The sequence below is a fragment of the Myiozetetes cayanensis genome, unplaced genomic scaffold (assembly GCF_022539395.1).
Source record: "Myiozetetes cayanensis isolate MyiCay16 unplaced genomic scaffold, myiCay2020 scf40, whole genome shotgun sequence".
NCBI lineage: Eukaryota > Metazoa > Chordata > Aves > Passeriformes > Tyrannidae > Myiozetetes > Myiozetetes cayanensis.
Genome location: NW_026087632.1, coordinates 1,099,866 through 1,241,895, shown reverse-complemented (window position 1 = coordinate 1,241,895; position 142,030 = coordinate 1,099,866). Strand labels below are relative to the sequence as shown.

The 142,030-nt window shown below is 44.7% G+C and overlaps 2 protein-coding genes across 10 annotated transcripts in view; both read left to right on the top strand.

Annotated features, from left to right (window-relative positions):
- The window catches only part of BICD2 (BICD cargo adaptor 2), a 68,768-nt gene extending 50,926 nt beyond the window's left edge, over window positions 1–17,842 (top strand). The window contains exons 4-8 of one of the 3 annotated variants that reach the window (XM_050330262.1): window positions 1–452; window positions 968–1,987; window positions 3,065–3,216; window positions 12,340–12,505; window positions 15,741–17,842. The exon at window positions 1–452 is cut by the window's left edge and continues 1 nt beyond it. In XM_050330262.1, coding sequence (XP_050186219.1) covers window positions 1–452; window positions 968–1,987; window positions 3,065–3,216; window positions 12,340–12,505; window positions 15,741–15,746 — 1,796 coding nt within the window. In that variant the 3' untranslated portion in view covers window positions 15,747–17,842. Of the gene's footprint in view, window positions 453–967; window positions 1,988–3,064; window positions 3,217–12,339 lie in introns of all 3 variants that reach the window. The other 2 variants (XM_050330261.1, XM_050330260.1) reach the window with 2 other exon arrangements.
- Window positions 17,843–30,578: 12,736 nt separating this feature from the next.
- Window positions 30,579–124,118, top strand: FGD3 (FYVE, RhoGEF and PH domain containing 3). 7 transcript variants are annotated; one of them, XR_007630671.1, is made up of 20 exons: window positions 76,900–76,953; window positions 77,046–77,216; window positions 83,182–83,350; window positions 84,448–85,045; window positions 91,738–91,827; window positions 92,826–92,962; window positions 93,883–94,039; window positions 97,664–97,802; window positions 98,588–98,646; window positions 101,321–101,467; window positions 102,107–102,199; window positions 103,060–103,139; window positions 103,490–103,520; window positions 103,983–104,084; window positions 107,706–107,768; window positions 113,858–113,980; window positions 115,695–115,847; window positions 117,836–117,976; window positions 121,433–121,531; window positions 123,133–123,272. XR_007630671.1 is itself a non-coding variant. In XM_050330270.1 (20 exons), the coding sequence occupies exons 1-20, from the start codon at window positions 76,926–76,928 to the stop codon at window positions 123,209–123,211; spliced, it is 2,655 nt and encodes an 884-aa protein (XP_050186227.1). In that variant the 5' UTR covers window positions 76,900–76,925; the 3' UTR covers window positions 123,212–123,362. The 7 variants fall into 7 exon arrangements, 6 of the variants coding, with proteins under 6 accessions (XP_050186230.1, XP_050186228.1, XP_050186226.1 ...); XM_050330270.1 differs by having other exon boundaries at window positions 121,437–121,531; window positions 123,133–123,362; XM_050330273.1 differs by lacking the exons at window positions 76,900–76,953; window positions 121,433–121,531 and adding an exon at window positions 30,579–30,800 and having other exon boundaries at window positions 123,133–124,118.
- Window positions 124,119–142,030: the final 17,912 nt, after the last annotated feature.

Genomic DNA, 142,030 nt, shown 5'->3' with positions numbered 1-142,030 from the left:
TGGAGTTTGAAGGCCTGAAACACGAAATCAAAAGGCTTGAAGAAGAAACTGAGTTCCTCAACAGCCAGCTGGAAGATGCCATCCGCCTGAAGGAGATCTCGGAGCGCCAGCTGGAGGAGGCCCTGGAGACGCTGAAGACGGAGCGGGAGCAGAAGAACAACCTTCGCAAGGAGCTGTCCCACTACATGAACATCAACGACTCCATGTACAACAGCCACCTGAACATCTCCTTGGACGGGCTGAAGTTCAGCGACGAAGCCACGGAGCCCAACAACGACGAGGTGATGAACGGCTTTGAGCAGAACTGCCTCAGCAAGCTCAGCGGCGGCAAGAACAGCACCTCGACGCCCAAGAAGAACGAAAGCTTCCCTCCAGCCCCCAGTCTGGTCTCGGATCTCCTGAGCGAGTTAAACATTTCCGAAATCCAGAAGCTGAAGCAGCAGCTCGTGCAGGTAAATGGGTTTCCCGAAGAATTGCGTGCTCCCGAATAGCCCCCTAGAGTTTGTTTGGGGTGTAATTTTGGGCTTTTCAGTATCTCGTGTGGGCCACCATGGAGTTCATACTGTGTTTGTAAAGAATTTGAGGATGTTAAATGTTTGTTGTTTTGGTATTTCTGAGTCTTTCATGAAGTTCCAAGCTTTCCCCATAGACGAGCTGCACGTTTTGTAATATTTGTTTGGTAATAATAAACTTCATCTTGTCTTTAGCTGAAAGGATGCTTTTACCATCAGCTAGGGAATAAATGTGTAAAAATGTGCATTTATTTAAAGAGGAAATGAGAAAGAATTGGCAGTGAACACTGTACTTGAGATAATTTTAGAACACATTATATAGCCTTTTCCACAGTGTGCAAGTGATTGGATCACTGTAACCATATGGACCCTTGGCTAAGTTGCTGTCTCTTAGAATAAAACCATTTAAGTGGTACAGTTCCCTTCGTGTAAATGTCCTTGTTCCTGCTTTTCAGATGGAAAGAGAAAAGGTAAACTTATTAACAACGCTACAGGAATCTCAGAAGCAGCTGGAAAACACACGGGGGGCCCTCTCAGAGCAGCATGAGAAGGTTGGCAGGCTCACTGAAAACCTGAACGCCATGAAGAAGCTGCAGGCCAGCAAGGAGCGTCAGTCTGCCCTCGACAACGAGAAGGACCGAGACAGCCACGAAGATGGGGACTATTACGAGGTCGACATCAACGGGCCAGAGATCCTGGAGTGCAAGTACAAGGTGGCCATGGCAGAAACTACTGACCTAAAAGAAGAGCTCAAAAATTTGAAGGCCAAGTACGAAGAATGTGAGTCTAAATATGAGGAGGAGAAGAGTAGATATGAGACCGAGAACCAAGCTCTCACTGAAAAGATCACCTCCCTGGAAAAGTCCAGTAGGCATGACAGAGAGCAGGTGGCCAGGCTGGAGAAGGAGCTGAAGAAAGTCAGTGATGTTGCTGGGGAAACACAGGGCAGCCTGAGCGTGGCCCAGGATGAACTGGTCACCTTCAGCGAAGAGCTGGCCAATTTGTACCACCACGTCTGCATGTGCAACAACGAAACTCCGAACAGGGTGATGCTGGACTACTACAAGGAAGGGAAAGGTGGGCGCAGCAGTCCAGAGGCCAAGGGAAGAAGGTCTCCCATTCTTCTTTCCAAAGGGCTGTTAACTATTGAGCTGGGAAAGGCAGAGAACGGGAGTGGTGACAGCAGCCCGTCCCCGGTGTCGTCTCTGCCGTCCCCCGTGTCCGACCCGCGGAAGGAGCCCATGAACATTTACAACCTGATCGCCATCATTCGGGACCAGATCAAACACCTGCAGGCTGCTGTGGACAGAACCACCGAGCTGTCCAGGCAGCGTGTCACCACTCAAGAGCTTGGGCCCGTGGTGGACAAGGACAAGGAAGCCCTCATGGAAGAAATCCTGAAGCTGAAGTCGCTGCTGAGCACCAAGAGGGAACAGATTGCAACTCTGAGGACTGTGCTGAAGGCCAACAAACAGGTAACCAGGTGGTACAGGTGGGAAGGTCACAACGTCAGGGAACTGGGGCAGAAGCACAAAGGAATTTATCTTTGAGGTCACACTACCATTCCCTCAGCTCTGTGGGGCTTTTGGGTGCTGATGTTTGTCTAGTCTGAGGCTGAACGGGACTGTTCATTAGAGGCACCCAGCTCTGTAAAGCTGAGAGCTGGGGCTCGAACTGCCTTCAGCTGTCACAAACTCATGAGACTTCATTGAGACTTCAGCCTGTTGTCTGTCTGAATTAGATCAGCTTATTTTTATTGTGAGACACCTAAAATGAAGAGGTAAATCTTATTTTTCACTTGAAAGAATTTGAGTAGTTACCCTTAAAGAGTTCTGAAACCTAAGTACACTTCTCTCTTGAACTGCAAAATAAAAGAGAGCCTTCCAAGATGAGGATGCAATATAAGAACACGGTCAAAATAATGGGTGAAAGATAAAATTAGTCTTGGGGGATCAGTCTGTGACACTCAACACACATTAGCAGTGTAGTAGATGAAAATAACTGCCACTAAAACACCATGTGACATGCCTTGTCATCTCTACAGTTAAAGCAATGGAAATTGAAGCTGTCTTAAAAAAAGAAAGGAAGGTACAGCGTTGTTTAAGAATGATACATTAAGTTTTCTTTTGCACATTTTAATAAGGGTGTCCCACATGTAAGATAGGCAAAATGCTATAAGGGTTAGAGAACTGTGCAAGTGACTGACAAATGCATTTAAATATCAAGATACTAAATAGACTGTTTCATTCCGTTGTGTTGAAGTATATAAAGTTTTAATTTATTTTAGTATTTGGAGGTGTCACTACATGTATATTCTGTAACTTCCTGCATGTTGCTGCATGGTTAATGGGAGTAGGAGACTCCTGTGTCTGTTCCAAATGTCCAGAAATGAAGGTTTATTTTATCTGTGTAAGAAAGTTGATGGCAACTTTAACATTCCAGTGCAGAGTAAATGCTTCATTGTGTGAGTAGTGATTAGAAATCTCTTAGCCAGCCGTTTGGTGAGGAGTTTCATTAAATGTTACATTTCCATTCTTCCTGGTAACCAACAGACTGCAGAGGTAGCCCTTGCCAACTTAAAAAGCAAGTATGAGAACGAGAAAGCGATGGTGACAGAGACCATGATGAAGCTGCGAAACGAGCTGAAGGCTTTGAAAGAAGACGCCGCCACCTTCTCCTCCCTGAGAGCAATGTTCGCTACAAGGTAAAAAAAAAAACATGAACTGTGCAAGATGTCAGTCCTTGCTGGTGTGGGGAAGAGCTGAACATCCTCCCCACCCACCCAGGTCCTTGTTGCAGTGTGTGTCTGTGACATGCTCCTGTTGATGAGGAACACGCAGGGATGTAACGTGCTGCTGCAAATCACTGGCTCTCGAAGCCAGTAGCTCTGAGGAGGAGTGACATTTAACAGTGCAAAATGAGCGTTTATCAGGCACTGAAAATGCGACTCTGCTTGACCTTAATGACCTAGGAAAAAGTAAAGATGTTGCAAGCATATTATTATTATTATTATTATCAGGTTGTCCATCCTGCAGTTAACATCTGTCATTTCATTGACCTGTGTGAGTTGATTTTGTTGCTTATGGCTTTGGAGCTTGCTTCTGCTGCTTAGTTAAGCTTTGTGGTGTTAACAGACATAAACCCCTGCTCACACATAGTCACAGAATCATCAAGTTTGGAAGGAACCTTGAAGATCATGAAGTCCAGCCCTCCACCCAGCACTGCCACTGCAGCTACCAAACCATATCACCCGATGCCAGATCCAGATGTCTCTTGAATGCGACTCCACCACCTCCATGGGCAACCTCTCCCCATGCCTGGCCACAGCAACAGTGACATTTTTTTTCTTATATCTAATATAAATCTCCCCTGTCTCAGCTTAAAGCCATTTACTCTTGTCCTCTCACTGGTAGAAGAGTTCAGTCCCACCTCATACAACCTCCTGTCGGAGAGCTGTGGAGAGTGATGAGGCCCCCCCTGAGCCTCCTCGGGTCTAAACAAACCCAGGTCCCTCAGCCATTCCTCCTGTTTTCCAGACCCTTTGTGAGCCTTGTTGCCCTCCTCCAGACACACTCCAGCCCCTCGGTGTCCTTTTAAAGCGAGGGGCCCAGAAGTGAGCACAGGACTCGAGGTGCAGCCGAGCACAGGGGGATGATCACTCCCCTGGTCCCGCTGGCTGCACTACTCTTGATCCAGGCCATGCTGCCATCAGCCTTCTGGGGCACCTGGGCACTGCTGGCTCACGTTCAGCCACTGCCAAACACTTTACTGCAGTCCAGAGACACACACTGACAGCCTTTGCCTCCTCTAAGTGGGTCAGTGTGTCACAGGAGATCAGCTTGGTCAAGCAGGACCTTCCTTTCACAAATCCATTTCAGCTGGGCCTGATTGCCTCGTTGTGCTGCACGTGCCATGTGATGGCACATTACACAGCACACAACATGCCATGTGCTGGAGCAGTGGTAAATGCTGCTGTCACTGATTCCTTCTTCTTGCACACAGAACTCTTCTGGGGAGTGTTGAGGCAATACCATGCTCCACATTCTGGGTCTGCTTCACAGCTCAGGAGCGTTCAGTTTGCTGCTCCTGTGCAGAGATGGTCTCCTGGGAAACAGGGAAAGGGAAACCTTTCTCTAAAGATGGGCAGTTTCAGCTCAGGGGGATTCACAGGCACACCCCTGGCAGCATTGATTTGCTGCACATCCCTAAGTGCATTCCAGGCACTGCCTTAGGATGCTGTCCAGTGTAACAAAGACACCTGCTTTTAAGCTAAGCCACAGGGATGGGGGAGTCTGTATGTGCTCTGTGCTGGTTCCTTCTCTGTCCTCTCTGGACACTTTTTAAAAACTAAACAAAACAAAAAAAGCCACAAAAGGTTTTCTCTGTCATCTGCTAAGGAGCACCATGGTAAGGAATCATGAGCATGCAGATGAGGATTCCTGAGGCTTCTCAGTACAGTCATTTTTGGGGGTGCTTCTGCAGGAGCTCTCACGTTGCCTGAGTAATCTTTGGCTTCCTTGTGATTCTGCCTTTCTCAGCAGTATCTGTGCATGGAGTAATCATGGAAAGAGAAATGGATACCAAGGAATGCTAAAGGTTGAACTGTGGCAGCTCATTCTGCCAGGGAAAGGAATGGCCTGCACAGTCTGGATTTGTCCTACTTTCTTTCCCTTCTCTCTCTCCTTTTCTGGAGTGTAATTACTATGCAGAAATTGCAATCTCTTTGTTAGCTGTAGATCAGCTTGAAGCTGGGAGGAAAAAGAAAAAGCATGCAGTTAACTTCCAGTTATTTTTCCTAGATGCAGATATAGCCAGCTGGCTAACTTCCACATAAGTGCAGTATGTTGATTTTTTTTTTTCTGCCTCAGTTTGAGGGGGTGGTCGTGAACTGGTTTGGAGAGGAAGAATTCTCAGAGAAGTGCCAGAGGGGTAATTCTCTCTGCCTTTCTCTTGGGGTATTATCCTAGAAGTCAGTCTTGCCCTTTCACTGGGAAGACAGTAACAAGGATTCCTTGGCATGGGGAAATGGGAGGCAGAATAGAAGTTTTTGTGAAAGGAACAGACTCGGGAGCTGTGTCCTGATGTGCTCTCCCAGGGAGTTGTGGGTGAATAGAGAGGAGCGAGCTCTGTTTGGAGATGCACAACAGACCCCCCTGCCTAAAGGAACAACTGTAATTTCTGAATTTATGACCTAGTACTGTAGGGTGTTGTCACCCCTTCCCCTCCTGGTCCCTGGTCAGGGAGCACAGGTAGCTTGGTGTTTGGCCAAGTGCATCCCTCTCAGTGGCTGTTTCATCCAGGTCAGCTGAGGTGGGTTGGGAAGGGGTGTTCCCAGGTGCTTTAGTGGAGATAAGCTCAAAAACTGGTTTGGAGTGTGATTTTTAGGTGTGTTTCAAATATCAAAGGAATGTAACAGCCTAATTCTTCACTGTCACCAGCAGCCTCCTAATGGAGCACCTCTTATAACAGCCAAGAGTTTGTACCAGCAGAGACTGATAAGGAGTGATGGAGCCTTTACCCCTCCACTTTTCCTTTGCTGTTGTGTTCGAGTGTGAAACAAAGCAAAATGTGTATTTCCCACAGGAAAACTCCCATTTTGTAGGATGCAAGAGAGCTGTAACAATACATGAGAGTTGGAGGCTGGGCATAAATATAGTAACTGACCTAATTTCCTCTTTAAACTAGGTTAATCCCACTAATTTGACAATACTACCAGCTATTTTTAATAAGTGATGGAAATGCAATAAGACCTCTGCTGGAGACAAGGGAAGGCTTGCACAGCACAGATTAACAGCTCCCAGCACTGAGGGACTGCTGCAGCACCCCAGACAGCACTGGGTGCCTAAAATTTAACACAGCAGGATATAGATCCTTAAGTGTGAGCAGGAAGGTTAGTGGTAAATTTGACATAAATTAATTCATCCTCCTTTAAAATACTGTCAGAAGAAAGACTGATTCTTTTCTTTGCTAGGCAAAGAGCTGCTCCCAAGTGCTTTGAGGGAACTTGAATATATCCGGTTTTCTAAGATTTAGGATAGGAGTGAAGGATGATTTCTGTGTCTTGTAGGTCAATATATGTTTCTGGGTTGCCTGTAAACAATTTGTTCTTCAGCCTTACAGGCAAATCCGTCCTCAGGTATCTTAAAATTGATTACAGGGGAAAAAATACTGAGGCAAAACAGCTGAGGAAAAAATCTGACTTGGAATTTCAGCGTGAGGTTTGTTTTGTGTATAAGAGAACAGGACATTTCTCATTCTTCTAAAATAAAGAAATAAAGAATTTTTTCTAAAGTAAAATAAAAGCCTTCTAGCAGAGCAGAAGGCCTTGGAAAGCAGAAAACAGGTGTGTCCAGATCTAGTTAATGGCCATCCCCATGTTCCAGTGTTTCATAAACAGTAAATAAAGGAAGAGAGAAACTGCCACGAGCTGGCAAGGGGACAAGTGGCAACTGTCAGAACATACTGGAAAAACTGAGAGCATGTAACAAGAGATTAAAATTATAAGATAGTGCCTTTGATAGAGAAACAAAATCATGATTACAGCATATGGAACTGGCAGCTAGCAGTGGTTCTCTAGTAGAGAAAAGGTGTGTCAGATGAACACACACATTAGCCTGCAATCACACTCCTGTCAGTTTTCCAAGTATTCAAAGCATTTGGGAAAAATGTTCTTGTGTTTGTGGACATCAAAGGCCTGCAGAACACAGAGGAGTTGAAATTCATGTGGAGAACAGGACTGAGAGTTACAGCTAAAAAGGGTCTTTGCAGTGAACCCCACATGGTAAAGTATTCAACTTCTCTAAAAATATCCCGTAGGATAAATGGTCAGAGAAGCCAGACAGAGAAATTGTGACTTTAAAAATTTCCAGAATGGGATTCCCAGATGGGAGTAACAGCATTTGCCTCCTGTTTCTGGTGCTAGATCTAGAAGTGATGAACGGTGTCTGGAGACAAAAAGGGTCTGGGCTGCCTGCACCCAGGTGAAAGCGAGGAGACATCCAGGCAGGACAAAGGTGTTCATTCAGAGAGATGAGGAGTTTGGGATTAGATCCTCCACCCCCTGCCACTCCTTCAGTGAAGAGCTGGGAAAAATGTTCTGCCCTGTGTGATAGCTTTACACTTCTAATTCAGTGGGCGTAGGACTGTTACCTTTAACCTTTAAATATAAAAGAGAAAGGCATTTTCTTTTGAATTCCAGCAGGAGAAACTTTGCTATAGAAGTTTCTCATCTCTCCTTGAGAGTTTTTATTGGTGGAAATTAGGAAGAGCTGTAGTGCCCTGCACTGAGGGGCTGGTTGCTCTTCTCAGTGCAGAAGGTAAATTCTTCCCATATGTTTCAAACTACAGGAGAGATTTGTGGTCTGATTACTTCCTCTGTTAGCTTTTACTAACAGACTTTGATTACACATGGCTGATTATGAAGGTTCTAGAAAACTACAGCTGGATATAAACCCTTTTCATTCATAGTGAAAACTGCAGTAAGTTACGCAAATAAAGGCCATGAGTTTTATTTATTTCAAATAATACAACTCAGGTGAGTTTTCTTAGTGCAGGGTATTGAGGAAGTAATCACAAATTTGCAGCTGGCTAAAGGTTTCCATACATATTGCCTTGAAGTTGCTTATCTATAACTGTAAACTGCCTAACTCTGGGGTGTTGTGAGGAGAGGATTGAAAGCAGAAGTAGATTCACTCAAGTGACACTGCACATAGGAATACCAAGGCCTGGGGAATATTACTGTGGGAAACCACATATATTCCTTCTGTTGTTTATTCTCTGTGTGTTCTGAGGAGTAGAATTTCTGTGTGGAGATAGCACAGGTGCTTACAGAGACTTGTAGGTGCTCTCACAGACGTGCTTGAGCTTCTGCCACTTTGGGTTCCCCCAGAGGAGACGGCTCAGGCAGATTGTGCGGGATCGTAGGAATGATCTGGTGGTTTCTGAAGACAGGCCCATCTCCTGCTGTCAGTCCCCAGTAACAACCTTCTGTTCTTCCACTGACACATCCAAATGGTGTACAGGCTGGCTCCAGATCTGCCCTGGGTGTGAGGAGCCCATCTCTGGTGCACCACATGTGCCCCAGGAGGCAGAGCAGAAAGGCAGAGCTCCTTGTGAAAGGAGCTTCTGTCGCGTTATTGCTGCCGTACCCTCCTCCCTGTGCTCCTCTGGGAGCACAGATTGTCTCTTTCTCTGCAGATGAGCTGGTTTTCAACAGGGGTTGGGTTAAGGGGAAGGTGTTAAAAATCAGTCTTTAATATTAATTTCTAATATAAAGACTTAGAAGCAGCACGTGGCTGATCTCTTGCAGCCAAGCGCAGTCAGTGCTCATTTACATCTCGTTTTGACTGTGTCTTTGCTAGTACATTTCCCAGCTTTTAATAAAGCTGAGAAATTGTGATGTTAATCCACCATGCTTGAATTTCTTATGTGGATTGACAGTCTGATCTCTCAAGGTGGAAGAAGTTGATGCTTCTCTCCAATTCCTTCTTCAGTCACATCTGTCTTGCTTCCTTGGAAGTTGTCACACGGTTCTCATTGATTGCAGGGAAGAGGGAAAAGTATGATTATGCCCAGGTGCATTTGGTTACATCACTTTTTGTTTTGGTTTTTTCCCCCTGAAACAGACCTTGATTTACTGGTGAATTTAGCTGTAAATGGTATTAAAACTGGTACATGCTAAAGCTTCCATAAACTGGTCTGTAGAATAAGGCACAACTGGTGTTTGTGGGAAGCTCTGGTGTGGAGCTTTGAAAAATGCCATAAGCCATTGTTAGGTTTTTCAATAATTTGGCTTCAGAGAGTGTTTTAGAGTATTTAATTTCTCATCGTTGTATTTAACACTTAGGGTATTTATTCCCTCTTTGTAGATTTTTGTTTTAGCCGATGGTGGCTTTAAAAATCTAGTTGAGGTTTCCTTAAGCTCCTTTTTTTTATTGTTGTTGTTGTTAATTGCCAGCAGTAAAAAAACAGGCAACATCAAAGCCTTGTGTTCGCTATCTACTTAAAGCTGTGAACGTGTGAAAGTACAACAGGCTTAAGCTAATTTTGTATCCTTCCTAAAAGCATGAAAGCTTAATTATTTTCTTTCAAAGGTGTGTCTTAAAACAAAGACATCTCCTATTCTGGCTTTATTGGATGTACAGCAGGGAAGTAGCTTAGCAGGTGGCACGTGAAATTGTAGAAGGGAAGGAGCTTTTATTGTTCTGTCTGCAGAGCAGTGAAAATGCACACACTCATAGCACAAAGATGTGCTGCCAGAGCTGCTGCTGCCAGAGCTAAAGCAGCACCAGAGCCTGTGCTGTCTTAGGGAGGCTACATTATTGGGGTTTGGGGATGGGGGGTGTTAGGAAAATTAATCTGGGAGTCAGCAAGCAGCAGGAAGGAAGGGAGGAAGTGGGGCAGATCCCAATCCACATCTGCGTGCAGCTTCTACAGCTGCTTGTAGGGAACTTCTCTACCCTTTGTTGCAGGGAATAATTGCTGTGCTTTGCACAGTGGTGTTCTCTGACCCTGGACAGCCAGGCTTGCACCAGGACAGGGTTTGGGTTGTGAGGCTGTGTGATTCCTTTTGGCTTAAAGGTCGGGAAACCGGGTTCAGGATACAGGGCAGTGTGTGGGCAGAGTAGTTAACACTCCTGCCTCTCCCCAGCCCCCTCCTACGTAGGTGAGAAGAGTTGCTCAGGTACAGTAAAAAACTGCAGCTGCTACTGATAACACCTCCCTGGTGTTGGAAAGGAAGTAAGAACTCCCTGAATGTAATTCTGTGGAAAACAAAGGGGGAAAAAAAGAAAGCTAATTTAGGTATTTGAAATAGTGAATACCTTGTAATTTCTAGGCAGTGTATGTTGTAAATCTTTGTGCTAACAGGAAGCTTGATGAGATAATGGCTTGTTACAATAATCTTTTGTAGTCAAAATCCTGGCTTTAATTATAGCTTGGTTCACATAGGAAAGATTTCATTGCCTTCTAGACTCTGCCAGGCATCTGCCTGTGCCACCAGTCAGCCTCTGGCTTTGGCACAACTGGCTGTGCTTGATCAAGAGGCAGGAGTGATACCAGAACATGAGCAAGACCTCGTGAGCAGTCCCTGCCCTGCTCCACTGCCGTGGTTTTGTTACCTCATCATCATCTCCTGTTCTAAAATTGGGGTGGGGGAAGAGATCTGCCCCCCTTGCCCATGACCTTTTGGGAGGGGAATAGTGAGCATGAAATCAGGGGAGCAGGCACAGCCCACTCTGGTACCAGATTATATTTTCCTGCAGCAATCGCATTCCGTTCCTCAAGGAGTCGGTAACACTGTCTGGACGTTCCCCTGGTTTGCAGCAGTGGAGCTTGGAAGGAACCAGATCTGAGGTGTGGGCAGAAAAAGGTCGCTTCTGATATAACCACACTTGGCTTTTCACCTCAAATGTCACGAATGTGTTTGAAAGTTGGAGGGAAACCTCTCAGCCCTCAAGAGAAACCCCGGGCACGCTGGTTCTCCTCTGGGCTGCACAGTGTGGGAGAGGCTGTGAGAACTCCAGCCCAGGGTGCCCAGAGATGTGAGGGGACAGATTCCCATGCATGTGGGGGTCCCAAACTCACCAGAACCTCTTGGTCTCCGAAGTTGCAGCACGGTTATAGTTCGTGCAGTTTTATATGGATATTTCTAGGCTACTGGTTAATCTCCATATGTATTCAAAAATAAAATTCTGGTGTTTTTTTATTTTTCCTTTTTCTCTTCCCAAGCAAATATAATTAGGAATATAGGCCTAATCCTGCTCTTTAGTCAGGGAGAGCAGAATTTGAGAATTGATAGTATGAGCACAGCTGATGAATCTGCATATCAATGCAGTTTTGTTTTGTGGTGGCTTTTTTTCCCACTCTGCTTTATGTTACTTAATGACGATAAATATCCCTTAAAGTCAGGGGCTCTTCCATTTCAATATTAAAAGAACTTCTCCACTGATGCTTTTGGTTTTATGAAGAAGTTGTAAAGGGCCATTGTAAATTCCAGCTGGTACCTATGAATATTTATTTCTCTTCCCATATGCATAAGTGCCTCTGTGCAGTAAATATGCATCTACATGTAAAGACAGTAATTTTTTAAGTCATTAGTGGTGCAAGTTAAGCAGCTTCCAGGCTCGGTGACAATGACTGTAGATAGAACAGCTTGGGGCATTCATGCAGCTTCACCACAGCCTTCCCAGTAACACTCAGTTCCTTTAATTGTTTTAAAATAGATTTCAGTGGTGAAAACAATTATATAAAGAGCACTTGCTACTGAGAAAACATCCCCTATTTATAGAATCCTTACATTAGGAATCAGGGTTGGTTAAAGTAGAATTCTGAAAGGTGCTTGTCTTTAACAGTTGCTGTTCAGTCACCACTGGAGATCTGTCGTTTGGACTCTGTGTAAATAAGGAATGGCACAGTTCAGGTGCTCATCAGCTGGTGTTGGTGACCATCTTAGCACTGGCCATTTCACAGCACTCCCTCCAGACCCTTTACAGCCTGAAGCTTGGAACCACTGTGGTCTCTGTAAGCAGAGACAAAAGTAACATGACTGCCTGGGTTGTACTCGCTGTGAGAGGACATCTCACTGCCCTTCAGACACACCAGGCTCCCCTCCCACCCCCCAGGGAGGCTGTGAGTTACGCTCCCTCCCGAAAGCACACTGAGTGCCGAGCGGGGGATTTTAAGAACCCTGATGGAGATGTGGTTTCCTACAGGTCTGGCGACGTTCCCATCCAGGGGTGTGCGTGCAGGTGTCTGCGCTGCTGGTGCAGGCCGGGCACAGCGGGGTTGGTGGCTCCCAGTTGCTAAAGGCCGGTGTGTCTCGTTGCAGATGTGACGAGTACGTCACACAGCTGGACGAGATGCAGCGGCAGCTCGCGGCCGCCGAGGACGAGAAGAAGACTCTGAACTCCTTGCTCCGGATGGCCATCCAGCAGAAACTGGCCTTGACCCAGCGCCTGGAGCACCTGGAGCTGGACCACGAGCAGTCCAAAAGGGTGCGCACAAAATCTGCCTCCAAAGCCAAGGGCAGTAACCCCGGCGTAAGTCACGTTCGGTCCTGCGGGGACAGGCCCGAAGGGTCTGTCCTCAACAACCAGGTGTTCTGTAGCGAGAAATATAAAATCTATTGTGACTAGGACAGGTGTCTAGGGGGGAAAAAAAAAAATTAAAAAAATCATATTCTGCATCTTATTTTATGCTGTAACTGTCAGCGTAAATAAATCCCCACTATCTAATGTCGCAGTGAGTTGACTTGTACTAGTATGTTGTGGAACCAGGTAATACAGATTGTATTATGGTGTTCTTAACTGTAACTAATGCATAAGTATGGGGATGCTATTAACAAGTTAATAGTGGAAAGGAACTAGCTTTTTCCACAATTAACACGTCTGGGTTTTGCTGTTTATGGTAAGTGTTAAGGGTACACCCGATAGAGCATATCTGGTGTTACCAATTGTAGTTTGTATAGCACAAATGTGATCCTTTCTCCAGGGTTGCAGCATATTTCAGTAGATGCTTTCACAGGCAGAAACAAACAGAAAACCTTCCTTGTTATTGTGGCTTCTGAAGTGGTGAAAAGCAAACATCAACATTAGAGAGTATTTGGAGACTGGAATCAAACAATTTGCCTGGTGTGGCAGATGTTGGTACAACTTGCTGTTGTATCACCACTGACCAAAGTCCTAAAGCTTTTATAGGCTATAAAAGCTGGAAAAACACTTGGTAGGGTACATTATTTACGCCCTGTTTCCCTCTTTTCAGAGGGATAACCAGAAGAAACTTGCACATTTATATTAAAAATATGCAATATTTTCCCCACCTGATAATAAAACTTTAAATGTTCAAGATTTGGGATCCTACCTGGCACACAGTTCCACTTGAAGAAATTATGTCATGAAAGGACCTTTGTGGTTTCATGTTGCTCTTTGCAAGCATAACACTTTGGAAAGAACCTGTTTGAGGTATCACTGTAGCCACACAAGATGTATGTGTAGAATTGACGTGACTATGGTCTAGCATTGTTGGTCACAAACAGCTTTCAGTATTAACCTAAATAGGTAGCATTTCAGAGCTCTGATCATTTGTTGTTTTTTTTTAAAGTACACAGAAGATAATTGCATTCCATATGCAAGCATGTGTTTCACAGGGCTCTACATTAGAGGCACGGGAAATTGAACCAGATCATCCTGCTGATAATGATTTATGAAGTAGCTTAGTATCCATATTAATCTTTAAAAACAAACAAACCTTCCTCTGCTATTGAACTGTTAAGGGGCCTTTTTAGCCACTTAATTAACAAGAAGTTTGATAGTCTAAAAGTGTACTTCATAATTGGTGCCTACACAAGAGAGGAAAAAAAAAAAAAGAAAAAGATTGAAAAACGTTGCTTCTAAAATTGTGGAAAATTCATGGAGCGCCCTGCAAGGCACAGATCTTTGTTTGACCCGCAGTGTCCAAGTGCCTCGCCTCAGACTTTTATTTCAATGTAAAGCCCTGTTCGTTTTGTACTCCGTTTCCAAGACTTTTGTACGCCTGTAGCGTTACTAACAGGCGGTCCCTGGGGCCGTTCCAACCCTCTGCCGTGGTTCTGCTCCCCTGCCCCGGCCCTGCAGATGCTCAGCCCTTGCCCCTGCGCTGCCTCTGCCTAGTCAGGAGATAGCCCAGTGCTGACTGAAGGTAATGAACAGCACAGCTGGTTTTCCCACTTGAGGGGGGGAAAAAAAAAAAAAACACATGGGATTTTGGCTTCCCAGATATTTTTAAGGGGTGTAGGGGAGGGGGGGAAGTTTTCTAAATTCATACAGTGAGACTTTGAACAAATGGAACTTGGCTACAAAGCTGGGAACCGTGGGAATGCCACGGCCCGGAGCCAGGATTGCATTTTTTGATATGGAGAGGAGGGGAAAAAAAAAAAAAAAACAACCCAAGCGATTCAATTCTAATGTGTTGCTCAAACATCACTGCTTGGGAAGTTTAAACAAACTGCAATTCTGGGTTTAGAAACTAGGCCCTATGTGTCTGTTATTACTTTTTTTAGAAAACACTGAATTCTCCTGAATTTGAGCTTTAATATTGCTAAATAGCAGGTTTGATATTTTAGAAGAGGCATCTTTTACGATTTTCAATCCTGCTTTTCTCTTCTTTGCTGCACAATCTTCCAAAAGGCCTTTATTCTTCTCATTCCTGCATTAAGTACAGTTTAAAAATACTTGGTGACAGCAAGTGTTTGAGTGCTAACCTTCTCTGCTCCGACAGACACAGTTACAGTTCTGCTTCCGCTGTGGTAGGGAGCTTTAACACAGTTCTCACTGCTTCCATGTCTCTAATGACAGTATTTTTGCAAAATGCTAATGGCAAAAGGATAAACTGGAGAATGCATTGTTAGGTTGCATAATTGAATGCATTGTTAGGGTTTGTTTTTGTTGGTTTTTTTCCCAAATTATCTGGAATTTTCTGTAAAGATTTCAGTGTTACCAGACAGGTGACTATTGCTGTCAGGCCTGGCTCATTCCTTCAGTTTCCAAGTATGAACAATTTTGCTGTTAGCCCAATAATCTTAGTTGTGAATCTTTTAAAACCCCCAAAAGCCAGCCTGACTGCTCTTCGAGTCTGTCACCCTTATGGTTCATCCTGTCACAAAAAGAACAGCGTAAAGTGACTCGATCCTGCTGTTTGTATTTTTAGAGAATATTTAAGACTGAGTCTTTTAATTCTCGATTAAGATTTCCTCTTTTTTCTTTTGAGACATTCATTTGCTGTGTAAGTCTTTCGTATCAGTCTTAATGGGTTGGGATAAAGCATGGAAAAATTCCTTAAGCCATCACCTACCTCTGCGAGCAGGCTCTTCTGGATGGTTCTCTGCATAGGCCTGCATGCCACACTGACCTGCATGTTTCTGGAGAACCTAAAGCTTCACTGAAAACATTTCCTGTGCACCCATGGCTGTTAACTCGTGCTTGAACGGCAAAGCTTTATTCAGTACTTGTAAGAACCCTTCTTTCTGCAAAGCTGTTGCTTCCAGGCTGAACCCACAGAGCCTTGTTCCCCCCAGCTGGGAAGGTGGCCTGGCTGCTGCTCCCCCAGCCAGCTAACAGACCCTCAGCCAACTAACCTGCACATGGGCTTAAGTTTTCAGTTCTTTGAAGTGAGAAATAAACACTGATTATTCTTTTTTTTTTTATTTGATTCTTTTTTTTTTTCCTAATGCTATTTTATTTTTCCATTTTTCAGCTGTAGAGTAGTCCCTGGAGAAGGCCTTTCCAACAGTGCAACAGCATTTCTTAGCCTTCCTCACTCTGGTTCAAAGTGGTTGGCCCATTGCAGAGTGGAAACCACTGACCCGACCCTAACTTTTGAAAACACCTTTTCCCACATACCACCTGAACCCTTCCCTTTCTGCCTGAAGCTATGAAAAAAAAAAACAAACCCACAAACAAGCTTTACTTAATAAGTGCTGCTGCAGTAAGAAACCTTACAAGTGCTGAAGAAACCTCCTTCAAATGTAACGCTCACCGTGTTAGTTGTGTGCTCTCCTAGAAATGTCGGACGGGGGAATTGATTTCATTGCAGATGCTCATTTTTTTTTACCTGATTGTTAAACCTGTGCACTTTTGATATTTTTTTTTTTCTTTAGCTTCTTTAATTCCTTATGTAGAAGAGTTTATATAAATGCAGTGGTTTGTGCTCATAGTCTCTCTCCAATTTGGAACTTGTGATTTATGAATTATATATCAGCATGTGGCAGAGATTTTTGTGGGGGCTCTAGATTGCGATTAGAAAAGAGTTTCAGCAAAAAAAAACACCAGGAGCTCTGCTAAACTATGTGCTGTGCTTCGGCATCTTTTTTTATTATTATAAAATGTTAAGCTTTATATGTTTAAATTACTGATTTTTTTTTTTTTAACTGCCATGTTCATTAAGAAATCCAGGGTATTCAAATTCTGGGGTTTTTTTCATATTGTATTATTATTCTTAGGAATAGTTCAATGTAACAAGAAGAAAACTTGACTTTGCTCTGGTTAAAACAGTAATAGGCACTTGAAAAATATTAAATAAGTAGTATTACCTATAAATTCCAGAATTCCTGGGTTTTAGGAAGTCGAAGTATTATTGATTAACAGAATTTTATACAACTATACCAGTGAAATTCCAAATTGGAATTGTTTTGTTACTTTTTCATTTTATTGTGCCAAATTGTGGTACATTTAGAAAGAAAAATTCTAAAGTGGTCAATGATAGGGTGTTATCTATCAGCGCCTTTCTGTCACTCATTATTGCCAGTAGTGCCTTTGATCATTTGAAGGGAGACTCTTAGAGTAGCGTTTAGGCCAAGTCCTGTCCCTTAGGAGGAACGAAACGGCTGTTTTTTGGGATTGGTTCAAAGATGTGGAGCAATAAGTGCAAAGCGACCTCCCCTTTCGCACATTTTTAACGGTAGTCGCGCTTAGAGAGATTATATATTCAAGGAATTGTAAAAAATTCTGTTAGTCAATGATATTTCATCGTGCAAATTCAGGGGTGTAGAGAAAGCAAACAAAACAAACAAACAAAAAACACAAAACCACAAAGCTAAAGGGTCCCGACTGCGGGTTGGGAGCCGGGTGGGCCGGTGCGGGCCGGCCCCGTGCGGGTGTGGGCGCGGCACATCCACATCTCCTCGTGCATGTTGTACCCAGGCGTGACTTCAGCAAACAGAAACAGTTGGGAAGAGCGTCAACCAGCCCTGCCAACAGGCTTGTTGAGGCTCCTGGGGGAGTGATTCAATTGGTACTTTGCTGGAGGGGGTGGGGGGGGATGCAGTTCTCCCGCTCCTCTCAAAAAGAAAAAAAAACGTAAAAAAAAGGTCAAATTGAACCAATATTGACAGCCTGGAAGAGATTTCTGTTTGCTGGAAAGAGCATTATTATTCCTAGATGTGGGGACTTTATATATTTCCATCTTCTGTTACAGTATTGGTTCATAAGAAATATTGTTGCATTTAAAATTACTACATTTGTATGTGGGTATTTATTTGAAATGATGTCAAAGTACTGTATTATGTTCTATGTGCATTACCTTTTAGTGGTGGGTTGGTCTCCATTTAACGTCATATGCATGTAAATCTTGCCAAGTAACCTTTACACAGATCTGAGAAACAAAACAAAAAAAAAAAAGTTAAAACGTGGGAACTTCTTAAAAGGATAACTGTGTGTTAATTGGATAACTTTAGGAGGGGGTAGAGGGCAAAAAACGTTGCTTCCAGATTAATGAAACAGTGTTTGATGTAGGAAAGCGATGTGCCTGCGTAAAGGTGGTCACATTGGCAGGAGCAATAAAAGAGAAAAGGAATTGTGTGTTCTGCCTCTTGGTTTTGTGGTCTCAGTCGTCTGCCAGAGATGATTTTCGGCGGGAGGCCAAATATACAGGGATTTCTGTCTGGGAGAAACTGGATGCTTTGCATGTAGTTTGCTGCTGAGCTAGAAAATTAATTCTCTGTGCTCCTATTCAGGGAGAACCGTCCCCTGTCGTTCCATGAGGTCTTCCTGGGTTAGTTTTGGCCTGGATCAGGCTGGTTTCGTGTGTGTCACTGAAGAGCTTTGCAAACACTTGTACCTGGTACATGTCAAAGAAGGGTAGGACATAATGCTTTGGTGGCAGGGGGGTGGAATGAGTGGTCTTTAAGGTCCCTTCCAACCAGTCAGGGGTTCTGTGAAAAAGCATTAAGTTGATGTTTGTCCAATGGAGTCAACAAACAAACTCACAAAAGGAGAATGCCCCAAGTCTGAGGGCAAGGCTCAGGTTTGCCCCATCAACACAAAAATGTACCCCAGATCAGTGACTTGATATTGGCCCCTAGAAACATTCAACCTGGTTTTATACTCTAGATTAATGACTCTTCTGACCCCAGGTAGGGTTCCCAGAACCATTCTGCTGATTTCTCTACCTGGTAGCAGCCCAGCTGCCTGACACCAGCTCCTCAACACAATCTATACCTGGAGGGCAAGATGCCAGTTCTTCCTTGGACATTGACAACACTCGTTCAGTGGGGTGCAGTGAACTAGCAGAGCCCTGCCTGTAGAGTTCTGCACTTTCTAAAACAGGAGCTTTACCTGCAGGATGATCTAGGGAAGGAACACGGTGTAAATCCATCTGCAGTGAGAGCAGGCCTGTTAAACAGTCAAACAGCATGATTCCAGAATGCCTTAGTAAGAAAGAAGATGAGAGAACAAAAGGAGAATATTCCGAGTAAAAGCCTGTCTGGTGAATGCCTATTAATTAAAACATCAATTTCTTTGACTCTTTTCTGTGCAGAAAATTCCCCTCCCTGTGCCTGGGGGGAGCGTTGCCTGTGCAGAGATGGAGGGTGGGTCACCAGCTGCATTCCAGCTGCAGCTGTGGCTGGAGTCAGTCTCCAGGAAAGGAATCTGCCAGTGAATGTCACACTTGTGCTTGCAGTGGAGTCAGCAATGCAGCAGCAGCGTTTCTTGCAAGTAAGGCTTGAAAACAAGCTGTGCTTCCCAGGGGAGGAACAGGGAGGATTTCTGGATGTGCTGAGACGCCCAAAGAGGAGAGGAGACCTGCAAGTCCCCGTGGACCTGGTTTTGTGGGAAGAAGGCAATGAAAATTAAGACATTTTTGGAGATCCCAGTAGGTAAGATGGTAAATCTCAGCTACACAAGTAGTTACAGGAGTTGTAGTTTCAAAATTATATTCACATTCTTGTGATGAAGTAGATTGCCCTGCAGGCCCAAGAAAAGGTATTTTTCCACCCAAGAACTTAGAAAAGACAACTAAACAATGTGAAGATCACCTCTGTGAGCTCAAACCCAAGCAAAGTAGCTAGTTAATATCATTGATTATATTGTTATTTTTGAGTGTTATCATTAGTGTTTATCTATAAAAGCTTCAAGCAAACATTCATTAGTGGTTGTTGGGAAAATCACTCATGTACAAACCACTCAGAAGATGACTTCAGTCTGGTCCTTTCTTTTCTTCTAGAAGCACTGCAGTCCTTTCCCAGGAAAAGGAGGGAGGGGGGATGCAAATGCAAATTTCTGCCAGAATTACCAAGGTAACCTGAGAGCTGCTCTGCCCCTTACCTTGCCCAGCCCGGTGACCTCAGGACATTCTGCTCCTCAGCTAAGCTGCCAGGTTTCATAATTATCGAGTGAGGGGGTTGTAAAATGTCTTAGGTCCAGTAACTGTGTTAAAAAAAACCACTCCAAAAACCCCAAAAGGCAACAAACAAGCTGGATCTGGTTCCAGATGTTAAGAGTATTTCAGAGGCAAAGCTAATCTCTGATGTTACTTTTAAAATACGTGTCAGCAGGTGGACATTAGAGTTGTGAATGTCCTAGGCTAAACTACTGTAACAGGCCTAACAGGCAGGAAAAAAACTCCAAACTGATGATTTAATATATGGTTTTAAGGAGATCATAAGAGCCAAAAAAAAAAAAAGTATTAAAAGAACAGAACTTTTTAAAATAAATTTTTGCTGGCACTTGAACTATCCATTATTCTCAGTAACAGTATTTTCAAATCTTTCTTCAAATGGATCACTTCTGTTTTCAAACAGGAATCTATTTGAGGAATTACAAACCTTCATAATTAATTTTAAGGAGAGAAGAAAAAACAACAGTTTACTTAAGTATGCACTGCTTTGTATTGCTTGACACTAAAAAGATAGTTTCTCCTCTATCTTCTCCACGAAACCTCACTCATGGTGGTTTTATACAGAAATTTTAGGGTAAACAGTCTTCCAGCATTCAGGTCCATGCTACCTCAATTTTAGGGAAGCACTCAGCTTGGCAATTCCCTAATAACAAACATTTTCACCTTAATTTCTGTTGATGAGACTGTTCCTAACTAAGACAGTTTGTTATCCTTACTCCTAATTATATTGACTAAATATTCAGGCAGCTTCTGCTGATCTCAAATGGTCCTTAGCTTATTTGCCTCTATGCCTTCTACGCTGGAATTCAAATTAATGCAGCTCAAAGCCTTACCAAGGGATAAGGGGTGAGGTATTTGATCCAGCAGTGGAACATCAGCTTCCTGCTATCACAGAATCCCAGAATGTGCTGAGTTGGAAGGACCCACAAGGATCATCCAGGCCCATCCCCAAGAGTCACCCCCTGTGCCCCAGAGGATCATCCAAACCCTCCTGCAGCTCTGGCAGCCTTGGGGCTGTGCCCACTGCCCTGGGGAGCCTGTTCAGTGCCAACCACCCTCTGGGGGAAGAACCTTTCCCTGAGATCCACCCTGAGCCTGAAACTCCGTGCCTAACTGCAGCACTGCTGCTGGTGGTCAGGGTTTGTGGTTTTTCTTCAGTTCCTGCTTTTAGTTCTGATACTAAAAAGGGAGGGAAGAGGAAAAGTTTGCATCAGTGACTTTTTGTGCTATGTGGATGAAACCCCGGGTGTTTATTTTTTTTTAAGTAACATAGGAAAATACAGATGTATCTTTGCTGATTGAATGTTTGCCCTCTGCGAGAAAATACTTGCTAAAAGCTTGTTCAGCCTTTAACTGGAACACAGGAGCATGGAATGGCTGGGAACACTCGTATGAGCTGTGGTGCAGAGGCTGCAGTCCCTTTCACTGCCTCAGTACGAGGTGCAGTTGGGCTGCCAGGGCTGTGCACGATCCCTCTGGGCCACCAGCAGTGCACAGCAGGACTGGAATCACAGCCCAGGGAAGGGATGAGAGCTAAAGGGGGTGTTTGTGTTCCACCTTCCTGAGCTGGCAGTGGGAAGCAAGGTAAGAATCCAGGCCTTTCTCTTCTCACCTGTGTTTCTTATCCCCCTCAGAGCCACATCTGCAGAGCTGCTCTGTTAAGAACTCTGACAGAACACCTGCTGGCACATAAATCCTCTTCCGTTCCTGTGCCATTTGTAGGGAGCGAAATTTTCGTTGCTGCTTCTTCCATTCCTCTGAAGGACAGTTTTCACCAGTGTCCTGTTTCAGAAGGGATGTTCCTTTCATCAGAAAAGCTAAAGAAGGAGAAAGCTAAAAAAGCCAAATACCTATTCATAGAAAAATGAATGTGTTCCTGTGGGGTGAGGAGAAGGGGAAGTGGCAGAAGGGGAAACAAGAAAGTACAGTGAAAGGGTGTGATCTGCACGAGGCAGTAAAAAAAAAACCAACACCACAGGAAGGTATGCAAGAGTGTGAAAGGGGCAGGAAGGAAAAAATGGCAGCAATGGATGAGGCTGGACTCTTGAGCAGCTTGAAGCAGCTGGATCTTCCATGGGCACGGATTGTTTGGCATAAAGCCTAGGAAAAACTCAATTCCAAAAAAGCAGCTGGCAATTCAGCGCAGTCTGGTGGTACAGACTGCAGAGTGTGCGTTTCCCCATGTTCAAGGGATCAGCCACCACGCTCAGCAGCTGCCAGGGGTGGGGAGGAGGCACAAAGAAAGAACACGAGGCCAGGGAAGGAAGGAGCAGTGTGAGAAAACGAGGAGAACATGGGAGGGGAAAATGTGTTCCCTGACGTATCTGAATGCACTTGTGAGTGGGTTCAGAATGTCTCATGCAATTCTCCTGGGTTCCAGGAACCCTCGTTTCCAAGCTGCAGGCCCAGGGCAGTGACTGTCCCCTGTGCTGGGCACTGGTGGGGTCACACCTCAAATCCTGGGGTCAGTTTTGGGGCCTTCATGACAGTAAAGACCTTGAGGGGCTGGAGTGTGTCCAGAGAAGGGAACGGAGCTGGGGAAGAGTCTGGAGCACAAGTGTGATGAGGAGCAGCTGAGGGAGCTCAGCCTGGAGAAAAGGAGGCTCAGGGGGGACCTTGTCACTCTCCAACTCCCTGACAGGAGGGGAAAGCCCAGGGAGGGAGGGGGGAAAAGGGACAGGCTGAGAGGAAACAGCCTCAAGTTGCACCAGGGGAGGTTTAGATTGGATATCAGGGAAAATTTCTTCACTGAAAGGGTGGTCAGGCACTGTCACAGCTGCCCAGAGCAGTGGTGGAGTCCTCATCCCTGGAGGGATTTAAAAGACGTGTAGATGTGGCACTTGGGGTCATGATTTAGTGGTTGGCATGGCAGTGATGGGGAATGGTTGGACTTGATGATCTTTGAAGTCTTTTCCAATCTTCTAATTAATATCTGAGTCAATCTAAGCACAGCTGTGAATGTCCACACACCTGAATGTCCATATCAAGTGTAAGCAAATCCATCTGAGCAGCCTCAGGTTAGGGTGCTTTTGAACACTTTGTAAACTAAATTAGTTTCTGTGTTGTTGCATGAAGAGAACTAAGTTTGGTCCCTGCAGAATGAATGCTATGTTCACAAAAACAGGCTGCAGGGTTTGTGTAACTACAGACTCCTGGAGCTCCTGACACAAAACACAAACACTCTCCTGTCGAGCTGCTCGTGCTGGGCAGTGTCAGACTGGCTGAAGAAGTGTGAAGAAAACTGGTCCACCTGAGCTTCAAGAGACAGGAGTGCCCATGAGAACTGCGAGGGGAATGTTTGGCATTACTGGCTGTGGGTTTTATACTCAGTGCCCAAGCAAATCAAGGCATGAATTTTGGACAGATGAGTTTTTGTAATCTGCTTTTTGTTCTACATGACACTTGTGCTGAAAGCACCACATTTCCAGCTTAAGATCCCTCGTGCTCTTTAATTACCCAGCTACTCAGTGTCTGGAGCAGCTCCCTTTGGAAGGCAGCTCTGGGAAATAAGGATTGACTCTGGTCTACGAGGAGACTCCATAGCGGGGGATAAAAAATGGTAAGAAACGTAAAAGAAACGTTCTGCCTGGACCGCCTGCAGCCCCGTGTGAGCGGGAGCAGTTCTGGCAGGCGACACGAGGTGGCAGCGCCATCCACACATCCCGCACACGGGACCCTCGGCTGCTGCGGGAAAAGGGGGAGCTGGGAGCAGAGCAAAGCCGGCCACGTTTCCTCCCCGCTAAAAGATTTGACTTTTGTCTCAAGAATTCTTCCCTCCCACTCGCCCCTGTTCCCCTCTTGGCTTTGCACAGCTCACCTCGGATGTATTTCTTGGTTTTCCAACAAGTTGCTGGCTTGGCATCTCGTGAACATGAAGCTTTATGGGGGGAATTTTATAGGAGATGTCATGCTTTGGCTCTCTTTCTTGTCATTCCCATCCCTGTTTGGGATCTCACGCTGTATTTAGGAGTCAGAGAACCAGGGATCTGCTCTTGCTTTGCAACTGAGTGGGAAAAGATTTAGAACTGATGGGAGAGGCACATTGGGCTGAGCTACTTCACATTAAGCAGCAACAGTGAATTCCTGCATCTCTGCTCTGCTTCTTGGTCCTTTCTTGCTGTTTCTGTTCTGTCTCGTTTCAACATACATTTTGGGAAAGGTGCACCTGTCAGCTCAGGGCAGTGCCGTGCATGGAACCATTTGGAGATAGGATAGCTGTGTTTGTGGAATGTTCTGTGCTTTTCTGCCTTGGTTTTAGTTGTGTGTCCTCCTCATTTTGCTTTCTATGGCCATTTTCTTACTTACAAATCTCTTTTTTCCCCCCCCTCTTCAACGACTGCAGGAAAACCCAGTCTCTGTTCACAGCATGACCACCCAGTCTGGAAAAGTTCTGAACAAACACGTGCCTGGCTGGTTGCTCTCTGCTGCACCAGACCCGAGCTCATGGGGTACCTTTCTGGTTGCTTATTACTCTTCCCAAAAACAAGTAATGCCAGAGATAGAGGCTTTTACCATCAGGGGAAAAAAAACCTTCCCCAGTGCCAAACAACCTGGGCTCTGTGATGGGACCGGATGAAAACCCAGACTGCAGTGGGGAGAACTCAGGTATGAAGGCAAGAAAAAGTGGATGGAACTTTGCTACCGAGTCCTGGTAAGCTGCAGATGTAGGCAAAAACTGGCCATGTTTTAGGGGAATCTGGTAAATACACAGAAAGGACCAAAATGGTTTGCACTGCCACTGCCACCACTTCCCTCTTCAGTGATTCAGTCTCCACTGAGGTGGAGTCTTCCTCTCTTCTGCAGAAGGGATTAGCACACAAATGTGTTTTGTTCCTTTCTGGACACTGCTGGAGGAAGGTCTGAGATAGGTTACTCGATTATTAACAACAATAATGGGAAGAAAAACAAAGCTGAGCAAATTAAATGGACCAAACTGTACCTACTAAAATGAAAAGCCTGGTTTCATTAGCTCAGGAAGTTTTGCTGCCTAGTGCTAATGTAGAAACTACAGTAATTAATCCCAGTGGCATAACTGGTAAATAATTCTATTATTTAATCAACAATCAAAGGCTAATAGTGCTCCAGGAAGGACTTGATTTCTGTCAGAGATTTAAAGGAACTCCACCAGAAACTCCACTCTTGGATCTGCAGTTCATCTCCAACTGTATTTTTTTTTTCCTCATGAGTAAAGTCATGTGGGGGAACAGTTGCTGTATTTAAGCCTCACAAATGGATTCCTAGTTAAGGCCACACTACTTAGAGCCTGCCTTTGGTCATTACAGTGACAACTAAGAAAATGTAAGATGTGAAGACAAACAGATGGTCTAACAACTCCTGTCTATTAGGTACATCCAAAATGCCTGCACAAGGTAAAAACTGAATCTGTTCTATAATTAGGTAGATAAATACCTAAAAATAAAAGTGCTTTGGCTAAAAAGCCACTCACAGATTCTGACTTCAAGGAAGTTCAGGATTTATATAAGTGTATGTATATATGTGTATACACAGAAATATATATGTAGGAGTTGGAACCAGATGATCTTTAAGGTCCCTTCCAACCCAAACCATTCTGTCATTCTGTTTTTAAAGGACATGTTTGTGTTCTGGGGGATTTAGTAACAGAACACAAAAATATTGTACTAACCGTTTTGTTTTGTTTTGCTTTTCAGAGTAAAGCAGTTTTAGTAAATATTTTGGCTTCAACTGATTTGCAGAGTCACCCCTAAGTCAAGGAATAATTACATAACTCATGGGATGCATGTAGAGTAAAATTAACACCAAAAAAAAGAGATGAGAACTCTTTTATCAGAACTCAAAATGAGTCAGTGTTTGTTTCTGAACCCAGATTAACAATGATAGGGTGACAGAAGTCAAGTGCTGTAATTCCTTCTTGCTATTTAAAAGCTATGCCCTATGTCTGCCAGACCATTGTGGCATCTCTTAAAAGTCAGCATTTCTGGAGTAAATTTCTAACCTAATGGTGCCCAGAAAAATACAGTATTTTCCTCTCCTGTTTGACAGAGATTTGGTTTTAACACCTCTGTGATCAAAGCAGCAATGTGACAGAATCTCAGTTTGGCTGATTTCAGGTTTACTGCAAACCTCGGGTAAAATCTCCAGTGCCCTTTAGGTTATTTAATTTGTGAGAAGATTTAACTCTAATCCTGCTCAGGGCACTTAGGTACCTCTGTGCTCTTCCTTTTGAATAATGGGGTTTATGCCCCCGAAAGACACGGACTGTGGAACACACAACCCCCGTTGCATCTGTGCCGTACCTGATGGTTCAGTTCATAAAGCACATCTTGTTTCTGAGGGTAGTGTGAAAGTCAGTGTTGTTGGGAAGTGTTTAATCGAGTGGTGATGAGCTACAGCTCCTCCTTTGCTGTATCAAGTGATACAGGGTAACTGATGAACGTGGGAGCTGAAAGGACCTCCCGGGTCACTGAGTTCATCCCCCCCCCCCCAGTTCTGCAGATGAATGTGCACGTCTGGCAAGGCTGCAGCTTTCAGCAACCTAAAAATATCCATGCAAAGCCACAGCAAACAGCCCCCAGTGTGTGCACAGAGGTTCCTGGAACACTGCTGTGCTCTGTGGTGAGTCCAGCCCTGGCATTCGGGGGCAGCCAGCACAGACAGGCACTCACGGCGAGGTGAGGTCAGCAACACCTCATCACCCCCTCTGCTGAGCCTGGACAGCCACACATCGAGTGCAGCTTTTCTGGTGGACAGATTAGGAGTCCCCTAATGATGTAGGGACCCAGAGACAGCAGGCAGGGAATGGATCCACCAGCCCTGTGGCTTGTTGTTTGTCATTTGATGGCAACAGGAGAGCTGTTTGCCCCAGCCCAGCGTTGAGAAGATGAAGAACGGCTCTGGTGCCCCCCTCGAGGACATTTTCAGTTGTGAAGATCAGGCTCTGGAAACCAGGTGACCCCCTCTGATCACTCACAACCTGTTGTATGAATCTAATTCTGCTTTCAGAGAGTCCCAGTAGCAATTCTGGGGTATATTACCTTAATTAGATCTGCACCAATTTAAATGAAAAGAACCTGTTAAACCAGTATCTACAGCACACCAGTGAAATTAGAAAGTCCAGGGTTGGAAATGCCTATTGTTAAAGAGAATTAACACTCAAGCCCCCACAAATATATATAAGTTCAACTCCTTTATGAAGTGGGGCTAAGATACAGACTCTGCTCTGAAAGTCTCATGCCAGAGCATAAAACTGCCACAGGATCTGTGTCCCAAATGGAGAACTGCTTTACTCTTATCTGCAGTTCCTTATTTTTCTGTCTGTTGCTCTGTGCTTTTTTTCTGTTGGATTCCTGGCTGCTCTGGTAACTGGTGTTTGTGAATATGCAGTAAACTTGCTTTTCGCCTAAGGTATAATTAAAAAAGCCCTCACACCCTACCCCAGTAGGGTTTTGGCTTAAAAATATTTTCCCTTGAAAGCTACCTTTGATCAGTCTTTTTTTTTTTCTCACCTTTTTTTTTTCCCAAATTTAAAGTGAAAGCCACAGAATCGCTTTCAGTGCTGCCATAAATTTAAATTTTTTACTGCAATTGCTGGTTTAATCTCTTTGTAAATGAGAAAGAAAGCAGTGCTGCTTTCTCTGCAAGTGGAAAAGGCTCAGTTTCAAATTCATGGGAATGGTATTGCGTAAATACTTAAAAGTCATGTCACAGTCATCTCCAAATCTTCGTCTTCACGTGAAAAGTAGTGCCTTCAGGAAGGAAGAAAAAGCTCTGATCAAAATTCCAAGAGTTATAAATAAGGACTCTGCACACAAAGGAACTTTGTGTTTGCAGGGGAGTGTCATATGATGGCAAAAGCACATGAGGGTCACCCCGAGAATTACATCATCCGGAAGGAAACACAACATGCATCTCCTGCATGAAAAGCATGTCAGACAGACCCCATGTATTTGCAGAGCCTTGGCTCTTTGGTCTCCTGTGTCTCATTAAATCCAGAAGAGGTTATTTTTACCCTCATTAGATTTATCTTTTCTGGACATGCAATGGTAATCCTCGCTGAACTGCAAAGCCTACCATGAAGGAGAACCACTTTGTGTTGAGAGAGCTATTCCTGTGCAAGAATTTTAATGTGATATCACAGGCAACTTTTTTTTCTTTTTGGAGAAAAAGAGTATTTGTATGAACTTTGTTAACTGCTCACACACTGCATTTATTGGCCCTTTTCTCCCTTGCACACATGTGCATTAGATATCAAGGGTTTGAAAACTAAAAAAAAACACCCCACGACAAAGACCACATTCAATGGACACTGCCCAGTGCTTCAAAGCTTAAAGAAGTTTACTGTACTGGGCACAAAGTAGAGTTTGCAGCAAAGATTTAATAAAACCAAGACCTTCAAGGTGCCCAGCCAGGTCCAGTTCAATGCAGAAGATTGCCAACCAGTTTCTAGTCTCTTTATTAGAATCCTCAACTACTTTGAGACCAAGCCTGAGAATGGCAGCAGTGACAGAAATGTAGACAAGGTGGATTTGTTCCCATTATCACTTCCTTCATGGGACATGAAGGGAAACAGCTCAGGTGCCTGAGACAGTCAACTTAGAAGAAAAGGGCTTAACAGAGCTGGATAAATATACTGCCTGCAACTCAGTGAAAGGTGGCAGCCCGTGCTTGTTACTCAAAGAGTCACAAACCCTGCCATAAATGATCCCAGGTTTTGCTCCTCGTGGTTTTAAAGGATTGGATGCTTCTCAATTCAGGTGGGAAAAAAGTTGCAACATTCAGAGCAGGTGTGTCAGCAAATCCTTTCCTCTTCTAACCCCAAATCTGCACTGGTTTGCTATTTTGCTGGTAGTGTCAGCCCCCCTTCTCCATAACTTTTATTCCTTCCAATCCCCAGCAGAGCTGCAAAGCAGAGCCCTTCTTTTCTTTGTTGCTGATCTGCTGAAACTGCTCCTCTGACTGCACATGACTTACCTCTGCTGAAGACAGGCCTTATTCCTAGGTGTGAAGAAGCTGACACTGGCCATTTGTTACAATTTTGCTGGTCAAAGCAATAGCAATTTAAACAAATTGCTTAAGTTGTAAACTCTCTCCAGAATTACTTAACTGATTCTGGTCAGAGATACAATTTCAGTGCTGCACATACCCAGACTGTAGATGTTGAGGGCACCCACAATGAAAAATGTTCTAATTCTCTAGGGGGGAAAAAAACCCCAACAACCTAAAACCCAAATCAAACCAAAATGCTGGCTAGGGTGGGGGAAGAATTGGCCGGGAAATAAATAGATAACTTGAAAGGACACTGGTTATTCGGTGTTCTGATGATACATTAAACACATTTAAAGGCTTAAAATATTACGTTTGCCTCAGCTGTGCAATCAAGAGCGTGGACCTTGTTCTCAGGAGGGCAAAGACCCTGGGTAATTTTCAACAACTTGTAAAGTTTGTTTCTGCTTGAACCCCCGTTCCACCTGATAAGGTGCAGCAGTGGTTGCTGAGCTCGCATCTGCTCTGCTGAAGGTGCCATAAAGAAGACCTGCCTTGTTGTCTTAAAAACCAGGACTAATCTAAGGGAGCCATAACCATTTTGTACAGCAATAAATGTTTGAAATCGTTAGTTGTGTATTAACAGGTAGGATTTCCAGAGGGATGAGAAACTCAGATTGGTTAATTACTGAGAAATCTGCTTTCTTACGCTAATTGAAGGAGATCCTATCCACAGAGTGACCCTGGAACAGCTACTTCTTTTATTCCGGAATAATAGTCCAAGGAAATTAATTTTATGAATGCCATTATAAAACTGTTTTTCTCTTACACCACGCTATAGAAGTACTCAAATGTGTATTTCCATAGCGGTGCCTGTATCAACGTTGGATATTTCAGGGGGGAAAGTGAGGAGCAGTGACCAACTTCTGGGTAATAGACTAAAGCCAAACATAGATAACTTCTCATTTTACTGTTTTGCATTTTTTTTCCTGGAGGTAAATGCCTTTGTGAAGACCGTTTTACATGACTTTTGTGCTTTTCAGAGATAGACTGTTCGATAGGCGCATTTAAGCTTAATACATTCGGGTTTTTTCCCCCCTCAGTATTATTTGTTTATTTATATTATATATTATTTATTTATATAAATATAAATATTTCCTCTATATTGTTTATTTATATTCCTTGCGAGGGGAAGCTGGCGATCTTACCTCTCACAAAAGCTCTCCTTGAAAGATGTGCCTTACCTGAGGAGGCAGGGCTTTACCTGGCTGCAGGTAGAAGGAGCACTACCCCAGCGCCGTGAAGGAGAGCATCACCCTCCAGCTCAGCCGCTCCCTGCCCAGGCACACAGCAGCGAGCCGGGAACACCCCGGTTCTGACTTCTCAAAAAGGAGAAAGACCCTGTTGCTTGGGATGGTTCTGTGGGAAGAGGCTGGTTGCCTGAGGGGGAGCAAACAACAGGGTTTGGTCCCCTCCCCCTCAGACAAAAATCCGTGTGGAATCGCTCCCTGCCCCGCACCCGGAGGGCAGGAGGGCGGCCAGGGCAGCGCCCGCAGCCCCGGGGCTCAGCCGGGCTCCCCACGAGCCCCACCGGCCGCACTGTGGAGCTTTTGGCTCCCCGGGCAGCGGCTGGCGTGGATCCCGCAGCCCTTCCGTTTCCCTTTCTGCCGCCCGTGACGCGATTTTGAGGCTCGCCCTCCCTCCTTCTCGCCCCCAGGGTCCCGGTCCCCGCGGCACGGAGAGGCCGCGGCTCGGAGCGGGGAGCGAAGCGGAGCCCCCGCCCCGCTCGGCACAGCCCCGGCTCCCGCTCCCCGCGGGCCACGCCAGCGGCGGGCGCTGCTTCGCCGGGGCAGGGAGGGGTGTGCTCCCCTCCCCTCGGATCCCGCCCCTCTCGAGGGGCGAGCGCGGGCGCCCCTTCCCCGCCGCCGGCAGCAGCACCTGGTCCCGCGGCCTCCCGCGCCGGGCCGGGCCGGGCCGGGGGCTCCTCCCGCCTCCGCCGCCTTCGGGGGCGCCGCGTCCCGCTGGCGGCGCCTCATGGCGCGATACAGCTGCAGTGGGAGGGAGAGGAAACCCACCCCCCTCGCCCGGCGGCCGCCTTTGTGAGCGCCCGGCCCAGCTCGGCGCGCAGCGGCTCGGGGAGCGCCGGAGCGCGGCGGCGGGACCAGATGGAGCCGGAGGGTAAGGGCGGCCGCGGTTCCGAGCGAGCCCCGCGTTGTCCTCGCCCCGGGCAAGTTCTGTGCTGGGCGGCGGCGGCCGCGGCGAGCCGGGCCGGGAGCGGGGCGGGGCGGGCGGGGGTCCCGGCGGGGTGCGGGGGCTCTGCGGGGCTCCAGGTGTGCGCGGGCTGCTGCGGCTCCGGGGCCGCGCTCCCCCCGCGGGGCAGCCCGCACCGACCCGGGGCACCGCGCTCAACTTTCTTCCTTCCTTCCTTCCTTATTTTTTTTTTTAATTTTTCCAAAAAAAATTTTTGTTTCATTCCATGTGTCCCTTCCACCACCACCCCCCTTTCCCCCCCGAGCGTTCTGGGACGAACGCGTGTCCAGCGGGTCCGCCCCGCCCTCCCCGGGCTCGCCCCGCTCTGCTCCCGCACCCCCGTGGGTGACCCGCGTCCCTGCGCCCCCGACAATGCCCGGGGGCTCCACGTTTCGCTGACAACACAGCACCGAGCTGTGTAAAAAAAACATGGTTTTAGTTATCCTGAAGCCACATAAAGCCATTTTCTGTTAAACGCTTCTTTTGGTAAGACTGGCTATTAACTGCATAGATTAAATTTATTTCCTTGCCAGTCCATATTTAGGCGCTTATGAAATGCTGAGGGTTTGGTGTTGTTTTTTTTTTCCACTCTTCTTTTTAAATACCTTTGGAACTGTTAGTCCTCGTAATGTAAACCATTTCTAGCTGCAAATTGGAAACCTCTGGGCCATAATGGTCTGTTGCATTTAGCTGGCTGTCTCTGTAAGCCCTGCATTCTCCTGAAAAAAAAAAAAAAAGGAAGGGGGAAAAAAGGCCCTAAAAAAAACCTTATGAGATTCGTGTTTAGAAAATTGGCCACATGCATCGTAGCTGTTTTTTAAACCTCAGTACCTAAGTCACATTTTCCATTCCAAATATTAAGGGTGGTTAAACTATGTTAAAGGGATATAGTCTACCTTAGTTCCCTTGCAAGCTTTAGGGAATTTTAAACACAAAGGAAAATGGCTCTGCAGTATAAAAGAATCTTGCAGTGCCTGATACGCAGCTACACCAAGGAGTGGAAGAGACTATTGGCAATTGTTAATGGCCAGGACTGGTTTTGTTGTCCAAGCAGAGAAGTGTGCAGAATGGAAAGGGGTTACATATGGTGACCAGTGTATTGATTAAAGTATTCTTGTATTCTTTATAAAAAGTTTATTTTTCATAGAAAGTTAGTTTTCTCAACGCTGGGAGGATGTTTTTTAAACACATCCCCTGTGTTTATAAAATCATCCCCTGAAATAAGCAAGCTGGGTTGTTCCTGATATAGCTCATTTGTGACCCAGTTCTTTCTGCTGTATGTCTCCTTACCTTAATAAAGCTAGGAAAAAAAATGATAACAATGAGATTGAGTTTGAAGAAACTCCTTCTTTTGAAGAAGAAAGTTTTTGTGTTTAAAAAGTGGAAGTTCTCTGCCCTGTTCCTTGGTAAGTTCAAGTCTGGATCAGCCCAGGAAGGGTTATGGTGAGCTGCTGGGCTTCCCTGTCTCCCCTGGATGCAGGGGTGTTCAGACAGTCTGACTTCTGGCACCTCCCAGACTCCTTGGGTACCAATCTTCAGTATGTTGAGTTTGGAGGCTGGTCCTCCCACATGGGTTGGAGCCTGCAGTAGCTGAAATGCCTGTGCTAGCAGCCTCCCTGCCTGTCAGTGAAGGAGCCAGGGTTCTCACGTTAGTTGCTTGTGGATTGGTGCAACACATATCGTGGGATATGCATGGCAGTGATCTGCATGTGTGCCTTTGTGATTTGTTTGACTGTGGTTGATGCTCTTCAGGGAGTGATATTTCTGTTTTCAGAGTCGGGGCACCCAGAGTGTGGGGATCTACAGGAAAACCCGTAGAGCTTGCTTGCTCTTGTGGCTTTGATCAGATGTGCCTTGGTTCCCATGGCTCTCGAATTGAGCTGGAATTGCTGTCGTCCAGTCCCCTTTTCTTGCATTGAAATGTATGTCAAAGGCTCTTGCTAAAATGAAGCCAGGGCTTTCTCTTCCCCAAGGAGTGCTGCCCCTTTCCCAGTGTGCAGATGCAAGGCCTGTCAGGTATCTTCCACACAGGCAGGGAAGCCTGGAGAGTTGATACGAAGGTTCCTTAAGGAGATCCCAGTGTGGTGATGTGATGCCACAGAAATACTGACCCCCAGAATTCTTGTGGGTGTCCCTCCACACTCCAGACGTTGGCTGAGGTGATGACATGTGAGGAGGTCGGGAGTTCAGAGTGTGTTTGATCTTGGAGTGTCTCAGAGATGCAAGAGAGGATGTTGTATTCAAACCAGTAAAAATGGTGGAATCACAGTGGTGATGATCCTCGTGGCTTTTTGTGTGGGATGAACTTCCGTAGCACGATCCAGAACAAGGAAGACAGTCTTAGGTCAGCAGTGGTGGAAGTGGGTTTTTGAAACCCTGGGACACTGGATTTGGGAATTAAGAATCCCAGGTGATGGTTTTCCACTCGTGCATTGTTTGCTCTGCAGCGTTTTCAAGGCAGGCTTTTGTGGCTGGGTTTTCCAAAGCATCCCAATGGTTTTACACTCCGAGCTCCCCGACCAGGTTCAATGTGTTTGGTTTTGGGAAGGCCTTGTTCTCAAACAAGCTGTGTGAGATGGAGTGCTGGGGGGCACCTATTTCCTAGTGGTTTTCAGTGAAAAGTGGACAGCTGAATTCTGTAGGAGGTTTTGGGAGCAGCTTTGCCTTCCCGTGTGGCTGTAAGCTCAAAGAACACTTCATGTTCCTCACTGATGCTTGTCCTTGCTGACCCAGCTCAATAATAATACATGTATGAGGTTTTTCTCCAAATTGTACCTTTTTTTCTTTTTTAGGGCTCTTGCTAAGATTATTGGGCATCAGTAATATTGGTGCAAACGGTCCTGCTTTGGTCAGTGAGTGTGACCCAGTGGTTTGTGTGAGAATTGAAAGGGGCAGGGAGTGTAAATGCAGCAGTGACGTGATAAATGCTTTGATTCCTCTCTGAATGTACACCTGTTTCTCCTAAAGCTGTAAACTTGTGAAATGCTTTTGAGTACGATTAATTTTCTTCTTCGTGATGTTTTGTAAACTAATTTAAATTTTTATTTTAAAATTTAAATTTTTCGCTTGCGGAAAGCTTAGTTTGAAACTAAAAGAGGTGACTGGTAAAGCCTAAGTAATAAATACTTCTAGCTCCCAGGATACAGATACTGTGTTAGAGATTTGAGCTATTAATTATGTAGATGTTAACTTGTCTGAGTGGAGTGAACAGTGGCAGATTAAAAGCAGTAATAACTACTGTGGTATCTGTTTATGTCAGCATTATCAAATTTTAATGTGAAATTTAATGTTTCACTTGAGAGTGACTTGCAATTCTTGCATAATGATGAATATTGATACTGTTTTGAAAATACGTCTCTTGATCCACGTTCTGTGAACTGTGGCTGAAAGTTCCTTTTAAGTAAAAAAAAAAATAACTTCATTTTTTTTTCGGATAGGGGAACAGAGAACATGAGAAAGCCTGAGCTGAGGTGGACTAAGGCACGAGTGAGAGAGAGGGAAAACAGGAGGGGAGTATTGCTGAAGCTCTTTCCGTGATGTGGCAGCTCTGCTGCCTGCCCTGCACCAGCTCTCGGGTCTCGCATTTTCTTGTCCTCTACCAGCCCCTTTGAACTCCCCGCCGAGCCTGAGCACAGGAGCCCGAACCTTGGCTCTGGAAATCCACGTGGAATTGGGAATAGATGCCTGCAGCTCAGCGCTGTGCTCTCTGCAGTGTTTGGGAGGCAGGCAGTCACAGCGTGGAACTCTGGCTGGTTTGGAGGTTGTGAGTGGTGAAATTTGAGAAGCCTTTGTTGGTGGAACAATAGTGGAGGTACGCTGGAAAGCGCTTCCAGGGGAACTTTTTGCCCCTCCCTCTCCTCTCCGCCCTCCCGTTCCCAGCCAGCTCCTAAAAGCCAACGTTTTAGCGTAACTAGATTTGCATTTTACACTTAAAATTGTATGGGTCTTTGCGTTCCATCTCCCGGTTTGTGGCTGTTTGCCGTGCCTGTGCTGGCTGTCTTTGGGAGCTGCTGGGTGTTTGTTCTGCCTGGGTGCCAGGCGGGTGCTGTGCTGGTGCCCGGTGTCCTCTCCCTGGCGCTGCACCATGTTCATCTCCACTCCCTTGGTGGTCCAGCTCTTGCTTTTTCTGGCAGTAGTCACCAAGTGCTCCTGTGAGAAGCACCCAGGTCTGCAGTCCTGGCCTGGCTCCTCAGGGTTAACTTTATTTAACTTGTATTTGCAGTGCCTCTGTGGTCCCTGACCGCTGCCTCTCAAAGTGCTGTCCTCCCAGCCTGTTCTGCTGGTTGTCGCTGACTTTCTTTGCTATTTTTGTCTTTCTGTGAAGTGCAGTTGAATTTATTTAAGTTTATTGGTATTACCTGCTTCCCTGTTCTCTGAGTTGCACTTTTCTTGTTATTTGCCCAGGGTATAGACCCCGGTGTGGGCCAGAAAGCCATTTAAGTGCTGTGGGAGGGTGAGGTGGAGAATTGAGGTGGAAGGCTGGGAGAGGAGGTTGTTGACACAGCATAACCTCAACCATCTCATGCAGGACTCCCTGCAGGGTCCTCAAGGGGCTCAGCAAAGTGATTTTATCCATTCCTCACTCCAAGTTGCTCCATTAACAGAGGGCCAGAATTCCTACCTTGGAGCCAGGCTGTTTGAATAACCCTTCAGATATGGGCAGGATACTTCTGTCCCTCAGTCATTCTTCTCTCCTCTTAGCATGATTAGTGGTGTGGTTATGAACTCTAAAACCCATGGCTCTTTGGCAGTGAACCATCAGCATTAAAAAAGTTGCAGAAGTGCTGAAATGGGGTTTTTTCTCCTGTGTTGAAGCACCTGGTACTGCCTGAACGATGTGATGTGTGTTGGTGGTGGGCTGGTCACAGTGACCACTGTGGGTCCCACTCTGGACTCATGTTGGGCACCAACAGCCTGGAGAAGGAGGTTTTGTGAAGGAATATGTGAAGTGTTACCAACTTTTGTGTCTTAAATGCTGGTGATTTTTGAGAGAGCTCAGTGTTACTAAAGGCAAGGATAGGCCTCTGCAGTGTGTTTAAATGTGTTGGAAGTGCTGACTGCAGTTGTGAAGGTGCTCCTGAGGCTGGGTCAGAAGCAGTCACTGGGCAGTGAATAGAGTCGTGTACGCTTCACGGTCTTCAAATCTGTTGTTAGTCATAGGAAAAGGCATCTTTGGGGATGACAGAATCTTTTAGGTATTAACTGAGGGAGACAGAGCAGACCAGTGAGCATTGCTGTGAGAGGTGAGGAGCTGTGAATCATCGTAGGTCCTTGTGCATTTCAGCTGGCCGTGAGTAATTACATCACTGAAATTGTATCTTAAAGTGCTGATGCATCCCCTTTTGAAAGATAAGTTCTAGTTCTTTATTTCTTCAGAGGCTGATTTGATACTGCTTCTTAGACATTCTTTTGTTTAATGGATATTCAAGGAGAGAGCATTTTTATGCTGGACTATCAAATGAATCAGTTACATGTTATATTTGTCATTTTTTCTCTCTTCAGGAATTTTGAATAATCTCTTGCTGGAGTGTACAGAGCCACTGCTCTAAGAGTAGCTACCTTTAGTGTTAATTTCTGGTGTGCATTGAGCTGGTTAATTAATGTGAATGGCTAAAACACAGTCCAAAGTTGATGCTGGTTAGATGTCAGGCCAACCTCAGTCCTTGGGACAGGGCATGTGGGTCCAGCATGTGCATGTAGCTTACACATCTGTACATGGCATCATGGCAATCTGGATGGAGAATTTTGGAGGATGACAGCCTCCATGTTAAAGAATCTAATTTCTACAAGTCCAAACGACTCAGTAGTCCCAGTATTTTTTTGGAAGGCAGGGCAACGTCTAAATATCTCTTGGATGTCAGAGGTTTCTCCTGTTTATTTTAGACTTCTGAAAAGCAGGCAGGTGTCTGACTATAATGAAGGAATTTAACACTGGGCTCTAGTTTTCTTAAACTCTTGGCCTCTTTTTATTCTTTCTTTTTGAGCTTGCAGGCTCTGAGCAGAAATTCTCTCTTGGTAACTTAACCCCGAGCAAATATTTACATTCATGAGATTCTTGCTACTTCAGCAATCATTTTGGACCTTGAGGTTGGAACAGGGTAAAAGTTACTGTACCAAACACTGGGGATGGGCAAGGAGCTGGGAGAGGAAGACTGAAGAAGCCTCCAAATATGGGTTTACCATGTTTGGTAGGAATCACCTGTCCAGTGTGATTGCCACCCCACAGTCACTGCTGTACTCCAGGATGAGATTTACAGAGATACTGTGTTTCCTGCCACTGGCCCTATGCTTCTTGTGATTTGAATTTCACCCACGGCTTCACAATGCTGAATAAAAACTTTTGTGGAAAAACTGAAGTGAACAAAGTGGTAGAAGGGAAGACTGAGATTAAAAAAAGAAGGAAAAAGCGATGAATACAATGCAAAAAAAAACCTGACAGAGGCATAGGAAGAGATTTTGAAGAAGGAAGGGGTTTTTTTAATGTCAAAATTCGTAGGAAATTTGAAATTTGTAAAAGAGGAAACCTGTACAAAACACTCTTGGAGATTAACCTGAGGTTACAGCAGAAGTAAGGGAAAGGTTCTCCAGGGTAATGAGCAACAGAGAGCTGCACAAATAAATAAATAAATAAATAAAGTAGAGGAAGGAGTGATCTCCCTGCAAACCAATGGGTGAAAATACCACCAGATCTCAGCTTGTAACCTGGTTGCACCGGAGCTGTGGCTGAACCTCGAAAAAAAGGTGATGAAGATGTCCCCACCCTCCCCACCGGGCTGTAGCAATGCACATCTGCACCTTGGAACTCTTAAGGGTTGACATTGAAGCAACCTATATGGTTTTTCTATTGAATTTTTTCCTCCCTTTTTTTCCCCTGTTGGTTGAATATCTGCAAAGCCCTGGCCTGGGGGTAGGTGAAGTCTGCCCAGAGGAAAATGTCAGCCATTCCAATTTCCTGCTGGAGCCAGGTGTGCCACCTCTGTGGGTCGCTCCCACCGGCTGCTGGAGTTATTCACGCGGAGTGAAGCTTGTCCCGTGGAGGGACAAACAGTGCTGCCTGCTGAGCTCTTCTGTATCTGCCTTATTAATTGCTGTTGGAATTCTTACAGCCTGTTTCTTGGCTGTAAAAATCCAGAGCCAAATATCAAAGTTGGGGCGAGCAGTCCCCCCCCTAGTTATTATTGTGCAGTCAAGAAATAAATTTCTTAAAACTTTTCTTCATCTTTAGCAAATACATGTCTTACCCTGCCATTCTTAGTTTACTGATGGAGATGCAAATGTTCACAGCTAGGGGAGAGTAAGATTTCCTCAAAATAGTAAAATTAAAAAGAAAAAGAAATCCTGCTTCATCCACAGGGTCTGGAGTTTTTGGAATTGGGTCTGTGATTGGAGTTACGGCTGCTTGATTTTGGTGGTTGTGCAGTCAAAGAAGTTGCTTCTTGGAATGCAGAACAGATGCTTTTCTTATTTACTTGAAAGGATAGTCTGGGGTTTTTTTGGTATTTCCCAGACCATGCAAGTCCCAAAAGTTATTTTAAAAACTGCTAATCCTCTTCTTAGGACAAAGAAACTGCTGAAGTGAATTTTGAGGGTAGGGGAGCTGTTGTGTTACTCATCCATCTGGTCCAGGGCTCCGGCCACAGACAGTGAAAACCTTTGCAGCAAGAAGTTGTTTTATTATTTCTTTTCTTCCCCCTGCACCCAACTGTTTAAAAATTGGACTGTATCTTAAAGCAGGAGGGTTCATCAGCTCACAGAACTCGCGACCTCCATGGAAATAGAAGTTTTCTTATGGCTGGTAACAGATTCAGGGTTGTTAGTACCTATAATTAAAAAAAATAAATTTCTAGTTGATCAGAAACTGTATACAGAGCTGTGCCACTGTTTTACTTGTATGTTTAAAGTTATAAAACATGTGATAATACACCTGGGGTGGGGGGATGTTCCACCCCACTGCTCTGTGCCCAGGCAAAGTGTTGCATTTTGGATTTGAGCTGACTCTCCCAGAGCTGTGAGGAACTTGCAGGTGAGTTTTGCTGCTCCCTTTGCTCTCCTCCCTCCTTGCTGACATAGGTTTCGAGCAGAACCAGTGTTGAGAATGGAGTGGGATCTCACTGAGTGATTTTTGAGGGCAGCAGAGCCTCCGAAGGGTGGAGCTTTGTTCTCTGTTTGATGGAGGGTCAGAAACCCAGGAGCAGGAGGTGGTACCTGTAATTTGGGAGCTTGGTCAAGTGCTCTTAAAGATCTTAAGCCTTGAGAGCACAGGTTTTGAATTTGGCTGTTTGATTTCCTCTGCATCTGCTTTTGCACCTCCATTTTTTGGATTTCCCAACCACAGAGGTATTGGCTGCTAAGAGATATTCCAGATTGACCAAACACATTAGATTATCCTGTCTCCTGTTTCCAGCTTCCTTGGATGAACATCAAACTCCTGCTGAGTCCTGGTCACCTGTTTGTCCCTCTGCAGGGTGACTGAGGAGCCCTCATATAATCCCTTTATGGCCCAGCATCAGCCTCCCATTTCTCACTGTCCTTGGTCTCTCCCATCTGCTGACATCTTCCAGTTTTGTGCAGCTTCCAGGATGTTCCTGATGACATCTCTTTCCAAGATGTGTTTCTGCTGTGATGTCTGCTTGGCTGGCAGTCTGTAACAAAGGTTAATGAACCCTGGGTTACTGCAGCTCCAGCTGAACTTAGCCTTGATCTCCAGATCCTTCTGGGGACCAGATTGCAAACGTGCACATCTGTGCTTTCAGCCCTCTGAAACTTTAGGTTTTAAATCCAAACCCTCGAGATTTAGATAGGTGGTGTGTGGGGGGTTATGATAACTCTGTAATTGGGCTGCTGTTTCCCTGATTTTTTTTTAATTTAATGTAATACCCCCCGAAATTTACGTTCCCTTATCTCGCTGTGGAAGAAGTGCCCTTTGTGTTAAAACAGGCTTTTGAGCGTGTAAGGCTCTGGGTGTAGCTTGCAGAATTCTGTGTGTGATGCTGTGATGATAAATAATGAAATCCATCATCGTTGTCATTCCTTAGAACAGCCCTGCATCCCACAGGTAGTCCCACAGGCACCTCCTGAGGAGGCTCTTGGCACTAAAAACTGAATTTTTTTTTTTATTTCACCTTGTAGTGGAGGGAAAAAAAGATGAGGCTTCATCTAATATCCATTTGATTAATAAATCAAATATTGATCCGTTGAAATGCATTAAAGGTGTACACGTCATGTGCCTTGTTTTCAAAAAATACGGCAAAATCATAATTTGCACTGAAGGCCTTAAAGTACTTTTTTTTTGTGGAGTACAATTGTTTTTCCTTTTTAAAATGCTGGTTAGGTTTTTCAAAGGGAGCCCAGAGATAAAAGGGAACCAGTTCCAATGTGGTTCTGTAACTTCTGGTTTGATTTGTTTATTTAAGACTCGAAAATCAAGCGGTGGTTTAAGGTTTTCTTAAGTCGATGCAGTGACTGCCGTGGTGGGCCCTGGCTGAAAAGGCTTTAAAATCCAAATCCTTATTTTTCAGTCTGCTGTAGTGATGGTGACTGTCATTTATTTCACTTAGAAGCAGAGAACTCTGGTTTGTAGTTTTTCAAGAACTTTTCCTGCACTCAGCTGGCCTTTTCAAAATGCAGAGTTTTCCTTTCAGCTTTCTGGTATTGATTAAACTGTAGTGTTCAATTTTGGGGTTTTTTTCTCCTCCTTTTGAAACACATCTCACAATTGCAGGATTTGAGCTAGTTTGTTTAAACAACAACAAAAAAAAACCCCTACAAAAACTGGAAGTCTGCACTTTTTCTACATTGTTATTTTTATGTTTATTTAATGGCAGTTGTGATAAAGGCTGATTTATGTAGGATTTGTAGCACAGCTCAGCTGTGGATTTCTACAGCAGCTTCCAGATAGCTTCAAAGTGTTTAGAGAAGTTAGATAATGGCAGCATTTGGTGCTGTTCCTTGGCTGAAATATGCAGCATATTCAGTAAAGATCCTGCCATCTCTGGTCTCTTATTTGGAGGTGCTGCTCTCTCATCAGGCCCACTCAAGAAAATAGGTATTTATTTTATTTTCCTCAGGGTTAGGTCGTAAGTGTTCTCAGAGATCTGAAACAAATGTAAAGTTTCTTACAAATCATGTCATTAGTGTTCTCTCCTCCAAATTCAAATGTTGGGTAATCCACAGATTATTTTTAAAAGTGTTTGAGGGCGCAGATTGTAAAGTAATCTTAATTTGAGATTTGGGGTGGCTAACAGTTAAGGACTGTCTTCAATGTGGCAATATCATTAGGAAAAAGCCCAGACTATTATAAATTGGTTTTCTATTATTGTTTCCACTCTCTAATTACAGGCTTGATTGGAGTTTTAATCTTTAGGGATCATGAAAGACTTTGATCCATAAGAGCAGGAAATGACAGGAGAAAATATTTACTGCCCGTTACACCCCTCTGTTCCAGTGGGAAAATAAAAGTAGGAACAAAGCTTTTCAATTTTTTTTCCCCTTCATTTTCTCCTTTGTTAGATGGGGATGTGTTCATGGCAGTGGGAATTGGTTGAAGAGGTCCCTTCAGTGGTTCAGCTTGTGAAGGATACAGCTGGAAGGACTGGGTTTCTTTCAGTTTGGGAGATGAGGGAAAATTGCAGCAGTCCAAGGTAACCATCGTTCTTGGGGTGAATATAAGATGTTTACAGGTGAGGAGGGCAGTGGGAAAAGTGGGAAATTTGGATTCTGCCAAAGAGAAGAGCTTTGCAGGGGTCCTGTTTTGCGGGAAGCAGTCGAAACCGTGGGTGCTGCAGCCGTCCTGGGGGTCCTGCAGGAAGCCACAAGTGGGTGACGTGGGTTGTCTTGGCATCTTCTAATGGCTGATCGAGTCTGAGAGAAGAAAAGCATTCTCTGCAGTTTTCTGCAGCTGCTCACCAGTACTCCAGGGGTGTTGCAGGAAACTCCTAATTGTTAATATTGTCAGGAATGCTTCCCCTGCCCCCTTCCCCCGTTGCAAGCCTGAGTTACTACTGTGCTGGCAGCCAGCAGGCTTGGCACCAACACTAAAGGCCGAACTAGAAAGATATGTGCTTAAGGAATCTGTTGAGATGTATGTCAGGAGAAGATTCTTTTAGCTGGAAAACTGGTGCCAGGGTGGAGCTACAGCTCTTTGTACTAAATAAACTGGCATTTCACTGACTCCTCAGAAGACCACGGGTCTCCTCCACTGGAAAAAGTGGGTGTTGGAGGAAACTCTAGATACAGCCCTGCTAACTCTTGTAAATCTCTCAGCTTCTTTCCATGGCCCTAAACACAGGGTTTGCAGTCCCTAATGGGGGATGAGGACGCTGAAGTGGCTTTCCTTGGCACTGTGGGAGGACATTCCTTTGCCTTGAGCCGTAACCCCGCAGTTCGTAGGGGAGGGCTCCTCTTATCGTATATTCAGAGGTTTTTTGAGCTTTTTATCCTTCTAGGGCTAATAGCAAGACCATATCTTTCTTCACTTTGGAACATCAAGGGTAAATCCATGGATATTTACCCACGGTGTACTGATGGTATACCCAGTGGTACACTGATTTTTTTTTTTTTTTGACAACTGTTTTAACCTCTTTAGTTATTTACAGTATTTTTAGATTTCACCCAGAACAACTAGGCATGGAACTAGGAGGTTACTGGCAGGTAAGGTGCTCCTCTGTTGTTCTGGCTTTCTCTATAGTAAAGCAGACCCCCTTTTGCACTTGGTTGCTTGGCAGTTTTTAATCAGGAGAATCAGAAACTTGTCCTGTTTCAAGTGCTGACTTTCACTGTATAATTGAAGCAGCTGAACCTTTAGATGTCAGCATACAGTGCTTGCACTTTAATCTGCCTATGAATCAGCTACCTCTGAATTGAGCCTTGAGGTAATGCTTTTTTGGTCTTTGTCAGCTCAGTTGGACCTCTGACAGTGGTTGAGAAAGCTGAGAAGAGGGCTGGCTTTGTTTCTTCTGATCTGCTGAAGCTTTTTGTATCTTCTATACCTCAGTTGGGGCAGTTGAGGACTTTATTTGGAGTCTGTAAAAAAGAGGATTAGCTGATTTGAACTAACTGGAAAACCCTGCTGGACTTGGGAGGTTCAGCTTTAAGGCTGTGACTTGGGATGCAGAGGTGAGCAGTCCCTTACACACCTTTTTCCAGTGGGTGCTGCCTGCAGGAAATCCCTGCTGAGAAGCTTGTTCTCACCTCCTCCTGGATAGCCTAGATTTCGAGGTTGCCTTGTCTCTTGTGTCAGGTTTGAGGGGAGATTGGATTTGGCTTGTAAGGGAGGAGTATAAACAGTTCTTGGCATATTTTTGTTTCTGATTCAGGAGTGGGAAGCAGTTCTAGTTGGTACTGTCCTGGTTAGGATGGTCCTGGTTAGTTTTTCATGTTTAGCAGTAGGTTTTGCTTAGCTAAAACATTTACTTGGAAGTTAAAAATACCAAATAAAGGAAAAATAGCTTATGTTGGCTTTGTCTACATCAGCAGTAACTGCAGCCTGTAGAAGTGGATCTGTGGAAGGAAGGGGGTGCTGAGGACCACCATCTGCCCAGGGTGTGTGTGTGAAGGACTTTCACATGAGATCAGCTCTAGGAAGGCCCTGCAGACCACATGCCCGTCAGCTGCTGTTGTGAGCTTCATGCACTCCCTCAATGCCTCTCCTCATTTCATTTCCTCTGAAGAGAGAACAGGCCATGCTTTGAGACTGTGCTGAGCTGCAAACCAAAACACAGGAGCGTGAGGTGAGCTGGACACGGTGTCAAAGGAGCTCTCTGGTCAGAGCTGAAACAGGGATGGTGACACATCCATTGTCAGCCCCTGGAAAACCTGCTCAGTGGGCTTTGACAGCCACCTGGTAGGGCTGTGCCCCAGGGCTCCAACTGAGCCTTGGCCACTCTTCTCTGTCCTTTGATCCCACAGGAAAGACAGCAGATTGATTCTGTATCTTTAAGGGGTTCTTTGCTCATCAGGTTGACTTTGGATTAATGACAGAGTTGGTGGGATCTGACTTCATAACCCAGAAGGGCTCAGTCTGACTGACAGCTTCAACAGCAAGGACCTGCAGGAGAAAGAGCCTTCCCCCAGAGCCTGAGGGGCTCTTGCAGAACCACTTCACCACTCTGCAGGCTGGAGAGGAAAGACCCATCCATCAGGAGAGATGCTGGAGCTGAGCGAGGCCGCCCTGTCTACTCCCCGAGTTCCATGTGGGCACCACTGGCATAGCCAGGAGCAGGCTGAGGAGCATCAAGAAGGATTGCAAAGCCCTGGGAGCGGTGGTAGGGGACTCTGAAGCACAGGCAGCTTTTTCATCATTCCTTCCAGTCAAAGGGGAGAGGTTTGAAAGGACCATTTCAATCTGGCTGTTCAACAAATGGTCTTGGGACTGGCTCCCCTCCAACCAGGGGTTCAGCTGCTTTGACCATGGGCCTTGCTTTGGAAACCTGGTCTGCTGGGGGCAGAGGGGGTCCAGCTGTCAGGGAAGGGGAGGAGCATCTCTGCTCATAGTCTTACTAAGAGAGCTTTGAACTAAGGCAGGGCAACCTCAGTCCATCCCACTGCTACTGGTTTGATGCCAGTGACAGCAAGAGATGCCCAGAGCCTGCAAAGGGACACAGGTCAGCAGGAGGGCACCTGAAGGACAGCACAAAGGAATTGCAGCCACTCCAGCCAGTACATTGGCTTCACTGGGGCCCAGCTGAAATTCCTCTGTGCAAATGAACACAGCGTGGGGAATAAACAAGAGGAGTGAAAAGCGTGCACACACCTGCAGTCCTGTGACCTGACTGGCTGGGGCACCTCTGCTCTGGATACAGGCTGAGACAGCTGGGGTTGTTCAGCCTAGAGAGGAGAAGGCTCTGGGGAGACCTCAGAGCCCCTTCCAGTGCCTAAAGGGGTTCCAAGAGAGCTGGAGAGGGACTTTGGACAAGGGCCTGGAGAGACAGGACAAGAGGGAATGGCTTCCCACTGCCAGAGGGCAGGGTTAGATGGGATATTGGGAAGGAATTCTTCCCTGTGAGGGTGGGCAGGCCCTGGCACAGGTTGCCCAGAGAAGCTGTGGCTGCCCCATCCCTGGAAGTGTCCAAGGCCGGGTTGGACGAGGCTTGGATCAACCTGGGAGAGTGGAAGGTGTCTCTGACCCCATCAGGAACATCTCACTGAAATGGGACGATCTGTGAGGTCCCTTCCAGCCCAAACCACTCTGGGACCTTGACAGAGAGCCATGCTGTGGGGGCTGAGCTGCCTCCTCTGGCAGTTGGCTTTTGCTGTGGTTTCAAACAGCTAAAACTCATTTTAGTGCCATCAGTGGCCATGACCCTTCACAATAAGGGATGAAATTGCTTAAGGCCAGGAAGATGCTGATGATTTTTCTACTTTGTAAGTTGATTAACACTCTTCTTCCTAAAACCTGGAGTGTTTCCCAGAGGTATGTGCCCCATGGCTTAGTTATCAAGACTGCTAAATAACGTATTTCAAAATTAATGTCTTTAAAGGAATACATTTTTGGAGGGGGAGTTACTTTTAGAATTGAAGCGTTAAAAGAGATAGAAATCAATCTTTTTGTTGTGATCTTGGCAAAGTCTTCTCATTTATATAATTTTTATTTTCTCTGGAGCTTTGTTAGGAGTTTGTTGTAGTCTGTGTTCTTGGCTCGGTCTCTTCTCTTTAGTGATAAGAAAGGAGATGTCTGTTCTTTAAAATCATGATGTCAGAGCTGATTAATGCTGGTTGAGAGAGGAGCCTGGGATGGGTGTTGCAAAGGCACAGAAAGAAATAGGAAGTTTGGTTTCTCGTGAAACATTTGCTCTTTTATTTAAAGCTTTGTAGATTTCTTACAATGAGAGTCTTAATGGCTGATCCTCTTCTAAGCACCTGCGTCTGAAAGAGGTTTGTGCTTCTGTTGTTTGCTTCTCTGAGGCCACAGGTAAATATTACCTCTGCTTAGTTTGTTTATTTCTCCTTCCCTGGCAAAATTTGCTCTGAGAGGTTCTTCGGTGCAGTTCTGTGTCAATCCACCAGATGACACTTGATGCTTAAGGATAAAAAGATGAGTGGTCCTGCATGGAAAAAAAAATCAGTAGTCTGGTGTTGATTTAGGAAAAAAAAAAAATTCAGAACACCTTGATTCCAAAATGGTTTCAGGTAGTCCTTGTAAAATTGAAGGGTTGTGTATGGGAAATGTTTATATGCTCAGCACACAAGGTGCAGACAAGGGGGTGGTGGCAGCACCCACAGGGGTCTCTGCAGACCCACCAGGCACTCAGTGCTGTGCCTTGCTCTTTGAAATGACCTTTTCTGATGAGCAGTAAAGTCTAAAAAAAACCCAGAATGTTAAGGGAAAACTTTGAAATCTCAAATTCAGTGCCAGTATTTTTGCTTGGTTTAATAATACTTAATAAAAAATATTTTAAAAACCCACAACCTGATAAACATAGTTTAGTGTGTCTATTGTGATGCAGTATAACCTACTACTCTGTCTCTGGGGGACAAGTAATGCACCAAAAAATCTGCACCGCAGGAGTAAAGGGGAGTGATATTTCTTGCCTGGGAATCATCAGCTTAGAGATGTGTGTGTGTATCTCACGGATCTATAATGGTATAATGAGAGAGTTCCCCTGGTAAAATCCATGGTCAGTCAGTGACATTGTAGTTTATTTGTTGGCAAGTCCACCTGTGTTTCAAATCTGTCCTGACGCTGGGAAAATTGTGGATGGGTCAAGAGGTGCTGCAAGAGAGACTGTCAGGGTACCTCCCCTTAGAGGAGAGGTGGACAGTCCTGAAGGCAGCATGAAAAGCTGTTAAACATCTGGAGGAACATTAAACTTCCTGTTTAGAGGGTTTTGACAAATTGAAATCAATAGCTGGTACCTTTGGAGTTTAAAATCTTGAGTTTCCCTTTGCCTTTTATCTCGTGCCCAGACTAGAAACACGTCCTCACCTCTCTTTCACTTACCCCACCTCATACCTGGGTGGTACATTAAAAGAGAGGAATTCCCCATCTGATGGCACAAAAGCCAAGCTGGGATGAAATAGTTTACAGGCCATGGTATGCATTTGTTATGTTCCTTGCTGCCCTCCCTCTTCCCTTTCCATCTGTTCCTCAAATCCTTTATTTTTCACTTTCACTCTTCCCTCCCCTTTTCTGATAATGTTCATGGTCAACTTCTTTGTTCCTCTTCAGTTCTGTCTCAAAACCCCATAAAAGAATTAGACTGAAAACACAAAGCAGTAATTCTGAGACAAATGGAGCTTTTAAACTGTGTTCAAAAGAGGTTTGAAATTAACCGAGGGGAGTTTATGCATCCCTAATTAGAGGCAAAGCTAAGCGAGCATGACAAGATTTATTGATGATAAACCTCGGTCCTGTTTAAACATCTGTTGAAGCTCCACTTAATAAATGACAGCAGATTATTGCTGCCTCAGATGCAGTTCCTGGGTGTCTGTGGGACTCTGGAGGAGCTGCACTGTGGTGTTTTTGTGGGACCAGTCCCAGCAATCCTGGGGCTCTGTCTGCTCTGCGAGCTTTGCTGAGTCCAGAAAGTCCCTCATTCTCCTTAAAATCAACTTATTTAATTACAAAAAAAAAAAAAAATATTCAAAATCTTCTCAAGGTGTACTACTGAAGGGGGGCAAAAGTTGCATAAAAATGATTTTCTGTTGGATTCAAGAGGATCCAAGTGGCTCCTGAAGGCAGGCAGAAGGCTACAGCGTTCCCAGAGCACCAAAACACTTCCCTGAACGTGAACTTGAAATTCCTTGTGTGGAAAATCGCGTTTTGCAGGTTGAGGGAGAGCGGAACAGGACACCAGGCACGAGGTGGGTCAGTGCAGTTCTGTTTTAGTGCTGTTGGCATTACCCTGAGGGTGTGGGTGGTTTGTTTGACTCCACAGCACACACTGTTTTCTCACTGTGGGGAAACTTAGGGATTCTGCCTTTTCTAGCTTCACTTGTGCCCTGCTTTTTTGCCTCTAGCCCAACAGGTCCAAGTTTCACTTTGTTTTGTAACCAGTACTGTAGCTTTTCACCTTGTCCATACAGTCATCCTCTTTTTTTCACGTTCATTTAACAATAGGGAAAGAGACTTCCTAGAGAAAATGTGGGGTTTTTTGAGCCAAGACTGCGTTGCCAAATATTTGTCTAAAGGATGTCATTAGTATGGACAGAACAAACGATGATAACCAGCCCAAATCCAAACCTCTTGGCAGCAAACTACGACAAAGAGCTCTCTGGGCTGTCCCGTGCCAAACGTTCAGACCCGTGTGAGAGGCTGTGCTTTAAAAACAACACTCAGAGCTGAAGTCCTGGGTGCCATAAAACAGGCAAGTTCCTGCAGGACAAGTGCCTGGTAACCTCGTTGCTCAAGCCAGGCTGTAGTTTTATGGCTGTTTGTAAAAAGTAAATCCTTCTCCTGCAAGTTTTGAGCTTGTTGTGTGTCCAGAGCAGCTCAGGCCAGAGATAGTCGCAGAGAATTGTCATGCTCAGTGCCCTGAGCAGCAGCTGGCAAAAATCAGAGTATTCAGCCTCTTGGTTCATATTTCTTTGTCTGGGTCCCTTCAGCAAAAACGTGCAAAGTCTCAGCTGGAAGGTGTTTGAATTCCTGTCATTGATACGTTATTTCACGTCAGTGGAAATGTTACTTCATGAAATGCTGCGGGATTTTGTTGGCGTTTCCTTTTAAAGACCTTTTGTATAATAAGATTATTGTTAAGCCTAATTAATTATGATTGAACACATTGCAGAATCCAGGATGAAGGCTGTAAAAACTGCAGGCTTGACTTGATTTTAACTTTGCAGATCTTTGTACAGGCACTGATTTTTGATCAATGCAACACAGAAATTATTAGGATTTTGTGTTTGTTTTTTTTTTTTTTAATTTGTATCTATGCAGTTTTAACTTTTCCCTTGGTGTGGAGCAAGATGCATGGATTTGCCATGCCAGGCAGTTGTGCTGCTTCTGGTTCCTGGCAAGGAAACCAGAGCATTTTTACCTCTTAATCCTAGTAGAGAAATGAGCAGTTGAGTGAATTGTAACCTTTCTCTTTACAGCAAAGGATAAATTGAAGGGGAAAACTAAAAGAAAAGACTTCTGCTTTGTTTTTCACGAAAGCATACATAGGTACAGCTAATTGCCAAACCTTGGAATAAGGCCTTGAATGTAAAAGCTTTTTTCATAAATCAGAAGTTCTGTCACCTTTAGTCATGAAAAATAGGTGTTAATTCAGTGAAACCTTCCAGTTTTTTTGGCTACATTGCTGTATTATGGGAATTGGCCCTTTCTTAGGGAATCCCGTATTTACATGTAGATCCTTATAAAAATACAGTTTCTGTTCTGGATAATATGACTCTGATAAAAATCTCTGCATGAGCCCGCCTGCCTCTTTCTGTGTGCCAGTGGATACCTTTAAAGGCAATTTTTAATGGAGCTGTGAAAGTCAATCCAAGGCTCTTCTGCTTGTGGGAGAGAAGGCCTTTGAGCTGTTAAACCTTGTATGGCAGCAGTGGGATGACCCTGCCATGAAGAGGAACACGTTCCTTGAAAGACTTGAAGTTTTTGCTTGGAAACACCGACTTAAATCTGATTTCTTTGCAAGTACACTTGCTGCTCAGTGCAGCTGAATCCAAAAGGGATAATGCTGTCTTCTTTTTACTACTTCTTGCATGAGAAGCTTTTGTGGGAGTAACTCCTCTGCACGGTGTCTGTCTCTGTGTGCTCCTGCACTTTTGTTTTTTCCTGCAGAATTGCACATTCTGGTTGTGTTGGGCTGTGACTAACGCAGCCAGTGATGTTCTGCCAGTGTTTTAGCAGGGGATTCCCACAAGAATTCCCCTGCCTCTCCTGTGTGCCAGCAAGGAGTTGTGTGCACCAGGAACACATGCACTTCAGTTATGTGTTTTGTGCCGTGGGATAACAAAGGCTCGTATTTACTTCTTTTTGTTGGAAGGGATGGTACCAGCTCGCTGACTGGTGCTGGAGTGGGGTTAGCCCTGTCCCAGGAGCCGGGAAGGACTGGCCAGGAGTCTCTGCTCCAGTTCTGTTCCCGCTGTGAAACCTTGGCAACACTTTCCTTCCCCCCCTCTTCTTTCATTTTCAAGCATTCTTTGTTTGAACTGTGAACAAAGCCTGTTTTTAGTAAGTATTTGTACAGTGCCTATCTCTGCTTTCCTTTGGGATCGCTGGGTGCTTTTGTAGGCATAATAAAATTAAAATTGGACACCGCTCCAACAAGCTGCTGTCAGAGTGCTCTCACCAAGAGCAGGCGCTGCTGTTCCACCTCCCAGAGCTTCCAAAAAAACTGTGTGAGACCCACAGAAATGTAGATGGCCAGTTAGCTACACCACACATACACAGATATCCAGCTAATTGCAGAGATTTCCTTCACTGATGATTTCAGAACGTTCCAGAGCCAAGCACAATGTGCTGCTCCTGTGCACTGTCTGCTGTGGCAGCCTTGGTTGGAGTTTTGGGAAGAAAATTCTTCACTGATATGTTATTTGTGAGCACATTTTTATTCCTACTGCTCTTAAGGAGATGATGCATAAAATGAACCACGAGCAATTACTGTAACAGCAGCAAACTGCCTCTGTTTTAAGTTTGAAGTTATTAAAGGGAGTGACTGTCAAGGTGTACATGTATACATGTATGTGTATAATGTATGGATCCATGTATTAAAAATTAAGGATTATATTTAAAAATTGAAAAAGATTTGGCCTGGCTCATGCTCTTGCTAAAGCTGTGCAGCGTTATGCACCGTTCAAAGCACACAACTGTGGTTCCCCTCACACAAAGACTATCTTTGTTTTTTTGGGTGAAGTCATGGTCTATTTTAAAACTCGATGTTTTAATAATGAAGTTCCCTGGAAACCGGAGGAAATGAGACCGTGAGGTTTTGTCCTGATAAAAACCAAACTGGAAATCGCAAAGTCAGCTGTGGATAAATGTGCATGTCATAGTTTATGGTTTCAGCTTTCCAGTTTCATTCCTCTTCTCTAAATGTTTCGGAAGAAATTACAGAGCTCCCATCAGTGACCTCACACAGACACGTTCTGCTTGCTTTCAAAGCCTTTTCTGACCGTGGAGATGCAATGAGAGTGGGGGAAAAGGCACTTCACACCTTTCATGTTTGTTTGTGATAGATTGAGTTAGATAGATTGAATTGAACTCTGTCCCTCACTGCATGCCAGCTCTGTTCTGGATTTTCTCCTGGTGTGGTTCCAGAGCACTGGGGACACTCAGCCTGAGGCTGAGAGCCTCTCAGAGGTGTTTGTGCTTAAAGGATGGGTCAGCACTCCCTGTCTGTTGTTGGTGATGGTAATGGTGATAATAACCTATTATTAGTACAGTGAAATTTAGGCACTGGAAATGTGGTATGAAATGGCTGGATCAAAGCTCTCTAAAGACCCCTTCATCTGGCTTTATTGAGGAATATTTTATTTAGTTTTAGTAGAAAAATTACCCAGCTGAACTAGCTGAAGTTATTTGGGCATTTAATCTTCTTTTGACACCAGTGATTTAAAGCTCTCTTTTTTTACTGCAGGATCTTAGGGGAGAGATTATTAAATAAGTTGCAGAAATTTATATGACCAAGGCAATTTTTTTTTCTGTTTAGCATGTCTAAGCTTAAAAAAGCAAAGATGCTGAGCTCTCAAAGGAATGTATTTTGGCAGCAGAGGTGACTGACAGCAAAGTTACTTCCATTTTCTCAACAGTTATCTTGGTTTTCAGAAGTTTCTCACCCCCTTTGCTGGCTTAATGCCACCAAGGAAACACTGTGTGGACTGGAATGATTGTGCTTTAAAGGTGCAATGCCCCTGCAGTGATGAGAGATGCAGGAGGAAATAACAAATTGATAAATCCTTTTTAACTGCCATTCTAAAGCAGCAGTAGGGCAGCACCTTTTAAGAACTTGTTAGTGTACAGGAGGAATTTTCCTGCTGCTACATGAGAAGGAAATGCTGGACATTGGCAGATATGGGGCTTAAAACGTTGAAAACTTCAGGAGAATTGTGAAAAGTCGTCTTTTAAAAAAGCACTTCAGCTTTCCTTTTCAGGTGGCTTGGATTTAGGTTGAAATGCCTGGAAAGCCCATGTGGCTCACAAAAGCGCCCTGAGTTTTCTGTCAGCCCACACAGCCAGCTCTGCACGAGAGAAAATGGTAAAAATACCTATTGCAAACCACAGATGTAACAGGTTCCTCTGTAAATCTTCATTTCCGAGGGCTAGTACACCATCTCACCTTTCGTGGTGTTATTTGGGGACCAGGTAACATGGTGTGCTTGTGCAGCTCTCACACAGATATAAACAAGGCTCTTTTGCTTGTGCCTTTATGGCTTGGGTGATTTATTGCATCTTCTGAGGGTTTGTTTTTTTATTCATTTCTGGTGCATGCAGCTACTGACAGTATGAAAATACAGCAGTGCAAGTGTCTGCATCAGATATCGATGTTGCAGGTGGGCAGGGTGACTGCTTTCCTTTGTTTCATTGGCAGGTTAATGTAGTTGTCACAGCATTAAAGGGTAAACAAATAACAGGTATTTCCTTGTTCCCTGTTTCCTGGGTACATGATTTGAAGTGTTAGTTTATCCTTAACAACAGCCCTCTTTTTTTTTTTTTTTAAATTATATCTGTGTTCTTGCAAGAAGAGGTTATCAGTCATCTAAAAGCTACCAGCAAGCACGGGATTAACTCTTCATTTCTTTGCACGTGCACAATGCTGATAAAAAGCTTGAAGAAGATTACAGGAGGATCACATAGCAAGAAACAGCTAGTCGCTTGTCAGTTTTTATTCCATTTGTTATTTTGCAATAAAAGACTAAAGCCTGTTTTTCCCCCTCAGCTTTGCACATGTGATACCTTGCCTTGTTACTAGGAGACAAGGTACGATGTGTGTGATGTGTATGTTCCTCTCCTGGAGGAGTTTCAGCCACGTAATCACAGGAATGTTGGCTGGTCAGTCTATTGCTATTTAGCTTTTAGGAAGTCTAAAACACTGATGCTTTTTTGTTTGTTTAGGGAGGCTTTGAAGAGATCTCCTGGCTGCCCTTCCCAGACATACCTGTATATATGTGTGATTTTTGTATACATATAAATGTATTTTTTTTTTACTTTTGATAATCAATACATGTTCTCCCTGAAAATTTCTTGGCCTTCTGCTCTGCCTCAGTGTTCACCTTTGTCTCTCCCTGGCAGCTGCCTTTTCAAGAAAAGAATAATCCATCTGAGCTGCTCCCATGTGAGTTCTCCTGGTCCTGTTGAGCTTCCTTGCTCGTCGATGGTGTGGCTTTTAATCTGGTTTCCTGAGGAAGTGGGGTTTATGCATTGTGCTCTCTGTCTCTCCTTGCTCCTCAGGGGCATTGCAGAGAAAAAGGGGTAAAGAGCTCCACAATAAATTTTTTTTTCTCTTCTTTTTCCTTTCTGTTTTTCCAAAATTCATTAGCTGGATAGAGTAGTCCCTGGAGAGAAGGAGACAAGTGGGCAGAAGCATCAGGATGGGCAGCTGGACAGGGGACACTGCCCTGGTCGGTGCTTGCTGGTGCCGGGAGAGGGGCACGGTGGAAAGCTGGCCTGGTGGGAGGGATGGACGTGATGGTGAGGGCAGCTGGAGGAGCCTGGCATAGCAAGGAGAATCCCTCTGTGTGATCTTGGGTCCCTTGTGATCAGCAAACCCCATTTTTACTGTGGTGTCATAAGATCAGACTTGTGTTTTATTTGTATTAGGGTTTTTGATTCGTGGCCCAGTAAAGAAATGTTGACATTGGCTGGGGAGGAAGACAGGTAGAAGTGTATGGGTTGGGCTGTTTGCTTGCTGCTTCACAGGGAGATGGACCTTCCCTCCGGGGTTTCTCCACTCGTGCACCAGGAGTGTGTTTTCCATGTGCGTAAATGTAATATTACTTCATCTTCCTGCTGTGAGATGATGTTGTAAAAACCACGCTTTCATAATTTTATTTTTTTTTCCTTCTCTGAAGGAGAAGATGCTCTTGCACAAGCTGCATATTGTCAGCTCAGATTAGGGCAGAAATTGCTGCAGTGAGAGAGAAGTCAGAAAGGGACCTGGGTTAGGATATTTCTCCCCACCAGTTCTCCCTCCCATGTGGGTGGGAGATATCAGCCACTTCTGCCGGAGCACTGGGATTGGTTTAACAACGGGCTGATGCTCCTTATCGAGCCTTCCTGAAACTTAGTCAGCCTTGCAACAGGTTCCACTTTGTCAACCAAGTTTTAATTGCAATTGAGCATTAATTGCCATCTGTGCAAATTGCAGTATGTAAATGAAGTTTCTTCGGCTCCTCTTTGGAGGGATCTTACACTGTGCTTGTTTCAACCAGCGTCTGGGGGAAGTTTCATGCATTTCAACTCAGTGAAATTTGGTGAAAATGAAAGTAAGTGCTGGTGAAATTACAGTAGTAATAGCAAAGCACGTTTTCTTCTCCTGGAGTGGAGTCCCACGCAGCCCGGCTTTAGAGCATCTCCACCGAGTAGCAGCAGTTGCCATCAGAGAAGCCCCCTCCCCTTCCCACATTTATTTCCATGGTAACCCGGGAAAGGCATTCTGCAGCCTCAAAACTACTTTTGCTCTTTCATCATGCAAGCTGGCATTGTCAAGGGCTGAGTGTATTCCTACAGCTTTGAATGAATATAAAAAAAAAAAAAAAAAAAAGGGAGGCAGGGGGGACACGGAAGAGCCTGAATTTCGCTGGGCACTTTTGATTTGGGAGGCCCTGCAGGAGGACAGAGCGGGCAACCTTCAAGTGACCTGGTGTCCCTCCGCTGCTCAGTAAGGACAGAAGAGCCTGGCTGCGTTAATGGGTGATGGGGGGAGGTTGGGGGGTTATGGGGATGGCGGTGGGCGGGCGAGGGGCAGATGGTGGGGCTGGCGAGGCGCCGGCAAGCGTTGCATGCTGCGTGCTCTGCTCCACTGCCGCCCGCTCATGGAGCCCTTCGTGCTGTTTGCAGGTATCCTTTGGAAAATGGTGTCTTGCTACTGCACAACTGTGCTTGGGCATCAGCCTTTCCCTGCTGTGCAAGGAGGGGGGTGTTTGGTGGTGGTGGTGGGCAGTGCTCGCTCCGTGCGAGTGATTTAGCGGTGGTCGAGCGCTCGCTGCGGTTCCCTAACGAGCTGTGTTGATTTTATGCTTTTTAAAACCCGTCTTTATGCGGCATTTGCGTGTGGATGTTGAGAGGGTTTCGTTCCCTCTGAGCTGGCTGTGATAAAACATGTGGGGCTGGCAGTACTTGGTGAAAGAAAACCCAGTTGCTTGCAAATGGGGAAGAATGAAATGATGTTGTAAGTAATTCTTTTTAAAATATTCCGAAGCTGGTCCAAGCGTGGTCAGAAACATTTCAAATAGCATCCTCGTCTTGTATGAGAAATGGATTGGACAGGTTGATAATTTGAATTTTCTGCCGATGCCTGTTTGCCTGTTGTCTGAGTACCTGATTTCATTTCACAGTGCAGGGAAGGTATTGATTAAAATGTATCAGGGGTGCTGCCTGATCAAAGGATTCGGTTGCCGTTTGGGTGGCGTGGGACAAGCTGGCAGGATTTTTCTTTTCCTTCCTTGCATTATTTGCTTGGGGAGGGTTGAAAATGTAGCTTTTTTTTCTAAATGTATCTGAAGTACATAATGACTGGGGAGTCACCATGACAACGTGGAGACCTGGATCAGGCTTTCCCTCCACGCCTTTTCTGTTCTGTTGTTTTTTAAGTTATTTGTTGTTTAGACATTCTCTGAGGTGTGTTTGAGGGAGTATCTTACAGCTCCTGTTGCTGTGGGACTTTTAATGATACCCAGCTCTTAAAGTGAATGAGGTTTGCAGGATTTTCTCTGGTTAAGCTCAGTCCAGTGTATATAATTTGCTGTACAATTAAGGTGGCATCCAAGCAGGGACATGAGCACCTCCAGAAGGAGTTAAGGGTCTGCATTTCCTCTAGTTTTGGCATTGCAAATCTGAAAACTTCTGCTGAGCTCTTCCGTGGTCCTGGGGCTTCTTGTGTTCTTCCGGTGTCCCCATGCGGGACAGGGTAATATTTTGGGGTGATCAAGCTCAGGAATCTTGCAGATGATTATTTATTTGGGGGAGTAGACATCTTGCCTGGAGATCTCTCTCTTAAGTGCTGTCTTCTGCCTCCTCCTGGCAGGTTTTCTAGGGTTGGAGAGCAGGTGTTTGTTTTATACTTGTAACAGCAGCCTGTGTAATTGATAGTGAATTTAGTGGAACTACAAGTAGTAGGAGATGTTCTGTGGAGGTGACATTTCAGTGTCGGCAGAGGAGGGTAATTATACACTTCTGCATTATCATAATACTTGCTGATGGGGGAAAAAACCTCCACTGCGATTTGGGTAAATGGAAGTAAAAATCACAGCAGTTGTCACTCATGCCTATGTAAACTTGGAAGGAAAGTGTGGTTTCTGTGACATTTTCTGAGAACAGGTGGATTACTTGCCCTTGTGACAGAGCTGTGAGATGTTTCAGCATTGAGGTAATTGAAAAGTAAGTCCAGTGTGGCAGTGACTTTGTCTTATTACCCTATATCCTGACATGAGAACGTGAAGAACCCCGTTTGCTTCTTCAGGCCCATTAGCCTAATGTTTTGTTTGCTGCTACATGAATAATATAATGGCTTCTTTTAATTTGGAAAACTGCTGAGTTCTGTCTAATTGCTGGGGCTAAATTTTCAAGTTATGTTTAACAGGAATTACCTGGAGCTGGGTAGGATTGTCTCCTTTGAGGAACCTCATGCCTGCGTGACACGGCCCATTTCCCCTTTTCCTCAGTGTTACCTGATGTTACCATTTCAAACACAGCAAATGTGCTGGAAATCCAGTCCTTTGGAAATTCATCTCAAGTATCTTGAGAAAAAGATTTCATTTGAGCCAGAGGCTCAAACAATGAGAGAAATCCATGATGAGAAGAACAAGTAAGAGCAGGAGCCTTTTTGTGTTTACATACTTTGCTTTCAAGACTGTTAGAGTTAGGAAACATACCATAATGCTGGAGGGCAAAAACTTGAAAGTTGTGAATATAGGAGAAGTTAAAAAACAAATCTAAATTCACCCTTCCCCTCCCCCCTCAAAAAGCCCAACCACAAACAACAAAACAAACCCCCTCTCGTTCCCAAGGTTGGAGTCGAGCTTGGTACTGTAAGGAAATCCAAACCTCTAATGCATGAAAATCCAATGGGGATAGGGCAGATTGACACTGGTGATGCCATTACAGCATCCTTGGTACTCAAGGGTGTCAGTGGTGGAAAGGAGGCTTTTTCCTCCCCCTGCTCTCAGGAGGAGTGCTCTGAGAGCTCAGTGACAGTCGCCTGAAATCAGGGCATTTGTATTTCGTTTTTTCCGATTAATTTTGTCAATTTCTAAGTGGGGAAAGAGAAGAGAGTGGGTTTCAGTCCTAGAAAACAGGATTTAATTAATTGGTGGTATTTTATTAGGAACAAGCTGGTTTTGCTGTGTGTCAGACTGGCATTAGCTTGCAGTGTAATCCTCCTTCTTGGCCCTTCCTGGTAGGTGGGGAGTGCTGGTGTACAGGCTGCCATGAAGGACTCCACCCAAGGCTAAAAAACTCCTTCCAGCTTACAGGGTCCCACTCATCACCCCTTAAAAAAAGTGAAGACTTCATCATAGTGGATAAACTCACAATTCAATGTTAAAATTGAATTCTGTTTTTATAGAGCTATTGCTTCACTCCCCCCCCCCAAAGAAGTTTCTGCCGTTGCAAGTTCCAACAGGAAACCAAAACTGAGCTTTTTCACTTAAGCCTGGGATCAGTTGAAGTTTAATTTCCCCTATAAATGCAGATGTGGGAAATAAAAAACCCTTGCCACAAAAATGGTAGAGGTCTGGGGAAAAAAAAAAAAAAGGCGCTTCACTGAAAAAAAAGCTCAAGGTCTCGACCACTTTGGTTATGAAAGACAGGCTGGTTTAACTTGGGTTGTATTTAGTGAATGAGTGGTAAGAATGGCGTGGTTTCAGAAGATGGGGAGGCTAAACAATAAAATAACAAAGCAACAGCAGTGCAAGTAAGAACACAAACACAACTATGTTATGAGAACCAGAATGAGTGGCAATAGGTATGACACAGAGAAGGCTAAAGGAGCTCCCGTGCTGGTCCTGCCAGGTGTTGAGTTTCCTCTTCCAGAGGAGCTGCCCAGTGCTCTTGTGTTCCTCCTGAGCAGCCTGGATGGAAGAATATGAAGAGCTTCAGGACTGGGCCCTTAAAGAGTTAAATGCACAGAAGTACTAATCAGTGAATATTTAGGTCATGGAGGACTGAGACTGGAGAAAGATGGAACATTGCTGACAGCCAGGGGGTTTATGTTGGTAATGGACTGGAGAATATCTTCCATCTAGTAGTAACACCAGATTTTGACTTTGCAGTGGTACTTTCTGTTGTGTTTGTGTTCTTACTTGCACTGCTGTTGCTTTGCCAGAGGTGAGGTGGGCAATGAGTCTCTAAGTGGGCTTTCTAGAACCATTGCTTGTGTCTTTCATCATGCAGCACTAGTTGGAGGTGACTTCCTTATAATAGCAGACATTTTGAAGATTAAATGTGGGTAATTTGTTGCCTTTTCTGAGGCAATGCTCACAAAATTGAATGTCTTACTTTCTGCGGGGCTCTGACCCCATAAACCACTTCTCAGCCATGTGGGCAGTCCCAGTTTGAAAGCTGTGGGTCAGTGTTTGTGGGGTTCTGTGTTGCAACTGTGAGCAGTGCCCCTGAAATCCATGGGATTCACTCATGCTCATGGCCATATCCAGAGTCAGGTTTGAAAAACTTTGATTTAGCACCCTGAGTAAGGTCTGCAAGAATCTGTTGTGTCCCAGAAGCTCGGTGTGACTGTGCTTGGCTGCAGCTCTACCTGTTCGAAACAATTCTTGTCAGGGGGACTTTCCCTCAAGCAGAGCCAGGGTAATAATGCCTGGAAAAGAAAAGGGTTAGCCCAGGATTTTCGAGCGTGTTGTGAGAAGGGCTGGGTGTCAGTGGTTTGGAGAAGAATCCACTGAGCAAAGCTTACTGAAAATGCTACATCAATCAGTGGGACTTCTTTTGTTTTATGGTTAGTGTCTGTATTTACATGGGAAAAGCAGGGTGTCTGCCTCAGTAGAGAATGATCTGTATTTTGGAATAATTTGAGTCTTTTCCTTGGCAGTGCTGAGAATTGCACAAACTGTGCTATTACCATCAATGTTCAAAGAAAATGAAGAGCAACTTTAGTATAAGTGTAAACCCTGAGTAGCTCCCACACCCTCTGAACCGATTAGAAAGGTAACTTAAAATGTCAAGGAAATACAGGCAATTCCAATAATTGCCACTAATAAACTAATATTGCCATTAATTTGGTAGTTTCTTCTGGTTTCTTATACTCCCAGGGAAGTGGAATTACATGCTTTTTTAAACTTTAAGGTAAAAACAGGTAACATACACTTTGCTGTGTACAACAGAACTTACATGTCTTCCTACTTTCAGAATATTCTTTTTTTGCCTGAGTTTTAGCATGGGTCAATCAAGGAAGAGGAACTACTGGTTAGACTAAATGGTGGAATCTTTGCACTCGAGAGAGACAAATTGTTCTCAAAATTCAAATGTGGCTGTAGGCTCTTGAAGCCAAGAGCTTTGAGAGAATATCTGTAACCTTGGTTTGAAAGATTGTTCTATCTCTTTTTTCCATGAAAATAAGTAGTTTCTACTGTATGGATTTTCTGAGCAGCAGCCTCTTGTGCCTGTTCTGAGCAGGGTACTCTGAGATTTGAGTTTGACAAGAGGCAGTTTGACAGGACCCAGCCCCTAAAGGGGCTCCAGGAGAGCTGGAGAGGGACTGGGGACAAGAGAAAAGACCAAGAGAATATTTCAAAGTAGGGGAAAATCCTGAGGGTTTTTTTTTTTTCCTTCATCCTTATGTTCTTGGAAACTGAATAAAGAGCTCTCTCAAATAGTATGTGAATGTGTTTATTAAATTAATGTGAAATGGGTTTTGTTTCTAAGCCACTTAAGTAAATCTAGGGGGACATTCTAGTCTTTCAGACTGGGTGTCTGCTGCCCCTTTGAAGTGTGCCCAGGGAGAAGAGCTGAACGCTGTGGGGTCAGGCAGCAGTGGGGTGGGTAAAGGTGTCTTTTCTTTACCTTAAAGAGGTAGTGAAAAAGCAAATGGTTCGAGAAAATGAAGCTGTGCATACTGGGAACTTTCTGCAGACACATTTTCTGCTCAAAACAGCGGCGTCCAGCATTGGCTTGCCTTTGACTCAGATACTAAACGGAGCAACTAGAGGAAAAAGGAAGGTGGGAGAAGGTGTCAGAGAGGTCCTTACCCATGGCAGGGACTTGGAACTAGATGATCATTAAGGTCCCTTCTAAGCCAAACCGTTCTGTGATGATTCTGTGATACATCACGCTGTGTCCGTGGTGTTTCTCATGGTTTTAAAGGAATTCTTCAGAATAGCTGATTGAGAGCCTGTGTTTAAAGTGGGTAAGTTTCCATCCTTACGTAATTTGTGCTGTGTTTATGGGTCAAAAATCACAGTTCAATGGGAAAAAGGATAGCTGTGTTGTGCCAGTCAGGAGTTGTGCCAGCTGCCCTCCTACCCGTGTTCCTGGGATTCTGTGCTCATTGGGTGTGTTTGGAGGTCATCTGAGGAAAGCAGAGAAAAAGAAAGTGAGGACCAAGAACACAAGTTTAAGATGTCACCAACTTAACCAACGTGTTTTCAGCAGTAAGGGAGGCAGAAATGAGACATTGCATCTACTGGTAGGTGAATAATTCCTCTGGTGGGTGTGGACAGGTCCCTTGCTACATGTAAAGTAGCTCCCAGTAACATTGAAAATCATAATTAGGGGGGAAAATGGAAGCATATCGACCATTTGAAGTGCAGCAGGTGTGACCATCGATCCTCTTTAATGCAAGGGAAGTTTACCTTCAATGGAAGGAGTATCTTTAACAGGACCTTCAGTAGCTGAAATGTTTTTCCACCAGCAGGGCTAGCAAGAGGTTACTGCAGGGTTATGGCTGCAAATGGCATGACTGAGTTAGCCCAGAACAGGTTTGTGCTGCCAGATCCACCATGTTTATGGATTAAAATTTTGATGAGGGATGTCAAAACAGGCAAAGAATTCCAGTGTATCATTTGCAGAGATGAGGTGACGATACCTTTGCCATAGGTTTACTTGTAATAATAATGAAAATTTGACTGACATGAGTGAGTGGACTAATGATGCCACTTGAGGATACCAGAGTTCACATGGTTTTATTAAGCTGTGGATGACCCAGCTGCCTTCATGAGTTTTCCACTCAAGTACTTACTGTTTCTCAACACAGCTATGCATGATGTAGGCAATTAGATCTTGCAAATGAGTACTGCTCTTTCATGCAATGATAAAATACTGCTTTCTTGTTTATCCTTCACTGCTCATCCCACTATTAATACTTTCTTTGGGGGTGTACATTACATCCCTTCCAGGCTTGGTAATTGCATTGTCTGCAGCGTCCACCCGGTGAGGGCTGTCTGCTGATGAATAGCTGCATTCTCTGGGACTCAAACTCACTTCAATTCAGCTGTGAAAAATTGGATTTTGGATGTTAATTATCCAAACAAATCAGCAATTGGTTTAAAGCATTGTTAAGGACAAAGCAGAGAGTAAATAGCTTCTGCAAAATATGGCATTGTGAATGGTACTGATCCTATCTGCTGTAATTTGCCTGTCTCCCTTTGAAAGCACTGTGCAGGAAGAGGAGCTCAGCCTTTGGAGATAATTACCCATAGTGAATATGAGTACTAGCCTGTTTCTTCCTTGATATTAAAAGACAAAAGAAAAATTCATCCTATTGTTCTGTAAAAACAAACAAACAAAAACAAGCTAATGAAGACTCAGCCTGAGTCCTGCAGTCCTCAAGAGTTTTATGGTTCTCAGTGTCTCTGTTCATCGCTTTGTGCTGCACAAGAAGTGTTGGCAAGGTGGGAAATCAGTGATCAGACTGTGCTGAAGTAAAGTGTGTGCTGGGACGAGTTTGGGAGTTGATTTTTGTCAGACTGGGGCGACGTGTGTGGATCAAACAAGAGTGTAGATAAATATGCACACACGGTATTTAAACCAGAGTAACAGCAGCGATGAACCCAGCTCACAGAGTTATTCTGGTGGTGAGAAATGAGGTGAATGCTCGTATAAAATGGGGTTTTGGTTTTATAACTAATGAACATATCAGACATGTTTTCTGATATAACAACTTCAGCAGTGTGTTCATCTAAGAAATGCATGTAAATGGTGGTGTGACAGGTGCAAGATCATTAAACCAATTTTACCATTACTCTTTGTGGTTTAATAGCCAAAGATTAGGGCCTGAATTATTTATGAATACCTTTCTGCCAAGCCATCTTGTTTTGTTGTCTTGCCTAATCTGATCTGCTCCCTTATCCCTTACCTGCAAAGTAAATCTGGTTTAGGATTAGTGAAGTGTTAATTCTTATTTGATTCTGGATGAGTGCTGCTTGTGGGAGTTTTATTTTTGCTTAATGCGACTTTGCTCTGTTCAGTTCTTTAATAGAAATTCCCATTTTTATTGGAAAGCTGAACATTTGGAAAATCTCTCCAAGTTATTTCCACACCCCACCCCCCCAATTTAAACCTCTGAGTCAAGTGAGAAAAGAGAATAAAATGCAGCTTCTGCAGTGCAAGATACAGAATCCTTTTGTGCTGTTAGACCCAGGACCTGTTCTCAGGTAGCCTGAAAATGTTAATTGAATTGGGAGCAGTGAAGAACCAGTACTGGCCTTTGAAACATTTCTATTGAAGTTGGGGGGGGAGGTAGGGATTTTTATTTTTGTTTTATCTTTTTTTTTTTTTTCCATTTGTCCTAAATTAAGGGATGCACTAAACCAAAACAAGAATTTTAACCCAGTAAGAATGCAGGATTGCAACTCTTTGCAATCAAAATGTGGCAGAACAGTTAAGTCACCGTGGCTCAGCTCAGATCCTCAGTCGTTAAAATGCGAGCTCTCAACCTGCCCCAGTTTTGAGACAAAATGTGTCAGTTCGAGGTTTCTTCTTGTCTCAGATCACAGAGGCAGTGGTGGTAGGTCTGAGGAGGAGGAGGAGGTCATTTGCTCAGCTGCAGTGACTGGGGGTGCCCAGTTAATCACAATTCCTGGTGCTGCCAACCCTCCCTTGTGCCCAGAGTTGGCATCAGAGGGGGAAGCGAGACGGGATTTTTTCTTGGTGTTAAACATTTACAGGCATTTCTTCCCGTTGCTTGCTGACCCCTGGGACAGCCTGTTGCTGGTACCCATCTTATGGTGCAGTGTCAGGTGGAATATGGATTCATACCCAGTGAAAATGCAATGAAGAAAATCATCTTTAGTGCTCACTAGCTGGTGCCACCCATAGGCACAATAAAGTACTCATTTCTGCAGCCATTTTGCAAGGGAAAATAAAGGTCATCCAAGAAGGTTAAACAGGGGCAGAGTATTTCACGTTGGTGGTGGTTTTTACCTACTTATGCCCCTGTGTGAGTCACAGGTTGACCTTCCCTCTCCTCAGTTCAATATCCTGTTACAACTTGCAGTTATTAACTTTTTGTACTGTCTGTTTCCAAGCATCATGTGCTTGTTCTAGAGAGTTCCTCACTTACTGGTCTCCTTCCTTCACTGAACAAGTTAACAGTGTGGTTTATGTCCCTGGGGGGAGCAGCAACTCCTGCCCCACTGTGCCTTTTTTTTCCCTGATGCCCAGGTGGTGGTGTCTCATTTTTTTCAAATGCCCAAACCCAGCAATTCAATTTAACGTTATCCATCTGTATTTCCAACAGATTGCTGAGTGGGTTGGAATTTTATGTTGTTAGATGTAATTACAGTTTAAATTCTATGCACACTTTAAGACAGTGTGCCCTGCAACAGGTTTATGTTGAGAAAGGCATAGAGCACAAGATGCCCAGCTAAGGACTACTAGATTCCATTAATTAACTACTACTTCCGTTAATCTTCCACAAGGAATTGCATTTGATACAAAGAATGTGTGACTGGTTTAGTGGAACAAACACTGAATGTTCTTTTTGCATTGACAGGTTTAAGTTGGTGGCTACCCAGTACGTGTTTCAGTAATCTTACAGTTCTGTACACGTCATTTAAAAACATTTTAGAATCCCAAACTGGCTGCTCTGTGAGGAGGAAGAGGGATCTCTTCAGGCAAAGAATGTTTTTTTTGGTGTGCACTGATCGCTCCCAGAGCGGAGCAGGGTGGGCTGGAGCAAAGCACCAGGGCATGGTCAGACCTCACCTGTGCATGTGCTTGGGAGGTTTTTGCTCGTTTCTTTTCTTTTTTGGAGGGCTCGTGGTGTCTGCTGAACGAAGCACCAAGTGTCCCTGGGAATTTGGAGATGCACTGGTGTTACTGTTTCATTGTTTACTGGTTGATGCTAACTCAGGTCCTCACTTTATGTGTAAAGATGCTGCTCTGACAGGTGTGTTGTTCATCTCCTTGTGACCTGACCTGGGCAGCAGTTAAAGCTGACTGGAGCCAATATACCATAATAGATCTGAAAAAAACTCAAGCCAAACAAAAATTATTTATCCACAACCCATGAGAGGATTGGGATGATATAACTAAAATATGCTTTCACTGCATATGGTGATTATGATGCTCTTATGAGCTCAGAATTGTAAATTTATTACAAGTCATTTATTATCTGAAATAATCTTGTAATTATATTTTCTTTTACTGGTTTTCTTCTACAGTGAAAATTCTTTGCATTTTTCTTAATTTCTGTAATGGCTTTTCTTATTAAATCCCTGCAGTCATCCTTTCTCAATAATGCAGCTTTGCCAGCAAGCATACATTGTATGCGCTGAGATTTCTCCATCAACAAAAGAAAAGTATGGACTCATGATTCAGAAGTTTCATGGAAACCAGTAATTATTGAGGCAGTGACTGTCATACATGTGCTGTTTTATGCAATATAATTTTAAACACAAATGTTCAGACAGCTCCTGTGCAAATAACATGGTTTATAATTATTCCTCTTAGCTACACATTTATATTTGAAAGTGCTAGTTGCCAGTGGCATTTCATGTAATGATAGATCCAGTTCTCTCTTAGTTTACCTCAGAACTGAAAGCTGTCACCTAAGCAAGAGAAAACGTTTGTTATTTTCACAGCATCAATCTGAATGCATATTTTGGATTAATGGTCTGACTCTGAAAAGGTTACGTGTTTTATCTTCATCTTGAGCTTCCAATTCCTTAAAAATTTCTTTAAAATCATTGCTGGCAGAGTTCTAATGCATTTATGAAGTGTGATATGTTTTTTCTTCAGCATGAAGATTTAGCAGTGAGTCACAAGGTTTGTGTTATTTGTGATTTATAACTGTTGTCCCAGATAATAACCCGAGTCCTTGCAAAATGTCTTTGTTTTCACATCTAGTGATGATTGGATTGGACGAAAGTGCAATTATAGATAACAGGAGAGATGAAATGGCTGCAACAGATACAATGAATTAACTGAGGTTTTGTTGGAAAACTAATACTAGTTCCTTTTACTGCAGCTTTCCTCTGTACTCTGTGTTGCAGGCCTTTGAGCTGGGTGTTACTTTCCTTGGAGCTTGCCAGACTGAAATAAATATAAAGGATGCTTTATCCCATTCTTTGCCCGCTCTGGGATCTGAAATACTGGAGCCAGTTCAGTGCTTTTCAGCCTCTTCCACTTTATTTATCTGCACATTGTTCTCATGGACACCTTTAACCTTTTCCAGGTTCTTTCTCTTGCTGTCACTTTGGACCTTGGAGACTGTGGATCCCAGAGTGAGGAATCATTGATCTGGGCTGGGGGAACAATGCTTTGCTCTCAGCTGCTCCATCTGCAAAGCACAGACTCTGCTTGTGTGTCCCCTCGGAGTTGGAAGGGACGTGGAGTTTGACCTCAGGAGCAGCTGTGGGATAACCTGGGGGTGTGTGTGTGTCTCTGGTGGAGCAGGTGCAGAGGCTGGGGCTGCAGGGATGGGGTAAAGATTGTCTTCTCCAGTCAGCTGAGAAACCACTACAGTGGCCTGTGGACCTTTGGTCATCATCATAGGCTGCTCAAAGTCTCCAAAAAGTAACCACTCGCCATGGCTGGACCCCTCCACGACTTCCCTTGCCCTGGCTTTGCAGTCACTCTGTGGGATTGCTTTGTTGGGTACTTCCAGCGTGAGGAAGGCATCAGGAGATGGCACAGGACTAGGGATGCTTTTGCTGCCAGCCTCTCAGTGCTGTCCAGGCTCTTAAAGGCTTCTCCAAACTGTGACTGCTGCCCTGGCCCCTCGTGGCACCCGCTCATCCAGTCTGTGCAGCAGAGGGACCACAGCAACCTGTCTGCTCCTCTGCAGTTCCTGCCCCTGTTCAGCCTCATCAGTCAGAAATAAACTGGTTTTTCTACATCCTTTACTCCATAAAGGGAACCTTATTTATCGAGAATTTACGTTGTTCTTTTGTTACATTTGTATTAAAGGGGGGATTATTATAGATGCCATATGGTAATATGTTTGTCCATGCTTGGAGCTGGTCAAACCAGGTTCTGAGCAGCCTGATCTGCTCTGCTTTGAACAGAGGGGTTGGACTGGGTGATCTTCCCAAGCCCCTTCCAACCTCAAAGACTCTGTGGCTTGGTCATTTTCTGTAAAAAAGCCTTAAACTTCAAGTAGGGAGTTACCCACCCACACTAAGAGCTGAAATATGTTTTCTTTTAGTGATCATTGTGAAATTGCTCTGGATTTTGAATTGTGCAGCTCTGCTGTCAAAATAGTGTAAAAATACCCGCTGTGCTTTTCAATAATGAAGTTGAATTTTTAACTTCTGCAGTGTGGAGTGACAGCATGTTGTGGTCACGCAGAAGAGCCAGTCCTGCCCTGCAAAGCTCACTTCTGTAGCAAAGAATCTGAGCTAGGTTTGCTTAGTTTTATTTAGTACCTAAATACAGGCTTTTTAAATGAGCAGAGGCTAATCATTGGTTTACTAAAACTAATACAACAGTTCAAGATTATAAGAGAAAGCCAGTTGTTGGGACGCTGTTGGATATGCATTATATTGCCATTAAACTTTAAGTGGAGGATAATTTTTACTGTCCTTGATGGCTAAATGAGATTTTACATGTTGCAGTGTGTGCCATTAAGAAGATGCACAAGCACATCAACTGAGCAGTGAGAGATCCTTGCATGCTGCTTTTGTCATTAGCAAAAACAATTTAATAAGCTTCTAGTAAAAGGGGAAACAAAGCTCATGAAGCATTTTTTGTGACATGGTTTTGAGTGAAGGATGGAATCTCACTCATACAACCAGACTGGACTGTTTCTCACCCTTGTGTCTGTTAAATCACTGGAAGGTGGGCAGTGTAATTCTTTTCCCTCTTTCTTTTTTTTTCCCCCTCTCCCTTCCCAGTTCTGAGAATTGGAGATCTGCCATCTTTCTCTTTGTTCTTGGGAGAGAATCCCCAGAGTAAATCACCCAGCTGCAGGTAACCTGAAAGGAACAAATTGAAATGGCTTTGGCTGGGATTATTTGTTTGTGCTATAAATCTCTGTGGGTTTTTACAGTAATGGATTGCTCCACTGTTGCAGTTTCTGTGTTAAAGCAGTACAGATGTGAAGTCCCAGGTGTGTTATTAGCTTGAAATATGTTCTTTGCTTTGCATAATCAGTGTAATTACAAATTAGGATTCTTTCATCGTAATGGAAAACCTGTTACTTGTCAAGGGAAAAGGAAAAAAAGCAGGCTCTGTGCATCATCAGAGGAAATTCTCAGGAATGCTGAATAAGGATTCTGCTGTGCTGCAGGACCCCACAGTGGTGGCTGTGCAGGGCTCAGCCTGGGAGTCAGAGATGCCCCTGCTTGTGGTCACCTGGCTAGAACAAGAAGTGTGAGGGTAAAATTGTCATGAGAAATGCTTGGCTGTAAATAAGATTTCCCTGGACAGTGTTCTAGTCTGTGTCACGTGCTTACCTTAATTTTTTATCTGGCCAATACTCAATCCTGAAACCAGGAATAAACTGGGGAGAAGGGGCCGTTATCTTCCATCTTCAGTTAAACGCGAGGCAAAACAAGGTCATAGGAATTAATGTTGTCTGGATTTTGTGTTAATTGTAATGAAATACAGGAATGAAAGACCAGTTCTCCTTCCCTCTTCTAAATTAGGCACCTGCAGCAACTTAAACTGCTGGACATCTGGACCTTGACTGCTTCAGAAATTAAGTCTTGAAATCTGGTGCTGAAATCAAACAAGTTCCTTTGCATTTCAGAACACAGAAGTAGGGCAAGACTTGCATGCACTAAAGAGATGAGTCTGGCTGCTCATCTCTTCTTGCCTCCCTTTCTCTCGTGGAGGAGCAGTGTGTGACAGCCCCGTGTGATGGCTGAATCTCCTGATGTGCACTGTGAGCAGCGTTCTGGCAGGGCTTTTGTCACCTGCAGTGTCAGACTGGCTGACATCTGCCCCAGGCTCCTTCTCCTTTACTTTGTGATTCTTTATGCCTCAGTCTTTGTATGTCATTTAACCTGCTTTTCTTATGAGATGGAAGAATCTCGGAGAGGGGGGGTTCTCTTCTGCCTTTGATCTTGGTGTCACAGAAAGTTACTGTGCTGATTATTGTAGCCTGGAGTAATTAAATTATGCCATTTGAGTGTGGGGGTGGGGAAGGTCAGCTAAATGCTTCCTGCAGAAGAATGAGCTTTTCAAAGCTCATTATACTTTGTTAAATCACAGAAGTTTGTAACTGCCTTCCAGGTATGGGGGTTTGCTGTTCAGTATCCTCCAACCCTCTTTCATGAATGCCACTGGAGGCTTGAAATTGTATTGCCAGAGTTTAGGAGCAGATCTGTGAGTTATGATGTCCAAATTCTGAGGTGTGACAGAAGTGCTGTATTGCAAAGGTTACTGGTGGGCACCTGTGTCGAGGTCAGCTGAGAGATGAAACCTATGGCCAGACTGGTAACTCTGCAGAGGGGTACAAATACAAGCAAAATAAAAGAACAACTTTGGTACAAGTTTGTCACAGAACAAGCATGAAAGAGCTTGAGAGTTGCCACTCAGGTGGGGTGTGAGTCTCTTCTCCCAGGTAGCAGGTGATAGGATGAGAGGAAACAGCCTCACTTTGTGCCAGGGGAGGTTTAGTTTGTGTATTAGGGAAAATTTCTTCATTGAAAGGGTGGTCAAGTGCTGGCACAGGCTGCCCAGGGCAGTGGTGGAATCACCATCCCTGGAAGCGTTAAAAAAATGTGTGGATGTGACACTTTGGGACATGGTTTAGTGGTGAACATGGTGGGGGGCTGGGGGGTTGACAGTTCAACTTGGTGATCTTAGAGGTCTTTTCCACAACCATTCAGTGGTAACTTGGAGAAGCACACAGTTTAACCTTAGTGTTGGTCAGGTCATTGACTGTGTGGGCTGCCACCCTCAGATAAGTAGCACTGCAGACACAGCTAGAAATGATTGTATTTGCATTAAACCACATGAGAGAACGTATATGACTTCTTAAAAAAATACCCCCCAAATCCATCAATCCTCATCTACACTCCAGCAGAGTTTAAATTATAACCACTTAGAGATTCATTAACCAGGAGCTTAAGTGGAGTTTTCCAGTCTCAGGACTTGCGTCCATCGGGTGCCTGGATCACTGTGGTGAACAGCGAGGAGCTGCTTCCCCAGCGAGGAGCTGGTCCCTCCTTCTCTGCAGCAGATGCTGAGGTTGGACATATCCCAGGTGCCAGCCTGGATGAGCTGAGTGCCTTCCTACAGAGAGGTTTGGGTACAGCCCTGTCATTTGGGGCTGTGACCGAAGGGAGGCCGGGGCTGTGCGGGGCTGGCGTGTCCTCAGCGTCCCTCTGCATGTTCACAGAGGGCTCAGTTTGGGTTAAAAACACAAGAAGAGCTTTTTATGGTTTTTTTTTTGTGTGTTTTTTTTTCACTGTTACCAATAACCTCAGGAGCCAGAGGTAAGTGCTTGCTAACTGCAGTACCACATCCTGTTTCATACAGGAAAAAAGAAAATATTTTTGTTTCGGGGCTTTATTGTGCCCGTTGTTAGTCCTGGGGGAAAGCGTATTCTGTGGTGCTTTGCTTTGGTTTGTTCCTCATTTGCCTTTTAAGTGCCTTTTTATTCTGCTCTCGGTGTGGTTTTTCTGGTCCTTGATTCCAAGGCTCCAGCCCCCTTGGAATCACCAGGGCTGGGAGCTGGTCCTTCTCCCCATTCAGCTGCTGTGTTTTAACCCTTGCCTCGTTTATGGCAGGAATTGGTTGGCAGCCTGCTACAAAATAACAGTAAAAATAATAAATATCCCTTTACTTTTTTACTAGGGAAAGATGACCTTCCATACAGACACTGATGGATTCTGCCTTTTTGTCCTGGAGGGGATTTAAATTTTCAAGTTGAGTTGATCCTGCATTACCTCTCAGCAGGTGTTATCACTGCCACTCTGGTGGGAATGTGGGGTATTTGAGTGGCCTGGTAAGGGTCCTTGCTTTTGTCCTTGTTCCTCTGTATTCAGAGCAGCATAAAAAGCCTAAAACCAGGTGAACACACCAAAAGTGAGTGCCTGCTTGGGCACTTTTTGTCTTTTTTTTTCCTTACCCCAGCATGAGGTTGTGTGTAATGACTTTCCAGCAGCAGGATTTCTGAGACATGCTTGTGGTTTTGCATTTTCTTTACCTTGTTGTGGTAGAAGTATGAAGATCTTGGCAGATTTGGTTTACACACCTGTGTTGAGTAGTGCTGTAATAAAGAGTTAGGTGTTGAAGCTCCTCATTTTGGTCACTCCAAAATCTTTTCCTGACTGTGAGGAGAGGGCTGGTGTCGGTCTGGTGAAAAGCTGATTCTTTAAATGAAAGTACATGAGGTTAAAAGAGTCATTAAAATTGTGTAATGGTTTCTTTAAAGCAGTTGTGGAGCAATCCCTGGCTGTGGAATCGAGTGTGAAGTGTCCCAGAGGCAGAGGAGTGTTGGACTGGCATTGCACCTGGATTAGGTGCTGTTCTGGATGGGGCAATAAAAACAAGGTTGTAATGACAGACAGACTGCACTGAAATGAGTGTGTAAAGCAGTTTTTTACCGATTTTATGTCAAAACCTATTCGAGAAGTCAGAGCTGAAAACTCCTTTCCCCAGATTATGCCTGTTGTGATTCGTATGATGAGAAATGTAAGGTGTGTGCCAGTGCTGGTGAAGCACAGCCTTGATTTGGATCAGCTTGCAGGAATGTGGCTTAGGAGAATCTGATGAGGATAAAGGTGGGAAATCTTGATGCAGGTTTCTGGAAGATACTATGGCAGTGATGCTCTGCAGTGACCCTCGAGATGTTATAGAAACATCTGTTAAAGGAAGGATCCTCACCTAAAGCGTTTAAAATTGGTCAGAACAGGATAAAAGTACACTAAACACCAAATCCCAGCACTGTGTTTTTCCCATAAGAACCTGAAGCAGCAGCCCCTTTGTGGCTCCTGGGAATGGAGCCTGCCCTGGAATGCAGAGTTCGTTCAAAATTTTACATTTGGCTTCTTCCTTTATCACTTCCCAGGATTCTCAGCAGGATTCTGATGGGAGAGCAGGAGAGGGGAAGAAGGAGCATCAAACAGTTTCAAGACTTTTGATAGAAATCTTTTAACCAGCTCCATCCCATGCTGGCTGAATTGCATTTGTTGTCGCTTTTGAGGCCCCTCATTTCCCAGAGGGGCTGTGAAGCAGTCTGAGCGTTTCAGTGCTGAGAACTGGGGTGTTTTTTTTGTTCCCATGACATGTCACTGTTGTCACTGACTGTTCTTGCATTAATATCAAACAGTATCTAAGCAAAACAACTTTCTGAAGAGATGAAGGAGGCCTACGAGAGAGCTGGAGAGGGATTTTTTCAGAAGGGTCTGTAATGACAGAGCAAGGGGGAATGGCTTCAAACCAGAAGAGGGTAGGTCTAGGTTGGATATTAGGAAGAAAGTCTTGCCTGTGAGGGTTGTGAGACCCTGGTACAGGTTGTCCAGCGAAGCTGTGGATTCCCCATCCCTGGAAGTGTACAGGGTTTGGAGCTGCTCTAGTGGAAGGTGTCCCTGCCCGTGGCAGAGGAGTTGGAGCAAGACGGTGTTTAAGGTGCTTTCCACTCTGAACCGTGCTGGGAATCTCTGACTCCACGATCTAGCTTTCTCTTTTCTACTTCAGAAAGACTCAGGCTCCTGACTAAACCATCCACACCCTCCGTGCTGCCCCTCAGATGGTTTGAAGCTCAAAGCCAGCAGCAGTCTCCTGTGACTCCTGCCGAGGGCAGCTCCAGTGGCCACATCGATGTGCTCTGAGTCACCAACCGCAGTGGTGGTCGGAAGTGAAGTGAGCTGGGGGAGGGAGGTCAGTTCCTGTGAGCATGGCATTTAACCCACGGAACGAGAGCCACAGCAGGAACTGTTCTGCCTGCTTTTTGGATGTCTCACAGCTTGAGCGAGTGAGAAAAAATGTGGGGGTCTCTGGTCAAGCAGAAGTAAGTGATACGCCTCTCTTTTGGGAGGGGGAGTTGCTGTCCTTGCCAGATCCTTGCTTGCTTTTGGGCGTGTTTGCTTTGATTGCATCTGTTTCTGAAGGCTCGTGGTGGTAACTTCGCTGTCCCTCCTTTGGCTGAATTTGGTGTTTCGGAATGCCAGGGAAATGTGAGCTGACCGTGGGTGCAGCCCTCACATCCCTGACAGGGGCTCTGCTGGGCCCTGGGCAGGGAGGAGAGATGGGTTTGAGGGAAATGCTGGAGTTCATGAAGCAGCATAAAGAGGAAGGAGAAGGGTGTACCTGGTGGCAGGGTGGGAAGGGCTTTGCTCCTTGCTGAGCAGCAGGAGAGGGTTGGGAGCTAGTACAGTGTAGGGCAAGGTGTGAAACAGCTGAGGAACTGTGGGCTTGTGTCCCTTCAGGGGAATGCTGCAAAATCCCTTCTTCTAAAAGAAGGCTGGAGGAGAAGTCCCATGGGATCAGCAAATGTAGGGTGTGCCAAACCAGGAGATTGTCATAACACTTCAGGGTCTTGCTGCTATCGCAGACCTCCAAGATATTTTATTTTATTTTATTTTAAACATGGATTGTTTTTGAATGCAGCTACATGGGGACTGGGTGCCAAGTGCCAGATCTGAAACTGGCTTTTGTGGTGCAGGAAAGCCTGGGAACTGGAGTTTAGCCATTTGGGTTCAGCTGGGCTCTTTATTACCTCACTCAGTGGAGCACCCAAAATCCTCGTGTTTTATCTTAGTCTAACAGAAAATTGTATCGTAGCCTTCAAGTTTGTGACAACCTCTAAGAGAAATCTTTCAAAAATATGGGCTTTCATCTGGGTGCAAACAGTGAGGATAACGGGAGATACTTGAGAAAGTTCTCAGTGCCATGAGATTCCTGGTGGCTTTGAATTCTGTCAGAAAGATTGATGTTATTAGTGAAAATACAAATTGTACCTCAGCCGAGGCATTTCAGAAGTTTTGCTCAGGTTTTACTTTAGTAGGAGCCTCAAATACCTATTATTTGATTGATATAATGCAAAAAGTTACCTCTGGAAAGCGTCATCCGTGTCCTTTCTTGCTTGGGTTGGTTTTGAGCAGAGGAATTGGAAGCAGCATCGTTCGTGTGAGGAGAATCACAAGCCAGCCGTGAAATACTTGGGGTTCGAAGCACAAGGAGTGTGCAGAGCAAAGCTGAGTCTCACTGCAGGGTTTTATGAGTTGGGAAATGCATGCTCATGCCTGCTGTGTGAGCCTGGGAGCTGCCTCCAGACGGGTGTGACTCTGCCTTGGGCTCTCGCAGGTAACCAGGGGTGAGATGTGTAGTCATCGTCAGCCAGGCTCTCTGGGAAAAACCTTTTGTATGGTTTGGATACAAGTGACCATTTTTTTCATCGATTTACACACAGCTCTACACTTCCCAAATGCTTCTGTGGCCCTTACAGCTAATCTGGTTGTCGGGGTTTGGGAACGGTGTTCCCCAGTTCGGTGTTCCCACTGAAATGCTCCCGAACTCACTCACTCCCCCTGCCCTGTGGTGGGCTGGAGAGAGAACTGGAGGCAGAAAGGTGAAGATCAGGGGTTGAGATAAGAACAACTTACTGGAAACAGCAATGAGGTATGAAAACAAACAGTAACAGCAACAAATTAATGACAGGAGAGGTGAATGATTCACACAGGAGGGTTCAACGCACAGAAAGCGGCAAAACCCTGACCCCCCCACACCCCACCCAGACCGGAGGGGACCATCCTCCTCACCCCAGGCAGTGACATGAGGTAGTGTAGAACAACCCCAGGGTCCTGGCCATGCCTCTCCTGGCTACTGCAGAAATTAACCCTGTCCTGGATAGAACTGGTCTAGGAAGAGTTTGCCCCATCCAAGGCTGGACACAGAGCTCAAAGAGGAGGCCGTTCTGTGTTGGGTCCTGCAGGTTTGGTGGGTGCAAGAGAGCGGGCAGTGGGGGCACATCACCTGCTCTCACTTCTGGAAGCATCTGGCAGAACCACAGACGTCTTGGGGGTGTTTACCTGGGCTGTGCCTGGGTCCTTATTTATGTTGTCCCCCTGGTTTCCCATTTCCAGGAGCACCCCGGAGCGTGCTCGGCAGACAGCGGGTTTCACTTTCAGGAAATTCCATGGGAAATAATGCAGTGAATCTTGTTTTCACAAATCATTTTATAACACTTGAAAAAATATGTAAGGAAAGTGGGTTTTTGACTTGTGTGCAAAAGGCAACCCTTAGGGTCCACATCAGAGACAAAGAGGGAGAACCAGTTGGCTTAAATTAAATAAAAGAGAATGAAAGCCACTTCTCTGGCTTCACCCCTGCATATTTTTCTTGATTAAGGGCCAGCACTACATTTAGTTTTTAAGGCACTTGTGGCTTTCTAAGTTCTTCTTCTACTACTGATCAGCTTTATTTTCTGTTGTATTTTCTGTGTATTTTCTGCTGTGTGCCCACTGCTCTTTGGATGCTCTTGTTTAATGAGAGGTAACATAAGGCTTCACAAAGTATTTACCCTGCAAATGCCTCTGAGCACAAGTCCTGGAGCTTTCAGAGCTAAATTTTGAGCAAGATGGACGTGTTTGTTGGGTAATTACCAGTGGAGGATCTCGTGCCATGGTTGCCTGACAGCATCATGTAGTAAAAGAGAGAAACTTGTATGTGAATTTATAAAAAAAGGATCAAAGCACTCTACTTTGCAGTACCATGAGTAGCTCTTAAGAGCTTTTAGCCCAGACCTAAGAGGTGTGTGATGGTGCCACTGGCTCTTGTTTACAGTAAAAAGTTAAGGTGGCCAGACCTGCTTTCACAGCAGTGAAAAAGGAACCGGATTTTAATTCTTTTTGAAACTGTACAGAATCGTACCAACAGGACAGTGCTTTTTTGTGGCAGTGGTTGAAGAAGAATGGGGAATGCTTAGGGTGACTGGTACCTTATCCTGAGTCAGCAGGGAGTAGCTGGGCTCAGCCTAGGGTGTTCAGTTGTGCACTGTTTTAATTTCTGGCTGTGCTGAGCAACTGTTAATAAGGAAGAAGTCCTGGTCCTTCCCCTAAAAAGCCAGACCATGGTGGCACTGCTGCTGTCACAGAGACCTTTCAGTACCCAGAGCTGAGGCATCTGCATAAACTCTTTCTGTGATGATGTGTTTGCAATAATCTGTTGATCTGCTCTAATAATCTACTCCACTTTCACTGCATTCTCCTGATAAGTGAAATTATATTTGAATGGAACCTAGTACTTATAATTTCCTGTTTTCAGCTGGAAGGATGTTTTAATAGCTGGTCTCAGATCTGCTGAAGAGTAGATTTTGTGGTAGAAATGCTAATGAAGCTTCATCAGCAACAACTGGCAGCCACACACAGGGAATTCAGGGGCTGTATGTTTGGGTGCCAGAGATCAGTAAGTAGGTTTGTGTCATCTGAATCTATTTTTGACAACAAAATTGACTTTAATATTTTATGCCCTTTTTTAAAGTTGAAGTTTCTGCATTTTGAGGGCAGCTCAGAGCTAATCTTCCTGAGCAGTCTGCACAGCTCAGATTCCAGTGGATTTACTCAAAAAGATTTAATACCATTAGTGTAAACCCAGGATAATTCAGTTGATGTGGATGGAGGGGCTTTTCATTTCAGGTTTTTGATCTTAATAGGAATCTGGCCAAGAGTTAGGTTGCATTTTTGAAGCTAAATCCATGTTCTTGAAGACATCACAGGAAGCTAAACACTGTTTTTTCACCTTTAGATGAATCCTTTCTCCATGATTCAGGTCACCTCACACCCCAGCAAGATGCTGGTAAATTCAGCAAGCCCACTTCAAAACAGGGGTGTGAGAAGAATGTTTGTCATGTTTTCTTTGCCCCTTTTTTAATGCATTCATGTTCAAATTTCTGAATTTGATACATTTTCCGCTTCTCAGTCTTGCCGGAAGCATAGATATATTCGTGTGTTCATATTCAGCAATTTTAAACCACAGTCCTTTTTAAACTCTTTTTTAACCTTCTCATGGCAAGCTGGTAAAGCTGACACGGGGGTTTTGTGTAGCTGCAGGCTCGCCACAAGTCCAAAAAACCCCAAATCAAAAGCTGCAGTCTCCACTCCGTGAAAGCTGATATCTGGGTTTGCTTCCCCAGTCCCCACAGAAGTTAAATTAAAGGCAAACAATCACATTAATCGCTTCTTTCTCTGTGTTCCCCCTGGATCATATCTTAACAGCATCTTCTAGACCAGAGGCTTTTGAAGGAATGTTAATATTTTATGTTTGGAGGAGTAATAAATAGGGGGAAAATGCAGCTTGAGTGATTAAATCTGAAGGAATGGCACTTGTACCATTCCCACTATGCGGAACACATTTCTACATCACCCTAATTTAGGTTTATCTTACCAAGTAAAACAATGTTCTGCGCTGCAGCACTGGCATTTCTGTTTGGAGAAATCCTTTTGAAATGGTTTTTATCTTTTATAGTTGCTCTTTCCTTTTGGGTGTCTGTAATGAAAGAAGTAAATCATTAATTAGAGACAGCATTACCGAAATTCCGCCTGTCTTAGCAGTCAGTCAGTTTGACAGGATTATTAAGGCTGGATATGTTGGCTGTAATAACTTGTGAGTGAATGGCTCACCCCTTCCTCAGGAACTGGGGTGAGTGATACGCTTCTAGGAGTAGCACAGATTTTCTTCAGGACTAATAGAACAAAATAAATATTGACTTTTCCTCTCCTGTCTTCCCTCAGGTTGCCCTTGTTCTCCTTTTCAAATCAAATGCCACATTGACTCCAGTCCGGTGGTGGAAGCATGTGGGGACCTGCAGCACGTCAGCCCGGCACAATGCCTCCATCAGGCTGGAAGGAAGCCCAAAACCAAAACTCCACTGGCCAAAATGCATCCTCTGCAGAAACCCCAAGGCAAGTGGCTTCGGCCTTCTAGAAATTGCACGAGCTCCTGCGGCACGGAAAGTGGAATATTTTTAAATTATTGTTTTAATTCGGGTCCCGGCAAAACAGTTATTTTATGTTCTGATGTATGGCTTGGCAGGGTTTTATGATGTTCATTTTTCCCAGTGTTAGATAACCACTTAGGGAGGCCTTCAAGAAGAAATGGATTCAGCAGTAACCAGTTACTTAACGTGTTGTTTTATATTTCCTGTACCGTTGTTATGCGGCTGTGAAGTGCGAGTTGAATTTAGCAACATTGTTTACATTTCAAGTAAATCTTTCTGAAAAGTATTTTAGGTAATAATAGCTAATTGTTTAAAGCTGGTCTGTTTTCCATTTATTGCGTGGCCACAGGAAATGCCTGAATGAAACGAATTTATTTTAAAAAATGAGAAATAGGAGCTAAACCAATCACATGTGGGCTGTGGTACTTCCACAGACCTGCCAGCTCATTGTCAAATAGGTGGCAATCCCAGAGCATGGTGGAAGAGGAGCTAGGAAGAAGCATGATCCAGCTGGTCTCCAGCTGCTCTTCTGGTCTCCCCAGGCTTCTGGAAAAAAAAAAAAAAAGAAGACTTCAGTACATTTCTTGAAAGAGGATAAATCGTTTCCATGTTTCTCCATCAGTGAAATGACACGGGGCCTGCCTTTGTGATGTCAGTTTGCCAAGTGCCCTGCTATCACACTGCCTGCTTTGTAGAATTAATTACCCTTGTGTATGTAATGAGTGCTTGCCTCAAGGGAACTGGGCATGCAAATACCTTACAGGGGTGTTAGGAGCAAAGGAAGGTAAGCCCCAAGAAGATACTAAGTTCATAAACCAGAATATTTTTTAAGAGACATATCCATGTGATAGATGGTCATTGTCATGCAAAAAAAAATGATGTTTTGGTGTTGTACACACTGAGCTGCTGCACCATCACCCCCTCCCAGTTCAGATGTGTCTGTACAAAAGCAGTTCAGCCTTGAACAACAACAAAGAAAGCACTGTGCTTTCTGCTTCTGGAAGCAGACCTTAAATGATAAATTAATACACTAGTTCATGCCTTAAACATCTCACAAGGTCTGTGTCTTTATGAAGCTTTCACCCAGAGGTCTTGGTTGTTCAGGTTTAATTAGTGGGTGTTCCATGACTGTTGTTAATGCTGACAATAAAAAGGCACAGCAGAAGTGTCTGTTCACTGAGAACTGAAATGAATTCAGCTGGTGCAGATTCCTTGCTGTTGTACTCATGGCACTGATTTCCAGTCACTGAGGACCTAACCTGTTTTTTATAGGTAAGGATTTCAGAAAAGTTGGAGAGAGCCTACTTGGCTTGGTTCAGTTCGTGCTTAAAACTTACCCAAGTAGATGAATATGATCCATTTCCATCACCAAGACAGGAACTGTTGCTTCTTTCTGCTGCTCACATCCCCCCAAGCTCTCTCTGCCGTTACAGCCCTGAGCTCAGAACAGGAGTCAGTGGATCCGCTGTCTCATGAGGGTGGAAAAGGATGGAAATGGTTAAAGAGGTGAAATAAAACACCCGAAGGTGAAATGCTTTCTTGACCAGTTACTCTTGCTGTTACTTGTTTTGGACAGAACTCATTTTTCTGGGCATGTTGGTGTCACTGTAGAAGTAATCCAGGGAAGGGAGTCCCAGTGAAAATTCCTATGAGACTCTTGTGGAGTATCTGACACTTAAAAACCAGGATGAACCAGCTTAGCCAAAGCTACAAATCCAGGGGACAAGTCTTGGTTATGGATGTGCAGCCATCCTCCTGAAAGACACTTCTTTGCCTTGAATTTTAAATAATGATTTTATTATTTCTTATGATTTTATATATTTTATTATTATTCCTTCAAAATAAAACTGCTTTTAAAAAGTATCTTCAATTCGCTTACGTGTGACAGGAGAGAACAATGCAGAAGATACTTTGCAAGGGAAGATAGTGCAATTATTTTTTTTCTTCACTTTTATTGGCTTTGTAAATTTGAAATGGCTTTTCTCCCTTGTCATTGATCTTCTGTTGCTCTGTGGGTTTTATACACAGAAAAGAAAGGAGAGTACTTACTATACAATACTTCATATACAATACTTCAATACTTCCTCTCCAGGAAAATGAAAACATCAAAATTTATTAAAAAAAAACCCAAAAGTTTTTATTGAAATTACTCTCTTGAAGTTAACATTTTTAATGTATAACATCCTTACTCTTTCTTGGTGGCCATATCCCCAAAAAGTAGCTGTGACAGTGTGGTGCAGACAATAAATCTTTCTTTAGTTTTCTGTATGTTTTTTTATGCAAGATCCTTTCTTCCCAGGGCTCTCTCCCCAGAGCCTCATTAAGGGCTGTTTCTTGTTGATTTGTCGGGTGTGATGTGCTGGCATCACCACCTGAAGCTCCAGAAGCAGCTCTCTACCTCCACCCAAGGATGGGCTTTTGGGCCATTTATTCTTCCTTTGAGTGTATTTGTTCTCCAGGGGATAACCTCCATAATCTCCTCCAGCATCTGTATTTTTTTAGATCTCCTCTTGCCCAGCACCTTAACTAAAGTAAGTAAATCTGCCACTCTGTCTCACACCACTTGATTTTTTTCTTTGTTAGGTCCTCCCAGCTTTCTCAGCAAGTCAGGACAGCCCCCAGGACACCCACCCAGGCTGGGATGGTGGGTGGGAATGTCTCCATCCAGTCCATAATAAATGTGTGTTGAGTGTTTGCTTTACTGTAGAGAAGGTTCTTGTGAGAGAGGAACTCAAGGCCAGGGGAGATGAAATAACACAAAGGCTGAGATGCTCATTTTGCAGTGAGGGAAGGGCCCCATATTCCCAGCTGGTTTACAGACCCAGGGCCAAGCCTGGGCTATACCTTCTCTCACTTATTTAAACCTCGCCTTTGACTTTTCTGATTCTGTCCTGCTGCTTCTCATTATTTCACTTGTTCCTCTGCAGCAAAGATTTTGTGTGTTGGGTTCTGCCTCCTCCAAAGAGCCGGGTTGCTGCTCAGGAGAAGGAGGAGTGGGGAAATACCATTCCAGCATGTGGCTTCAGCCTTCAGGCAGCACCTGAAAATGCTTTGTAATGCTGATATCTCTTCCATGCAGCAAACTTCAAGCTTTAATTAGAATCGGAGACTCACAGAATGGTTTGGGTGGGAAGGGACCTTAGAGCTCATCTCGTTCTCCTGCCACGAGCAGGGACACCTTCCATTAGACAGGATTGCTCCAAGCATTGTTCAGCCTGGTTTTGAACATTTCCAGGGATCCAGGGGCAGCCACAGCTTCTCTGGGCAACCTGTGCCAGGGCCTGCCCACCCTCACAGCCAAGGATTCATTCCTAGTATCCCATCTAACCCTACTCTCTGGCAGTGGGAAGCCATTGCCCCTTGTCCTTTCAATCCATGCCCTTGATCCTTCTCCAACTCTCTTGGAACCCCTTTAGGCCCTGGCAGGGGCTCTCAGGTCTCCCCAAAGCCTTCTCTTCTCCAGGTGAACACCCCCAGCTCTCCCAGCCTGGCTCCAGAGCAGAGGGGCTCCAGCTCTTGGAGCATCTTCCTGGCTTCCCTTGGACTTGTTGCAACAGGTCAGTGTCTTCTTTGTGCTGGGGCCCCCAGAGCTGGAGGCAGCTCTGCAGGTGGAGTCTCACCAGAATGGAACAGAGGGGGAGATTCCCCCTGCCCCTCACCTGCTGCCCATGCTGATGGATGAGCCCAGGACACCGAGGTTTCTGAGTGTCAGCACACATGGCCAGGGCATGTTGAGCATCTTGACAACCAACACCCCAGGGCTGGTCTTGAAATGTTCTCCACTCAGTCTGTTTTTTGGGATTGCCCCAACCCAGGTGCACTTGGTCATGAACCACGTCTGGTTTGGCTGAAACTTCCCTTAGTGAGTAGTCCTTGGTAGGGTCGGTGGCTTTGCCTGCATCCTGGTGTCTCCATTTCTCAACATAACTTCAGGAAGTAAAAATTCAGAATTAACAAGAGTGTCTTCCGGCTTCCTTTCAGTCCAGTGCAGAGCATGTTGTCTCAGGTGATTCAGGTGGATCCACTAACAGGAAAGGCATCAAATGTTTCCATGGACAGCAGTGACACCCAGTGTGAAGGCTTTGATATTAGTGTAGAACCTTTGGGTGCTGTGGACCAGGGCCAGGTCTGAAGGACCCAATGGGGTGTGTGGGGGAGGCTCTGACCTGCCTGCCTGCTGCACTCTGCACCTTCTGCAAGGAGCCCAGAGCTTGCCTCTTCTGGCTTCATGGGCCAGATGGCTGCATGGATAGTTGTTTTTAGGTTGTTTTTTGTTTTTACAAGGAGAAACATGGCCAGACACTCACTGGTCACATGGTATGCACATGAAAACCTGGTGAGTAAAACCTAGAGCTCCACCATCCTGTGTTATGTGCAGGAGGATTTTCTTCTCCCTCTTCCCTGTAATTCCTGTGTAAGACAGGGTTTGTGGAGGTCTCTTCAGAATTGGACTGTAACATCTTTATTTGAAGGTAGGAATTTTAGATATTTTTGGAGACTGATCAAATCGATCCTCTAATAGGAAGTGTCCCCTTAAAGCTCAGATTCTTCAGCTTGGTTTTTTTGTTTCGTGCTGAAATAAACTCAGTAACGTGGGGAGTTTATAATCTGACCTACACTCAGCCCTTCATCACTGACCTCAGATGATTGTTTATGGACTGCCATGGCAGCTCTCCCTCTGCTGGAGCAGGGTGAACATCTGGGCTGATGTGGAGCTTGGAACAGATGCAGAGCCTTCTGGAAGGCAGGGACAACAGGAATTGGCTTTTCAGGTGCATGTGCCTCTGTTTAATCTCCTAAAGCAAGTAACCCTGAAATGGCATTCAGAACAGCTGCTAACTCAAGCTCCATTACAGTGCTGATCACATGTGCCTCATGGAGCATCGAAAAGTTGGGAAATGCCTGGAAGAAATTGTTCTCCAAGATGTTATTTAATAAAACACAGAGTTAGAGTTCCCTCATTTAACATGTCTACTGTGGATAGTCTAGACTGGAGGGGACACTTGGCAGTGCTTCTCCAAGCAGTGTGTGCTTTGGGAGCAATCCCACAGTCACTTTTCCTGCCTTTCAGTGTCAGCTCTACCTATGGGAGTTATCTCCCTGTATGAAACTATGACAGCATGGGACCCTGTCACAATGGGTTACTGCTTGTGTGTGATAAACCATTTACTCTGCCATCAATGGAAGGCCTGGATAAATTTTTTTAAATGATGTTACGTTTTAATGCCCCTTTTTTCCCAATGTTGTGTTAAACTTTGTGCCTTGGCTTCCCCATGAGTCCTGAGGCAGAATGTGTGTGCTCTTACAACGCGTGTTTTATTTATATCGTATGCAACCCCATGTAGAATCAAAAGAGGAAGGAAATTTGTGAAGACTCTGCACCACAGAAGAGAGGGGGGAGGCAGAAGGGGAGAGGAAGAAAAGCCATTATGTTCTGCATGTGGCGTTTTTGACCAAGCCAACACAAGGCACCGAGATCCACGCTGGGATTGGGTTTCGGTGGTTTCGTTTTGGGTTGTCGTTCCCCACCCAAGCCCCCATTTTCTCTCACAGTGCAAGAGATTCAGCAAGAGTGCCTGAGTTTTGAGAAGGCATGGGAGGGGAAGCTGCTTGGTGTGATTGGGGTGGTGAGCAGACTTGTGAGCACGAAACGTAAGCCGTGCATCCTGTTTGGTAACGAGGAAGCGCTGCAGCTCCGCGAGCGCCTCGCTTTGTTCGCGCGGCTGGTCCAGCTGCAGAAACGCCAGGTAGAAGCCCACCAGCTTTATTTAGCAGCTTGCTCTGGTGTAAGCAGCACTTCAGGACCTGCACCCTTGCAGTCTGTGGAGAACGATGGAAGAATGCATTCCCCTCGGTCTGGATTTTGTTCCCAGTTCAGGATAAAGAAGATGGAGATTTACCCTCCCGTTTTCTCCCTTCTCTTTTGTTAGTACCTCCTAAGCCTGTTCACCTCAAACCTGGGCAGGAAAGAATTCCTCCTGCGCCGTCCCGGCCTTTGCCAGCTGATCCCAAGTCGTCAAGGAGCTTAGCACCTGGAGAAGAAGAAATACCCATATCGGCAGGAGTCAACACGCTCATTGAGAAATTCGAAAGCATTAGGTAAATATGGCTGTGCGAGATCTGCTCTCCTCTCCCTTTTCTGCATTTTTAACTTAGAATATAACAGTAGAAAACAGTAGAGAAGTAGAAAACATTAACTGTAATGATCACACAGAAAGTCCTCTTGGGATGTTTTCTGTTGGAAGTGCAAAACTTCACTGAGGATGCAGTGTCTTTTTAATAAAAGCTGTATTTCAGTGAGTTTTAGTTTGTAATGCACAGTTGTGCTTAAGGAGCTCGAGGCCTGCTGAATTTGGGAAGGTTGTACCAGAGACAAGTGGCCCAGAGTCTGCTTTCAGAAAGTTGGCTTGATAGGGAATTACATCATAGGGACTTGATTATTGTAATATAAATAATCGTACTTTCTGTCTGAGATACAATATACATCAGATCTTGCTTCTTGGAGGCTAAATTGCAGTGTACTGTGAAACAATGTCATGTAGAACAGTATTTCCTCTGAAACAGTCTATATGAGTGACAGTGAATTGGATAAAATATACGTATTTTGCTGTAAAACCAGCTCAGTTTACAAACATAGGAAAACTTTCTCTGAGAACTAAACGTGCCTGATGGAGCAAAGTAATTTTATTTTTCTTTTTCATAAAGAGGGAGATGGAAACAGGGGCACCATACCGTGCCTTGGAGTGTGTTATCACCTGAGTGAACTTGCTGTCTTTCAAAGAGAAAAATTAGTGCCTTCTTGAGCTTCAGTACATCCTCTCTGGCAGAAAACACCTTGCCCCAAAGGCTTGGTTCTGCTAAAGAATGAGAGTTCCTGTTTAAACGAGCCCACAACCAAATACTTCTTTTAAAGGATGATTCCTCCCTCCCCAGACCCTCAAACCAGACTGTTCTTCAAGGCAACATGGAGAGCACTAAAGGCCTGGGATCCTGGTGGGGCCATTTCAGTGGAATTTGGGGCTAGGGTGGTTGTGTTTTTGTTGGATGTTGTTGGGTGATGGTTATTATTGCCACGTGCACATACTTGCCCTGCTGGGATTGTCCTTGGGGTGCAAGAAATACAACTTGAATCGAAGCACAGCCAGACCTCTTGAGCGTTGACGTGAATGACTGCGGTGCTTTCTCTTCACCCACAGGCAACCTGTACATATTCTTCAAAGAAACCAGCTAAATTTAGCTCTCAAGATGGAGCCTGGGCTGGACTCATCCAAGCAGGCGGGCTCGTGTGACTGTGACACTGTGGCTTCCAGCGGCTCTTCCAGCTCTGACAGAGCTGAAGCGGATGAGGCCGAGCCCGCCGTACCGTGCAGCACGGACCTAACCAGCACAGACATCATGAAAATTAAAGAGCTCAGCATAGGTGAGAACAGAAGCCATGAAGACTGTACTGCTGTGGAGGGGAGCAAAGAGCCCTCCGGAGAGCTTGGCAGTAAAGACTCAACTGCGGAACTGAACGGGAACAGTAAAATTCCCAACAGAGACAGTGGCATTGACAGCCCTTCTTGTAGCGTGGCGGGAGAGACGTTCCCCAGCGAAGAAGGGGCAGAGCAGAAGAAACCCAGCGTGGCTGGGAACCCAGGGGAGATGGAACCTGACAAAAAGGGCCCCAAACCTTCCTCTGCAGAACAGAAGAGAGACTCCACACAGGACGAGGACAGTGACATTGATGAAGGAAGCAGCGAGGAGCAGGAGACAGCAGAAGTGCCAAAGTTAGAGTATTTGGATGTAAACAAGGTAAGGGAGTTTTGTTCATTGCTGGTAAGTGCTCTGAAACCTGACTCTGGTGAGAGATCCCTTGCATCACTTTCATACATGGTTTGGGTTATTTGTTTGGTTGGTTTTACATCAAAGGGTCGTGACAGTCAGCATTATTTCCTGCCTGATGCAGATCCTAGCTTGTTCCTGACCTAGATAGTACCTTTTAGAAAGGTTCCCAGTCTTTCTTTAAAAGGTTTCATATAAGAGAATCCCTCACAGCCAGAGGTAAGCTGTTAAAATTTAAATACTTCTGTAGGTCAGGACTCACACCTTGTGTTCGTTGTCTGGGTTTGTCTAGGTTCAGCTTGTTAGAGCCTGTTGTTTTTGGTGGGGTTTTGTGATGTTTGGGGGGCTGGTTGGATAGTCCATCTTGCAGGGCCAGGACCTTGCATCTGAGTAGGACAGGCATGATTGAAATCTTGTCTAACACAGAATTTATAATTTTTTTTATTCAAACCTGTGCTTTTATTGGTGTGACTACTTCTTGAGTGTGAAGTTGTCTTGATGGTAGTTATCTCAAATGACTCTTCAGGAAACTGTAGCTAGAAGAGATTTTCTTTGATTCCAGAATAATGCAGTCCAGGCTGTTAGGTATTTACTGTAGCTGTATAAGATTAATGACAGATTCCTTTGATTATCTTTTTAGCAAGACAGTTATTTTTAGAAATAGTGCTGATAGAATGGGTTCAATTTCTCCAGAAAAAGAAAACAGAATCGTGCAAAATCTCTGCAAAATGTTCGCTTTTTTGTGTGGTGAGGTTTTTTGTTTGTTATTTGGAGGTGTTTGGGTTTAGGGGTTTTTTTGTCCCTCAGCCATCATGACACTAAAGTTAATATACTGGATTTTGGGTGTTTTAAAGAATATGATGAGCACTTGCAACAAATGAACTGTAGGTGAAGCGTAGCATCCACACCTCAGCTCGTGCAGGTCAGGTGGCTCTGTTGAAATCACCAAGTGTATCACAGTTTGTGTCTGTTGAGAGCTTGTCCCTTGGGAAATGTGGCCATTTCTGGGTCAGATCAGCCGGTGCCTGTAGAAGAGTGATGAAAATGGCACATGGGTCTGTGGTGTGCACGAAGTTCTGTCTCTCAGAGCTGGACAAGGGTTTGTTTATACACACACACACACACACACACACATACTCTGACATGCTTTAATTATTTTATATCCATAATCTGTGCAACTGAAATATTGTTTAAAAGACGGGTTATTAGTTGCAACAGGCCAGTTCTTTAGTTGGAAGGAACCCATAAGGATAAGTCTCAACTCCTGGAAAATAAAATACATTAAATTAAGAGATCTTTAATCTGGTAATTAAATTTACAGTTTGCAGTGCTGGATCAAACCAGCTGTGGCAACCCAAAGCTGAACACTGTGCTGAACGATTAAGAAGTACTTTGCTGACAAATGCCAATGTTTTGTAAGACATCAGAGCTTTGATGGCTGTTTTTAAGTCCTGTTCCTTCGGTTAAGTGTCCATATAGTATGAAACAATGCTGATAAAACATAGACTTCTGAGGTTGTAATTCCCTGGACCAGTTTATGAGAGAGGTATCTCCAGAGGGAGACTGGGTTGTTTTGGTGTTCTGTATTGCTCTTCTTCCTGAGGTGCATTTATGCAGGTTCTCCCTTGCGTTTTAAGTTGATTTCCCCTTCCAAAAGGCAGTTGGGAGGCTGAGCAAACGACACCAGGTCACCTTGTTTTTGCAGCCACGTGGAGGGGGAAGGCTGAGAGAGCCACTGCCTCCTTCAGTGTAAGGATTGTGCCCTCTTCTGGGGACACAGCATGGAGCCAGTTCCTGTTTCAAGTGCGAAATGGATTCCCATGGGAAGTGTCTATGTAAAGTCACAGCATCATTAAGCTTGGAAGAGACTTCCAAGATCATTAAGTCCAACCATTACCCCAACACTGCCAGGCCCACCACTGAACCCTGTCCCTGAGCACCACATCTGCATGTTTTTTGGACACTTGCAGCGATGGTGACTCCCTGGACAGCCTGTGCCAGTGCCTGACCACCCTTTCAGCGAAGAAATCTTTTTTCTAATATCAAATCCAAACCTCCCCTGGCACAACTTGAGGCTGTTTCCTGCTCTCCTCTTTGATTCTGTTGCAGATTTGGGGCACTAAGGATTCAGGATTGGGGTGAGGGGCCGTAGCTTCCAGCGAGGAGAGCCGGTGTGACTCCAAGTTGTCTTGTTCCATGGTTATCCTCAGGCCGGAGTTTCACATCACCCTTTACAAACCTGATATGATTTCCCAGAAAACCTGCCCTGCTTGAAGGAAGAGAGGAGAGTTCAGTTGGCAGCAGCTGCTGGATTGAGAGCTGGGGAGACCTCAGCTCCTCCAGAAAGCTTTATGTTGGGAGCCAGTGTCCTTTTTCCTGCATCCCCCCTCCTGCTCCTGGTGCCAGGGTTTGCAGCTGCACCACGGGGGTAACCAGCACTCCTGTTAAATGTGCAAGTTGCTGTAGATGGAGGAGGATGCATGAGAAGTACAGCTGCAGAGTGATTTAATGATGGCTCAGTAACTCCTAGGGTATCAGGGTAAGTGAAGCTCATGAATAAACATGATTTTCTCCTGCAGATACCTCTCCATCCTCCACCTGAGCTTCCACACAGCCCATGGCTCAGGAAGTAACCTTACCTGATACGTGGCTGGTATTGTTTTATTTAGTCGGTTTAGCTCTGCAGTGTGATGTGGCTTCCTTTGGGAGTCTGCACCAGCCTTACAGCTCTCACTATTAGCACGGAATTACTGGAAAAATGTGTTTTAAAATCTCAGGAGGGACTTACGGGGGTTTCCAGTTATCTTTTATCAAAACGAAAATGAACAAGGGGAGCTTATTAATTTTGATAACGTCTCTGAAAATGTCAGGAGCTCCAGGAGCTGATGCACATTAACCTTGATGATTGCAAAGAAAAGAAGTGACATGAAAGTGAGACTGAGGGGCTGTCATGCTCCAAAGTCATATACCCAAGGCTTCTCCTGGCTGCCTGGAAGCACTGAGTAACGCCTCTGGGAGGGGTAACAGTGCTCCATAGCTTCTTATTTAGGTATTTTTCACCAGAAGTAACACATGCTCGTTCATAATCACCAAAAAATGCCTTTCTCCATCTGTCCTGCTTCCTGCTGTGTGAATAGTAACAATGGAGTCCCATGTGGGCCTCGTGCACTCACTGACACGAGCTTGCATTCTGCCTGTACGTGGCTGGAGTTTCACTTCTGATTTCACTGTCTGGTGTGTGTTGTAATATTTGGCCTGCAGTGCTGCAAGTCAGACCTGTGGATGAGATTATCTCCGTGTATATTCTGAAAAAAATGTGTGCAGGGCAATGTTCTGGTCACAGTGCTGGTGGAGACAATTCAACCTGTTAGCATCACCACCTTGTTTTTAAGTGTCTCAAGGAAAAGGAGATCTCAGTGCAACAAAGACAGACAAGCATGGGATAACTTTTCTGTGTTGTTTTCAGCATTTTTTAGTAGGAAGGAGTCTATAAATTTTCTGGGACTTTCTGTGTTCTTTGTAGGGCTGACTGGTGGGGTTTTAGAGCATAACCATGCTTTAAACCTGAGCACTGTCCCAGCAGGATTTGTTGAGAGCCCCTCGTCAGAAGGATGCCGACTGAATGTGGTTGTGCACACCAGTTGCAGGAAAAATGGTTGCTGTGGGATATTGCCCAAGTTTTACCCGTGTTAAACTTTGTAATGTGCTTCAGATTTTCCCAGTTTGCTTTTTGTGACAGCCAGGCCATGGATCCCTGGCCCAGCCCTACCCCGTGGGCGAGGGGGTTCGCAGGAAGCAGTGATGCACTTGTGGCCACTTAACTGCACAATCAGGCCAGTTTGTCTGCCAATCTGTGCCTGTGAATGGGGTGTTTGAGTTGCCAGTGCACCCCCAGGTGTGCATCTGACCTCCATGAGAAACTGGCTCTGTTTGTTGTCAGGCTGGTGTTTGCTTTTACTCTTAAAATGTTTTGTCGGGCAGTTAGAGCTGGAAATGAATTTTTGCATCTTCCACAAAGAAGTGAAAGAGCATCGTGCTGCTTCAGGCACTGGAGTGAGCTTCCTGTGGTGTGGAATCGACACCTCCCTCCTCCCTTTGATCATCCTTGTTGTCACCCCTGCAGCCAGCCTCTCCCATCCAGCCTCTCCAGTAGGTGTGGGGTTCTGGCCCGAGCGTGCTGTGGCTGTGCCACAAGAGCAGTGGGCAGAGCAGAGTACACTCCACATCTGGCTTTGCAAATTCGGTTTACTTCTCCCTGAGAAACACAGGCCATGAAATAGCTTGTTGCTAGTGAATTGAGTGATGGCTCAGGCTTTGTTAAAGCTGTGCTGCTACAGCACAAAATGAGGTTAGAAGAGTGGGACTGCCTCGCATTTAATTAATCTGCAGTTTCATTTAAAATGTTATGTCCATTGAAAGGCAAATATGTTGCAAGTTAGTCTGAAATATGTGCCTATCTGGCTCTAGCAGAGATAGCAACTGAAGATAGAATCCCTCTGTAAAGCTGAGCTCAAGCTGAGAGTCTGTCCAGCCCTTGTTTGGTATTTAAGCAGATGTCAGCAAGTTTTTTTGAAATATAAACTGAATTGCAGATGGTGAAGGTCAGGAGGTTAAAAAGCGCCTGTGCTATGTAAAGATTTACTTCTGAGTACAAACTTATTTTGTTGGAAATAAACATTCTTCAAGTTCTGAATTCAGACAACTCAAAGGATGGGCTGGCTGGCTGGCGTGCCACCTTTCATTTGGGTGCTCCTCTGTGCCCAGCAAAACTGGCAGAGAAATTCTTTCTCAGTGGGAGATCCTCGTAGTTCCTGGGTTTGACTGGCCAGCAGGGCACTTCTGTGTGAGCTGTAATAAGATGTCCTTGCTTGTAACAAGTTGAGAACTTCACTGTGCTCTGAGTTTTTTTTCTTTTCCCCTAAATATTAATACAATACAAACAGAGCAGGATGTTGTGTACAGTGTTAGAATAGCTTAGAAGAGGGTTTGAGTTGATGTGAAATATTTCAGTAGCAGCAGACGGAGCCTGCGTGGACACTCCACTCGTGGCGTGGTTGCCCATCTCCAGATTCACGCCTGGAAAGAGAGGAATGGCTTCAGAAGAAGCCAGATGCTGCTTCAGATGCAGAAAAGCTGCTCACTTTCCTTCAAATAATCCTTGTGTTGTGGAGTTGGGGGGGCTCCATGCCACGTGGTACCTCGTTCCCCGTAGGATAACTGTGGGTCTGCTTTGTTTGAGTTCACGGCTTGCTTTGGGAAGCCTTTGAGGTCTTTCACTTGTACTGCAGTTTGCCTAAATGCGTGTTTGGGGCGGGTATTTAAATTTTTCTTGTCAGCTTTGTTCTGGAACAAAATAAGGCGATGCTGAAGAAGCGTAAAGAGAGCATTTATTTAACATTTTCTAACGATCTGATGGTGATGTGTCTAGAATCCCTGCCCCAAATGCAAGCACCAGAGACAGGCATTTGGGATGGAGCACTGCTGCTGGTGAGGGGCCCAGGTGCTTCCTGAGCTGGAAACAGCCCCATGTGTTTAATAGACTGCAGCTGGATTTTTCCCCCCGTGGATTTGTCTGTTCCTTTTGTGAACCTGCGTGAAGGTGACCCCCAGCAACGCTGTGTGGCTTGAGGAAGCAGCTCCTGAAGCAGCACCTCGGTGACTTTATTGGATGCCCTTTAGTTTTTCCCGTGGCAACGGTGATTAATTGCGCCCAGTCAGTGCTCTCTGTTCCCTGAATCATTTATACACCTCTTACCTTCATCTCATTTTTTTTTTTCCCCCCTCTGGATCCAGCCCAGTGAAATTTCCCTACATTTGATGGTCCTCGCTGCCTGTTTTCCTTGTTTGTATTCCTGAGCACAAACCAGCCAACCCTCCATTTCTGGACTGGGTTGGTTACCTGTAAGCATGGCATTTAAACCCTTAAAAAGAGTGTTGGACAGCTAAAGCCTGCATTCTAATAATTCCAGTATTTTTAAGCACTTAGAGAGCTAAGGGTCTGTGTAGCTTTTGGCTAAAGTCAGTGCTTTATAACTGTATTTAGGGTTTTTAAGTAGTCCTTTCTCATTTTATATTTTTAAATGAGCTTAATGAAAGACTTCACTTGAGCGATTTGGGTTACATTGCTGAAAATTCTTTCCAGGGAATTGGCCTGTGTTTAAAGCTGCACAAAAATCTTAGAAATATGCCATGGAGAGTAATGCTGTGCTGGCCAGGGGAGAAATCTGGCCAAACAGTCTGGTTTCTAGTTTTCTTTTTAGTTAAAGGACCTGAGTCCAAAAAGGAGAACAGTTGATTTACAGTCCAGTGCCTTATTTTCCAAATAGGCTAGACTCGTTTCCAGGTTTTTAGAGGATGTTTCTGGTTCTTTTTATAAAACCATAATGAACTCAAGTGATGTCCTGACCAGCCACTGACTGCATTACCAAGTGCTCCTTCAGAAAATAGCTTTAAAAATGTCTCTGGAGCAAAGTGATCCTTTGATGAGGGACACAGAGCAGATTCTGAAATGTGTTAACCTCCTTCACTCCAGGCCCCTCTGCTGGCAGGGGTTTTGGCCACTGACAAAATGGAAAAGAGAACAACTGATGAAACTTAAGGGGTGTAGGTGTAGATGGATTGTAACTTGTAACTTGACTGTAACTTGTGATCGGTTTTTTCAGTGTACAGAGCCCCAAAAGCTGTTCAACATCGCCAATGAGCTGCTCCACACGGAAGAAGCTTATGTTAAAAGGCTCCATCTCTTGGACCAGGTAATTGCCTTTTGAATTAACTCCCCTTTCTTTTCAGTGAGCAGCAGTGATGTCTCCTGTCGAGCCAGAGGATTGGGATGGCAGAAAGGGGAACGGGAAAGCAGCAGCAGTTTAAGATACAGACACCATCAGCATTTGGTTCCTCCCTGGGTTTATGGGGAGAGGAAATCCCAGGGGCACAAGAGGCACTGCTGTGTTTTGTAATTGTTGCCCATCATCTTTACACGTGGGGATGAAGTAAAACTGCTGTGACAAGTCCGAACTTCCTTCCCCGTAAATACTGAGTTGAGTCCACACAGCTCAGGCATTTCTATAATTATCTCAAAGAAAAGAAGAAAAAGGAATGTGCAGGAATGAAGTGAAAATGAGGATGAGACACGTTGCTAACAAAGGGCTTTTTAAAAATGAGTGGGGGAAAAAAAAAGGGGAAAATAAAGTTGTCACCTGGCTAGAAATGCTGATAGAAGCTGTAACTTCAAGAGCCCCCTACCCTCTGACTTTAGGAGCTCCAGGGAAGACTTACAGTGTTTGTTTTACATGAGCAGATTCTGTTTCTAGACCGTAGAAATCTGGGGGGTGTCTTTCCCTTTAGTTCAGTGTAGTGTAGTCTGTAGGATATAGAAACAAACAATCCTGCTGAGAAACAAAACAATCACATGGTTTATTTTGATTTATGTAAATAGCAGCAAGTGCTCTTCAGGGACTGGTTGTTCTTTGCAGCTTGCTCTCCCAAATAGGAGATGTCTGATCTTATCAGTTGTTTCAGTCTTCTTCGAATTGCAGCTCATATTTTCCTAATTTTAGTGATTAATCTAAGTCTGAGTGACAGTGGGCTTATGTTTTGTGAACTTCCTGAAAGACCCCAAGGACTGACTGCCTCAAGTCAAAATCCAGAGCTCTGTTCTAAGCAGTCAGTTTTGCAAAATGACAATCCAAAGTCAGCGTGTCTGGGATTGGTTTTGGTAAATAAATGTTGGTGCTGTCTTGTCTTCTTGCAGGTTTTTTGCACTAAGTTGTCTGAAGCAGGGATTTCATCTGAAGTGATAACGGGCATCTTCTCAAACATTTCTTCCATCTATTGTTTCCATGGACAGTTTCTTCTCCCTGAGCTCAAAACAAGAATTACACAAGAATGGTGGGTAACTGGCATGGCAATTACTTTAATAAGAATACATTTTCAGGAAACTATAGCAACCATGAAGCCTAGTCTGAGTCCAAATTTTTAATTGCTTAGTGCTAGTAGTTAATACATTAGTTATTTAATGCATTAGTAGGGAGTCTCTCAAGCATTTTGGACTTCAGGAATAGATCTGAGCACTCAAAATTTCCAGAATACATTTTTTCAGTCCAAAGTATTGCCAGAGCTGTTTTCCTTACTGCATTCCCAACTCTCCTATTACTGCAGTCCTATGAAATTGCAGCACTAGGAAGGAATGAAATTGCTTGTTTTGGCCTCGTAGACGAAATAAATATTTTCAAATACCAATTAAAATTTGGCTACTGTAATACCTTGAAGGTTGGACTTGATGATCTTTAAGGTCTTTTCCAACCTTAATAATTCTGTGATTCTGTTAAGTTGTAGTTCAGGCAGAAGTGCAGTGATGGGTAGAAAGTTAATGGTAAGTCAGATCTAGGAAAGTAGTGCTGACCTTTCTAGGTGCCCTATGTGACCAAGACAAGACCAGAGCTTGCATCTCTCTTGGCTGAGTCCAAATGTGAAAGTTTCCCCACAAGATTTTGTGCTGGGCAGAAGGGATATATAAATGTTCCTTTAACAATGCATAGTCAGTTTGAATCTCTGCCCTTCACTTAAAGAGAGTGACAGTGGGGGCAGAAATACCATCCCTTGTACATCAGGATTAATGTTTGAGGTTTCATCTGGGCTAATGTCTGAATTACTTTAAACTAAACTTAGCCTGACTGTCTTGATTGCACATGTGTCTGAGTGCTTGTGCATGTGGGAGACAGCTGTAGAAGTCTTACAGCTGTGTTTTCTCTCTGAAGACACTTTTGATTTCCAGAGATTTTCTTTCCTTACCTGTCCCTTTCTCCCAGGAGTGTCAACCCACGGCTGGGAGATATCCTACAGAAACTTGCTCCTTTCCTGAAGATGTATGGAGAGTATGTGAAGAACTTTGACAGGGCAATGGACATAGTGAACACGTGTATGCAGAGGTCCTCTCCCTTCAAAGATGTTGTTCAGAACATACAGGTATGTTGTTAACTGGCATAATGAGGCTCGGAGATTGTCGGGGTTTGGGAACGGTGCTCCCCAATTTAGTGTCCCCCACCAAGACTCCAAAACTACACCTCGCTTCTCCCCCTACAAGAGAGAGAATCCCTTTCCCCCCACCCTGGCAATGACAAGGTGGTATGGAATGGTATGGAATGGTATCAAATAACCTCTGGGTCATGGCCATGTCCCCCCACCCCAGCTACTGGAAAAAATTAACTGTGTCCTGACCATAACCAGGACTGAGAGATCCTCATTTCTTTGTGTGAGTTTATTTGTTTCCCACTGTTCAGCTACAAGACAATACCACACTAGTACTGAAAATACAGTTTTTTTAATGGCAGTTCTTTCTTCTCTTTCGCTGTGACACAGATTTTTCACATAGGTAGCTTTTCTCCACTCAAGATTTTAATTTCATTTTTTTGTATGGCTTTAAAGTAGCAGAGGGCAGGGTTAGAGTGGGTATTGGGAAGAAATTCTTCCCTGTGAGGGTGGGGAGGCCCAGGCACAGGTTGCCCAGAGTTGCTGTGGCTGCTCCATCCCTGAAAGTGTCCAAGGCCAAGCTGGAGCGACCTGCTCTAGTGCAAAGGGGTTGGACTGGATGGTCTTTAAGGTCTCTTCCCACCCAAACCATCCCATGATTCTGTGATTTAAGACGAGTGTCAGAAGTCACAGAAGGAAACTTCACCACTGGCCCAGCAATTCTGACTCTTTTTGATTTGTCTTCCTCATTACTAATTTAAATTGTTCTTTAATAAGTACATTTTCATTCTGAGGTGGATGTGTTTGAGTTTGGGCATGTATCACTGACAGCATGTGCTGTTGGTCTGGGTTTCCTGAGGCTCCTGGAGAGGCTGCAGTGCAGCCTCTTTTGGGATCACAGCTCCACAGGAGGATGCTTAACAGGGATTTTCCTGTGTATTCTCATAATTATACAAAAAGCTGCTTGGGGAGAGGGAAAGGGCTCTGCTTATGCTGGTGTGTCTGTAAAACCACTCTATTCCCCTCGGGCCCTGGGCCAGCTGAAGGGGTGCAGGAGGCTCCAGAGCATCCCTGTGCCAGCCCTGGGAAAGCAGATCCAGCCCTTTGGAAGGGAAGGGCTGGCAAGGAGTGGGTTAAGCTGAGCAGGGAGCACAGCTGCCTGCCCTAAATGGGAGGATTGTGGCTGGGCCAGCTGTCAGGAATCAAGTAATCCCCCAGCAAGCTGGGAGATGAGAGGCCCTGTGTGGAGGCTCAGGGCTGTGACTCAGACAGAAGCCGGGGGAAGCAGAGACTGGGGGAGGTCCCCTCCTGCCACGCTGCTGCTCCACATGGCCTCGCCTTCCCCTTCTTCTGCCTGCACTCAGCCTGCACACACAGCAGGGCAGTGTTTTGCTGCCTCCAGCCTGTGCCAAACCATATCCACGGCTTTCTGTGGGGTCAATCCCTTTGGGACTGCATTCCCTACAGCACAGGCATCTCCCCTCCCCAAAACTCACCTGTCCCTTCCCACCACCACCAGACATTCGCAGTTACTAATTATGGTAAACCAGGGAAAACAGGAAGCAAAAGTCAGGTTACTGATAAGTGGATGGCTCTGACTTACCAAGTTGATTTTTAGCTGTTCAGTTCACATCTACCTGCTGGGCCCAAAACTTGATAGGTGGTGAGTTTTATTGTGGCTTTTGGTTTGTCAACTTTCTCCTTACGCCATCATATAAACACTTTTAAATATATACAATATCTAATTAATAATTTTATATTATTAATATATATATTATATATTCTATGTATGTGTTTTGTATTCTCACGTGTATTAAACACAGAATAAACATTTATCTCTCCCCTAGTAAAGTCAGTACTGTTCCAGTGTGAACTCTGTAAACTTTTAAAATTGCATGGCATGAACCTTTTCCTATTTGGAACAGTTTATTTTGTCAGTGCTGCCTTTTCAGAAGGGGGCACTTGCATGTGAATACAACTGGCTGGGCCTTGAAGTGACCTCCTCCTCTGCTTCCCTATTGCTGTCCTGTGCTAAGGTTCATCCTATTGCAGAAATAAAAAGACCATGGAGAAGGTTATAGTAAGTGGATTTGGAAATATAATCCAAGTGCTAAATGGTATGCAGTTTTGTGCCCTGAAATCTCTGATTCTTTCCATCCCACTTGTATTTTTCTGGGAAACAAGGTGCTGTAAAACTCTGAGAGATGATAAATTCACTTCAGCTCCCCTAAGCAGAAACACTGCTCACCCTGCTACACCGTGACAGGATATTTTTGAAAGTAAATGTACACCTTTGGATTTCTGGAAGGAGAGCCAGTATGTTCCTCTCAGACATCCATGCCATTATCTGCAGGCTTTGCTGTGAGAACAGAGCGAGTCAGCAGAGTGGTGTGGGCTGGAATATTTCTGAGGAAATTGCAAATACTTGAAACAAGCGCCTCTCTCTGAGAAATGCAGCTGAAACTAATGTGGTTGTGGAGAGGCTGTTTGCACTAGAACAGGCCACGTTAGTGAGCTGATGTGAAAATAATGCCGTGGAGAGGAGCATATGTGTGTGTGTATGTGGTTAACTGTGCTGCTGTGGAGTCAGATTACATCGCTAGCAGGAACTTCCTGTGTGCTCTAAAGCAAGTTACTGCTTCGTTCTGAGACTCTCATTTCTCCTTCTCTTTTAAATAGAAACATCCCCTGGCTTTTGTTTGTTTGTTTGTTTGTTTGTTTTTCATAAGGTGCCACTGCAGGCAGAGCACTTTGGTGCCTTATGGGGTGATATTTAGCGTAATCTGCCTCACCCACCACCCCCCCACTTCTTGGTCAAGTGAAAAATAAGTAGAATTTGAGGCAGCTCCTCCTTTCTGAGGTGTGAGCAGCGTGTCTGCTGCTCCTACAGTGAGCTCTGAGGAGCAGTATATCCCCAGGGGCATTCTGATTTTGGGTAGTCTGGGGGGAACAACCTACACAGGGCCAGGGGGGTGACAAGAGCTTTCCTGGGCCTGTGAGGAAACACACAGAATCTGCTGGCACACACCTCAAGTTCTGGGGTCAGTTTTGGGTCCCCCTCAGGACAAGAAGGACCTTGAGGGGCTGGAGTGTGTCCAGAGAAGGGAACGGAGCTGGGGAAGGGTCTGGAGCGCAAGTGTGATGAGGAGCAGCTGAGGGAGCTGGGGGGGCTCAGCCTGGAGAAAAGGAGGCTCAGGGGGGACCTTCTTGCTCTCCAACTCCCAGGGAACAAGGAACAGGACAAGAGGAAACAGCCTGAGGTCGTAGCAGGGGTGGTTTGGATTGGGTATTGGGAAAATTTCTTCACTGAAAGCATTGTCCAGCCGTGGCACAGCTGCCCAGGGCAGTGGTGGAGTCACCATCCCTGGAGGGGTTTGAAAGATGTGTAGATGTGGCACTTTAGGACTTGGGTTTAGTGGTGGCCTCTGCAGTGTTAGGTTTATGTTTGGGCTTGATCATCTCGATGGTGTTTTCCATCCTAATGAGTCTGTCATGCCATGATGGTTGGGGAGTTCCTGTGTGTTCCTCTGGTTTATGTAAATGGACATTTTTCCTTGCTGTTTAACACCAAAGGCAGGAACAAAACCAAACCCTCCTGTGCTTGTTTTCTCTCTGTTACAGAAACAGGAGGTGTGTGGAAACCTGACTTTACAGCATCACATGCTTGAACCAGTGCAAAGGATTCCTCGTTACGAGCTTCTCCTGAAGGACTATTTAAAGAAACTTCCAGAAGAATCTCCAGACAGGAAAGATGCTGAAAGTACATACAAACTCCTCTCTGCCTTATTAGCACAATGAAATCTTGGGCAGTTTTTTCTTCACATGTTCAGATACTTACCCTAAGCACTGTGGAAGAAATGGAGATTTGAAATAATCAAATTTTTGCCAAACAAAGGGGGTTTGAATGCTTTTGGAGTAGAGGAGCAAAGGGTTGGGGTGCCAGCTCTAGGAACAAAAGCAGCAAACAGGCAGTGACTATATATTGAAGTTTGTCCTGGTAGAACATCTGGCATTTTTGTTTAATCCGTTGTGTGGCCAAGGACAAAGAGAGAGGACATCCTTGCAAAAGCCAGAGGAAGAAACTAAGAATGATTTTAAATGTGTATTGTATTTAGAGGTATATTTGTTGCCAGGAAAGCCAGTTAGACTCTGTTAACACAGAGAAACGGGAGAATTGGACTTCTCTTGGTTTTGAGGAATTTTTGATCTCAGCCAAAACGGGGTCCACGTCACTGTGAGCAGGCAAGCCCTGTTCTAGGAAAACAGTCTTAAAAACATGCTTGCAAAGACCTAAGTGAGCCTTAACTTTTAGTAGGTGGTTCCTAGAAGGTGGGGTTTGCTGCACTTCAGCTCATCTGGACTTTTAGGAAAGAAGGGTGAAACCTGAAACGCACACGGGTCGGCTGAAGTGATTGTGTCTATAACAGCAGCTTTGAAGAAAAAATAATAATCAGGGAGGTGAAAAAAAAAAAAAAAGAACAAAACCATGGTGCCATTAACAGATGTAATGTAGAGAATGCATAACTGCTGGTGCCTTTCTTGCAGAGTCGCTGGAGCTGATCTCGACGGCAGCGAACCATTCCAACGCGGCCATCCGGAAGATGGTGAGTAGCAACTCCAGAATGGAGTTGGGATCGTGGCTGAACTGACAGTCTCTCATTGCAACAGGCTCAGTACAGTAGGCTGGGGAGGTGTTTCAAATACTGTCAGTCGGGCTCTTTGAGTTCTCTTCATTGTAAATGCAGTCACTGTGTGTTGTTGGGCTTAAATGTCACTTCCTTTGTACTTGAGGACCTAATGGGTTGGAAAAGGAGGTCTTCATAAAAGTCATTTTTTGCTTTTCCTTGAAAAGCGTTGAAAGCATTCCAGTTAGGTCCATTCACAAGGTGTCCTTGCGGGGTTTTCGCACTGGTTTTGTACTCCTGCAGGTCTTCAGCAGACTGAAGGTTGCTTTGATTTGATTTTGGCTCATCTTAAATGCACTGAGTGTGCATTTTGCATGTGTCAGTAGCTTGGGAAAGCTGCACTTCGGAAGCTGGGCAGCCAGACCACAGATATTTTGAACATTAGCACGTGTTTTACCTGTAGAAGAGCTCTAGCACGTTACCATTAAATTAATGGACTTTATAGTTGCAGGTGTTATCCCTTTGGTGCACCCAGGTGTCTCAGGACCTTCTGTATTTGATAGATCTGAGGTGCTGTGTGTCCAGCTTAATACCCACTGGCCATTTGTGGGTGCAAGGTTTATGTTCCCTTCCCTCTCAGACTTCTACTTCCTCCCCAGCCGGGGGGGACCCCACGAGGCCACGTTTCCTGTGGCTGCTCTGGGGCAGTAACCAGCTGATGTCTGTGTATTTTCAGTGTGTCTGAAAACACACTGAGGAAACCATCTGTTTCTGTTTGAGTCTGGTGTGTTCTCTCGATAAGGATGTGTTTTTTGGTGGAAGTTTTTCTGGTTGGAGGCCTCTAAAAACTCTCTTCCTGGGGGCTGTGTGCAGTATCTCTGCAGACAGCAGGAATATGAAGGTACCAGCTCGTGGCTTTCTGTGTTGAATGCTTTTTCTGTTTGTACACAAAAACCTACTGGAAAAGGCTGCTGTAATAATTTTGCTACATGAGGTCCAAGCCAAACCAAAAGGAAAGAGAGTGCTGGAGCAAAATCTCCAAAAGTTAGGGGAGGTTTGAATTAAGTCTTGGCTGCTTCCTCCTGTTGTGGTACAGTAGAAGGAATAAATCATGCTTCCAAATCTGATTTATCCTAGAAGTGCAGATGTTCCTCAGGTTTCGGGTCTATTCTTGGTGTTCTAGTTTCCCCATTAAAAAAAAAAAAAAACAATTTGGGAAGTTCACTGTTGGTTGTTTGCTTGTTTGTTTGTAAATTAGCAGGATCTCTTGCTCATCTTCCCATTTGGTGGAAAAATCTGCCTTTTGATGCTTAGGTCATTTGCCTGTGGACTTGTTATTAGTCCACATCTCCCACCTTCCATTTTGTTTGCAGTGTGTTTATTTTAATGGTTTGAATGTATGTTTCTTTTTTTGGTGGCTTTTTTTTTTTTTTTAACTGTTCATTTCTTTAATAATTGGTCAGAAGAACTGATTAGGGCAGGAATTGCTGTGATACATATTTGTGGTGAACATTCTTGGGTCAAATGGAGGTCAATAAAGTGTGTAAAGACCTGAAATTCGGGCTTAATCTATGGGTAGGTAGAGGTATGATTTAGAGGTGTGTTTGGGCATATATTTGGGTATATGTAGAGACCAAGACCATCAGTCTTGGTCCTCACTTCCTGACCATTTGCTGACAGTGCCATTTGGACCACATCTGTCCAGCTTGAGGTTGAAAGCTAAACCTTTCCAAAGGCTGTAATTCAGCAGTGTGGGTTACAAACCTTTCTTATTTTGACTTGTTACAGCTTCTGTACTGCTTAATGAAGTGGGTGGAGGTGTTACCTTCATGCATTTGAATACTGTGTAGAGGGACTTTAATATTTGGATGACTTAATGTAAAGTAGAAACAGTGTTTTGCTGGAAAGGAAATAGTAATCCCTTCATAAAAAAATTTGACCAAGATACAGGGATTCCTGTAGGACTTGAAAACTAAATTTTAAGGATTTGGGCCTGGCCTATTTCAGAGGTTCTTTTGACCACAGAGGCTCCTGTGTAGGACTGCAGCATTCCCTAGACAGCTGAGGTTTCAGGCTTAGCTTAGAGCTGCAGAATGTGACCGTGCTTCCTGATGGAGACCTCCCTCCAACTGTATCAGCAGCAAACACAAGAGGTGACACTTTCAACAGCTGAGAAATGATCAGACTGTGGCAGAAATCTTAGTCTGAGACGTAGGGTGGAAGCTGGGTTAATAAATTAAAACCTGGAAATTGTTTGGGAATGTACTGGCCTCCAACTTGGCCGTTGATTTCACTGGACCCAGCATCGTTGCTGCCGAAGATAATGGTTCCAAAGGGGTAATGTCTGCATTTGAGGGTCTTGGAGATCTATTCCAACCTTTATGATTCTATTATGCATCTTTATTGTTGAATATCAAATAGATTCATCTGAAAATGTCATTAAGATGGTACAATCCTGAGTTGACTAATCCAGAGTGGGGAAGAGAACTGAAGGGTGTGCAACAGGTATTCATGAAAATGCAAAACTATAGCAGAAGCAAAAGGCATATTTTCTTTCCAACTTATTTACACTTACCACAGAGATGACACAATGGGCAACTGACCCAGTGGAATAAATTTTTTAATTTAAATTGCTGGGTTTTTGTACTTGCAGGAGAAGATGCACAAGCTTTTGGAAGTCTATGAGCGCCTGGGTGGTGAAGAGGATATTGTTAACCCAGCCAATGAGCTCATTAAAGAAGGACACATTCAGAAGCTTTCAGCAAAGAATGGCACAGCACAGGATAGGTATTTATTCCTGGTGAGTGTTTTAGTTGTTCTTTTATTTTCAGAGTTGTGCTCGGGTTGGAGGGGCCTTGGAGCAGCCTGGAAGGTGACCCTGCCCATGGGAGGGGGTCGGCATGAGATGAGCTTTAAGGTCCCTTGCAACCCAAACCTCTCTATGATTCTGTGGTACATTCCCACCTTTCTAAGCTCAGATACAAAAAGCATTCACCAGCTGAGCCCAGCTATTCCTTCTGAGCAGCAGTTTTCCCTTGCAGCTTTTGCTCGAGGATTTCCTTCCTCCTTCTGTGCTGTGGTTTTACCGATGCCTTATCAGGTCCAAAGGGGTCTTTCCCATCTTCCACAGTTTTTGTGGAGTGCCAGAGGAGGCTGTTTCCAGCCACACCACATTGCTGCAGGAGGTGGTCAGCTCTTGCTGGCACTGAGAGAAGAGCCCTTGTGCTCTCAAGGCAGGCAAATGCAGAGGGAGGGACAGAAGGAGGAATCGACTGTCTGCCCTGTTTCTGTCTGCCCTTTGCTTTCAGTAATGATCCCTGAGCCCAGCTTTCACTTTGAACCTCTTCTTAAGAACAAAACACACCAGAGGCCTAAACTGTCACAGTGCAGGCTGTGTCCAGCATCAAACCCCTTAAGTTAAACTCTTGCCTTGTTGCAGTTCAACAGCATGGTGTTGTACTGCGTGCCAAAACTGAGGCTGATTGGCCAGAAGTTCAGTGTCCGAGAGAAGATGGACATCGCAGGACTGCAGGTTGGCATCTCTTCTTTTCCCCCTGTTTGTTTTAATGCTTCTCCACGTGATAGCCTCAGATCCCTGCTGTATCCAAAAACGTAACACTGTGTGCATATAAAAATGTAATAAAATTCTAAAATCCGGCTTTGGGTCACTTCCGATCAATCCAGTTTTTGCACTACGAGAAAGACCTTAAGGTGGCAGAGTGTGTCCAGAGAAGGGCAGTGAAGTTGGGGAAGGGTCTGGAGCACAAGTCTGATTCAGGCTGGAGTAAAGGAGGCTCAGGGGGGACCTTCTCTGCAACTCCCTGAAAGGTGGGTGTAGCCAGGTGAGGGTTGGTCTCTTCTCCCGGGTGATGGGATGAGAGGAAACGGCCTCAAGTTGCACAAGGGAAGGTTTCGATTGGATTTTAGGGAAAATTTCTTCACTGAAAGGGCTGTCCAGCCCTGGCACAGGCTGCCTGGGTCAGTGGTGGAACCACCATCCCTGGAAGTGTTCAAAAAAACATGTGGATGTGGCACTTGAGAACATGGTTCAGTGGTGAACGTGGTGGTGCTGGGTTGAGCGTTGGACTTGGTGATCTTAGAGGTCTTTTCCAACCTTAATCATTCTGTAATTTGGGTTTGTTTCTTGAATTGTTGTTGGCTGACACAGGAACCACCTTCTCCCCTGCTGCTGCAGGGGACTGGTTGATGATACAGATCCACAAGTTTTGTAGCAAGACAAGTAACTATGAAAACCATCCCTTACTTTTTCCACCTCTGTTCCATACTCAGAATGATCCTTTCAACTAAGCATTTCAAAGAGTATTTGTCAGTCATTGAAAAGGATGGAAAGACGAGGTGAATGAGTAGGAAGCTGACTGGTTCTTTTTCCAGGTCCAAGAAATTGCCAAGCAGAACGTGGCTCATACGTTTTCCATAACAGGAAAAAAGAGATCACTGGAACTACAAGCCAGGTACAGTGCTTGTTCAGTCTTTGGAGGTTTTTAAATATGTATGGAGAAATTGATGATCTAGGGGCTGTGCAAGTGTGGCAAAGCTTTAAACCACGAGGGGAGCAGCAGAGATGGGTGACATAGATATGCAAGAGAATGTTGATCCAAGCCAAAGTGTGTTGCAGTGCTATGTTGATTGCCTTTATTGAATGCTTACAGTGTTTATGGTAGTGCTTGTAAGTCCCACTGTATCAGTAATTAAAATATTTTTTACATTTTCTAATAACTGCAGTCAATGATGTTTCATAATGTTTATAAAATAGTGGATAGCAAAGCTAAAATCTTCCTCTGTTTTTCTTTTGTTTTAACAGGACAGAAGAGGAGAAGAGGGAATGGATTCAGGTTAGTACAAAACACTAATGATAAGGGGAGGCAGTCACCATGCAGGCAGCATTTAAAATTCCCTTTCTGGGGTTTCTGGATGAACGTGGCTGTGCAAGGAAGCTGGGTGGGCCAGTCTGGGGGAGCTGCTCCTGCAGAGATGTGGAGCCCAGTCAGGGTCCAGTGCCTGGGAGCTCCAAATGGGCTCCCCTTTCCTGCAGTCCTCAAAGCTCAGTGAGAGAGGAGACTGAGGCATCAGACCTTGTGTATTCTTGCAGTTTGACCTGTACAGACCCTGTCTGATGGCAGTTCTAGTTTTTAACCTAAGCAGTTGTGAGTTAACACCAACACCCAAGGTTTTTAAGTTTCCCTTTCATTTATACAAGTCTAAGGTTTTTCTTTAAATTATAATCCTACCCATCTTCCTATGAAAGTATTTTTTTTCTGTGATGCTTCTCACCTTTGCTGGAATTTTTGTCTCAGGTCATTCAAGCCACAATTGAAAAGCACAAACAGAACAGTGAGACCTTCAGAGCTTTCAACAGCTCTTTTTCTCAAGAGGAGGAGCATCTTCCTGATTCCTCAGTAAGTACCAGGGCTTCCTTCTCCTTTGCCAGAGCAGTTTTACTCCCAGTTAAAACCTGCACAGCTACAGTTACTCAGCCCTGCAGGTGTGGAATAAATTATCCAGGGCAATCCAGTGCCAGAGATCCATCAGTCATGTTCTCCACACCGATGGCTCATTTAGCAGAGCAGGTGTAATTCCTCAATTTTAGGGAGTGTTTGGGTGTCTGCAGTGTTGTTTGTGTGCCTGCAAGATTTTGTTCCATTGCTCTTCCCCATCTCCTCGTTTTGGGATTATTTCTTTGTTGTTATTTTGTTAGTATTTCAAATATTTTAAAGACTTAAAATTGATGCCCTGTAAAAGGAAGGATCTTAAAATTCTTTCTTGTAGATAAAAAATATATTTCAGAAAAAACTACTCTTCAGCTAAATATGCCAAACAGCCTTGAAAGTTGATACTGTTTCTCTACAGCCATGATGTATCACTCTGTGCTGTGTTTGCTGGGAGTTTTGCTTTGGAAGTATTCACATGAGAACAATAACAGTGTCTCTCCATTCAACCAGAAAATGATGGTGATAGCCTTAGCCACGGGCATTTGCTACAAGCTCAAGAGGAGAGGGCCTGGGAGAGCAAAATAATTAGGAATTTCATGCAGTGCTGCCTGGGACTTGATGATTTCAGACATGGTAGATCTTGGAGCAGAGGAAGATGAGGTCCATCTGCAGGGATTGACCTTTAGGAGCTTTTTATCTTCCCCCTCCCCTGCCCTCCTAAACTCTCCGGGTTTACAGATGTGGTCCAAATGGCACTGTCAGCAAATGGTCAGGAAGTGAGGACCAAGACTGATGTCTTGGTCTCTATATATACCCAAATATATGCCCAAACACACCTCTAAATCATACCTCTACCTACCCATAGATTAAGCCCAAATTCCAGGTCTTTACACACTTTATTGACCTCCATTTGACCCAAGAATGTTCACCACAAATATGTATCACAGCAATTCCTGCCCTAATCAGTTCTTCTGACCAATGATTAAAGAAATGAAGAGTGGGAAAAAAAAAAGCCACCAAAAAAAGAAACACAAATTCAAACCATTAAAATAAACACACTGCAAACAAAATGGAAGGTGGGAGATGTGGACTAATAACAAGTAGGCAAATGACCTAAGCATCAAAAGGCAGATTTTTCCACCAAATGGGAAGATGAGCAAGAGATCCTGCTAATTTACAAACAAACAAACAAGCAACCAACCAACAGTGAACTTCTCAAACTGTTTTCTAGGATCAATCAGATTTGGAAGCATGATTTAGTCCTTCTACTTTCTGTTTTCATACCTAACCATTTTTGGCATCTCTCCTTTCCCAGGACTGACTGATTCAGTGACTCAGTAATCTGGATTTTTATCTGACTGATTTCCCAGGAGCCTCAGGAGAGATGCTGGATATGTCTTTTCATCCCAGCATTATCAGACTGACAGTGGAGATCTTCCCAAACCTCCACAGGGTCTAGAATCCCATTGCTGATAGCAGCCAGCAAGGAGCCATCTTCAGAATCTGTCATGGCTTACTGCTCCTGAACTACCCATCAGCTAAAGACACTCAGAAAAAAAATAGAAAATAATCAATTCTTGCCTGTCTTTTTCAGTTATCTCATGGCTGCCTTCAGAGCCAGGATGCTCTGATGGAAAAAACATCTTTTGCTAACTAATACACACGCTTTTTTATGTAATTAAAACACAGCATCTGTTCAACTTCATCATTATTATCTTGCTTTGTAAATTCCGTTTGATTTTGCTTCTGTGATCGTGGTGTAGCCAATGTTTGTGCTCTGCTCTTCACAGAAGTCAAGCAGAGCAGGGGTCTGGCTTACCCCTGGCAGTGATATTGATGCAGCCTGCACCATCATTTCCTTAATGCCAGAATGCTAACCTGCATTTTTAGGAGATTAGCTTCTCTAGATAATCAGCTTTGAAAACTGATGGCACGGCTAAATGTGGCAGTAATTGCTGTCCTTTACAAGAAGCTGAAGGTATTTCTGTAAGGAAAACTGGACAAATACTGAGAGCATTCTTAGGTGCAATACACTGTGGGAGGCAGCATCCACCATGCATATCTCATCATCTATAGAATATTGGGCAGCTACTTTAGAGGAAAAAAAATTACAATAATCTTCTTTTTTGCCCTCGTGAGTCAGGAAATAGATGTGCACTCATGGATTCCAGGCTGGATCTGTAACAGCTACTAGAAATTGGCCTCTGGTTCTAATAAGCCCGTACAAAAAGAGTCAAATTGCTTTTCTCCCATCCTCTTAGTTAAACCATGGTTTTTAGGTGCTGAACCATCATTATTTCCCTTCATAGTTTCTGTCTCTCCCCGTAGTTCTGGGCAGTTTTGACAAACATCCCAATAACTGTGTTCACACAGATCTTACACACTGTGAGTGGCAATGGTAACACAACAGGGAGAAGCCCTTCTGAAATATTTTCCAGGTAGGACTAGAGGGTATTATTCCAAATAAACCTTAAGTGGACATGGGGGTCTGAACAGGCAACTGGAAAAGTTTATTCTTTTCCCTAAACTTGCTGGGGTTTTTTTCAATCTCTTCTTCAGATCCCTTCAAATCCAGGATCAGTAGCTCTTAAGTTTGGCTGCTTACTCACAGTACAGGTCAGGTTGTTTCTACTAGCAGAGATTAAACCTTTTTGCTTTCAAGTGGAATGAAGCCAGAGTGCCAGAATGCACTGACCTTTTGGGTAACCTCGAAATAAGAAATGTTGTCTCTGGTTGGCAAAGGAAGAATGATCTGTGGGAGTAACAGGAGAATTTAACATAAAAGAGTCTCATAGTTTGAGAACCCCCTGTAAACTAGCAGACTCCCTGTAAATTAATGGCAGAGGAGATGGTTTTCCTTTCCTTTTAGGATGTAGCCTGTGATTTTGGTACTAAATGTAAGCGAGCTTGTTATTTGTCATCTGTATCTATTGAAAACATGTAGATATATGAATATTATCTGTGAATTCTACATGAATATATATGTAGAGGTGCCATTTGGCATTTATGAAGAGACTGAGATGTATTGCCATGAGGAAGAAGTTAGCTGAGTAGTGTTTGAATGGAGTACATTTTGTTCCTGTCAGAATGCAGTGCCTGCACAGAAGCCCTTGCTGCTTTGGCTGGCAGGCTCTGGTGGTGTCCTTCAAACCCTGGCATCTCCTTTCTGTGGCACGTGGGGGGCAGGCCAAGGTTGCACTGAAAGGCAGGTGGCATTTGGGTGCCATCTGCAGAGTCATCCCTGTCAGAGCCAAGCCCATGTTTGCGGGTGGCTGAGCATGTGTGCAACATGTGCAGCCAGCCTGGTGGAAGGGGTCCCTGCCCGTGGCTGGGGGTTGGAACAAGATGCTCTTTGAGGTCCCTTCCAGCCCAAACCATCCTGTGTTTCTGTGATGTGATTCTATGAATTAAAGTGCATTCAGAAGAGAACGGAGGGGGGGGAGCTGAAAGCAAACTTTTGGTTTTGTTTCCTCTTTTTTCTCGAAATTCTTTTGCCCATTTTTTGTTTTATTTTCTTCTTTGACGTCTAATGTATTTTAGGAAGAATGTCCGTGTTGAAACTGTTCTGTGTCGTTCTGTTTCCCTCAGATAGCCAGCACCAGCTCGGTGGAATCAATGCCAGGAGCAGATGGTGGTGGTGCATTTGGAGGGGTGAGTAATTTGAAGCTAATACTTGAGGCAGAGCAGGGGTGGGGAGGTGGATTATGTTTCTTTTGTAGCAGGGGGGGGAAAAAGAATCATACTTCAATGTATGAGTTTATATCCTGCTGCCTGTGGCTGCAGCTGTGCTGTCCTTAACTTCTTGGCTAAGTCACACAGCTACTTTTGCAGCACCAGGGAATTTGAATCCTGCTCAGATTGTTGCTGCATGTGTGTCCGAGCCTGGTTCGGAGAGAAGTTGGTTCTCACAGTTTGTAGCACTGGCTTTGGGAGGGGGGTTGTTTTTTGGTGGGTTTATTACGAGGGGCTTGTGGGGGGGGTTGTTTGGAGGTTTTTTGTTTTTTAGGTTTTAGGTTTTTTAGAGTTTTTTGGTTTGGTTTTGTGTGTGTGTGTTCAAACTGTGACAGGGGAGCGCTTGGAGGGAGGAGGGCAAAAAGAGACCAGGAGACCCATCTGGTTACTGCTGTCACATTGTGTGACTCAGGATTTCATCTCCAGGCCCAAATTTTGATTAACAGTTCTTCCATAGTGTGCTTTTCGTGTTTCTGCTAGTGCAGAGGAGGAGATGATGGCACCTTCATACATCTCTGCCCTGTAAGGTATTGGCTGCCACAAAAGCAAAAATAGACTTTCAAAGGTATTTTTCGTTTTGGCCAGTACAGTCTGGGACTGCTGCTGAGTCAAACCCGAGGCTTTGAGTCCTTAATAAGGTCTGTATTTTAGAGTTCTTACCTCTGCCTTCCAGAATAAAAGATTTTCAGGAAATGCCTCAGGGTCAGCTGAGTTTACTGAAAAAGCCTCAACAAGAACAGACAACAACCACCAAAAAAACCCTTATCTGCTGAGACAGGCTACAGGGTGTTGGGTATTTAGCATGACCTTTTTAATAACAAAGAAGCCACTCAGCAGCTACTCCAGACTTCTGGCCAAGCTTGGAACCTTCTGGTAGAGTGTACAGAGTGTCAATGCAAAGCTGTTAAACAAGCCAGCAACTCGACCTATATAAAAAACAGCATATTAAAAATAACTGTTTGCGATCAGTGTGCTCCTTGCTGGTTACTTTTTGTTCCCACTTTGTTTTCCCCGAGCAATTTTTTCTCTATTTGTAGTAATTTTGCAATTAGTGCCCCCTGTGCCTTGAGTTGCAGATGCTGTAGTGAGCAAGCTACTTAATAAAAAAGATGTTTGAAAGTATTAAAAAACAAAAAACGAAAACAAAAAAACCCACCAAAACCCCAAAAACAAACAAACAAACAAAGACAAAATCTAACCAAACAAACAAACAAAAAAAACACGTAAAACTTTCTGGTGGTCTTGTTTCGTCGGGAAATGAAAATTTTATCTGCAATTAAATTGAAAAGTTATATCTTTTTACTTGATTATGAATAGTTGTATCAATGGTTTGCCTAGCATTATCTTGTCACATTAAGTAATTACTGTAGGTCATGTATTTAAAATAAAAATTAATTCCTGAGATAGAAATAAAAATGGAGCTGGTAAAAAAAGACAAAGCTAAGACCACCAAAACTGCATCAGTATTGATGCTGCAAATTGATGATACCAGCATGAGCAATGGATAAAGACGTTAGTTCCAGCTTCGGAAAATAGGGATTTTTAGTGTCGATACCCCTTTAGTGACAGCTCAGTGGGAGCACAAGCAAGTCCACCGTGTGCCCGGCAGCTTCACGCACAAACCACTTGGTGGTAGTGGCGGCCAGGAAAACTGGGAGCTGCTTCCCGGAGTCTGCCGGAGAGGCTGCCGGCATTCCCTGCAGCGTTCTCGTTTGCACAACCAGGCAGTGAAATCCCACTGCGGGAAGGATGATCTGCCCGCGCACGGCATCGTGGTACCCCTTTGCCGAGTTACCGTGTAGGAAATTTACTGTGTCATTGAAAATAAATTTATTTGTTCAGCGTTTCCAGAGGCACCTGCTGATGTTCTGCCCCGTTGTGGCTGGCCCTAAATATGTGACTTGTAAATGGCAATTATGAGAGCATAATGAGAGAGAAAATGATTGAAACCCTTTTGTTGCTCGTGTGTCTGCCCGTGTAAGAGTCTGATCAGACTGTGCTTAATGTTGCACGTACAGCATTGAGGCTGAATTTCTACCTGCTGGCACAGACAGAATGAAATACCTGGCATGAGTTGCCCAGAGAAGCTGTGGCTGCCCCTGGATCCCTGGAAATGTCCAAGGCCAGGTTGGACGGGGCTTGGAGCAACCTGGGCCAGTGGAAGATGCAAACCCCATGGCAGGGGGTGGAATGAGATGGTGTTTAAGGAACCCAAACCATTGTGGGATTGCCTAATCCCGTGACTATATAGCAAGCAATAAATAATGGAACAGCAGTCTCCTGACTGCACTGGTTTTCTTGTTGGTCCTTCCGGCTTTTTGGTGATTCTTCCCTGCTTTTCAGAAGCAAATAGAGATTCCTGTGGTTCACTAATGAGAAGATGTTTGCTTTCACCTTGCAGTCATGTGAGCTGTACCTGTTGTTGGGATATATACTATTTTCCCACCAAAATTATAAAGTTGGAGGAAACTGTCGAGATTTAGAGAGTTAAATGCGGGTGTACAGTAAAAGCAAAGTGGTCAAAAGAGCCTGGTCTGAAAGATCCTGGCTCTGAACAGGTTTTATGTGAGGGTTTTTTCCTGTCAGACTCGTCAGCTTCAAAACAGAGCTGGGCATGCTGTGAAAGATGAGAAATAGGACAATTATTTAAGGGCATTAGTATCAAGATACTTCAGCTGCAGCTCGGGCAGCTCTGTCTTAGCGTCCCTTTTAACAAACATCAGCAGCACATAAAGCAGCTTGTGTAATAAAGGACACAGTTGCAAAGTGACTGTTAAATTTATCTGTGATGAACAATGTGAAATGCAATGCAGGTCCTTCTTTGCTACAAAAACCTCTCTGTTCAGATGATGTGTTAGGAGTATGTGGTCAGGTCAGCTGAGCCATCGCTGGCTGGGAGGAGGGCACAGTGCCTGTGCAGCAAGGCATGGAAAGCAAAGTGCTTTTTAATTCTTTCCCAGTGTCAGCAGTTAAATATCATATCATTGAAAAAGTCTTCCTTTTCTCTATTTGCTCACTGGAGTTTGCCAAGCCATAAAGACTTTTTCATTTTTATTATCTTTTCTACAGCTGCAATAGCAATGTTTCAGACTCTTGTGTTCTCACTGTATTCTCACAATGTTGAGAAATATTATGAAATATTGCTGCCATTTATCAAACACTTAAAGAGCTCTTTATACAGGGCCTTTTTGGATTACTGAATTAATTATTAAGTGTTTGCTGTATGCTACAGTGCAAGTTAAAATATAATGGTGTAAAATAGAAGCTCGTGCAGAATTGTCCTAACAAATCTTGCCCAATATAATGCATTCTCTACTTTCTTTCTTCCTCAAATATATGGGTCAGGTATTTCTGGAAGTGAGCACTGTCCAGACTGTTCCACACTGAGAGGGATGTCAAACAGAAGAGCCATTAGAGGAAATATTCAGCTTGAGTCTTACCTGTGTAATAGAGCATGCATGTGGGAGATGATGGATATTCCTGTAGAAGCCAAACTAACCAATTTCCACATGAAGCAGCCCATTCAGTTCGTGGTAGAGCAACTCCAGCATTTTTCTTATGTAGGCACATGTAGGTATCAATTGAAAGCCAAAAACCGGTTTTGTTTACCATTTGTTGAGATTATCTTCCAGTCAGAGCTCACAGGGCTAAATGGTGCCCTCATTTATGCTCTTGCCACCAGTGTAATTGTGGTTAATACAAGAATCAGAAGTCCTGTTATGCTGCATGCAAATTGGAACTCTTAAGACAAGAAAAAATAAGGCTGACCGGTGAGGAAATGCTCTGATCTGAATTTAAGGACAATCCCTCCCTCCCCAATGGAAGAATAATCATGTTTCTAAAACGTTAGTTTTAGAGTGAGAAATGGCTGACTTCGGCCAATAGGTGGGATACAAATAAAGAAGTTACTCTGGAAAGCATTTGGAATCGCCCTAATTACCTGGCTTTCTCAGAGGGGTCTGATAGAGCCTGAAAGGAAAGGCTTGCCAATGACTCATCCTGGGCATTGTTCCCTGGGTGTGATTCGGTGTCCTGCTGGTTGTAGCCGGTTCTTTACAAGGAAAGTGAAATACTGCTCCCTGCCCCAAGTGTGGGAGCACTTGGATTTGCGGGCGTCCTGTTTTGCTGAGCAGTTAATACGTGTTTATGGGGTTAGAGTGATTTTCCTGAATGAACGAGCCTGTGACTGCCTGCACCGAGCTGAGTCGCCAGACATCCTGTGTGCTCGTACACAAGTTTGAAACGTCGCTTATTGCAGCCAGAGAAAAGATAATAAGAATGGAAACGATTCAATCCAATTAGAGGTAATTAGTTGTGGTTCTGTTGTGTAATGGCATTATTATAAGACAGGGTGGTTCGAGGGGCTCTGCTGAAATACAGCGTGCTTTCCTCTGTAAGCAGGGAATGCAGGACAGACTTTAAAAATCGATTTTTTTTTCCTTTAGTAATGAAAATGACTATTAGTGACTTCTGTAGGTTAGTCCTGACGACTGAGGTGAGACCTTGGGGTGAATGGCGGGGTTTTCCTGGCGCTGGTGACACCTGCCTGGTGATCCCTGGGCAGCCGCCGCTAATTGAGATGCATTTACTGCTGTCTTGCTGCTAATTGAGATGCTGCCGTCTTTCCTCCCACCCCCCCGGGCCACATCTTTGTGCTAAAGAAAGCACTGAAGAAGGGAAAGTTTGTTGAGCCAGTTGTTCTCTCTCAAGTGGACCCGAGTCGTGGCTTAGTCTGCAGGCACGGCTCAAAGGGAAGGAGGGTTGTCAAGGAGCCCAGAATCTGTCCTACAACGGACCTGATCTTCACCTGATTCATTTTCAGAAAACATGTAAAATACCTTTGTTTTAAAGGAAATGTTTCTTCTCCCAGTAGTTTGTTTCTCCCAAGCAAAGATGAAGAGAGTTATCAAACCTCTCTCTTGAAAGAGCTGTGCTGGAGGAATGGGGTGCAACACAGGGGTCTCTGTGTGGATGCTGCCTGGCTGAGGGTGCCCCAGTCTTGCCCACAGGGAGCACTACTGCTTGCACATGGCCAGCTTGACTAGGGAGGATAAATATATTTATTTTTAAAAAGAAAACAAAACAGGGAGTCTTCTCGAGGCTCTGTGTGAAGTTGTATTTTTGTGATCTGCATCGTTGGCGTGGTAATCACAGAATCACGGAATGGTTTGGGCTGGAAGTGACCCTAAATATCATATTCCAACCTCCTGCCATGAGCCAGGGACATCTTCCACCAGGTTGCTCAGAGCCCTGTCCAGCCATGGCCTTGGACAAACACCTCCAGGCATGGGAAGTCCAGTTTATGCTGGATGCAGCAGTGCTCTTCAGTTTATTAGAAAATTGTGCAATCGAGTTCAATTATACTGAGTGACTTCAGGTACCAGTTTAGATGCTCAGATTTAGAGGCTTAACTCACCTGGCCACCCAGACCAGCAGATAGTGTGCATGTCATCTGCCTGGAGGAGCTCGATAGCAGGTCCCCAGCGTGGGTGTCCCTGCCTTCCTGAGGAGCTTTATGCTTTGCTGTGGGCTGAGAGGGAGCCTAAGGAAACTCCTGAATTAAGCATTTGGGTGTTGCAAAATCCACTGCCAACACCATTCACTTCTTCACTCCAGCCATTTTTCCCCAAACCTTCACATCTGCTCCCCACCAAGGGAGAGGGGTTTACAGCTCACTCATAAAGTCAACACATGCCTTAACAAAGGAAAAGGTGAGCGCTGGGAGGGAAGCTCTTCTTGAGGTGCCCACGTTGGCCATTCCTCTTCCTCACTGGCAGATGGGGAGAGGAGATCTCTGTGGCAGTAAAAGCACAAGTGGGCAGAGAGGGGCTGAGACCCCCCCATGGCTGAACCAGCCATCCAGTTGAGACAAGCAGCAGAACTGTGCAAATCCTTTCCTAAAATGGTGTGAATCCCAAAGAGGATCTCTGTCAGTAAGAACTCTGCGAATAATTCTGCAATTCTTTATTACTGTATTTTGAATTATGTGCTTGTACTTTTAATTTCAGAGCGATTCCTGTAGAAAATCTTCCAAATCCAAGCGGGACAAGGAGAAACAGGCTTGCAAGAGCTGCAGTGAGAGCTTCAACTCCATCACGAAGAGGCGGCACCACTGTAAGCAGTGTGGGGCAGTAAGTATCCCAGGGAGCTCAGCTCCTGAGTTTCTGCTGCAGAAATCACTGCAGACAATTTTTTTTTGTTATTTTTTCAGTGCAGGAATTAAAAGATGTTCTAGTTCATGGCAAGTGGTTGACAGAACAGGTTTCCCCACTTGTTTTACTCCTGGGAATCGGGAGGAAGAAGAGCTAAACTGGTGCCAAGTCCCAGGCTGTGCTGGTTGAAAGGCAAATCCAGTGCATCTGTGGGTAAAAGAAAAGGTGGTGGGGATGTGCATGTATCTGGAGAGGGGGTTGTCCCCTATATTTTGTTTGCAGAAGCAGTGGCCCTGGGACAGCCTCACTTCACACAGTGACAACTCTTCTAGGATGAACAGCTGACCATGTGATATTAAAGGTGGATGGGTTGTTCTTTCCCTAAAGAAAGGTTGTGTGAAAGTGGTTTCCTCCTGCTCGAAAAACCAAAATAATCCATCCTAGAGAGGCAACACCAGGTTAGTGAAGGCCCTCAGCCACCTTCCCTAGTGCCATTTACTGAGAGCTGTCAGGTGTTCCTCTGTAAATCACAACCGTGGCCAAGATGAGATGGATTTCTGCAAATGACTTCAAACCTGCATTCTGTGCCTTGAGTTCCACCCTTCCATGTTCCTAATGTAACTAATGCAGACTAATGTTATTTAAGTAACATTAGTCATTTGAAGTGGAGGTGAAATTCAGCTGGATAGAAACCTAAATGTATAGTTAAGATGTTTAAAGAAACCCCAGTCTCAGCAGTTGAATTAAAATTGCTGTGGAGGAGGCATTTTTGCCCTGGAGTTGGGATTTTCAACCTTCTGGGTTTGTTTTTATTGATAATTGCTTAAATAATGAAACACATTTCTGGATTGTGGTTTAAAATGTCCCATTGCAAAGCTGAGTGTTACTAAAGAAATGAAATAATGGCTTCCCCCCCAGGGACAGAGAGATAACAAGAATTACATCATTAATAATTTATTGTTAAACAGTTGTTTGTTGTGCAATGCCTTGTGGTGTGGCAATAGCATTCAAATTAAAGAAGTTAATTTGTCTCAAGGAAAGACTATCACACTGCTAAAAGTGCTGCCTTGGTTTTGTTTGGATAACTTGATGCTTCCTGGATGAAGGCAGTTCTCTTCACACAGCAGTTACTGTCCTGCAGTGAAGCACAGATACTTGTGCCTGAGGGTCTGTGGTGTATTATTGTACACAAATTCAGAATGGGTGTCCAGTTGGGCTGACACCCTGGGAGCAGTTTCTCTCCCTGGAGTAGGGGTGCTGGAGACAGATTTTTAGCATGAAAAAAGGTCTTGGAGCTGCAGATCCAGCCCTCTTCCCAAGGATTGCTTGGCAGCTGAGGCAGACAAATAGTTTTCAGTGGATCACATATTGGACTCTGTTCTTAAAATAGTGAGTGCTTTTTGGGTTCCTCAGTTCTCCCAGCCTGACCTCTCTGACTGAGGAGGAACCTTCACTCTGAAAATCAGTCCTTCCTAGATCATTTTAAAAAAGCACTAACTGCTTTGTCAGCCCTCTTTTTGACTCATAAAGACTTCTAAGACAAGAAAAGCAAACGTGCACGATGTTAATCACACAGCGCTTCCCGAAGGGCACGTTTCCTTTGTTTCGGTCTATTGATGCACATCAGGGGATCACAAACACGTTAATCATTAACGCGGGTAAATAAAGTGAAACCACCGTCTTTCTGATACAGGTGATCTGTGCGAAATGCTCCGAGTTCAAGCCACTTGCAGATAACAGCCGTCACAACCGAGTGTGTAAGGAGTGTTTCCTGCAGCTGCCAGCGAGCCCCTGCAGCCCCGGGGTGGAAGCAGTTGGAGAACAGAAGAAAAGACTGGCTGCAGAGGTACAGTCTTTGGCTAAGAAACTTTGTGAGGCTCTCTCTTTTTTATTTTTCTTTTTTTTTTTTCAATTTATTTATTAAAACCAAATCAAATGGGCTATCTTTTCTCCCCCACCGTGCTGTTTGTAGATGGTGAGTGTTTGTCATAGGGTGCTGATCACACACAAGGGAAGCACACAGGTTTGGCAGTTAAGCTCCAGCTCCTAAAGTTACAGAAAAAGAGGGAAGAACCTCTGACTCCTTTTTATTATGGTGCACTTCCAATCTTGAGCTGTGCACAACAGCTATTCACAAAATAAGATTTGGGGTTTTTTCACTTTGAATTCCACATAGTGGATACTTCTGCCCTCCTTATTTCACATCCTGTCAAACTACTGTTGAAACCATTTTTTCCTAGTTGACTGTGCAGAAGAGTGACATCCTTCTGGAAGACCATGAGGATTCACCAGAATATTCTGGTGTAATGCAGGCTCTTCCCTCCAAAATGTGACTTCCACAAGCTGTCCTGTGTGACCTACCTGCTTCACCATTGCCACAGGAGTCACTGGGCTTTACACCTTGAGAGCAGCACATCCTACCCTTATTTTTTACAAGAACAAGAAACGTGTTGGCAAACTGAACCTTCTTTTTTAGCTGATGCTTTTTTTAGAGCGTGGGCAGAGCTGGGAGTACCATTATGTGTCCTGCTTTTCATGGCCCACCTTGGAGAAGAGGGGTTTATTTACTTCACCTGTGAAACACAGCCAGAAGGCACTGGATGTGTGAAAGAGGATCTTCATCTCAGTTAGAAGGGAACCCCCAGGGACATCAGGTTCTTGAAAGAGCCACTGACACACTGAGAACTTCATTGCCAGTTATCCTTCCCCCACAGTCTGACCTCCACCATCCCTCTCTGAGTACCTCATGGAGAAGCTGCCAGGTCTGCAGACCACAGAGAAAGTTCTGGAGCCAGAACTTTTTTGATACCATTCAGATATGGTGCCCCTGCCCATGGCAGGGGATTTTGGAATGGTCTTTATGGTCCCTCCCAGCCCAAAGCGTTCTGTGATCCTGTGGTGTACACTGCAGCTGTGCCTGCAGATGGTGAGCTCCTCATGGGCATCAGTAGGGTCTCTGGTATCTCATGACAGGCTTTGCAGCACTGTTTCAGCAGAGCTGTTTGTGAAAACCTGCACCTACCCAGGGGAGAGAGAGCACAGTTAATCTGAAAAGCCGAAGGCAAACCAGTGAAATGTGACCTGTGGCTTTGCTGCAGAAAGCAGATTAGAGCAGAAAGCTGTAAAAACCCAAGGAAAAGTGTCATTTCTCCCTCCTATGCTCAGGCTTCTGGTTTTTTGTTAAATCTTCAAAGGATCAGGTAAAATGCAAGAAAGCTGGTGTATGGAAAGGAAATATCAGAGTGGGGCTTTTTCTTTCCCTCCTGTTTACATGAAACTTTGTTAACAAGCTTAGGAGCAGCTGAGGAGATTGCCACTAAATGTTATTAGCAGCTGTCAGAAATCTCCAGGAGACTTCTGTGCAAACCCTAATGTGACCAGGAATTTTGTTTTTCTTTGCCTTCTATCAGAACACAACAATTTCTTCCAATCTCTTTTTGTCCTCTGATTTGGCTGCCATCTCTCTGCATCCGTGCACAAGAGGATCTGTTAATACACCCTTTGCATTCATTTGAAATAATCTCCCAGCCTACTTTGCTAAGCAAGAAGTGAGCTGCATCACCTTAATTACCATTGTCAATTTACTGTGTGGAGGGGGAATTAAACTTCATGTCTGCTGAGAGTGGTGGTTCAGCCTCTGCCTGTGTTACCTGGAATTGTGCTGTTTATTGATGGTACATAACAATGATTTTTATTCAGTTATGGGCTGTCCAGCATTTGCCCTCCAGTGTTCTTTGACTCTGCACATCTTAAACATTTTATATTTAATTCTAAATATTTTGCCTACTCGAACATCAGTGGAAACAGCTTTTTTTTTTCCTTTCCACCATCCAGAAGCAAAGCATCCTTGCAGCTGAAAACAGCCTCTTCAGCAGCTACCTCCAGTTCCTTGAAAAGGGGAAGACTTGGTACAAAATGTGGGTGACCATTCCCAAGACTGAACCTCTTGTTTTATATCTGCAAGGAAGCAGCCAGGTAAGGTGGCCTCCATGAGGGTTAACACACAGGAGGAAAAAAAGAAGAGTATAAGTTTAAATATATCAAGCTGAGAAATGGGTCAGAGGATTTGGCTTGGTTTCAACAACAAAACTGAACTTGGTGTTCTGAATATAGCCCAAAGCCTCAGAGATTTCAGATTACCTTGTTACCTGTACTTATCTCTGATACTGCTGTGAGCAAATGTTTGAGCTCATTGCTTTTCTTTTCAGATTTTTAAGGGGAAAAAAGGGAAAACGGGAATAATTACGTTATGATTTGTCTTTTTTAGGAGTTTCAGATAGGTATATTCAAAAGTTATTAATATATATATATTCTGTCATTAAGGAAACCACTTTCCTGTTAAAAGTATAGAGCTGTGAAGCAGGCTGAATGTTGCAACTGCTGGTACAAGGCTTTTATTTTTTTAAACCTAGTTCTGGGTTGAGAGGGTGGAGGAATTTGTGAAAATGTTGTTGTCCTTCAGCCTGAAAAATGGTAAAGCTCCTTGTCATGGCATCGTGGGATTTTATCTTTACTTGAAATAGTTACATGAATAAGAATTTTTTGTTTCTAAATGTGCTGTTGGAGCTGACTAGCATTTGTGTGTGATGAAAGTCAAGTGATAGAAACATCTCTATCCAAGATGGAATATCTAAAATAGAAGTATCAGTCATGCTGCCTTAGCGCTGAAGATAAAGAATGACAATGCTGAAATGAGATTCCCCTTTTACGGTTTTGTATCTGGCATTGTACACTTTTCATACACAGCTTTGTTTATCTCCTGGGTGGGATGGAAGAAGGAGTGGGTCTGAATTCAGCCTCCCATTGTCCTGCTGTAGCTGTAGTGATAAGAAGGTTTGCTTTTTGTTGGCATCAGTTTGTGGCTGGGAACAGTCTGGGAGCTCAGTTTTCCCCCTGATTTTATAAAGCCTTTCAGAGTAAAGCTCCCCCTGTAGCTGGTGTTCAACAAGCACTCCATGTTGTCCTTAGAACTGTGTTCATTTTGCTGCCTGTCAGCAAGAACACCTCTGGCTTCAAACAAGTGTGTGCCATGGTTTAAACACAGTGCTCAAAGAGGCTGAAAGCTCGAATTTGGAGCTTCAGACACAGCCCCCTTGGCTTCGTCTTTGATTCCAACCCCACACTGGGTGAGCCTCCCGTTCATCCCTGGGGCAGCCTGGCTTGTCTCTGAGTCTACAGGAAATGAGTGGCTGAAACTGCACCTTGAAAAAGCAAACAGCTTCACACAAGGCACTAAAACAAGGCAACAAAGCCAGTCTTCGGGGCTCTCTGCAGTCAGGCTCTGGGGAAAGGAATAAAGCTCTAAAAAGCAGAGAAAACGGCTTTGCTCTGCAGCTTTTCAACTGATGTACGAGCTGTGCCTCGGCCAAGGGCCAGTGCAAGCCCTGGTTCCACACAAACCAAGCCTGACTGTATCACATTTGGGCAAGGAGGGTGGGAATAGAGGGAGAGAGGTCTAAATTCTTCGGCCTTCCTCACCCAAGAGCAATATATGTCATCTAAGAGATGTGTCATCCAAGAGACGACCGGAGTGAGAAGCTGAGAGGAAGCAACACCTCTTAACCCAGAAATGTAGAATTTCTCCTACTGCTCAACTGGTTGTTGCAGGACAGCACAAATAATAACCCCTGGACATGAATCACCTGCCTTCAGTGCACACAGAATGATGCTCAGTTCTGCAGGCCATGCCTGATAGTTGTGCAGAGCCAGGGGTGGAAGCTGGAGGAGCTTCTCTGCATCAGTTGCTACCTACTTTGTCCATGTCCTGCCAGATTTGATCTGGAGTCTCTGTTGATATTATTAGTAAGATCTTATTTTTTAGGGAAAAAGGTTGCTTTTGACACCAGTTGTCAATTTTATGACAGTTAAATTTAGTGGTCATTGTCCTCAGCTATTTCAGGTGTGAGATGAATCTCCCAGTAAAGTGGCAAGAAAGCAACAGGACAAGGTTGATCTGTCATAACAATCCAGAACCAGGATTTACTGTCAGGAATCACCAGTTGTAGGTTGAGACTATGAACAACAAAAGTGAATCCCATCCTCAATCCCATTTGTACACCTCAATTTGCATCCAACCACAGGGAAAAAAATTAGGCAGCAAATCCTATTCCTTGATATTAACCTGTATCAGTTCTGGTTTTCATAGGCTCCTGAGGAAAGTCTCTCCCACAGCTTCTTTACTGGTGTCTGAGTGTCTGAAATCCATTGGGAACCACTCACGTGCTTGAGTGTTACTTTCCCAGGCATAGTTGTGTTTTGTACAACCACCTTGGTGGATCTCACAGACCTCTTTAGACCTGGCAAAGAAGCATTTCAGTGCCTAGAAGAGGTGTCTTTTGGGAATGGTATTGCCAGCAGTAGTATTGAAGGTCTTGAAACACAGAGTAAAGCACGACCACAGGAGTTTGAAGGTTAGGGGATTATTATTAAGAAGAACAGAAAGAGTAGCTGCCTCTTGGGAAGAAGAGGGAATGGATGGAAACACAACTCACAGGCTTTAAAATAGCAAGAAAACCTCTCCTTGCTTTAGACCCTTGTTTCAGGAGAATGAATTAATCCCCTGATTGTTCTTAGTTTAAGTCTTGCATAAGGCTTTATGCATGAGGATAAATTCCCAGCTTGTTCAGGTTTGGGAATCATACCAAGTGATGTCCTCAAATAGAGACAGAATTTCTGCACCTGTCTGTCGTGCTTATCTCAGTGGAATTTATAAGAGTTTGTTTATAAGCAAAGGCCACTTCAAGCATAAGGAACAATGGATTTAGAAAAATAAGTCTGTCTTTCCAAGGGCTCCACCTGGAGCTCCTGCCCCTGTTGGCCTTGTTGACCTGGGTGTTGTAATTGCTGTAATACAGCAACAAATTCGTGCTACTCTGATGACCTCGATAATAACCCGTTTGTGTCATGCTGCAGAGTCAGGATGGGTGCACAGTGCTTGTGATTGCTGACAGTATTGCACAGCCACTAGATTTTTATCTATCACTCACTATCTGAGGAACATGATTGCAATCAGCCCTAAAGCAAAGCCCTTCTGGGTATTTTGATTTGATGAAATATCAATATCGTGCAGCCCTACTATGTTAAATACAGAAATATTAAGGGGAAAAAAAAACCCAAACCAGTGCAACCAACCAAATCTGGTAGGCTCTTGAAACTGGAGTACAAATTTTGTGTCTCTGTAAGGCCTGTGAATCCTACTTCCATGCTCAGGGTAGGGCTGGAATTCCTCATGGGTGCAGAAGAGCCTCTGGATTTGCAGGGCTCCAGGTCGGAGGGAAGGGCTCAGTGTCAGAGGGCAGCCAGAGATGCTGCTGGTCCCTCAGTGAGGTCGGGACTGGGGGTGGGGTTTTGCCTCGAGGCCAAGTGCTTCACCTTTACCTGTCAGCAGTGCAGCTTTTCAGAGATAATGTAAATCCCTTCCTTTTGAATCAGGCAGGTACAGACAAAGTGCCAAAGGCAGCATATTAAGAAAAGGGAGGATGCAAGAACCAAAGGCAGGCTGGTTAATTTGCCTGTGTCTGCACACGCTGGGTAGGTGCAACACGTACAACTCAAACATCAGTTTGCTCTCCTGGTGCACTGCTACCAACGACATCATTCCTCATTGCCATGGGCAGCCTCCAGTTCTCCATGTGACAAGTCTGAATGTCTGTTTTTCCAAGCCAAGGCCAGCGAAACAGGCATGGTTGAGCTTGCATGTGCTCTTGTGCATCTGTGTGCATCGGTCCCATGTTCGCTTGCTTGAGCAGTGCCACATGTGCAGGGCTGGAGCTGCTCTGTACATGCCAGTTCTTCTTCTGCATGGGCAAGATCTCCCCGTTTATAGGGTTGTGGCTGTGGTGTCAGGGTGTAGAAACTGTGCTGCATTTGAGATGACTGTTTACACTCAAATGGGAACTGAATTCTGTAGTGTTTGGCCTGAAGCTGCCTTAAATCTCACTGAATAGTGCTTGGTCTTTAAGCAGTTGGGCTCTGGCATTTTTGCATGTAGCAGATGAATAAATCAGGAAGCCTGTATTGATTTAACAAACTGTGTAGACACATTTTTAACTGTGTATTTCTTGCTCCTTTAGTATGTGTTTGAATTGATGTGAGCTGTTTTGTAACTAGAATTGCTTTAGTCGAGCTGTTAGAAAAGCAGGGAATTTTTTTTTGCCATTGTTCTCAGTGCTTTGGTCCTCTTCCAGATTTACCAAGTCATCTGTATTTGGTGTGGGCTGGCAGAAGAATGACTTTGCCACTTCTCTGGGGGAAGTTGGTTAGCTTTGGTAGGGGCTGCTACACAAGGAGCTGCTGCAGGAGGTGACAGCTTTGTACAGATGATTGATGCCTGTGTGGTTCAGACTTCAGTTTGGGGACTCATCTTTGGAAATGCTTTGCTGGGAGCAGGTGAAGAGAGTTGCTTGGCCATGGCACACCCTGCCTTGCTAAAATGTGTCTTTCCCAAGAGCTTAGAAGAGGAGCTGGTTGATGCTCAGGATGTGACTGTTAGAGAGCTGTATTGCTGCTTAGATCTGTGAGTCAGTCTGGCCTTTAAAGGATGCTCAGGAATCTGAGCATTGACTTCCTTGACAGTTCTGAGAGGCATCATAAATAACCCGAGACCTTCTGTGAAGATTCACTGTTAGACTGAAAATCCAAAAGTCTCTTTCATTTCAAAGTCTTTTCCCTGTTGGTTGTCTTGGTGTCTCTCAGGGTCCAGCTCTGCTTATTTGTTTCCTTTTAACCAATCCTCAGAAATGTCCCGTGAAGTTCAGAAGGGAACTCGGACACTTCTCAGCTGGATCCCACTGCCTGTACCTAATGCAAAGGAGTTTCTGTAAAAGACACGTGTATAAATTACATGAAATTACATGAAAATCCCTGGCCACGCTTAGTTTACTGTGAAAAGAAATGTGTGCAATAAGAAGAAGAACAAAGCACCACCAAGCCGTTGCTTTTGGCTGGTGAGGGTCGAGCAGTCGATATTGCCTCTCCCCTGCTTCCCACGCCGCAGTGCTGAGCGAGGAGCCCAATGCACGTGTACCTGGGACTGCATCCGTGTGCTTCCTGCAGTGTGTGCCCTGTGCCCCCTTCCTCCCCTTCCAGTGGCATTCCTTCCCGAGTTTTCACATTCCTCCTCTCTCCCCTAGGACGGGCGGAGCCCGCGTCCCATCCCCCTGCCCGGCTATGAAGTCAGTTTACCAGGTTGTGGTGAGAAGTTTGAAGTGAAGCACGTCTTTAAGCTCTGCCAGTCCCACCAAACTCTCTATTTCAGCGCAGAAGATGAGGAGCTGCAGATGAAATGGATGGAAATTCTCACCAAAGCCGCCAAAGGGGAGACTGAGGATACAGCTGAAGGGCTCAGCAACCCATAGAGCAAGTTCCATTTAGTTTCTTTCCTACATGCTATAAACGGTCACTTGAATTTGGTATTCATGGCACTTTGGAATCTGTATGGCTTTATATTTTCATGTGTCTGCATAGGAAATTCAGTGGTTTCTCGCCTTTTATTGTACATTTTTCACGTCCAGTAGTTACCTGCCATATGTTATGTTAAAGGAAAAAGTAGCTGTAGTTGTTGGTGGTGTCGATGCTGGTTTTAAAACAAAAGACAAGGGGCAAAGCATTAATTTTAACGAAGGTAAAATGGAAAACCATCGGTCTTTTGTTTTCCTAAATGTATATTTTCCAGTCCTTTTTATTGCTGTTGAGTGCAGGATGTGTATAGTCTGTGATTAGTTCTATAAATGCTGCCTTTTAAGTTAAATGTTGTAAAGGCTTGTGCTGGCCACTGACATTCCATTCTCTGCCTCTCCCTCCTGGTAAAAGGTCCTTGTGAAGTGTGAGCAGTGTGCTGAGTATTTTCCCTTTGCTACAACTATGTCTCTGCTATTTTGAGATGACCTGTTCACAAGAACAAATACTATAGAAGGGACTTCTTAAAGTGCCTGCAAATGGTGCAGAATAGAACATTAAGAAGCCTCAAGGGTTTTAAGCATTTATATTATTGATTGTTTTCGTTTGGAACCAATACCTTCCTTTCTTCTATTGGAACCCGTTTTGATGTAAGTGAACAAACATTTTATACTGCCAACTGGGTTATGATCAATAAACAAGAACATTTTTAGTACACACCGTACAAAAAGGTGACTTTTTTTGTTGTATTGGTTAATTTAAGTGGGCTAGGTTTTATTTATATAATTTGTAAATAATGTTACATAAGTATTTTAAGAATTTTTAAAAGACCTCAGCTGATTAACAGGATTTAGTGCATAGTATGAGATATTTGTATGAATTGAATTTGTAATTTAATTTTCCTGTTCACCTGTGTTTGTCTTATTTTCAAACTTAAATGCTTATCTATTTAAATAAAAATTCCTGCAGTTAACTCCTGAGCCAGATTTCCAAGGCACAGCAAGGTTTAGGTCAACATTTAATATAGGTTTAAAAAAAATAATAATAAAAAAAATCTAAAACGAACAAACAAACAAACAAAAAAAAGGCATGTCTGTTCTTAGTGGTAGTAAGCATGTAGTATCGATCAAAATGAAATAAAATATGTCACAGTGCTGTATTTTTAAATGGTTTGGTTTAACTTTTGTTTTCTCTTCAGCCTTCTACATTTTCTGGTGTTGGTAGCGAGGAAGAGCTGCTCCAAACAGCTGGTTAGGATTGGTCAGAGTTAGTGATCTGCATGAGTGAGTATTTTTCAGACCTACAGAAAGGGACTTATCCTTGTTTGGGGTTTGGTTTATTTTTTTTTACATTGGTGTAATAAATCAGGAATCTGAAGTCCCTGATGATAAAAACTTAGAATCCATGTATTTGGTTTATCTGCTGGGAAAATTTCATCAGACTTGGGTTTTCCCCCTCCTCCCTACCCACCCCTTCCCATCAGTGAACACAGAAAAGATTTCTTGAAGATCAATTTGTAGCCTGAGGAGGAATTCTTTTCTCAGTGTGTTATTCCTTCTCCCCAGCTTCCTTGAAAATATAATGGGGTAGAGTGCTTGCCTTGAAAATTTACTCATTTAATAACATTTCTTGTTTGGAGGTGGGGATTTTCTTCTTTGTTTGTTTGTTTGCTTGAGGGTTTTGTTTGTTTTGGTTTATCTTTTAAAGTTTTTCCTTTTTTATTCTGCTTGCTTGGTTCTTTTTCTTCGTTACAGAGAGAGAAATGGGAAGGGAGAATGGTAAAGCAAAACAAAATTGACACATCTGGATCCATCCTCCACTTTCTGTTTTTATTAACCAAGGAAATAAACCCACTTTGGCACGCTCTTTTTTTTTTCCCCCTGATTTTTCTCTGTTTTGTTATCTTTTTTTATAACCAGGTGTGTCAAAATACACATCTTGAAAACAATTAAAAAATATTTTTAGAGAATTATCTGTAGTGTAGCTGCAGTGTTGACACACAGTGGCACCCGGGGACATTTGTGTCAGGGTTCTCATGCAGCAGCTTTGTTCCTGGGGTGTCTGTCCACTCTCAGGGGGCACATCAAGGAACCTGCCTGGGGAATATCGGCTCCATCACTAAGCCCTGAATCATCAGGAGCTTTTGTAGTTTAAAGCCAGCAGGGTAAACCCTGTGTGCAAAACAAATACAAGCCCATCTTTTAATAATAGAGGGAATAATCACTTCAGGCTCCCTTGAATCCCGGTTAATTCGTGTATCAAACATCAGTAGGTGTTTCCTCTCGAGCAGGGCTCTTCCCTAGGGTTTGATTACTGTCAGTCAGGGTGCAGGTTACAGGAAGCAGTGGTCAGTCTCATTTTTGTGTTCTGTTGATGGAACTGGAATTTTTAGTCAAATGACCCCATTGAGTGAAGAGTTGTAACTGAGAAACTCATGAAGTTGGTAGGTGGGGTGAGGGGGATGGTGAGCAGTCCTTAATAACTGAGTAGCTCAGAGGAGGGTGATGAAAATGTCAGGATTTTTTTTAGTGGTTGAGGAAAGGAGGAGGAGATCTCCTGATTCTTGTAGAGGACACTAGATTTCAGAATTTTGGCTGTTATTCAAAAAGAACTTACGTTGAATGATGCAGCTCAAAGCAACATTCTGAAAGAACCATATTATATTGATTTTGAAGCAGTTCTGAAATAATGGAGTATCTTACTTGGTTATTCAAAAGAAGAGAATCAAGTCATCAGTTTAGCAGGCATTTATCAAGGCACAAAGTGAGCTCTGGGAGATGAATATTACCTTTTATTCATATGAAAGGCAGCAGTACTTTTTTCACGTTCTTTGGGATGAGGTAACAAATGGTTAGGGGGGGTTTCTTGCCTATTTTACACCTTTGCAGAGTTTCCCAGAACCAGCTGCCCAGCCATACTGAAACTGGAGATGAAGGACGGTGGTTCAGCCTCTCCGACGGCCGCGTTACGTCCCTCGTGGCCTTTCAGCAGCACCACGGAACATTTCCCTGCTAAATATAAATTACTGTGTCCCCTGAAAACAAGCACCTTCCCTTTTTGTATACCTACCATTTCCCTTTTTCTGTTCTCCTGCCCATGTGGGCTTTCAGTGGGCTTGGACTCTGCTCTGGGTGCTGCAGGAATCTTGGTGGAGGTTGGTGGAGGGATTTCATGCTGCTGTAGAATGAAACCTTGCTAAGACAAGCTTTTCAGAGAGCTGGTTGCTGGCTGTGCTTGCAGATCCTGTGTGGTCTGAAGAATTCTGTTGGGTGTCTCTGAAAACAGAGTTTTGGGGAGCTTTAAGTAGCTTTGGGGATGACTTGCTCAGATGCAGCAAAACAAACAGTGACCACCTTAGAAATGCTGCATGTGAGCATCAGCAGTGTGCAGGAGTGTTACTGAGACACAGTGGTTCTAAATTCAGACAACAAGTCCTCCAACCTGGAATAGTCTATGTTAACTTCACCAATGCATTGAAAGGAACTTGGGAGAAATCTGGTTTGGGAGCAGCATGTGCATGGAGTGTGCACTGATGGATGGGAGTCGTGTGCAGCTTGATAAGGAAACAAATGGAAATCCCAACAACTCCCAGAGACTCTGTGCTCCTGTGTGTGGACTGCACGCACTTTTTGTTAAAAAACCCTGACTCCCAAGTCCCCAAATGTGTCACGTGGACCTGTTATGTCTGCAGATGTTGAGTAACTTCCCTGTGTTTCAGGAACATGCTCTGCAGACGTGGGAGTTTCTTAGTTCCCCAGCTGGATCAGAGAGGTTACATCTGGGCTGTAACAGTGTCTTTAAGCCTGAAAAGGAGTAGGCAGTTATCCCACCATCTCAGAACGGACAGGAATCTGTCAATACTTCTACCCTGTGCTACAAGAGTTAGCCATTTGCCCTGTAGGTGTTGTGCCAGAGTGGGCTGTGACTTTCAGGAAGAGGTTAAACTGGAAAATACGACGTTGTCCCAGTTCTAGTGCTGAAGGAGATGCTTTCAGATTCCAAGCTGAAGATGGCAATGTTTGGTGTGAAACTGGTGACAGCTGACTTCTGAGTTGGGTAAGAATAACTAAACACCATGTCTTGGCCCTGTGAATGCGTTATTGATTTCACTCTCCACGTAGGGCAGCACATTTTTGCTTTGATAAAAGGCCCAGTATTGACTCTGATTATACTGAAGCTGTAAAGGGATCTCTGGAAGTTTTAATTTTTCAACATTTTGAAGTTGCCTGTGGTTTTAAGTTGTAGTAATCTGGGTGCTTTGGGCAAATCTGGAAGCATTGGAACATTTCCACAGGCAGCCATGGGTAGGAATTTGCCTTGGGAACTCCAGTGCCATAGTGCTGTTCAAAGGATGGGTAGTCCACTTAATTTTTTGACAAGGAAAATTGTGGTTTGGAATTTTGTATTTTAGAATTCTTCTTTTTTTTTTTTCATGACAGTAAATGCTGTTGAAACCACACCATGGATAAAAGGAGTAACACAGCAATAGAATTAAAATAGGGAGACCTTTCAGGTGGAAACAATGTGAAAGGGAGATACACTGAGTGTGTGTACAACTCTTAGAGTAAGGTAGAACTGCAGGGGTGGTGGTTCAGCAGGTAGGGAGAGGGAGCCACAACAGACTAGTTTTGGTAGCAAAATTGGATGTTACAGAAGAGAGAAAACCTGGTGCCTGTTCCTTAGGCTGTGCCAGAGCACCCATTACTAAAATAATGACTGGTCCTGTGCATGTTCAGTTCCCCCTTGAGTGCCCAGAGAAGAGGGAATGGACCACGTGCTCCTCAGTTCATGTGAGGAACTCCCTTCTGATAATCAAGCTCCAAGTCCCTCTGTGAAAGCAGTGCCAAGAAGCATCAAATTCTTGGAGCTGGGTGGCAAAAGGTCTCCTGGAAGTCGTGTTCAGTGAAAGGGTGAGACTGGATTGATTTAATCAGCCACTGCAGGCTTGTCTGCCTGAGTTTGTCAGTCGTGTGTGACACGGGGCTGTGTCCACGTGCTGCTGTGTGTCAGCAGGAAAGGGACTTGCCATTCTGCTTGCGCTGATAAAAGCAAAGCTTGAAGGTAAGTGGATGGCAAAGGGAGCTGGGGCACAGCTGTGATCATCTCCTAGACATTGCACAAAATGAGGCAGTGGAGAGCAACTTCCCTCAGCTGTGTGGATCTGGATCCTCCTCGGAGCAGCTCACCCTGTGCACTGAGTGCATCTCACAGTACCTGCAGAGAGGGAGATCAAATTAAACCTCTACAGACAAGGGACATTCTGAGCATGGCCCAGTCCTGAAGTCTTTCATTTTGCAGTGCAGTGTTTCTCCAGTAATTTTAGGAGAGGAGGGGACAGGGTTGAATGGTTTCTACTTAGAAAAATACTGTCTTGCTCCCATTTTCATTATCAAAGGAGTTGCAACAGCAAAGATTTCTGCTATAAGCCAATAAATGGAATCATTATAGGATTTATCAATAAATTGCTGGTAGGGATTTGAGACAGGGGAGCACTGCCAGTGGTTTTGCTGAATTAATGGTCATGTACTTGTGTGTGACTGGAACTGAGGAGTGATTGGGCCTGGTAACACAAAGCCTTTAGAGGAGTTCCCAGATTCATGCTGGTTCATGACTTTTTAAATAAACCAGAAGGGAAGAGCCCTCATGGAGCCCTTGTGTCCACAGTTAGGGCTTCAGGCAGTCAGATGAGGGCATGTGCTACAGCTGGGGAAGAGGGGGACCAGAGTTCCCAGATTCACATTTTAGTGTAACATCAGGGAGTGTATTGCTGGGTAAGAAACCACAATGGGACTCTGTTGTTCCCCACAGCCTGGTGATCATCCACAGGGATCATCAGATCCTGCTGCTGGCCAGTCCAGAGGAGGCCACAGAGATGATCCCAGGGTTGGATCCCTCTGCTCTGGAGCCAGGCTTAGAGGGCTGAGGGGTTCACCTGGAGAAGAGAAGGCTCCTGGGAGAACTTAGAACCCCTTCCAGGGCCTAAAGGAGCTCCAGGAGAGCTGGAGGGGGACTGGGGACAAGTGACTGGAGGGACAGGACAAGAGAGAATGGCTTCCCACTGCCAGAGGGCAGGGTTAGATGGGATATTGGGAAGCAATTCTTGGCTGTGAGGGGGGAGGCCCTGGCACAGGTTGCCCAGAGAATCTGTGGCTGCCCCATCCCTGGAAGTGTCCAAGGTCAGTTTGGATGGGGCTTGGAGCAATCTGGGAGGGGGTTGGCATGAGATGGTGTTTAAGGTCCCTCCAAACCCAAGCCATACTGGGACTCTGTGACTCTAATTAAAACTAGAAGTTTGCTTGATTTTTAAGGCAGCAAGTCCCAGGGGATGTGAAAGAAAGGTCAATAAATTATACACAGAGAGAGAAATGGCAAGGGAAGAGCTGAATGAAGTTAGAGGGGAGGAAAAGGAGATCCTGAGGACAGATGCTCACTGGTGTGAATGAAAGAGTGTGTGTGCCCTGAGAAGTTTTCCCCCTTTGCTTCAGCCACTGCAAAGAGACACTTCAGCCTGATTGAGTGGCCCCAACCAAGTTGTAAAGCCCAGAGAGATCTCATAAGAAGGTGTTCTACTGGCTGTTACAGATGATCTTCAAAGTCATCTTCCAGTGGTGATTCTGTGCTGGAATGAGCTGCATGGATTTCATTAGCACTGACTCAGCACGGTGTGGGTCACTCACTGAGCATCTGCTGTAAATAAGGCACCTCTCTGCCTCGGGGAAGGAAGGATCTCTCAGCCTCAGGTAAGGAACCCCCAACCTGCCAGCTCAAGGGGGGAGTCACCACCACACTGCCAGGCTGCTGGGCAGGGAGAGCTCAGGGAAGGCTCCCTCAGGCTGGATGTGTTTGTGGGATAAAGTGGTTGGCTCGAAGTCAAATTACATGTGGTGGGGAGGATGTGAGTGAGACTCCTCATACCCACAGCTGCCTTTGGTCCTTGACAAACCACCCACTAGTGATGTGTTAAACGCACGTCACTCTGCCTTTGTGGGTTTCCTGGAGGAGTTCATGGCCTGGCTGCAGCTCAGGCCTTTCCCTCCTTCAGAGCCTGTACCAAACCATTGCTGGTTTGGTTCAGGGGTCGGCTGCATCCACCACACTGACCTTTAAAAACCTTTCTAAATATAAAAAGAAGACAAAAGGGATATGGCAACTTGCTGAGCCAAGAGCTGGAGCCCTCTCAGAAGTGAAAGATTTTCTGTGCAGGGACTGATAAAACTGGGTGCTACCCTAGGCAAAGCCTTGTTCTTTTAACAATCAGCCAATCACAGCAAGCTGAACAAATATAAAAAATGTAAATTTGCTGATGAGACAAATCTGGAAACAAAGATGATGACAGGGGTCTCTAAAACACGCCACATTCTTGCTACACTGCCAAGTGGGGAAGAAAAATAGCATTCTGGCAACAAAACAGTGGAGAAGATGCAATAAACATCTTCAGGATAAGCAGGAGTGCACAGAAACAGAAGAATGCTTCTATCCTCTTTTGGCCACATAGTTTCCATCTCTGTTATCGTCCCTCTGCTTTGACTTAGTTCTTTTTCCCCTCACTGCAAACAGGTTACTCCTCAAATCTCCTTTCTTGTCCTTTCCCTGAGTTGCACATGTCCTGTTCCTGCTGCCACAGGTGTGTCCCACAGGTCCCTCCCACTGGGTGCTGCTCCTCAGACTCACTGATTTAAATGGTCAAGTGCTGTGTGGTGCTGGTTTAGTGTCTTTCATAAGATACTTTAATAAGCCCTTCTTCATTAAACCCACTCTGTGGCTGCTAATGAGGTCTCAAATTAACATCTTGGTAACAAACACCTGATGCTCCTCCTTGCCTTGTGCAAGTGCATAACTGTGTTGTAAAATGGCAATTCTTCCTGCTGGAAAAAAATAGCTTTTGTCTCTTAAACTGGGTTACTTCACGCCTGATGCTGCCACTTAGTCATCCTCTATTTACTACACCTCTCCCAGCAACACAAAGTAAGAATGGACCATAGTCAGCTGAGCTTTCATGGATCACAGTGCAGTGTCTTGAAGTTTTACTGTCCAGCAGGGAACTGCTGGCCACCGTGCAGCCACGGCCGTGTGAAAGCCAGGTAAGAGTTCAGGTAAAACCTGTGCCCATCGTGCTCCATCTGAGCACAGCTCTTTGTGGGTGCTGGCTGAAATCAGGGCAGATTGGTTTGGAGTTTCTTTTATGGGGCTCTCCCCTTACTCCCCTAAGTAGGCTGTGCAGGTGGGGACCTTCTTCCACTGCCATGGGCAGTAGCTGTAACTTCATCTGCTGTGACCATGCCTAGAGAGGAGGTTGTTGCCCCATCCCTGGAAGTGTCCAAGGCCAGGTTGGAGGGGGCTTGGAGCAACCTGGGCTAGTGGAAGGTGTCCCTGCCCATGGCAGGGGGTTGGAACTGGGTAATCTTTCAGGGGCCTTCAAACCCAACCCTTTCCATGATTCTGTGAGTCTTTCTGCCTAAGATCAAAGTCTCCAGGGACACAAATTCAATGCCAGTTCCCTTCCCACCTCTTTTGTGTCTGCACCCATGAAACAATTGCTTGGAATTTAATAAGATCTGGTTAATGAGCTGGCCCTGGGAGGGCTGAGCTGCTCACAGTGCCTGGCTGAAGGAAGAACCTCACCAGTGTATTTGAGTGCCTGTGGCCCAAAGTGAGATGTGCTCAGGAGGCTGGCAGCTTCTGACTGGTGCTAACTGGTATTCCCCATCTTGGCCCTGTCAGACTCACTCCCAAAACTGCAATAACTCTGAAAAATGTCTGCTGGATGCCTGTAAGCCCTTTATTATTCAGCAGTGCCGTACTTGAAAGTGAGTAGTTGCTGGATATTTGCACTTGTGTTTTGACAGTGGATTTATTTTTTCAAATTTATGGATTTATCCCACTTTGATCTAGTGAGAACCGACAGCGTGTTGTTTGGATATTAATCACAGCCCTCCCACCATGACAGGCTGTTTAAGCTCAATCTCTTTTATTTTTATGTTTCTATCACCGATGTCTGTAAAAATCTATCCTGGGCATGCCAGTTCTGCATAGGAGAGCTGAAATAACTGGCTGCACTCCAGCTGGGTACTAAAGGCTGAAGGATGGTGAATGAAGAGAAAATAAGAAGCCCTGGCTGCACCAGGGGTGCTGTGGGAGACTGTGGGATGTGCTGGGGTGAGGGTGTGCACCTCACTGCTGCACCCCATCAGTGGCACTGTCCCAACACCATTTACACATACCTGCTCGCCTTTTAGGTGAGTATATTTCTTCCCCCTGCCCCAAATTTTGAAGTGGAATATGTATGAAAATTGAATAAATTAAAAACAAATTAAAAGGAAATTATCATGAGTGCCTCTGACAGAGATCCAGCCAGATGGGGAGGCTGAGCTCCTGTCCTTGGCCTTGTCCCCCAGCCACCACCTCCATCCTGCTCACCAGTTGCTCGTGGAGCAACTCTGTGCCCTCGGCGGGGGGGGGTCCAATGCTCACCTTCACCATCCTCCTCTAGGGAAAGGAAAGGCATCCCAAAAGTGCATAAGGCATGAAAATGTGTAAGATTTCCAGCCTGTTACTCATTTATGAGCCATAAAATTGTTCCAGGTGCTGGTATTGTCTTCTTCTGCACCAGAATGTTGCTGCCTTAGAGCTCACCAGTAATGGTATCTCAGTACAGGAATTGCCAATAACCTAAATGATGATTTCTAGTAACTGTCAACAATCAGGTTTAATTACCACCATTAGCACTTTCTGTAACTGCAGGCTTCTTAGAGAGTTCTGCAGAGCTTCAGATAAATGGAAAAGATAAAACAAGAAAAGGAGCTGGCAGTGGAAGGAAAATATCGATAATTAAAAAGTGTGGAGCTTTATTTTATGCCCACTTGCTGAAAGAGTTTCCTGTAAACACAGTACCTAATGAAACACCGAGTCAGAACGTGCTTTAGGGTTAATTTATTTGAGGTGGACTGGAAGGAATAAACATCTTTTCGTGATCAGCGGTTCATGCTCTGGTTCAGCCTCACCGGTTCTGACTCAGTTATGCATTTACACAAAGAACAGCCCAATCTTGTCCACCTTGAATTCGGCACTTCGGTGTCTCCGTTCAAGTTTCCCTTTGTGCTCAAGGAGGTTTTTTTTGGTCTGGGTGATTAGCTCACAGCTACAGTAGAGCTCGCATAGCTCTGCGAAGGCTGCTCGAATCACAATCAACCTGCAAATGGTGTGCTGAGCAGCGTTTTTAATCGGTCCGATTGCCTGTTACTCACAAATGCATCAATACAATGCTGCTTTTGGTTAATGCAGAATGCAGGAGTCGTGCAATCTGCCCACACCGATAACGGACCAGACCAGGAGAGGAAACTTATTTGGAGCCCCGTGGTTCAGCTTAAATGAATGGCTTTGTTTGCTGAAGTGGGGGAAGTGGAGGTATTTCCCTTACTTGTAGTTTCACAGTTTGAAACCATATCCTGGCTGCTTCGAAATCCACTGATAAAATTCCTGTCGACCTCTCTCTAGAGCTATTTTTCCTGTGTCAAACACGACTTTTTGATTGCATGTTTGAAGTTCCCCAGCCCAGCAAAGTGGGTGGTTAACTGTATGGATAAATGTTCTCAGTCAATAGAATTCCCAGCCTATGGTCAGAGCCAGGTGGAGGAGTGAAGTGTGGCTTAAATAAATCCAGAAAACTCCAGATAGCTCTTGCTCTTTCCAAAGTTCTGATGTGGTAAGCCTGGAGTACTTTTTTTTCCTTATTTTTTTCTTTTAAAAAGACACAGAAGCACCTCACTTTCCTCATTGACATGGTCTAGTGGGTCTTCCCCTGCTTTGAAGTTGTTCAGTAAGGAAGTAAGTCCTTTTTTTCTCTGGGGAATAGGAATTTATTTTAGTGAACAAGCCCAAGGGGGAGCATATCACCAAGAGGGGAAAAAAAGTGCTGATGGGTAAAGGAATAACATAATTCATTGTTTCTGATGCTTCAGTGCAACTCTGGACTTAAACCTCTGTGACATGACCAGTAAGAACTCACCTCCCTGTCTTTCTGTAAGTATGTGGGTTTCATGGATTTTAAGTTTTATTTCTTATTCCCTGCAGCACTAACATGGAAGTTTTGTCACCTCCTTGCCAGCACTCACAGCAGACATTTGCTGGCCTGGTTGGTGCAAATAACTGGCTACCCAGGGCAGTGGTGGAGTCACCATCTCTGGGGGTTTACAGGCATGTGGATGTGGCACCTGGGGACGTGGTTTGGTGGTGGGCTTGGCAGTGTTAGGTTTACAGCTGGACTCTATGATCCTTTTCAATCTAATCAATTCTATGATTCTGTAATGTCAGGGGGGGTTTTTTCGGAAACTGGGTCAGTGTCCTTGTTTTGGCTGGTACAGAGTTAATTTTTCTAGCAGCTGGTGCAGTGCTGTGTTTTGAGTTTAGTATAAGGATGATGCTGATGCCACAGTGATGTTTTAGTTGATGCTAAGTCATACTCACCCTAAGTCAAGGACTTTTTCGTTTTCCACGCTCTGCCAGCGAGCTGACAGACAAGAAGCTGGGGTGGAGCATGGCCAGGACAGCTGACCTGAACTGACCAAAGGGATGTTCTATACAACAAAATGTTGTTTTCAGTGAAGGGTATACAAATACTGTAGGAAGGGAGGGGAAGAGGGAGGGAGGAAGGGATGTTCAGAACGATAACGTTTGTCTTGCCGAGTCCCCGTGACCCCTGATGGAACCCTGCTGTCCTGGGGGTGGCTGGACACCTGCCTGCCAGTGGGGAGTGGGAGTGAATTCCTTGTATTGCTTTGCTCCTGTGCACAGCTTTTACCTCCCCTGTTAAACTGTGTTTGCTTCTGTGGGTTTGTCTCAGTTTTACCCCTCCAGGTCGCTCCCCCATCCTGCTGGGGTTAAACCACAGCAGTCACCCAGAACTATTGAAACACAGAGGAATAAACTCTGCCCCTCAGGGCTGTCCAGGACAGCCTTGTGTCAGCATCCCTCCCTTGCCTTGCTGTGCAGGGTCGTTCCAGTGGGGAGGTGCAGAACCTGCTGTGAATTGCCCACCAAAGGCAGCCCCTGCTTTTGGCTTGAACCCCATGGACCTTCAGGCAGTTCTGGAGGGGTTTGTGAGGTTCCTCTCAGCTCCTCAGGTGGTGAATTACAGAGCACCACCCCACCATCTCTGCCTGCCCTTTTTGGTACAGCCAAACAGTAGGGATGGGGCTTCCTCGTCCAGCAGATGTGGCAAACCAGACTTGATGATCAGAGTTATTAACTCCTCACCCGTCTCAGACCTTCAGCAGTGGAGCAGATGTTGCAGTGGAGGGCACAGTGAAAGCTGAGCTCTTTTTTGTGTAATTTTTCCTTCCTTGGCAGTGCAGCTGTGCTCTGAAAAATGAATGTGGCAGGGGGAGAAATTGCCCCCTCTTTCTCAGTAGGTCTGCTCCCCATGTGGGAACCCAGAATTCAGGCTTTAGCAACTCAAATACGATTTATTGCATTTAATCCTCACTCCCTCTCCTCAGCAGAGCCAGTGCTGTAGGAGGGGCTGTGGCAGAGCTCTGGGCTCCCCACTTGGGTAGCGTGCTCTCTCTTTCTTTATGTTGATTTTTGCTTCAACACCACTCCAGAAGGAAGAAGATCTTTCTCTGTCCTCTAATCAAGCAGAGACCAGTTCCTGCTAACAGCATCTGCTATATTTATACATGCAAGCAAACTCAGTTTCATCTTTTTGTACCACGTGCCAGTGTGGAAGAGTGGGAAGGGATTACAGCAGGACAGATATGGCAGGAACGATGTCCCTGTGGTTTTCTTCACATAAACCAATTTCTAGACTAGAGACCTCTCCCCTGTGATTTTTATTTGTGTTTTTAATGGCTTTTATTTTTATAGCTGGCTCTAAGCAGACATCTTAGGGGTAAACTTGAACTGGAGCGATGCATTCATACTTAAAGTAATTACTGAATATTCAGAACCTTGTGGCAGACTGGTGGACAAGAGATTTGGTTTCCCTCCTTATGTTATCATCATCACCACTGTTAATAATGCCTCTTTTTATCTCTAAGCCATGCAACTGAAATCAGTCTGTATCACCAAATATATCTCACATCAGTATGAGTCAGGCCAGGAAGCACAGGCACTGCTTTTTTCATCAGGCTTTCCTACAATCTGCTGCATTGTTAGGTGCTTTTTGGGGGGTAGTTGGTATTTTTCAGAAAAGTAATCCAAAGAAAGCAGAGTTTCACTGGTTTTCACAGGACCAAGATAAAGGTCTGTGCTGATACAGAAACCCCATTTGGTTTATAATTAATTACAAGCTAGAAGAAACACCTTTTATATATATATATATATATATGCAGATTTTTCACTTATTCCAAGTATTCAAAGCATTTTGGAGAGGGAAGTGCTAGATTATGAGTTAACTTTGTTTCAGGCAGATTCTCTGGAAACAAATCATTCTGGTAACAGCAAAAAGGCTTCAGGCAGGTCTAAGCAGGAGAGTTGCCATGGAGTGTGTTTGAGGCTAAAGAATGCCAGTGTGTCTACCCATTTCCAGCCTGCTTGGTGGCTTGTGACACCTCCTCTAGTCTCTCCTTGCTCTTCCTCCTTTTGCCCCTCTGTTTTTGAACATGGACCCTCTGCTTTGCCTCTGTGTCTGCCCTGATGAGCCTCACCAGCCTGGGACGCTGGTTGGAGTCCTTTGGTGCCATTGTGTATGAATTCAAACCTCTCCACAAATGCAAACCAGGTCAATAACCTTTTATGTCTTCTTTTGGGTTTTGGTTTTTGGGGTTTTTTTTCTTTTAACCTTAGAATCATGGAATCATGAAATGGTTTGGGTTGAAAGGGACTCAAAACTCATCTTGTTCCAATCCCCTGCCATAGGGAGGGACACCTTCCACTAGACCAGGTTGCTCAGAGCCCCATCCAGCCCAGCCTTGAACACTTCCAGGGATAATGAACCACTCCAGTCCCTTGCTAGCAGGCAAACCCCATTTCTTATGAGGCTTCCTTGCTTTGCATTGCTGTTCTAGCAGCCAAATGCACCAAGAAATGCAGGAGGAGACCTGGATCTCGTTTGCTGTGACTTCATTAATACAAATCCGTGGGGGAGGCGCCTGTCCTGCGTGACTTCCTTGCCTCTAGAGTGGAGGGACGTGGACTGGATGGATGGAACACACAGTGGACAGGGAACTGGGTGGAAAAGTGACTGAAAACAGCCCTGTGGAGGGGTGATGGGTGGTGAAAAACTCACCACAAGCCAGCAGTGAGCACTCACAGCCCAGAAACCAACAGGATCCTGGGCTGCATCCAACGGAGCTCGGGCAGCAAGTTGAGGGAGGGGATTCTCCCCCTCTACTCTGCTCTTGTGAGACCACACCTGGAGTCCTGCATGCATACCTGGTGCCCCCAACATAAGAAAGACATGGAACTGTTGGAGCAAGTCCAGAGGAGGCCACGAAATCGGTAAGAGGACTGGAGATCCTCCCCTACATAGACAGGCTGGAGGGTCAGGACCTTTGTTCCATTGTCCTTCCTCATCTTCTCTCATTTGGAAGGAAGTGGGAACTCCCAGAGCTGAAGAAATAGGAGCTGCTGACAGTATTTGTCATAAAACTTACAAGCTTTAGACCTTCCTTTGTCCTAAAATCTGTTTTTCTGAGCTCAACTTGCTTCTGTGCAGAGGGGTGGCACAGGGATTAAGCATCCCATTAGTCCTACTTATGCCTTCGTATTAGTGCATAAATAAGATTTAAGCCACACTAATAACCCCTTTCTAGCTCTGCATAGACCTGAATTTTATATGCTGGCCATGATAAGACCAGATAAAAAAAAATACAGTTGTGGCAGCAGCGGTGAATTTTAACCAGGGGACTGAATTTCAGTGAAGTGGGGATTAAAAGTGCAGTAGCTATAGCTGGGATGTCCTGACATCAGCACATTTCAGAAATGGTGCTAAAACCAGGCAACAAGCTAAGAACCTTCTCTGTGCATGAGGGATGTGGCCTGTGGAGCTACACCAGCAAACCACCTCCACTTTGCTGGTTGCAGCCATGAAGTAAAACACAGCAGGTCTCTGTGACACTGAGGCACCAGACCCTGGAAACTTTTGTCCTAGAACTCAGCTGATGGATTTTTTCATCACTGTATAATTTTATCTTTTTTTAATACCCACAATGTCCTGTGTCAAAGAATTCTGTAGCTAAACTCCACCTTGGCTAGAAATTTTCTTCCTTTTTTTTTCCTTTTTTTTCCAGGCTGTTGTGGTGGCAGCTTCTGTGTCCAGCAGTGAGCAGCTCTCCTGTAACCTTCCTTGGGACCCTGAAGCTGTACAGAGCTCTCCTGGAGGTGTCTCTCTGTGTGGTTGAGGAGTCCAGGCTGCTTCCTCGTGCCCTGCTGGGTAGCTCTGATCACATTTGCTTCCCCTCCTTGGAGCTCCTTTCTTTGACCACACAGGGCGTGTGAGGTGGGTCAAGGGCAGGGGCTGGGGCAGGGAATTTCTGTTTTCATGTTTCTGTCCCAGACTGCTCATGTCTGGGGCAGAGAATAGTTGAGTGCTTCCCCTCTTCATCATCTTGTGCCATTTTGACTGTCTTGAACAACAGTGATGTGTCAGCACTTTGCTTCTTGGGCAATATTTCCCTTGTTCGGTCCCTTAAACCAGCTGGAAGGAGAAATATGAACCAATATCAGTTCAGGCTGTTTTGAAGTCGAGGCTAGACGTGTATTTGCATATCCTTCAGGCACTGCCCTTTGCTAAGTGAGCATATTGACGATGTTGCAGAGCATCTGTGCAATTATATTTGAATGCACCACTTAGAGACTGTGTCAGATCCATTACGTGACGTGAGAAGGGCGAAAGGTTAAAATAAAAATGGCTTAATAAAATGAATCATTGCAGCAATCCATTTAAAGCTGCACAGGGAAATGCAGAACTGTGAAAAGCACTGAGCATCCACCATGAAAAAAAAAAAATAAAATCTTTACTTGTTAGAATGGACAGTGGGCAGCTCCTTGGCTGGTTCAAATAGATGGATTTAGTTACAACTCTGTCAAATTAGCTGAGGATCTGACCATACAGCTTTGGTTGATCTCTAAGCACGAGATCATGTTCTGCTTCTGTGCTGATATCAAGACTGAAGCTACTGAAGACTTTGAAGAAAGATGTAGTTAAAAAACAAATGATGCTTTGGTTGCCAGGGCATTGGGCACTGGGAAAGGCTTGGAGAGAGCTGCCTTGCTGTGTCCAGAATGGGAAATAGACTGTTCACAGCATGTGCAGGGCAGGAAGGTGGCACAAGGTGCTGCCAAGAGGAGAAATCTTTTAGTTCAAGTTGGCACCTGAGCCAGGAAAAGTCATTACTTCCCTTTAGTTGAGAACTCCCAGAATGAGAAACTGAGGCAGCTTCAGGGTCTGTCATCCAAATAAAAGTGTGGTGGGGATTTGGTTGCCCACAGGAGGACGAAATTCAGTGGCTGTCAGAGGCCTTGGAAGTGAGCTTTGGGGACCAAACTGAGCTGAAGTCCAGCTGAGCTTAAAAGACAGCCACAACGTACTTGTGGGGCTGAGAGAATTTCATTGTGGCATCAACAAAAAAACCCAGCCTTGGTATCAAACTGCTCTTCATCTTCTCAGAGAGAGACGTGGTTTTAAACTGGGAATAAGAATTGTAATGAAAATGTGTTTTGTGGCCCATGGGGTTTCCCTCAGGAGGAGGTGGAGGGGTCGCTTCAGTCGTGCCTTGCTCTCTCAGCAGGGAGCAGGGCACAGGAGCTGGATGTGGGGCATCTTCCAGCCCTGTGGGGGGGACTTCCAGCAGCTGCAGCTGCCCCTCGGGATGCCCACTGCCCCAGGGGCATTTGGAGACCAAGGCTCAGCAGGTTTCCATCGCTCTTGGCTTGCACATAGCCCTGTAGTTAATTTTCTTCCTTTTCTGTGATCCCCCATTTCTATTAGCCCAGAGACAACCTGACACTGCAGTTTTATTGCAGTGGAGATCAATTTTGTGTCAAATATGTGGCATGTTAGCACTTCTTCCCTGATTTCTGAAGTAAGCAGCAGGCTTAGGATAATAATGAATTCCTATAAGTCTGTAATGGAGCCATCACTCAGGAACAGCACACTAATGCTTTGCTGTATTCCTCAGAGACTGCTCCCTGTTGCTGTTTTGAAGGGATAAAAGCAAATCCAATATGCATCTCGTGCAAGAAGTGTCTAAAGCAGCCTCTGGTATCACATGGGGCTCAATCCTCTTCTGAGTTACGCAGATGGAAATCCCTGGGACTTGTTTGACCCGTGGGCTTGGCGTGTGTGCCAACTTCATCCCACAAACCCTGCCCCAGCACTGTGGACTGGGACAGGCCTGGCCAGAGATGGCTCAGGTACCACCAAGGGGTGTTTCTCTGAAATCAGGGCAATTTATTTGTTAGGAAGAAATCCTTCCCTGTGAGGGTGGGCAGGCCCTGGCACAGGTTGCCCAGAGAAGCTGTGGCTGCCCCATCCCTGGGAGTGTCCAAGGCCAGGTTGGACAGGGCTTGGAGCAACCTGGGCTAGTGGAAAGTGTCCCTGCCCATGGCAAAGGGATGGAATGGATGGGCTTTAAGGTCCCATCCAACCCAAACCACGCTGTGATTTTATGAAGCTGCTCACATGCCACCTTTGGCTCCCCAAAACAGAATAAAATCTGTAAAAAAGTAGGATGAAAATAATAAAAAAAAAATCTGCTTTCTGTATCCTAACACTGGAACTAAAATTTGGTTAAGAATTTCTGAGGAAATTAGGACAAATTTTCACCTGGAGGAGAAGCTTCAGGCAGACATTACTGTTGGACAATTTTAGGTAGGTAAAACCAAAAATAGCAGGATGTGCCAGGGACAGCAGTCTTTGCCTGTGAGAGCCAGAGCAGTGGCTCAGGTGGGAAATGCCGTGGCTTGGGTGGCTTTCCCAAACTGAGATGTTCTGAAGCTTTTTCCAGAAGTATGAACAAGACATGGTGACCCTCAGAGCCTTTCACTGACCCAGGCCAAGAGGGAATTTATTGGGAGCAAAGTAGAAATGTCAGTGTGTGGAGGTAAAATGCCATAAATGTAGCTCTTTTTTTGCTTTATGGACAATCTGTCCATTTATTGTTTGTAGAAACTCAGTCTGGATACAAAATTTTGAGTATATTGGTCCAAGAGATGAGAGAGACAATCTATTCCAAAAATATACAAATAATAGTAAAGAAATGACATTCCCTGTCAGCTGGTGTCAGAGTGGATTATAAAGTGATGGACCATGGCTCAGAGATGACAAGGTGACAGCTTTCCTGTGTATCACCATTATAAAAGCTCTCTGCACCTGAATTTTTGGGGGAGACTGAGGTGTCCTGAGGTTTTGTGTATTTGCTTTAGAAATTATGTTCTGTTTTAAAACATGCCTGTGTGACTGTGAAGAGCTGCAGTTGTGGAGAATTATCCTCCTCTTATTCAAGGCAACAGGAAAACTTATTTTCAGTTTTTGTGGCAAACATGCATGAAAACAGACGTTAATGCTTTATAAAGTGGTGCTCAAACCCAGAGAAATTGGAATCTGGGCAAGTAAACAAATAACGAGGTTTAGCAAGGTGCAGGTGATCTGTGTCACAGAGCTGCAGGCAATCTGTGGATATCCCAGTCGAGGTG

Excerpts from the sequence above, each read along its gene's own strand:
- FGD3 (XM_050330268.1), top strand. The coding sequence starts at position 76,926 with ATGGCTCACCCCTTCCTCAGGAACTGGG. Across the intron at positions 103,521-103,982 it reads AGAAGAGGGAATGGATTCAG|GTCATTCAAGCCACAATTGA; the intron begins GTTAGTACAAAA and ends TTTTTGTCTCAG. Across the intron at positions 104,085-107,705 it reads AGCATCTTCCTGATTCCTCA|ATAGCCAGCACCAGCTCGGT; the intron begins GTAAGTACCAGG and ends TGTTTCCCTCAG.